Here is a 118,653-nt window from a genome sequence, read left to right as displayed (position 1 = left end):
TATGTATTTTACTAGAATGTTAAAAAAAATTACACAAGTGAAAAAAAGCCCAAAGATCTCCTGTGGAGTGAGTTAAAAACTGCAGTCCTTGGGCACCACCACAGGTGATCCAATCGCTGGGGCTGTGACGGGACCCGAGAGGCTCTGATCTTTGATCAGCTACAGGCAAATGAGGCACACACACCAGTCTGAGAAGCATCACTGTAGGCAACAGGGAGCCATAGACGTTTTCAGGGCAGGGCTATGCAAGATGCAAATAGAAGGTTGGATGGCAGATAGAAGTTTCAGAGCCAGCCAGCCATCCACGTGGCTTAGGGCAAGAGGAAGAGGTGGGAGAGAGAGGAGCGAGTCAGGAGGGGACAGGGTTGAGGGGTCTCCAGAACAGTGTGAATGATCCCCAGAGAAGTACTGAACAGAAACCACTGACTGCAGGACCATTTCCACCTGGGCCAACAGCCCCGCTCAATGGAAGGGGAACTTGAACTCCTTGCAGCCCGCTCTCCTAGAACCCCCCTGACGGAGGTGGCTTGCAACAGGACCATCTGCAGACACAAAAAGAACAGCTTCTTCCGCTGGAGGAAACCAGCCGGCATCTCTGGTGCCTTGCCAGGGACAGACTCCAAGCTTGGGAGCAACCAGCAGGGACAAAGGCATCTGTGCTGTCCCAGCCAACAGCCGCCGGGAGGGAAAGACGAAACCCTCTCTGGGAGCCCAGAGGCTCGGCTCTGACACTCTGGCCACAGATGACCGCTTATCATTTGAGGGGACAGTCCTGGTGGAGAGACATTCTGAGGCCTGCCTCACACTGGCTATTTCCGCTGCCGCTGGAGCGGAGAGGCCATTCTTGTTTGGAGACACTGCCGCGGCTGCGGGAGGCAGGCCTAGGTCCTGCTCTAAGGCAGGGTCTTGGCCAGGCGAGATCAGAGGTACGTTTCTCACGGGGCCTTTCTCTGCCCTCCCAATGCTTTCCAAGGCTCAAACCCAGCTCTGCTCAGAATAACAAAGAGGCTGTGGGAGCCCTGAGCTTGGGCACTGGTCCTTCCTTCCCCTCCAAGGAGAGTCCAGCTAGATGGCAGCTGGATTTCCCTAGAGAAAGGTCGAATGGGAGGGGGCCAGAGCCAGGGGTCCTTCTTTGCCCCACAAAAGAAGACCTCTGGTGGTGCAGGGAACAGATGGGTTTTACGTTAGTTCTTGGATTCTGCTGGCAAGGAGGTGATCGCTTGGAAGAATATTTTCAGATCAGCGTCCCTGCACTTGGTGCTGAACTTTGGCCTTGGACGTGCTCCCCTGGCTCCACGAGGCTCTTCCCAGCACAGGACATTGTCAAAGTCTCCATGACTTACCAGCAGAGAATCTTAGGTTTCCTCCCCCTCCCCCACATTATACATGCTTTTTGTGAAAGCCTGAACAATACCGTACAGGTGGAATGGTAACTCCCTGGCCCTTAAAATTCATTTGATGGAGTCCTAATGCCTGGTACCTCAGGAAGTGCCCATGTTTGGAAATGGGCCATTTCAGGTGTAATTCATCAAGCTGGGACGAGTTCATACTGGAGTAAGGTGGCCATTAGTCCAGAAAGACCATGTTCTTATGAAAGGGGAAATTTGGACACAGAGATACACACATAGAGGGAAGACCACTTGAAGACATAGGAAGAAAGCCTACAAACCAAGGAGAGAGGTCTGGAAAAGACCCTTCCTTCCCAGCCCTCAGGGGGAAATGGCACTTCCGATGCCTCCAGAATTGTGAAACAATGCCTTTCTGTCGCTTAAACCACTGGCTTATAGTGTTGCACTCCGGCAGGCCTAGCCTTAAACACAGAAGGGTATAAAGTACAAAGGGAAAGCTGGCTCCCTCAGCCCCCTTCCCTCCGATTCCCCTCCGAGGTGGCGACGGAAATAAAATACACTGCGTAAAAGTTGAGAGTTATGACACAACATTGTAAAATGACTATAACTCAATAAAAAAATGTTTATATATATTTTAAAAAGTTGAGAGTTATGTTTTATTCAGCAGACATTTTTGAGGACTTAAGCTTGGGATGACAGCCTCTGAGAGCTCTCTGAGGGACTGCTCCAAAGTGGCAAGGTAGAAAGAAGCCAGGATATATGAGTTTTTGCAACAAAGACCAGTAGTTGGGAATCAAATCACTGTTAATTAAAGAAAACCAGGTATCTCAAGTTAAGGAATTGAGCACTTTTCTGTGTATGGGAAGGTGCAAAGGTCTGGGCTCATTGAAATCATTCCTTTGAGACGCACCTGGCTGTCTCGGGCCAGTGCCCTGTTCTTCCACCTCCTGAGGCCCCTGAGGGGGCACCGTTGGGGGTGGCAGCAGAGTCCAGGCTGCCTGCTTGTCTGCACCCTGAGTTCCCTCTGCTCCCTGTCAAGGGAGGCAGTAGCAGCTGATGACTTGATGGCCACAGCACCCTTTGCTTACTGAAATGGCTGGCAATGTTTTTCGTTCACAGAAGTAACCCCCATGGGTGGTGTGCTGGGGCCACGCTGCTCTAAACGCCATTCACCAGACTTTCGTACGCCTGGGTTCTGCCCATGAGTTAGGTTCACCAAGGAGGGGCATTCGTGTGCGATTTGAAAGGTAAGACTGAGGTACAGGCAAGCCTGTGGCTGCTCCTCCTGCTGGCAGACACAAGGCCATGGCTGTCCGTGGCCCACATCAACATACTGCAGCATCTGGAGATGCTTCGTGGGTATGAGAGGGTGTGTGTGGCAGTGACAGCTGGGGCAGCAATGACCTCTGAACTAAAGCCACATGGTGCACTCTCCCACAGATCAGTCCAGTGTTAGCCTCTGGCTGCCTCTCGTCTTCCAATGGCACAGCAGGCACCTAATCTCCTCTATTAAATTCCCTTCCTGGAAATGCCTTGAGAGGCTCCCATTTCCCACCATGAAGCCCGACTGATTGATAGAAATAATTTGGTAAGTCTTATTTCAGACTTTTCTGCAGAGAATTTCCTAACATGTATTGATTTCCTATTTAAAAGTAGAAAATCAACACCTGTTCATTAAAATTTGGGAATTACTTAAGAGTATACAAAAGAAAATAATCATTTTTAACATTTTTCAAGTTTTTCCATTCAATCTTTTCTCTGTGAATATGTACATTCCCCTCTGAGCTGGACTCATAGTGTGCACATGGTTTTGTAACTTGCTTTCTATTCTCATTAACATGTGAACAATTTCCATGTTGCACAATTGTCTTTAGGAAGATGAGTTTTAAATGGATATGAAATACAGGGCCAGAGTTCGTTTTTTGTTTTTACTCATTTCTCTTGTGAGATAACTAATAAATAGAAAAGAGACCATTAATATATATACAGTTTAAATAATAATTATAACATGAACATTCAGGTAAAGAAACAGAACATTTACTGCACCCCAGAAATCCTTCCTGGATTTAACCACTATCCTGACTTTAAAATATTCTTCCCCTGCTTTTCTTAGTAGTATTTTTACTATCTTTGGAGTCATCTCTAAGCAATATTTTTAGTTTGATTTTTTTTTAAGTTTTTGTGAATGGAAACATACAGTAATGTCTTTCTGTTGGCTTCTTTCCTTAGTTTGTGGATTTATCTTTTGTTGCCTGTAACAATCGTTTGTTAGTTTTTGTTGCTATATAGTATTTCTTGTATAAATATATGCTTACCCTTTTTTATACATCCACTTATATTGTCTGTGGACCTTTGGGTTGTCCCCAAGTGTTTGGCTACCATGAACAATGCTATTATGAACATATGTGTATATGAATTCTAGGGCACATGCCATGCACTTCTGCTGGGTAAGCACTTCGAGTGGAATTACTCCCTAGACAAAGTATGTGTATCATCAAATTGATTAGATAATCTCAAACTTGTTTCCAACATGTCTACACCAATACACACGCCTGTCAACAGTGGAGGAGTTCTCATGTCTCTCCATCTTCACCAACACTAGGGACCATCTGAGGTCAACATTTTCACTAGTCTAGTGGTATGTGACAGCATCTCATTTTGGTTTTAATTTTCATGCTCCTGATGGCTACTAAAACTGAGTTTCTTTTCCTATTGATTGGCCACTTGGATTTCCTTCACTGTGGAGTTCTTGTTGAGATTTTTTTGTTCATTTCCTATGGGTTGTCCGTCTTGTTTTTATTGGCTTATGAGAGTGCTTTACATATTCTAAATATAAGTCCTTTGTCAGCTATACGTGTTGCAAAATCTTCCAGCCCATGGCTTGTCTTTTGGTTTCCTTTACGATGCCTTTTGATGTGCATGAGTTTATTAGTCTTTGCCTTGATAGTTAGCACATTTTTGGAGTCTTGTTTAAAAAAACTCTTCCTAACCCCAAGATCAAGAAAATATTCTACTGTGTTCCTTTCTAAATGTTGTATTGTCTTGTCTTTCACATTCAGGTCTTTAATCCACCTATATATATATATATATATATATGTATTTTTTTTTTGCATATAGTGTAAGGTAGGGTTCCAATTCTCCCCATTTGTCCCAGCACCATTATTGAAAAGTCAATCCTCTCCCACAGATCCATGCAGGGGTCTGTAACCTCTGTAACATTTGGTATCCACGTATGCTCAGACCTGTTTCTGAGCTCTCTAGGCCTCTTGCCCAAGGATCTGTTTCTCTGTTCTGCCCCCAGGCTTTATTTAAGAGTCCCCTCTTACAGAACAGTGTGGCAGAATCACCTTTTGAAAACAAATGTTCCCTCCACCCCACACCTTCCATGTTGTTCCCTCATTCCAGCAGCTGGCCTATGAGACATCCATTTCCTCAAGGGATGGTTGATGAAGCAGAACACAGATGAGGAATAGCCACATTCTTGACTTCTGAATTTCAAAAGGATACAGATAAGTCAGAGCGAGCATCTCATACCCACAAGATGAGGCAACGATCCCCTGGAGAGGAGGGGGAGGAGAAGCAAGGGGTGGAGAGGGCTGAGGGCAGGCTTCCTGTCTCTGGGCCATCTCTCTTGACTGCTTACGTTATTGGGACTCTAAAAGAAGGAACTGATGCCCCAACCTGAGTAGGATTGGGGATACTGGTAAAACCTCAGATTTAGCTCTGTGCCTGGCGTGAAGCAGCAGAGGCCCAGAAGAGGCCTGAACAAATACTTCCTGAACGTGTCAAGCAGCACCACTGAAACTGAGAAAGGGTGCCCCTGCAGACAGGCTTTGCAGTGGAGTAAGAGGACACGAGAGTGACTTTTGGGGACCACAGCCAGAGTCCTGTGCCCAGGACATTTCAGCAGATACTCCCCTCTGCTTACCAAGCCTCCAGCACAATGTTGAAGAGAAGCAGTGGGAACAGACCTCTTTGCCTTATTTCCAGTGATGTGGTAAAGTGGTCAATACGTCCGCATTAATGTCATAATGGTGACATTATGACACCATAATGACAGCACTCAGGGTATTTTGCAAACACCCTTTATCAGCCTGATGAAGTTCCCTCTATTCCTGCTTCATGGAGTTGATATCATGGATGAATGCTGAATTTTATCAAATGTTTTTTCTGACTATATGAGATGATCATATGATTTTCTAGTTTATTCTATTAATCTGATCCATTCTATTGACTGATCTTTGAATGTTGTAACAACCCTACATTTCTGACACAACCACCACGTGGCTAGACTCAGTTTGCTAATAAATATTTTATAAAGGATTTTTGTGTCTATGTTCATAAGAGACAATGATCTTTTCCTGTGATACCTTTGTCAAGTTTTTTATTGGGGTTATGCTGGCCTCAAAAATGAAATTGAGATGTGTTTCCTCCTCCTCTATTTCATAACAGAGTTTCTGTGAAATTGGTATCAGTTCTTCATTTATTATTGATATAATTAACCAGTGAAGCCACCCGGACCTGGAGTTTTTTCTCTGGCCAGGTTGTTTTTTTTATTACAAATTTAATTTCTTAGTGTATGTAGGGCTATTCAGATTCTCTGTTTCACCTGGGGTCAATTTTGGTAAGTTGCATTTTTAACTATGCCCATTTCATCTTTGTTATTGAATTCATTGACATAAAGTTATCTCTTATTACTCTTTTACTGTAGGATCTGTAGTGATACCCTCTTTTTCATTTCCAATATTGATAACTTGTGTTTTGTCCTTTATTTTCCCCCTTGTGCAAACTGTTAGGATTTTACTAATTTCTTTCATCTTAAAAAAAAAGACTTTTGCAATTTTCAATATGCCTTTAAGTCCATCTAGTGAATTCTTCATTTCGGATATTTTATTTTTCAGAATATCCAAGAAGTTCTTTTTTATGTTTTCTATTTCTCCTTAAGATTCTCCAGAGAATCACTTCTTATCTATTTTTCTAACAGCTATTTCAAAGACCTTGTCTGATCATTTGAAATCCTGGCTCTTCTCAAGATCTGTTTCTATTGCTTGAATTTTCTCTTGACTATATGTCACATTTCCCTGTTTCTTCACATGTCTACTAATCAGAAGTTACTAGTCAGGTGTGGCAGCCAGATACAGATCTTGGCCAAAGCCCCCATGTAAGTGCTAGAATTTAACACGGCACGGTGCAAAGAGGGTCCAGGATCAGAATGGGAGCCATGACTAAAATTCTTCCCAAGGTGCCAAGAAAGATTTGACTGAGAGGGAAATTCTGTATCTCATAGATGATCTGTTGTACAATGTCTGGATTTTGTTATATTCCTCTAAAGAGTGTTGATTTTTGTGAAATTCCTGACTGTTAAATTCCTGGCTGATCATTTCGATTTTGTGGAGACTTGTTTTTCACACTTGTTAGGGGAAGTCTGTTTTGATTTTGCCATTTAGTTTTACAATAAATCTGAGACATAAGCTTTGCTCCTAATATGCAGCCTATTTGGAGTTTCAATGGACATCCCAAGGTGTTTGTGAAGCTCCTCTAACTTAGTGAAATTCTAACTCCAGACTCTGACTTCCCTGCAATGGGAAGCAGCTGAAATTTCTAATTTGCTTTCCCAGCTGTTGTTTGCTGTTGTGTTCCTTGGAGTCACAAGGACAGCTGCAAGCACAGTACAGGAGGAGCTGAGGTCGGATGGGAGTTGATTTGTCAATCTCGGGGTCCCTGCTCCATGACTCCCTGCTTCCTGAGATCTCCTTCTTCTACTTCCCGCTGTTCTGTCAGCTCTAAACTCCATCCTCTGATGCCTCAAGTCAGTAATGATGAACCTCTCTCAGTCCTAATCCCCCAGTGCTCTGTGGCCTGGAGAGTGCCCTCCAGGAAAGAGCTGGACAAATAATACGCATCATCATAACAATAAGCAATTCTCTTCTTTCAAAGGTCAAATCTCCTCCAATATCTGCCTGATTTGGGTCACTCTCCAGTGCTTCAAATAGTTTTTTCCTTGTTTTTTTGTTTGTGTTTGTGTTTATTTTTTGCTACTTGGTCCATCACTGCTATCTATGGGATGGTTAGTCTGATATATGATACACCACTGTTACTGGAACTAAAACTCTTCTACATACTGTGTATTTTGAAAAAAAAATGTTTTTACTGCATCTATATATTAAATTGCATGTATTGGAATCTCAAAAAAAAATTCAGCCTTTTAAAAAGGCAGAGAAAAATCTGAAAAACAAAGTATGAGTTCTGACATTCTCCTATGGTTCTGAAAACATCCCTGTTCAGTGGGCTTCCATTTCCTGGTAATCTGTGAGCGCTTTAAATTGAGTGCCTTAAATCTCCCTGACAAGTAGACACGCTGCTTTTTTCCCTCCCAGGCATGGATTTTGGAAAAAAAAAGGCTGGTCTGGTGTGAATTTTGGATCTGCCATTTATTAGCTCTGTGACCTTGGCCATGTTGCTTAAGCTCTCTGAGCTTCTATTCGTCCCCTGTAAACTGAGGTCAAGAATACTGATCTCACAGGGATTAAGCAAATAAAGTAACTTATATAAAGTGACTGGCACTTAGTAACTGTCCCGTAAATGTTTCATAAATGTTAGTTTCATGATTCAATAGGGAAAGCATTCCATGTCTCTGAAGTAAGGTTCATGTTCTTACAGCGAAAGCTGTTTGATTGTTTCATCTGAAAACTAGATGTCTGAGGCTGTCTGTATAGATATATTTCATCGTAGTTATTTTCCCTTGGCCAATAACCCCGCCAAAAGCCCAGAAATTAACGGAAACTAAAGTTGGTGACACATCATGACCTGCCAGACCCCTGATGGGTCACAAACATGAGTAAGCCTTGGTCGTGGCCAGTCTGGTGTGGCAGCCAGGCACCCAGCAGACGGAGACAAGAAGCCCCCAACAAGGAGCTGTAATCTACAAGGGTGAGCAGGAAGGGGCCTGGGATGGGGTGAGCAGGGGCGATGAAACTCCACCCAAGTGTCTGGGGAAGGGTGGACTGAAGGGTAACACCGCCATAGAATCTGCATGTTTGCTCAGGGAGCAGGGAGGTGGGCCTTCCAGATCCAGGGCCAAAGCTTGGAGTTTTAAGAGAGATTTTCTGTCTCCCTTTGTGTGTTGCGGGGGGGGTGGTGGTGATGGGGGCAGGGGTTAGGGCTCAGATGAGCCTGGAAAGGCAGGCAGAGGTCAGGTCGAGCGCTTAGGGCAGTCAGCCATGACGGCTGAGCTTGAACCGGGGTCCTGTCTAAACAGAGTCCAGATAAGGTTTGCTTCTTTAGAAAGAAGAGTGTGATGACTGAGGAGAGGCCGGACTGGAGAAGCAGGACGTGGGCAGGACCATCTCTGTCTGTAAGCTCCGTGGGGAGAGACCGGGGTGGGGGTGGGGGGACCACCCTGGTGACTTTATCCAGGAGGGATTTGTGAGATCTGATGACTCACCGGATGTGGGTCTGGAAGGCGTTTTGAGCAACTGAGACTTCTAGGTGGGGAGGAGGAGTGGGGGTGACACATTAGCTAAAACAGTGACAGGAGGAGGGCCAGGGCCTGTGAACTCTCTCATCGGTCTTGGGAGGTCGTCGTAACTATGCCCATTTTTGGAGGAGAAAGCTGGGCTCTGCTGCAGGGAACTCGTCTGAGGTCACACAGCAGCAGGCAGATGAGCACAGGCATCGTCTACGGAGTGGACCCAACCAGTGCAAACCCGTGTTGCGCAGATAAATCCTGCTCCCTCTCCCCCCGCCAACAAAGAAACCTGATTTGAAGCATTTGCCATTTCCTTTTCCCACCTCGGCCAATTTCAGGCCACCAGTGTGCCATCACTCAGCATGAAGTTGGGCAGGGCTTGTACAAGCCAGCGCCGAGAACAGGTCCTGTCAGGTATCAGCCAGCACTGATACTGGGCCTAGCCGGTCCCATCAGGTACTAGCCGGTCCTAGCCGGTCCTAGCCGGTCCTAGCCGGCTCCAGCCCACCACTGACACAACCCCACGTCTGCCTGGTACCGAGGCCCCCTCTCCCTCCACAGTGCCACCAGACACCTCACAGCTAACCCAGTCTTTGTGATTTCAGTCACTGTCCTTCACCCAACCTCCCAAGGGTTTATATACCCACAGATCGGTGCATTAAAAAAAGAAAGAAAAATACCATATGATATCACTCATATGTGGAATCTAAAAAAAAAAAGACAAACGAAATTATTTACAAAACAGAAACAGACTCACAGACATAGAAAACAAACTTACGGTTACCAGTGGGAAAGGGGTGGGAAGGGATAAACTGGGAATTCGAGATTAGCTGATACTGACTGGTATATATAAAATAGATAGGCTTATACTGTATAGCACAGGGAATTATATTCAATATCTTGTAATACCTTCAGTGAAAAAGAATATGAAAATGAATATATGTATACTCATGTATGACTGAAGCATTGTGCCCCAGAAATTGACACAACATTGTAAACTGACTATACTTCAATTTAAAAAAAAAGGGTTCTGGGGAAGTATCTATCAGTAGGGCCGGTCACTCGCCCCCATCCTGCGCCCACCCCCAGGCCCTGCAGCGTCAGGAGGCCCAGGGCGGTCACATCTCCTGGAGCCACGTTACTGCGGCAGATTTCACGCAGGGGCCTTTCTGCTGAGCGCGCACGTGGTTGTGTCTGGAGGACGCTGAGGCGCTGCACTTGGCAGCACTCCTGGGCCTGCAGGACCGGATACCTGCTTACCATTCAGAACCCAACCCAGTGGTTTCCTGTCCCAAGTCGGAATTGTGTTGTGGTGTCACAGCCTGCGAGTGGGTTCCACCTGCGCACGCGGCACCTGGCTTCAGAGTTGGCAGTGCTGCATCCTCACAGACAATTCATTTTTGGGACAGTATCTGCAGCATTTGAGAACCACACTTACGAAAGTCCACACGTGTCACATTTTGTCCCCAGGCTTGTGGTTTGTGGGTATTTTCCTTCTAACTTGGGACTGACTGCTGCGGAGGCCAGAGGAAGGCAAACACCAAGCCAGGAATTAAGGCAAGCGGAGCCCTGCTGACCGTGCACTTCTGCGAGTGAAGAAAGGGGCTCTAGGTGAGATGGAGTGATTCTGTGATGAACTCACCTCCTAAAGCGACGAGGGGGCAGTGGGCAGCAGCGGCTCTGAGGGGATGGGCAGTATCTGGCCCGCAGCCTGGAGGCAAGGTGGGTGCACTTCAGGGCCTGAAAAAACGGAGGGTCTCGAGGCTAGAAGTGGAAGCCACGTGTCCTCCCAGCTTGGGGGACACCTGGCAGCTGAGTCCCAGCCCCTGGGCAGGCACAGCAGCCAGGCCACCCTGTGCCTCTCTGCAGAACTGCGGGCCCCCAGCTGGGGCTGGATGGGGCTTCCTAAGACCACCGAGCTGGTGAACACAAGCCTCACATCCTCCAGGGATGCGGCCCACTGGGGACTACGCTGATAATCCACCTCAGAGAACCTGGGCCTGGTGAGCTTTTGCTGGAAGGCACATCCTTTAGGGAGAAGGAAGGGCTCATCCCCACATCTGATTTTAAAAACGGCCCGTGAATCATAACCCAAACTACTCATTATCCAGGGGCTGTGTGGTGACTGCCTTAGACCATCAGCTCCAGTTGCAGAGAAGTCGGGAAGGCAAGCGATAACCACATGATCCCTGAGCCCAAGACCCTCTCCGAGGCTTCCTGCTTACTGAGGCCCCACAGGGGTCTCCAGATGCCCTTCGCTACCACGAGATGCCCTGTATCTTGCCTTCACTGCTGCTCCTGCTGTAAAAGGATCATTTACAGAGGCCCCAAGTCCCGGGCTCCAAATATCATCCTGAAATCTACTCATGGGCTTTGGTTTTCAGGGAGCACAGACACCAAGTAACAACAAATTATAACTAATACATATTTTCTATATTATCTAAAATATATAATGAACCGTCCAAACCTGCCCACAACATAGGTAAGGGGTCAGTGGTTTCATCTTTGAAGAGTAAAACTAATTTCCATCTGTGTTCAAAAGTATATTTTTCTGTCTGGAAAATGCAGGCTCGCTTCTGGCTGCACAAAGCCTGGTGCCTCTGGGCCCATCCACACCCTCCTGGACCCCCACTGCCTCTCAAAGTCTGGGAAGAGCCCCTCTTATCTTGAGCTGCCACTTCTGTGCCTCACCCTGTGCTTTGATCTCCTGGGACGAATGTCTGTGGCCTGGGAGTGAGGAAATGTCCCTGGTTCCCAAACAGGCCATCTGTCTGCAACTTGCCTCTCCTCACCCCCTGAGTCATTGGTAAAACTTTCTGCCTTTTTTCTCACTTTGCAGTGACTCAAGTTTTGCAAGAACAGAGTTGGGTTTGTGGGGTTTCCATTTTCCCCAGAAGATGTAACCAAGACACTGCGTGCAATATCCTCATAGTATTTCTTGAAGGTCACTTAGTTGTTCAGGTTTATTTTGAAAAGCTTTCATTAGAATGGCTGGTAGGTACAAGTGTCAATGTTGACCAAGCGAAATACCAGATGACTTAGTGTTATGCCGGAAGTGGCCAAGCACCCAAGGTCCCTAGAAGGAAGGAGGTGACCTACTTCTGGAAATCTACTTGATGATCCAACGTATGCAAAGGGCTTTGAGCAGAAGACCTCAACTGTGGTGTTATCCAAGCTGGGACAGGACACTTGAGGCGGTCAACAGCAGGGAAGTTCTCAACTCGAGGAGACACGATGGCCTTTAAAGGCAATTTTAAGGAATTAAGGAGCTTTAAGGTGGGGAGGGGGAGCAAGACACCAAATTGGAGGCACACGTACATCAAACCCTAAATACGTTACAAAAACCCTGAGGAATCTGCCGAAGCGGGAGCAGGGTGGTGCAAGAGGGAGGTAACGCAGGCCATTCCTTTTCCTTCTCTACTTCTCAATAAATACATATTTGCATTGTGACGGCATTGTTATTTACAGTGGAAGACACAGGCTTCATCTGAAAACCCAAAACGCTTCCTTCCCAGCACGAATGTGCAGTTTCAGAAATGGTACATTTCTAGTTTGCAGGGGGCATTTTGAGCACATAAATGAATTCCCCTTTGGCTGTGAAACAGGAAGTAGGTGTCTGCCTAAAGAAAGACCCAAACTTAACTTAGAATGAATGAATTTGAAGGTCGCATTGAGGTTGGGCTAGAGGTGTTTCTTTTTTTGCAATGGGTTAGGCCCTGACACTGGCGGAGGCGAATCAGCGAGAGGAGGTGGCACCCCAGAGGCGTCACCTGCTTAATTATGATTGCGTAATGGATAGAAATGTATTACAGGTGCATCAGCGTTGTTCAAGTAGATTCCAGAGCTGGCCTAATTTGCACTATTAAATGATTTAATCAGTTTATTGTATTTTCTCATTAGAAATTAGCCAGGCATAACTGACAACTCAGCCTTATTTTATTTTTTATTTCTTTTGGGCTTTAAAATAAAAAATTGGGGAGGGGGGTAATTGGGTTTATTTAAACGGAAGTGCTGGGGATTTAATCCAGGACCTCGTGCATGCTAAGCAGGTGCTCTACCACTGAGCTATACCCTCCCCCAACTCTTATTATTTTAAAGGAAATGTTGCTAGAATATTCTTAAAGGACAAAATTTTGTTTTTGTCTATTTGTAAGAAAAGAGGATCTTCATAACTGGAATATAACAAACGGTAAATTGGATGCATTAAAAAAAAAAATCTGACAGGCACTTAAGTGGTTTAGCTTGTGCTGATGACAAGCCAGCCCCTAATCTGGTTTGGCCCTATGGTTTCTGGTGAATATTTTTTATACTCCATCCCGTCCTCCACTCTCACATCTCTGTTAAAAAACAAACAAAACCCTGAAGCATAGCAACCCTAACAAGAATTTGTTTTTTCCTACTGGAAATCACACAAAATGAGTTGCTGTCATTTGAGCCACTGCACTGTGACATTTACATGTTCACTGTGTTTATAACCAGTTAGGACTAAGCAGATTTGGTGTGAGCAGCCTTTTCCTTCAGGCGGAATGGAGGGCTCGGAAAGTAGTGGGACCCACAGAGACAGGTACCACCCTGTGCGGCTCCGCCAGCAGACAGGTCCCCCGCTGCCCCGTCACTGTGGCAGTAAGCGCCTTTGTGGCCGAGATTACAGCAGTTCACACGCAATAGTGCAGCCTAATCCCCTGGGCGGGGGCCTGTGCCCAGGAGGTGGGGCTGGCTCCCGCTTCCTTCCGTGACAAGAAGGCACTTGGAAGTCTGGGGCCAGGGCGGAGCCCCTCAGCCATGAGCAAGCTCTCCAGGGAACAGGCAGCCCCCAAGATGTCACCTTCCTGGAGGACGGGCCTTGAAAGGCAAGAAAAGCTTCTGAAAACCCACCACTCCTTAACCTGACCACTGTCCTCGGCTCACTGGGGCATACGTTTTACCCCGGGGACACACCGAGTAGTGGACGGAGGTGGCTGCAGAGGATACCTGAACCTCCAGGCGACCCTTCAAGGACATAGGACTGAGGCAAAACGTGACTCGTCCCCTAGGTTGGCCGCACATCACAACAAATGGTGTGAGTATTACTGGGTGAAGGTGTGTTGCCTGTGCCCCTGCGGCCACCATCAGCAAGGCAGAGCAAGCACGTGTCCGCTCCGGGCTGAGGCTGGGTGTCATGAGGTAGGATGTGGTCAGAGGCCGGGGCAGGAAGGAGGAGAGGCCAGACTTATCTGCAGAGATCAAGAACCTGATCGTCTGAGCTGATGGTGTTCGGGGCGGCGAGGGGAAGACCAGGTCCAGAGCGTCAGATCTCCTCCTGTCTTGGGCTCGGGAAGGGCCCCGCTGAGGGGTCACCAGCATCGCCTGGCCCCTTCCACTCTGACTCTGAAAGGGACGGCACCTCCCTTGTACCCACAAACCTGGGCTGTGCAGGAAGGGCCCGAGGGCTGGATAGTTGGAGGGAGGAGGGAAACCTTTGTGCATTGTGACCCCCACCCCTCCCTTTCACCATCTTCACTTATTATCCTTAATTTTTATTATTAACAGGAGTTATCTGGTTTGGGGGTTATGGGCCATTTTATTTTCTTAATACTTTCCTGTATTTAATATAAAGTAATGCAAGCTAAGAGAAAGTCTAAAGTAACAATGCAAAGAGGTTTAACCAGAAAGTGTTCAAGAGTTTAAAGGAAGAAGGAATTATCTCTGGGTTATGATGCGGGGGGGGCGGGGACAAGGTCACAGGCCACGCAGTGGCAGGTGGGAGCAGTGGGCAGGCAGGACAGAGGGCATTCCACCGGGAGGAGTGCATGGGGGGAACACAGCACTGGGGCCGGGTGGGGCACCACCGGCCATTCCAGAGGGCCCAGTGCGCGGGAGACCCAGGCCTGTCCTCCAGTGAGACTGTGTCTCACCTACACTGGAAGGGCCCAGGATGACACCAGGGTGGACGATGGGGGAGTTTTAGTGGGCCCCTGGAAGATAAGTCCAGGTGGTCAGTGGACTGTGGTGGGCAGAGAGCTCCAGACAAAGGGAAAGCACAGGCAGGCGAGAGACTAATGTCCCCACAAATCAGAAGCCCAGTTAGTCTAGAGGGGGGCGTCTTACAGAGTCCACTCTCCAGGCAGCAGGAGGGCACGAGAGCTGCCCGTTTAGAGCAGTGCTTTAGGAAGAGGGAGTGGACAGGTGAGGAGCCCCGCGGCCAGTGGGCAGAGTCCAGGCCTGGGCACTACAGGGAGGGCATCAGAGTGAAGGGGTAGGACGGCATTTCCGGAGATGGAGCCTGGCTGAAGTGAAGGCAGCACCTCCACCATCAGCAGTGGCATCAAGAAGAGGAACAGACATGGGCAAGAGCGGGAGCAGGGCAGGAAACAGCTGGTTTTAACAAAGTGTCACCAGGACATGTGACAAACATCGAAGTTCAGTAAAGCAGCTGCTCACACCCTGTCCTAAATCTCTACAGCTCCCTGTTACAATAAATAGAGAATTTAAACGACTTTGTCATCGAGATGTATACGCTTCCTTACTGAAGAATAAAAATGTGCTTTTTCCCAAGGGAAAACTAAACACTCCCACAAAGTAAATGGCAATAAGACTGAATGACAGCCATTCCTACCGTGAGCACAGTGTCATACCGGACCCTCACTGTCATCACACGGTAAACACCTGCCCTGGGAGTGTAATTCGCATCCACAGAGCTTGCTACCTTGGCATCAAAGATCTTACTTTTTTTGAGTCTTGGATTATACAGCGGCCATAGGCAATCTATCCTGTAGCTAGATCTACTCTAAAACCCTGGGAATATTCGTGTGCACAGTATCACGTGGGCACTTGTTAAAATGCAAATTCCGCTGGGCCCCGGCAGGTCCACTACGGGGGCCTGGAAGGTACATTTGTGCCAAGAAGCTAGATGGGGCTTGGACCTGGTCTGAAGCCCTTTGTCCTAGAAAACACAGATTCAGCAAGTTCTTTAAGAGGAAAAGAGGATGACGAGTTCATTTTAGGGCAAAAAACCGAGGAAGAGGCACTTGAAAGCTCCATTTCACTCCCAAACTGCACTCCACATAAACATTCCCCTCAAATAACTTGAAAAACCTTATGAATCAGTGTTTCAGTTCTTTACTCTCCAAATGTAATACAATTCTTCAGCTAAAACAGGAGTAATGAGACAAAACGGGTCTGAAAAGTACAATAGAAAAATACTGTCCACTGGTTTATTTTTCCAAATGAGCAGCAGGCTATTTACAAATAAGCAGATCTCCAATGATGTACATTAAAATGGCAAGTCTATTACTGTTGGAAATCTAAATGAAAAAAAAAAATTTATTAAGGCACATTTGATCTGTGAGTTTAAAACAAACTTTCTGGTGTAACGACAGATTCATTTCACTTTTGTCCCCAAAATATGTGAGCACCAAAATTGTCAAAGAACACTTAATATTTAGTAAAACAGTAAGGAATGTAAAAATTCAGGAGGGGGAAAAGCGGTTTCAAAAGGAACTCTTTGGAGATCAGTTTACTGCAAATAAAATACACTAAACACTCCCGATGCACATAAATACTCGTAACTAACAGGATATCGGGAAACGGCAGCGTCCTAAACAATGGATATTAAATAAATTAAAGGTATTTCAGATACAAAGGATAAAAAAAAACAGTAATTAAAGAATGAAATAACCATCTCCACCAACATAACACAGACACGATGAAGTGAACAAAACCAAACACATTTTTCCTCAATGCTTTCACTAGGGCGGGTTTTTTCCATTTTTGTTTCAGCTCGCATACGTTAGATTTATTACGGTAATTCTTCTTTCCCTTCTAAATATTAATATTTTACCTTCAAAAAGAAGGGTCAGGAGGAGAGAAGATGCCAGACCCTTCTCGAAACTGAATGCCAGGTCCATTTAGGCCACACTAATTACAGCAAGAACAGCCATCTACTTTACTGGGTTTCCTTTGTTCCCCTTGCTTTGAAAAACCTACAAAGAGGAGACACGTTTGGGGGAAACAATCAAACTCTGGAAAGCTCTCTGGAAGATGATACAACTACCATCACATTTCTTTATTTTACAACTGGAACACCAAACGGCTTAAAAAAAAATCGCTGTAAAAAAAAGACAAAAGGGAGAATCTGTGCAAAGTTAACAGTTATAACAAAACATTTACCAGAGTTACAGTGTTTTGTCACAATAATGCTTTGCAGGAATGTTCATGTTTTCTGCCATAGGACTATAGCAAAGAGGTCTGAAAAAGAAATGTGTAAAAAAAAAAAAATGTTTTGTTCATCAGGTACATTTCAAGTCATAATTAAGCAGGTCTGCTACATAATGTTTAGCAAGAAAATATGTTCAAAGGCAAACATGATCACATTTTTGTTCAAAAAGCTCAATCTTCAAGGAGTCCTTTGTAAGAAAATCCTGTGTAAAATATACCCTTGTGTGGACTTCAAAAACTGATCATACAAAAACATTTTTAAAAAATAAATTAGATAATTAAAAATGTCTTTTCCAGCAGAGCTGGACATTAGGCTGTCCTCACTGAGCCATTATTATTGCTGCTTTTACTGTAACTTGGGTCATTTTTTTCTAGCCACATTTCAGCCAGCTGCTGTGTGGACCCATACGTTGATGCTTTGGACCCCAAGCACATTTTGTACTGCTTGGGGTCCAGGTTGGGATCACAGAAGACGGGATGGTGGATGTGGACTACTCCTACTTCTTGGCTCCTAAACGTCTTCAAACCTGCCTGGACAACCTTGTTGAAAAGGTCGACATCCTCGAGCCCCCAGCCTTGGATGGAAACGTCAAAGCCGCCTACTCGGACGAGATCGCCTTTATAAATGCAAGTGATGCCAAACCCATAGTTCCTCCAGAAGCCAGTCTTCTGAGTAAAGGCAAAATGGTTGTCGCTGGGACTCTTCCCGCTGTAAACAATCTTTGGATCGTACTGGCTGAAGATGATTGGAAAATAGATCTGCTGGCCCAGAACTGTATTTGCTCGACATCGCTGAAGAAAGTCTGTAGTGAAGACAAGGTCGACGTCACAGAAGAAGAGCAAAGACTCGTTATTAAACTGGGAAGATCCTACCTCCAGGGCCAGAGCTCTTGAAAACTCTCCAGACACAGGCAGAATCTGCATGTCGGCCTTCGGGTACTTGACGCGGTAGTCTCTCATGAGCTCGACCTGTTTGGCCTTGTCGGGGTTGGAGTCGGAATTGAAGAGCAGAACAACGAGCTTGACGTTCTGATTCGGGATGAGACACGTCTTCTCAAAGTTCCCCATAAACCTCACAAACATGTCAAAACGTCCAGACAAAGGAATCAGTATGTTGATCTTTTTCTCTTTGGGTTCTTTGTGCTCACTCTTGGACCCAGGGAGCTGAAAGGGGACAAGCTTCTTCAGGGAATTCGAGAGAAAGGACAAGGACCCGGATTCCTGGTTGATTTTGTTGGCCAGATCCTTTGCGTCCAGCTCCTCGTGCTCCACAAACTGGATCTTGCTGAAGGTCTGCTGCAGGTAGGCGTGCCTCCGCACAGGGACAGTCATCTTCTTCCCTTTGTGTTTCTTGTACAGAAGCAGCAGGTCCAGGATGTACTCGGCCCCGTACATGGGATTCACCCGGCGATAGCCATACTGGATCTCCTTAAAGTCGATGATGCGCCCTCTGGTCTTGGCGTTGGCATTGATCATCTCCATGACCTGCATGACAATGTCATCCAAGGCCTCCCTCTGTGCGGAGTCCATCCCTCTCCGGGGGGGCTGGCCGTCAGTGGCCGAGTACAGATACTTCCCAGTCAGGAACTCCCATTCCAGAATCTCCTCCCGCTGGCGGGGCTGAAACCGCGTGAAGGAGGGCGGAATCCCCAGCTGGAGGTCCTCTTTGTGAATCTCGGAGCTGCTGTACTTGCTCATGAGGACGACCTCCCGGTGCAGCTGGATGGTGCGGTGCCGGAGCTCGGCCACCCGGCGGCTGAGCACGTAGCTGTGCAGCCGGTACTGGTAGGGCGGACTTTTGTTGGGGTGCAGCGTGATGGCTCGGTGGATTTTGCTGTTGTGGAGATCTCTGATGTACCCTTTCTTGTTCTGTTCGTAATTCTCATAAAAAAGCTGCTGCATCTATTAAAGAAGAAAAAATAAAAGATTGCTGCTTTAGTATTATGTGACTGAGTGGCCCTCTGTTCTTACAGTTCCTTACATACCTGCAGATTCTAAAAAACCTAAATGTTAGAGATCTTCCTAAATGAGCCACAGCTTAACCAAAGGCCCTATCTACAGCAGTCCAGTGAGAGTGGAAGAATGAACAGCTATATACTGCTTAAAGAAATAAGACTTCATCAGTAACCTCAGTTGGCCAATGTAATTCTGCAGGCAAAGAGAATTATGAAAAAGTTTCCCATAAAGAAAAAGAGTAACCTTGAGTTCACAGTGTGCCGACTCAGCATACCTGGAAGAGAGTACCACCCCTGGTCCCCACCAAGCCCACGAAAGGGACCCAGGAGCCAAGGTCCCCTCCCTGAAGCCTGGCGCCCAACAGGAGCTGCCATCTGCACAGGAATAAACTGCATCAGTAGAGTAAAAAGAAGAGCTCCAGAAGGACAACCTGAGCACAGGATTGATGTTGCTTCTAGGGAGCTGAGCAGAAGGAAAGCCATTCATCCACACGCAGGAAGCGGCTGCCATCAGGAGGGGCATGCTGTGGGTAAAACCAAGGGTCTGCAAGGTCGCTGGAAATGCACCGTGGGAATCCTTTAAACATCTGTGTGTTCCTGTGCAGGCAGGAGAGGTGCATGGGGACTAACACAGACAGGCTATAAGATAATAATTTAAAAAATGGGAGGAGTAAAAATTATTCTCAATATAGAATTCTCTTCCCAACTAAACAATCTATCAAGTAAGAGGGAGGAGAAACAGTTTCAGATATTCAAGGACTCGGTTTCACCTTGAATTCATTCCAGGTAGTTACTAGAGGATGTGCCCACCTAGAACGAGAGGATAAATCCAGAAAGAAGAGGACACAGGATCCAGGAAACAAGGGCTTCAACACAGAAGGAAGGAGAGCGGAGAAAGCCCCAGAATGACCATGCAAGAAGTCCCAGAAGGGCAGTACTAGGGAGCGTTTGGGTCCCCCCAGATTTGCATGTTGGAACCCTAGTCCCCAGTGTGATGGTATTAGGAGGTGGAGCCTTTGGGAAGTGACTGCGTTTAGATGAGGCCATGAGAGTGGGGCCCCCACGAGGGATTGGCACCCTTAGAAGAGGTGAAGCACCAGAGCACTGTCTCCCCACCACGAGAGGGCACAGCAGGAAAGCAGCCACTTGTAAACCAGGCAGAGTTTACAGACCAGCACCCGACCACACTGACACCTTGACCTCGGACTTCCAGCCTCCAGAATTGTGAGCCATACCTTTCTGCTGTCTAAGCCCCTCAGTCTACAGTATTTTTTTCTAGCATCCGCAACAGACTAAGACAAAGAACTTTGCAGCAGGCTGAGGGGGCCAGTCCACACGGGAAAAGGCACAGATGTTCACTGCCTGTATTCCCCAGAGTCCAGCTCAGTGCCTGACACACTGCAAGATGCTCAACTCAGAGTTGATGAATGAATGGTTAACAGTCAGGTCGTTAAGCACAGCAAGTATCAAGAAACTGAATGATCCTCAGTGCAGAAGAACACACTTAACATGGACAGACACAATACAAACTACTCGGGTTCCTCTGACCAGGATACATTTTAAAATGTAAAAATCAGCAGCACATTTTGAAGAGTATGTACTCTGCCACCAAAGGAAGCAGCTGTCATTTGTTTTTCACTGCCCAGAACACCAGCATATAACTGTACATTTTATTCACGGCTATCAAAACCCCACACGTGGAGAATGAGGTCCACTGGGAGTCCTCCGCGAACGCATGTCTTCCGTGCATGAGTGATTACTTCTTACAGACTTGCTAGGACACCGTGTCCCCAAACATTTTCAGGAATACATTTCTTGAAATGTTTTAGAAACCATCTGTGGTCATAACTTTCATAGCGACTGAAGTCTAGGCAAGCTTTGCCTGAAACAGAGTGTGCTAATAAAGGTATAAATACAGAGAAAGGCATAAATACAGGGAAGAGAAAATTATTGACTGGCAGGCTTCTAGAAGCCTTAAAACCCCCTGGAACCACTGCAGACTGAGAATTTTAAGCTATAGTAAAGTTGTTTTAGGCACCTTCTGGCTAAACTCCGACTCTGTGTGGCCCTGTGCTCTGCCCAGATCCCCAGGGCCAGCCCCTGGCTGCAAGTGCACAGCACCCCACTCACTGTCATTCACCCCCATGGCCCTTTTACCCCAGGTCACCCTGTCCACTGTTCACATCAAGTTATCTTTTGCACTCTCGGCCCTCATTTCTGCCCTTGCATCATTTCAGGTATTTGCATTTGATTTTTGAATCCCTGGCAAAGTTCTCCTTAAATTATCTTTGTTTATCCCTCGACTAACTTCTAGTTTCTCTGCTGCTATTTGGTTCTTCCCACCTTCTACTTTTCTCTGAAGGTGCCCAGTTGCATTTAAGAAGGCATGCTGTGGGTGGGATGAAACTGAACCATTTCACTCTTAGGTACTTGAATGAGAAATAGATGGATCATGAAGCTGAACATCTATACCTTCCACCTACCGTCCCTCTTTCCCTCATATTATAGCTGATTCCACCACTCATTACAACGTCCCCCGTTAGGCAGGTAAGATGCAGGTAAGACTTAATTTCTGAACTCCAGGCAACTTTCTGGACTCAAAAGGACTGAGGTTCCCAATCTCTCATTATTCTAAGAGGAATAATCATATGACTAAAGGAAGTGTTTAGCAATTTTCTAGTAACAGAAGTGAAACTATTATTTCTCTTGAAGAAAGTTTAGAAGATAACAATTTAAAAAATAAAGGTTAAGAAATTGACTATATAAAGACATTTGCTGCTTCTAGGCCACCACTGAGATATAAGACCTTGGACAAGTGACTTGAATTTGTTGGGTCTCAAGTTTTCTCCTTTATACACGGACTGTATTGTACCAGAAGCTCTTTCAAGGTGAAGACTTCTAAGACCTTATGTGCTAATTTTAGAACCGGTCACATATAACTCTAAAGTCATGCCCTGATGTTATCCAGCCCACCCACCCAGATACGGCTGAAGGTGTAACAGCAGAACATTACAGGATTCTACCTTTGCTGAGTCAAACTGTATTAAAGGGTAACAACACATCCCAAAAAACGTTTCCATTCCATAACAACAAACCTCTAGTTCTGCTATAAATAAAAATAGTTAGGAATATGAGATTCGTAACAGTTCATTTTAATAACTCCAGAGGTAATAAATATGTAATTTTAAAAATAAAGAATATATACTTTAAACAGTACCAAGTTTAGAATGTGGATTTTATTATTAAAAAAAATCTCAGTAATCTACTGGCACAGTCTTTGGAAGAATATTATAAAATGGAAAAAGTTAAAAAGCACTGCAGAAAAAAACACAAATCAATGCATATAGGTTATTTAATAACCACAAGGTTATTCCTTGTTTAAAACACACTGAAGAAGTCTCTCTAAGATGCACAGAGTACCACTGATGGTTTAATTTCCACCATCCATAAAACAGCCCTTAATCTTTAAAAAGTACCCGCCTAATCCTGGAGACCAGCAAAGTCACCTCCCTCACTGCAGGATGTTCTAGGGCTCTGAGTCATTCCATGGTAAATCTGAGAGGGGATAATAAATGTCGAGGTCACGCTATTCCCAGGAACTTCCAGCCGGCTGGGAATAACCACGAACTACCCACATCTAATTTTCAGTTAACAAATACCTTCCACGGTCTTCGCTAGCAAACGTCCCCCTTGTCCTCTGCAACGAAGGCCAACGTTCTCATTAAGTCAAAGTTTCTCCCCATTAACTGTTTACATTAATGTCCTCATTAAGGATACATTTCAGCAACATCAACAGAGTGTAACTGCTGCAGACTGACAGCCATTTCTAATTCCGATTTATACGGTGTTTCAATTCATTGCAGAGAACTTGTTTTCTTATCCTTTTGTCCTGAAAATTGGTTCCAAGAAAATATGGGTTGTCCAAGTATCAAGAGACCATAACTGGCGGTACTTTCAAAATAGCCATATTCCCAAGTTTTAAATGTTTAAATTAACACTGTCATATACCTGCACGTAGGGTTTCCAGATAGTTTATTGTCTGAAGCAGGATCTTCTGAGGTGAAACAGGAATCCGTTAATAATTAGGCCAAGACCACTGGCATAAATTGGGCCTGTCCCCAGCTCTCAAAACATATGGTTACCCTACTTGTCCCTATTAGGTCTCTTCTAATTAGTTTTGTGTAGGCTTTGCCAATTTTTATCCAATTAAGTTCAGGGATTAGGTGCTTTGTATTTTAAAGACTCCATTCAAAAAAGTAAGTTTTTCATGGGAATTAAGCTGGATCTCTAGTGGTGAAAAATGGGAACTGTGTGTGTGTTTGTGTGTGTGTGTCTCGAATCATCAGTGTCAAATTCTGGAATCTAAATACCTTTTAAAGAAGACTGACACATTTCAAAATAATTGAGAATTAAGCTTGGCAAAGCAAAACATAAACTACTGGCAGTAATTTAAGATGTCTACCTAAGACAATAAGCAAAGTGATCAAGCTGAAATCCAGAGTTTGCAAATGAACGTTCCATGGTTTGAATAGTTAACAGCGACAGCAGACAGAGGAGAGGGCCCTTACCTGCAGTCAGGACACTGAACTCTCAGCTCTGCTCTTCACTAATGTCTGACCTTGTGGGAGTCACTTAAAGCTTTTTAGGCATCAATTTTTTTTTTTTTTTGTATCATGGCAGGATTGTGAAGGGTCATGTATGCAGCACTATCTTTAAATGACCAGAGCCTTATGCAAATGCAGAACCAAAAACCTCCTAAACATTCACATTAAAGACACTGTACCAGGAAGGGAAAATTCAGAAGGCCACAAAGAAAGGGTAAGTGCACATGAGTGTACACACACACACACAACAGAGCAGTGGGCAGCCTGACAACCCCGGCCCTGGGTCTGCTCACGAAGGACATCAGTGAGGGGCTTGGCTCTAAAACCCAACTCACAACAGATACCTGCGTCCAGCCCCCACCAGCCTCCATGGACGTGTCCCTGACCGGGCTGTTTCCTAACTCCAGTCGACCTGTGACCACACCCCAGCTCTCGCACCTGACTGAAAGTCTATATGATAAACCAGTGAAGCAGTGGTCTAGGGGATCATGAGAAACCAAACCCAAACAAAAGCAAAACTAAAGACACACGTCCAGGGGCAACACAGGGCAAGTGTACCAGGCTGGGGAGTCAGAAGAACAGGACACACGGGAATGTCACATGCCCAGTGCAGTCAGATCTTCTGACTTTTTAAAAGAGAAGCTAGAAATCTGGCTGTTTTGTATAGAGTATCTTAACTTTTAAATGTCAGCAACCAGTTCAAATTATAAAACAAGAGACAGACAGAGAAGGAAACATGAGCCAAAATACATCTGGGGGTCAAATATGGCCTGTAAGTTCACTTCTTTCTAGGATTTTTAAAAAGTCTATTCCTGATTCATTGTGGAATCTCATTCTATTTAAAGACATTTTGTACCATTTTAACTAACCACATTTATCAAATAATATCTTACCCCCCAAATCCCTAAAGATTCCAGCAGACTTTAAAGGACGATGGCCTAATGAGTTAGGACAACCCATTGGAGCTGCTATCACAAGACAAGGCCAACAAGGCGAGGGCAGCGAGCAAATGGGGTGGGGTGGGGGTGGGTGGGGACAAGAGCACAGCCCAGCTCCTGTGCACACAAGCCTTGTAAAGCGCAGCTACCACTTTAGAACCCAATGGTGTGTATCACAGCTTTGTTTCACACGTTAAAGTCAGTATTTCCGCCACGTCCACGGCGCTGAGGGATCTGCAGTGGGGGGCTGGGGGGTGCCCGGGCTTAACGAACCCTACGGGGTTAAGGCAACTCGTGTAAGTCTGAGCAGGGAGTCTTACTCCACAACTATCATACAAAGCCTTGAGTTCTTAAAGCTTTTATTCACAGAAGATCACACCACTCCCCTGGGATCTTGGAGGCTGTAAAAGGAGGAACAGCAGTACTGAAGCTGTCCTCACGGCGCTTGTACCTGCTACACAGCATGGGGGCTGGTTCCAAACAGGGCTGAAACAAATGAAAGAAAAAAGATCAGAAGAAAAACTGCTGGAGAGGAGAATGGGGAAGGACAGGGAGTGGGGTTTTTTGCGAGGGAGGGGAGATACTAAAGCTTTATATTCCATAGTGTCAAACTTCTAGAGAAGTGATACAAGTAAACGTTTTCCAAATACAGGCAACCAACAAAGGAGGAGAGGCAATACAACAGAGTAAAGGTTGTCTTTTCAACAAATGATGCTGGAACAATCGGACATCCACATGCCAAAAAAAAAAAAAATCAATCTGGACATAAGACTTTAAACTCTTCACTAAAAATTATCTCCAACTAGATCCCAGACCTAAATGTAAAACACAAAACTATAAAACTTCTAGAAGATAACAAGAGAAAACCTAGAGGACCTTGGGTATGGAGATGGCTTTTCAGATACAACACTGAAGGCACAATCCATCAAAGAAATAACTGATACACTGGACTTCATTAGAATTAAAAACTTCTGCTCTGAGAAAAACAACGTCAAGAGAATGAGAAGACAAACCACAGACAGAGAGGAAATATTTCCAGAAGGCACATTTGGTAGAGGACTATTATCCAAAATATACAGAGAATGCTTAAAACTCAACAATAAGAAAATTATTTTAAAATGGGCAAAGGCTGTAACAGACACCTCACCAAAGAAGATATACTGATGGCAAATAAGCATATAAAAAGACGTTCAACATCATACGCCATTAGAGAAATGCAAATTTAAACAATAAGATACCACTACACTCATTATTAAAATGGCCAAAATACAAAATACTAACACCACCAATTGCTGGTGGAGATGTAGAGTAACAGGAACCCTCATGTGTTGCTGGTGGGAATGCAAAATGGTACAGCCACTTTGGAAGACATTTTGGCAGTTTCTTATAAAATGAAATATATTCTTACAGTAAAATCCAGCAATTGCACTCCTTGGTATTTACCCAACTGAACTTAAAACTTGTGTCCACACAGAAACCTGTGCGCGAATGATTACAACAGCTTTATTCATAAATGCCAAAACTTGGATCAGCCAAGATGTCTTTTCAGTAGGTGAATGGATAAATAAATAGTACATCCAGAAAACAAAATATTATTCAGCAATAAAAAGAAATGAGCTATCAAGCCATGAAAAAACACAGAGGAACTTTAAATGTATATTATTACGTGAAAAAAGCCTATCTGAAAAAGCTTCATACTATACAATCCCAACAGTATTACATTCTGGAAAAGGCAAAACTACAGAAACAATAAAAAGATCAGTGGTTGCCAGGGGGTTGGGGGGAGGGGGGATGAAGAAGTGAAGCACAAGGATGTTTACAGCAGTGAAACTACACTTAGGACACTGTAACGGTGGATACAAGACATCATGCATTTGCCAAAACCCAGAGAATTTACCAAGAGGGAACCCTAATGTTAACTATGGACTTTGGGTAATTATGGGAACTCTCTGTACATTTTGATTTGCCTCAATTACTCTAAAAAAGTTAGAGTTTACTAATTAAAAAAATCATACAGGCTGCCCATTAGGGGAAAAAAACCCTCAAATTATTTACGTTAATTAAAGTAGATTCTAGGGGAAAACAGTAAATCTTTTTTCTCTGGATTGTTTATAATCAATTCTTTCATTCTTTCCTTCATTCATCCTTCCACTCACAAAACCTTTAGAGAAATATATAAAAGACTCTTAAGCTTCAGATCCTTTGTGAAAAGAGGTGGGTGGAAATAACAGTGATTATTCACAATAAGTGTCATTTTTTGCTCTTTAAGGCAGTCCTCTCAGCTACAAAGCCTTACAGAAGGAGAAGAAATATTTTTTGAGTGTCTGACCATCTGCTGTGAAACACCAGGCTTTCTCTCTGATTCTCTCCATAAATGTACACTCTTCACAATTTTAAACCCTTTGAGGGAAAAACCCTCACTGCCCCATCAGCACTTGCTGAGTAAATGAACAGATATTATTTCTCCCATGTTACAAATGAGGACAAAGACTGACCACTGACAGCACGTGGCTCCAGACAATATTTAACATTATAAGGGAAGAGCAGTGCTAGGCTAACCTTAGAAAAGAGAACTCTCAGCAAAGAGCCTACCGCCATCTGCCCGCCTGGCCCCCTCCCCTCAAACTCCAGACAGCCCAAGGGGGCCTGGCGGGCAGACCAGCCAAAGGCAAGACACATGAACCCTGTCGACCTCCACCCCCTCTCCGACTCCCAACAAAATATGGTGACAAGAGCTGAAAGGACAGGACTTGAAAATAACTTAGCCCTCAGAGAAATGCCAGAGGGAAAGCATCCTTAACAGAGGTTCAGCTGGAGCTCCCACACATTACACTACCCGTCCCTGTTGCTTGCCTCGAGTAAGACTCCTTGAAGGCAGGTCTCACCCCAGCACGCCGGCCACAGAGCCTGGCACATAAAAGATTCCCTTATCAAACACCCGCCCCAAATAAATGAGAATTTCAGTGCACGAAACAGAGCTCCAACCTGACACTTCCAGAACAACCCCCTCCGCCACACAACCACCCAATAGAACCCCCTGTGAGTTGCACGTTAGAACGCGCGGTCTGCCCTCTAACCCTTCACGCTGGGCTTGACGAGCAGGGCTGGCTCCCCCAAGGCCCTGAGGGAAGTGCAGCACAGATAAGCAGCATCTCCGGGAGGCTCTGCTGGGCACCCCCCATGCACGCGCGCACGCATCCCAGGACGGGGTCCGGCAACTCTGCACGCACCACAGAGCGGGGACTTGGGTGTTTAGAGGCCTGCCCGATGCCTGATGGGGATGGCCTGGGGGTGATGACAGGGGTGGCCTGGGCTGGGGCTGGGCGAGCCCTGCTCTCTGGGGAGCTCACACTCCAGAGGTGGTACAGGAAGTTGACAGAAACGAGGTGACACAGAGCTTTGAAGGAACAGAAAGCGAGGGAGACAGCAGAAGGGGGAAGGAAGCTCCACAGACTCAGGAAGGGGAAGGCTCTCTGGCAGGGGGAATCTGCGCCAAGACCTGATTCCGGGTCTGAGCCAAGCCCTGCACGGAAGGGAAGTGTTCTGGAGGGCACCGCAGGTCAGAGACCAGAGGGAAGGCCTGCTCCCTAGAACTGTCTTTTCTTCAGCGAATTTGCTCACCTACTCTGTGCCAGGAGCAGGCGCCAAGGCTGGGCACCCTGAGCTCACCAGCCGAGGGCCAACCCTCCTGTATCCACACATTTTACGTGTGTGTGTGTGTGTGTGTGTGTGTGTGTGTGTGAGTGTGTGTGAGAGAGAGAGAGAGAGAGAGAGAGAGAGAGAGAGAGAGAGAGAGAGAGAGAATTTTAACAGCATAATCAAATATGAAAGGTTTAAAAGCTAGAAATGACTACCCCAAACTTTCTGAACAAATACATAAACTGTGGAACCAAATTTTGGTCAGACACAGCATAAGAGCAAACAGAAGAGTGGAAAAGCCCCTATTTGATGTGTGCACAACACAAACATTCCTGGCACCAGGGAAGATATGGTGGCGGCACCAATCCTCCACACTGGGACAGTGGGGACCGTCACTCCCCGGGTGCTGGGAGCACAGTGGGCTCATTCTTACCAGTGAGCAGGTGGGGGCGCCGAGTCTCAACAATGGGGGCGCAGGAGAGGAGGGGCCGCTCCAGGGCTCGTGTCAACTGGCATCCAGCACAGACCTCCACACCTCCCTCTCCACCCACTTCCTTCCTCCTCCCGGGCCTGGCCCAGCACCAGAACAAAGAGGGATCCGAGCGCCAGCCTGGCTGGTTGTTAAAGGCTAAGTACCCAAAGCACTCAGCAGCCCTGCCCCAGTGCCCTCTGAAAGGGAGCGGCTGGGTCTCCGGCAGCAAAGGCACTGCCAGTAATAGAAGTTATGTAATCTTTAAGTTAGAAGTGGGGAGGGTACAGCTCAGTGGCTGGGTGCATGCCTAGCACGCCCAAGGTCCTGGGTTCAATCCCCAGTGCCTCCACTAAAATAAATAAATAAACCTAATCACCTCCCTCCAAAACCAAAAAAAAAAAAAAAAAAAAAAATATATATATATATATATATATGTATATATATAATAAAAATTAAAATCTTTAAGTTAGAAAACTGAAAAGCAAGCTGTTCCTAAAAATAAGAATGGGTAACTTTTGTTTTATTACTAACATTTATCACTCATAGGCCTGGAATACTCCAAACCAAAAGGAAACAGAATGAAAAAAGTTCATTCACGGTAAAGTTATCTCCACTAGTTAAAGGGTTTACTCCCCTGTTTCTTACCCAGCCACACATTTCACATGGGGCCTCAGCTGCCTTTAAGCCGGCTAGCTTAACACCTGAAAGTATCTCAAAATGATGTATTTTAACAACTGCACTTAAAACAACTTCTAAATTAACTTTCCTCTGAATGCTGTGGCCAGTACAACTCTCTAGCCACCAATTTCACCCGCATGTCCCTTGCTTCCTACTTAATATTCTGCACCATTAAATACAACAAATAATCAAGTACTAGGAAGAGATTGGTAGGACTGCTTCTAAACAGCAGATGCAGTGGTCTTTAATCACACCCAGAACTTTCTGCTCCTGCTTGGAACAGAACCACTGCACAAGTCCATGCACACCCCACCTTCTAATCTTGCCTCTATTTCTAAATCAAGTCACAGTCTCCGACTGTGTGTGCATGGGTTTGGTTGGGGGAAAAGATGAGAGCCATGAAGGGAGTTGGGGGGGGGGGGGGATGAAGATTGGTGCCTTGAAAAAGCCAAAATTCTATTTCAAGAGTATACTTCTGAAAAGGAAGCCAAGCTTCCCCCCCCCCCCCGCAAAACAAACAAACAAAAGACTAAAAACTCAGAAAAACAAAAAAACAAATAAGATGTCATCTACTTCTTTGTCCAAAGTTTGAACATTTGTGTCTTATAAAAGACCAACTAGTGAAATAAAAGAGGATTTCATGAATGTAGTCTTACACACAACACTTCATAAGACTGCACTGTAAGCCAGTGACTCTTAAAAATGACATCTTGCAAAAACACTTAACTCACTTATAATTACTATTTTTAAACTTTTTTGTTATTATAAAGTAACATACATTCATTATAAAACACAGAGAAGAGAATCACTCATAAACCTGCTGACATTTGAAAAATACTCGTTCTAATTCACTCCTATGAATATCTTCTTTATTCACCTACATGTAAGATTACAGAATCAAATTGTACTTGGCAAACTATATAGTGCGTATATACTTATAAGTACATCATATCTGAGTAATAATTCTACTTTTGATCACCTTGTTTCCCTGAAACAGTTAACAACACCGACTGCTAAATAAAATCAAGCTGTTCCACTATTTGTCAATCAGGACTTTAACCAAAGAAAAAGAGACACTAAAATTATAAGCTACAAGAAAAGCAAAAATTTCATAGAAGTGAGAAAGCTTAAAGGCTAAAAGTAAAGGAGTCAGTCATACATCAACCAAAGGTTAAAAGTACAAATTTCTGTCATAAAAAAACTGGGGGGGGAGAGGAGGGGGAAGTAACGAGAATTTTATGTAGACTCAAATTCAAGTTACGTATTATCTTGACCCAAGTTAGTCAATACAAATTATGTTTAACTACACAAAGTAGATGTATATGTAAAATAAACATACTCTGACTAAACAATGTAACACTCGTAAAATCCCATAAATACGAGTTACACTAGAAGAAATGAAAACCTTTTTCTCAGCCTGTTGGTCAGGCATTTTCCTGTGTCCCACTCTGATGTTAAGTCCAAGTGTCAGGTTGTCCTGTGCCATTGCCAAAAAAAAAAGAGGGGAGAAGTTTATTACACTGGCAGAAACCAGGAAAACTCAAGAGAGGTAGAAGGAAGCAAGAATTCTGTTCTTACTCACCAGCAATAATCACTGTTACTATCTCAGAGTACAATGAATGTCAAAATAACTGAGAAAAGCCACAGTACCATAATGCCACCAAGGAGGATCACATGCTGAGATCCATGAGTAAGGCTGCAAACTACAGAACCATTAGCCAATGTGAGCAAAAAAGCCGTAATTTAAACGTGAATGCTCTGGTCCTTTCAGATGCATTAGTCTAAAGCACTACAATCTTACACCAGGTGTGTGTGAGCCTGCCAACTCTCAGTGAACCACAGGGATATTCCTAGGACACAGAGGAGCAATGCACATTTAGCTTTAGTTATTTCAGTCTTTGTCGTGCCTTACAAGTGCAGTGTATCTATGCAAATACGTAACAATCAGAGACTCGGCTTTACTTCTTCCCAAAGAAGGTGCTGTTAGTCCAATTTATTTTCCCTCAAATTATTGATAAGCTTGACTGAAAGCCCATTAATTATTATTCTTTCTTTAAACATCATGTTAAGCTTCGATAACCAATAATAAAGCATCTCTATGCCCTCCAAATGCAAGTTTCATGACAAATGCATTTTCAGTCCCAATTTTACAGTTAGGGGTAAAGCTAAAAGCCACAAGATAAGTTTAAAAGGAGACACCCTAAGGGAACTTTCCCATCTGGACTGATTTGCCAGTTTCAGGCTGTATTTTGAGACTATTCCCAAGTCCTTATTATATCCTACTATTACAGCCAGAATGCTTTCTCATGGGGAAAAAAAAAATTCAGGTGAAGTATCTAAGGACACTCTGAATTATGGCATTTATATAAAGTTAAATTGTAAGAGCATCATACATACAGCAAACATGAAGCCCAAACCACAAATGAAACCAAGGCCCTCTAAGACCGAGCCCCCTGCCAAGTTTATGATTAACCTCTCCCACCCCAAACTGTATCCCCTTGCCTGAAAGCCATCAGGGAGCTCGGGCCTTTCAGGTTATGAGCGGCCCGTTCTCCTTGCTTGGTGCCCTGCAAATAAATGCTGCACCTTCCCCCACCACAACCGAGTAGATTTTTTCACCACATTCAGCAGACTGGCTTTGCAGCACATGGGTGAGCAGGCCCAAGTGTGGTTCGTTAACACAAATACATACTGATCACCAGTTCCTAACAGGCAATGATTCTTGCCAATGGAAATGCTTGCTAGAAACCTATTTCCTATTTGGGTCTCCTATTATGAGTTTTTTAACCTAAAGGTCAGCTAAATGGCATTACGCAGCTGTACTTCTTAGACATCTGACCTTGGTACACTGCCATGACTTCCAATGTCCAGATGTCTTACACCAGCAACCTGAGAAACGAAAATCCAGTCCCCCAACGAGAGGAAAGGCTGCTCTGGATTCACTACAGGATGTAAAGACTTCTTCGGGTCATGTGGCACAGACCTGATGGCCATAATCTGTGCCCCCTTCCTCTGTGGCGAAACTAGGCCTGGCTCTGGCTGCTTGCCTCCTACCCCACTCCAGTTAGGTGTGGCCACACAGCCAAGTTCTCCCCGGTGGGCTGTGAGTGGAAGCAAAGGGCTCCTCTGCCAGCTGGTGCCTTGTTCTCAAGGCCTGGCTTTCTCCCCAGACCCTGGTCACCTCCTGTAGCAGGAACACCATAGCCATGTGTTTGAGGACCATGCTGAGCAATGCAGAGAAACAAAATCGGAGAACCTGGGACCCTAAATGACTGTGAGGAAGAGTCCCTGCCATCCTGAAACACATACCTCCCTGGGCAGTTTACTCCAGAGAGAAATGAACGTCCATCTCCACTGTATTCCTCAGGTGGCCGTCACAGTGTCAAGCCCTTTGTCTACTATATTCAACACGTGCAGCAATGCATAAACCATGATTTAGTGCAACTCTGAAGGATGGCACCTCACAAACATTCCAGTAGCAACTATTTTCTGGGCGGCATTTTGCATGTTATTTCATGTAGTCTCATGCCAGCCCTAGGGATTATTCCCATTTAATAGAGGAGAAAAAAAGAGCTCTGAGAAACTGGCTGAACTGACAAGGAAACAGCAAGTAACAGCAGAGTCAAGGTCTAAAACACCCGTGCCTGTAACTAGGCCAGAGGTCGCCAACTACCGCCCGTGGGCCGAGAGGTGAAATTGGCCTGCCGCGTGTGAAAAGCTTCGTGTGGACACAGGCAGGCTCATTTGTTCAGCTGTCGTCTGTGGCTGCTTTTGTTGGGACAGAGACATTATGGCCCACAAAGTCTAGAATTTCTACTCTCTGGCCCTTGACCCCTGATCTGGAGTCATTCACCATCGCAGATGCAATCCAGGCATGTGCAGACTTCGCCCGAACAAAACACGTTCCCCAACGTGATGTCCTCCCCACACGGTTCACCTGCCCGCCGCAGCCCGCGTCTCCTGGCTCCCCGCTCCTGCCCCCTAACCCACCACTCCTGACCACTCAGGCTGCGTTTCCCTAACACAAGACACTCCGTTTCATCCGTGGAAGTCATGACCCTGGCTTCCGACCTTCCCAGTGCTAACAGAAGTCCTTCAAAAAAAGTAATTTCCAAATTAGATTTTTATATAAGTGGCTTAAAAATAAATGCATTTGGGTCAAGCTAAATTAAAAACCTGAAAGTAATAACATCAGAAAACACAATGCATCAAATTCTGCACGCCTTATACTTTGTGGTATACATTCATCCTCCTTTGGTTTTGTGCATAAAAGGCAGTTTCAAGACACTAAAAACAGACATAGTACTCCCCAAAATAGAACCCTCAAAGACCACGAACAGCAGAGTTACGCTCATTTTACCCGTTTCTAACCATCATGAGAGCTGCCATCAGCAACTGGATATGAATGAGTCACAAAAGCTCTCAGACACATCATTCTGAATAAGGTACAAGAAAAAGTGACTTCATTCAGACAAATCATTTCTCACAACAAATATTTTGTGATTACCCATTATATGCCAGGCACAGTTGTACAGTTATCCAATACTCTACAGCATGAAGTGAGTAGTTTTTAATTTCAAATATTCATCATTACTCAGGTGACAACCTAGACTGAGTAAGACAAAATGCTGTTACCACATGTAGTCATTTCATAAGCCAGCTTACTTCTAGAATTCTTCTTTGATTTTCATTTTCATGAGTTTTGAGGTTAAAAAAAATAAGAGAAGCCTTGACCTTCGAATTGCCAGCTATGAACAAAATTACGAGGGTGTGCTGTACTGTGACGTCTTATGTGACTGGGGAGGATGCTGCGAAGAGGAGACTGAGAAGCTGATCCTGCTCTGCTCCTCACAGGCTCTCTGTCCTTTAGTAAGTCTCAGTTTAATTGTGGAATCAGGGAGTTAAACAAGAAAAGTCCCTTCCAGGGTTAAAATTTAGGGCAAATTAATAGTATGAACAAGATTAGGGGGGATCACTTGAAGACTGTTCTCCAAGACAATAAGCACAGGCCCTGACAAGGATGCCTGGTTGCCCCCTGTCCCCAGCCTGCACCCTCAAATTGGTCAGTGACCAAACTGGGAAATGCAGCCTGAGTCTCTCAGACATGTTCCCTCTCTGCAGCCCACCAGCAAAGGCCCTGCTTAGCTCTGACCCTCCTCATTTCTCAGCTGGCTGCTGCAGAAATCTCTTCTGTCCTCCCTGCCCCCAGCCTTACCTTCCTCTAAACCTGCTGGAGTGGTCTTTCAAATGCAGAACTCTGTCCTGATGTCTGTTTGTTGGGAATAATCAAATCCATGGAAAGAACTGCTCTAGGGCCCCTCACATCCCAGCCACCTAAACCAGGCTCAATTCCATGGCAGCTCTGTGGCTGGGCTGGCAGCCTGCACCCCCCTCCCACCACGTGCCAATCTCCTGGCTTGGTCGGCCTCTGGGATCAACTCTGTCCATCTGGGACTCAGTCCTTCTCTGAGCCAGTCTGTGGACCCCAGCAGGCCTGGGCACTTTCTGTCACACAATCCCCCGCTGCCTGTTTCTCAGCTCTCCCTCACAAGATCTCCCAGGGTGTGTCCACAGGTGTAGGGGTGTGTGTGGGCCTGTGTGTGTCTGTGCACAAGTGCACGCACACGCTGGAAGGTTTGAGGCGAGACAAGATCAGTTTCCTTCCATTCTCCTTATAGAGCAGTGATTCTCCACAAGGAACTCATGGCAGAATCATCCGAGATTCTGATGCGTGTCACCTGTCCCTGGCAACATCCACTCTATGAAGAGTATGAGGAGGCTGATGTTCGGAGAAAGGAACCTCAGAAAGTGTTCCCTGTTGCTCCCGCCTCCCCCTCCAAGAACACGAACATGAAGGCACTCTCGAGAAGGGTCATCTCTCTAATCTTAGGGAACATGGTGGGGAGCAAATGACTGAACTAGAAAGGACTGCGTAAGAAAGATGCTCAGAGTGGACAGGAGGCTGGTTAACAATCCCAGTCTCACTCCTCTGTGCCTTTATGGGGCTAATCTGCAGCATTTAATGGGTGGAGCAGTGGGCTCCTCTTCCAGCAGGACACTGGGCGGGCAGGGAGGGCAGGCAGAAGGCACCGAGTCAAAGGAGCTAAATCTGAGCCGAGGGTTGCAGCTGTGAGTCACTGCATGGAGAGATGACAAGAGGTTAGAAGCACCAGCAACAAGGAAGAAATGCAGACAGGCGTTCCCCGACAGCTCTGGTGGCCCTGGGCTGGTAAGGGCTGCCCTTCTCTTTTTATTGGAGGGATGTGTTCTCAGGAAGACCAGGCTAACCAGACGGAAAGGAAGGAAAGGAAGAGTGTCACCTTCCGCCTTTCCTGAACCGAGCCCAAGAGAGTGCTAGAGGCTGCCTTCGGGCCCTTCCAGCGGTGACAGGAGGGGTTAGAAATGATTCCAAGTCAGCAGCATCCGAGCCAGGGCCATCACCACAGCTGGAAACAACTTCTGATTGCACCACAGCTCTCAACCCCAGTTAATGTGATGGGTCAGACTGCATTCCACGAGCTTCAGCAACTTCAGGGGCTACTGCCACAAGCTCTCGTCACCACCCAGCCTGCCATGGAGGGAGGAGACGGCAGGCCTGGAAGGGGATCTGGGTTTAGGAGTAAAGTCTGCAGTGTTAGGCCAGGGCTTCTGTGACCACTGGTGGCACTCACTGGTGAGACAAGGTGACCCCAGTTTAGGGTGTTGGGTTTTTTCTTTAACTTTAAAAAGGTTGATTTACAAACAGTAGTTTGCATGTTTAGAAGTTGTGGAGAGGTTGTGAAGACTGAATGATAAAGACCATTAACTGAGGACCAATACTTACTGTAACTTATTTAACAGGGAGCTATTTAATAGAAAACACGCAAGAAAAAAAAACCCAAAATATTTGTGAGATAAACTGCTTTTGTGTTTTAGATGGCTTTTTATCCCCACCAGCCTGTATCAGCTATATTTGGGGGAGATTACCATATGTAGACCCAGATTCCATTTTTTTCCCCAAATCTACTTTGCCCTGTAATAGAAAGGTCACTTGTTTCTAGAAGAAAACATTAACAGCATCATTAACATGTAAAATTTTTTAAAATGTGATAACGGGATTCAGTAACATCTATTTCCAATTAAAATCATTCTACAAAATTAACCACAGATCAATTTTGTTAAGAACTGTTTACACCTGAAACCAAGCCTTAATATGGACTATGCTGGGTTCCAGAAGCCACAAGCCCCTGAAAGAGAGAAGCGAGGTGGAGTGGAAGATATAAGACAGAGCCGTCCCCAGAGAGCATGAAATAGGTCCTGTCTCACAACGCCCACAGGCCACACACCTCCTCCTCCTGGGCACCCGCTGCACAGGTCAAGGTCACCACCCAAGAGAACAGGATGACACAGGAAAAGGGAAACACTACTTAATTTCAACACAAAGGTTTCTCACATTTACAGTCACCTAAACTACTTCTAAGAAAATAAACAATTACAAAAAGGCCCAGTTATAAAGCTGCTGGGCATAAAAATGACCATCTGGTGGAGTCAAGAATATCACCATTTGACAAACATCAGAGTAATTAGTTCAGGTAAGAATCATGAATGGATGCTAAAATTAGTGGATGGCATTAGAGGAGGAATAGGATAGCTCATGGTCTCAAAATACAGCCCTATAAAATATGTACATATTAATTACAGAGGGAAAAAATAGTAATTTTGCAGCAGAAGCTCGGCAAGTGATCAGAATTACTTCTGCCTGTTGGAGTCATAATAACACCATGTACTCCCATTATGTCCTTGTTCTTAGAAAACACACAGTGAGGTATTTAGGAGCAAAAAAGAGTATTATGTCTGCAACTTACTCTCCAGTGGTTCAAATATATATCCCTAACCCTAACCCGTACCCTAACCCATACCCTAACCATATACATATTTATTCGTTTTATATATATATATAATACATATATAAAACGAATAAATCATAAAGCTGATGTGGTAAATGTAAACTACCAGGGAGTCTGGGCAAAGGGTATATGGGAGTGTTCTGTACTATTCTTGAAATTGTTCTAAGTCTAAAGTTTTTTCAAAATTTAAAAAATTACCAAAAAGATACGTTAAAAATGTCGGTGGTTTTTTTGCTGTTGTTAATACTATTCTTAATAGTACTGTTATTGTTGTTAATACTGTTGTTAATACTCCATTCACCAACAAAGAAATCACAAATGACAGTAAGAGATTTCTTAAAGGTTCTTCAGCTGTTCATCACAGAGGTTTTCCGAAGTATAAAGTACTTCTGCGATCAGTTTTATTACATCTATTGTTTAGATATTTTGTGTTTTGGATCATTATCCCCCCCTTTAAAAAAAAAAAAGTTATCAACATGGCAATACCTCATTATATCCTTTGAGGTTTCCTGGACAAAAACCCATTACTATTTCTGTCTCTAATTCATCCTTTTTGCCTGCTGTGCTGTGGGTATGACATCAATTTATTATAACCAACAATTTACAGTGCCTCCTAGTCACTAAATTACCACCATGCACACTGATGATTCAGAGGCGGAAAAAAAGCTAGCATATACCACTGGAACCGGCATACTCCTCAGTTAAGAAAAAGCTTGGTCCTTATATTTCCCCTTAACAAACAAAGCAGCCATCAATACCAATCTACATGGATGTTACAAACCTTCCTGATAGCTGGAGAAAACAGAGCTCTTACAGATTTTTATAGCTACTTGTTGAAAGATACATACTGAAACCTAAATGGTATTATAACAAAACTTATGAAACTGACACTTCAATTGATGACTATTAGTACTAGCCACTCTGACATTTAGACACATAAACCTCCACACTCCTAATCTGCTCCAAGTGGGGAATGTTCAGAAGGTGGTTTAATAATTTGTTCTACCTCCCATGCCCCTGGTATGGTACTGTTTTCTATTTCAAGAGCCCACGGCCAGTAAAACGTTCCATCCTTATAATAATAGTATTTAAGGGCATTCGATTTTTGATGAACGTTACATAGTGTTTGCAGGACTAAATAAGAAGTTTAATTTCAACCCCAAGTCTGCACTCCTTTCTCTCCCCCGGCAGTCTCCAAGCAAAGAGATACGACCTAGGAAACAGACAGGCCACACGAGCCTAGTCAGGCCCACGTGCCAGGCGTGAGGTTACCCAGATGACGGAAAACTTAACAGGTCTAAGAGCAGCAGGAGAACCACTTCCCACGGGCTTGTTTCTGAAGAGTCGGATGATCTATTAAAGAAAGCAACGAAGGCGCCTGAGACTAGGGTGGGGGCAGAAGCGGGCGGGGGGAAGGCACCTCACAATACACTTGGCGGGGAGAAGCAGCACCTCCTCCGTGGGCTTAGCTCCCGGAGCTCTGAAGGCGGCAGTGTGCTGAGCGCCACGGTCACAACTGAGATTTGTTTCCCATGGAAATGGTCTGGAACAGAAGCATTTATGTGGCCCAACTTCATACAAGTGACACTTGAGAAAAATAAATGAAGTTATCAAATCATTCACTGAAAGAATATGGTGTTCTATGGAGAGTTAGTAAACTAGGGAAGCTGTGAAGCTAGGAAAGGGAACAGTGTTAAGACAACATCAACAAACTGGCTTCAGAAAAGAAAATGGTAAAATCGACTGCATAACCTATGAGAAAACAAACGCAGTTTCTTCGTCTTTGGCCCACGGAGTGCATGAATGTTCCCACAGTTTGGGGGAGGGGGCCTAGCCGAAAGCAGTCCTCCAATAAATATTACAATTCTTTTTTCATTTTTTATCTTAAAAGGTCACACAAATTTACCTTATAGTCTATGATATCCATGTTTGTTTCATTGTAAAAATGTCTCTCCCTCCCCCTGGACTTGATATAAAATTAATGCTCCAGGGACTTAAGCCATGTTATTTTCTGACTACCAGGTACCCCCCTAGCATCTCAGCACACACCTGAATAATCTTTTGGAGAAACCTAGTTCTAAAATTAAATTTTTATTTAAGAGAAACAAGACCAGACAAAACGAAACAAAACCAACAGCAAAGAATTAAAACTTAAAGGGGGAAAATCCTAGAGGAATATCTGAAACAAATCTTGTCTATTCAGAAATAGTCCCACTCCTGACAAATGTGATTTTATATTAACATAGCATTTAGTCAAAAAAAAAAAAAAGAAAAGAAAAGAAAGAAACCACTCACTACCTAAAATGGGAATAAAAGGCTTTTCTTCTATACTTCATCTTTGGAAACAAAAAATTTTGGCTAAAAGAAGAGGAAAGAGTTACACCCACCAAAAAAAACTTCAGAATGGGAAGAATTAGTATCACCAAGTGCTTCTCAACTTTGCCAACTAACAGTATTTTAAAAATTATTCATTCCAATTTTCAGAGAACAACTCATGATGCTGGCTGGCTGGCAACACCTATACACTCCAGCACTTTATATGGTATTTTATCTCAAAGGCAGAAGACCACTTTTCTTAAATCTCCAGGTAATTTTTAAAATCATATTCCCTATATATGCTAATTTATCATTAATTATTAATAATGCTTAAGACATTAGCCTCTAAGAGGAATACAGAAATGGTTAAGACCCAATTTACTAGGGAAAAAACAAAGTCGAAAATCTGGTGCAAAGAAACATCCCAGAAAAGAAGATCTTCAAGGAACATACTATCAAACAGAAATACTGCTTCGCTAAATTTGCCAACAGGATCTTAAAAGGAGGGCTATGTTGCCATGTGACAGGGTCAGGTACGTCCTAGAATCCAGTAACTGAAACTACAGAAGCCCATGTCAAGATGGATTTAGGCAGGCTTCCGGCCCACCCTCCACCTTGCTCCTGAAGTAAAGCCACCAGTGAGGCCAAGCAAGGTAGGGTCCCCAGTTGGGGGCGGGTGCCCTAGTTGGGGGCGGGTAGTATCCAGCATGGGATGTCAGGGCCTGAATAGAATGAAAGAAAGGGGGTGTTGCAGCAACAGATTAACTACATACAACAGAAACCTGCCCAGTGCTAAAGGATAATGGGAGCTAGATTCCTCAACCATCAGAGAAAGGAGATCTAAGCATGGAAAGGGAGGTAAGAGAATGAATCCTTTCGTGTGGAAATGGGACTCTGGGTATCAAAGTAACCTCATGGACAGACAGATGCACACACAATCCCTGGTTCAGTTCACTGAACAGGCCTGAGAGGGGCAATACCCTGACAGCAACCAGCAGCACACTGGCTTCTAAGTATTTCCCATTAAAACAAACCAGGGTCTCTTAGGAAATGGCAAACTGCAGAGCTGGGGCAGTGAGAGGAAAAAAAGTGCCTGGAATATCTCGTGCCAGAAAGCAAGAAACTTGCTCAAAAGAATGACAGAGACATGCCAAAAAGACACAGAAAAATATAATAGTAAAAGATCATAACCCACTGAATAAAACAGGAACAGAAGAGTCCATCCTCATACAAACACATACACGATTGCATTCATGGGAAGAACAAGCTTTCACCCTACGTTCAACTTTAAAGGCGGAAAGAAGGACTGGAGTTAGAAAAGCACCATGTGGCAATCATCACAGTAATCATTTATTCAGCCAAGAAACATCAATGGTTGCTAGAACTAGTGGGTGTTTGAGTTTGATGGGGAACAGGATCTTTACATAGTCCAAAAGTACCTCTCCACAATGACACTTCTTAATTATAATAACAAAGAGAGTAACTTTACAGAGAAACCTGGCCAACAACACCTCAATCAAGTGATCAGTGTTAATAACACCAAGAGCAGAATAAATCAATGTCATGAACTCTCAGAACACAAGAAGAACCCAGCGTCACTTCTGTAATATTCCTGCCCTAAATGCGTAACTTGAGTTTAATCATGAGGGAACAATAACAAGTCCAAACTGACGGACATTTCACCCACAACCAAAGAAAGACCGAGGGCCTACTTCAGACTGAAGGTGAAAAAAAGAGACACACGCTCAAGAGCATTTAAAATGCCATCCACAGGTCCAGCTGTAGCAGGATGCTGAGGACAAGGCAGTCAGTGTGTGACGGGCCTGCAGTAAAAGATCGTTTAGACAGCAAGTTCAATACAGAAAGTGCAAAAAGTGCCTTCAGCCTTGTAGCTTAGACCCTTTAAGATCACTACGGAGTTAGTGGTGTTCAAATACCGATCCAGTGTCTCAAAGTTCTTGTCTTGGACTTTCAGTCCAGTATCTCTCTCACTGCCTATTCACTAACCCTGGTAAAACTTTCTGGATGCTTCAAGGAAAAAGCATGGAAAGGAAAAAATTAAGCTCAAAAGATCTCTGTTTTTAACCTTGGTACAAGATTTGATTGTAATTACTCATTAAATAGTTTCATTAGACAGAACCTCTTATCGGTTAGGTTTTTTTCCACGCAATTGGCCACAGGAAGTTAAGGTTAAGTGGTAGAGTTTAGGGTCCTCTTATCCTGGAGCAGAAACAGCTCAGGAAACCTCTTCAGTAAGACTCTACAACACAGCTTTTCAACTACACTACTCTGCACTGACGTCTTCCACAGAGTTTTGTTAACTGTCAGGAACGTGAAGGAAGTTTAGAGTCCTTACTTCCATCACAGCACGGGATGGTTCTGATTTGCACAAGTTCCTTCGGACACACCAGGCAAGGTAAACTGGGCAGATGTGACGCCCTTTGAACAAATAAACTGTGGAAATCTTTAATCTCTGCACTGTAATTACTTTATCTGTTACACAAAGCTTACGTTTTCCACACAAAGACCTATTAGTTAACTTGTTAGCTAATCAGGTAAAAGGTTTTTTTGTTGAAACATCAAGAAAGTCTGCACAGAATAGGCCACATGCTGGGTACCTTTATCCTCTAAAATAAAACCTAATCACTTTAATCCATCCATCTTTCCAGTCTAATTTCCCCACCACTCTGGTCAGTCATACTACGCCACGTGTAGTTTCCACAGCAGGTCAGACTGTCCCATCGCCCCATGACTTCATACTTACTGTTCCCTTTGACAGGATGCCCCACCCATGTGAGGTCGAGACCATCCAGGAAGGCTCTGGGTAGCAGTCTCGCCCACACGGACTTCTCCCTGCCACCCCACTCCTCCACCCCGAGCAGTCTGTCTTTGGTTTCCTTGAACACCCTGTTCCCAGCTCTGTCAGCACTTCCTGCTGAGATGTGTGATTACACATGTGCTCTCTCCCCTGCGGGATCACGGGCTCCTTGAGAGTAGGGTTCTGTCTCACTCATCTCTGATCCCCTGTCCGGCTAGGAGGAGGAGGAGGAGTCCCGTACCAGTCTGTACCGCTTCTATTAGACAGTGAAACTGTCATCCAGAAAAATCCAGTCTCTGCAAAGTGCACTCAGTTATATCGCTGGCAATTTATTTGTCTATTGGGAAGTGGATGGGTGTGAAGCATGAAAACCACCTCTGCGGGGGGGAACATCAAAAAGAAGAGCGCTATTACTGCACATTTCCAGACTCGACCATCTGACTACCCTTAACTTGGCCCCCGCCTGCTGGTTACACTCCCCACCAGAACTCACCCTTCAGACACCTCTCCCAGAGCCCCCGCCCCATGCACACAGCTCTCTGCACTCATCTGCACAGGGGCACCATCACTGCAGTTGATCTAACAGTGCCCTGGCAAGGGTGCACACTGCAGAGGACAGGGCCTTGCCCACTGCTCAGCCCGGAAGCCCCAGTGCCAGGCACAGAGCCAGCTCACAGACATTTGCAAAGTGTCAATTTTGCTGAGTGTTGAATGAATCATAGAAGGTTATACCTCATGTCTCTCCCATTAGAAAAACTCCAACACGGCAAGGATGGGGACACAGTGACTCCCTGCAGAACCCCTGCCAGTCATACAGCACCACCACCTCATGGCTGGCATTTCATGATTACTTATTGAATGACAAACGATGAACAACTCCTGTATGCCTCTTCAATATCCCTCTCACATTGTTAACAGTCACCTGGGTATGAAACATGGAAGGTAATCATCTCCTGTACACTGTTCAGACTTGTTCTAAAAACTTTTGCCATTATTGTTAAGGTTAAATGCTCTGTATTAATATTCTAAACGCCTAAGGCACATGAACAGACATTAAAAAAAAATGGGGAAAAATTCAAACCCAACCTCAGAGAAGATCAATTCAACAATTTTCCATATCCTCACTATAGTCAAGCATAAACCTGTCCAAGCTTAATATTATAAAAATACAGAAATGGAAAGAGCCTGAAATATAAACAGTCAGAAATAACAGTACCAAACAAAAGCGCACCAGCCTGGACTAAACTATACACAGGGTCCTAAAATCCTCTTCCTGAGACAACAACGAGACATTAGGACGCACCTATCAGAATGGCTAAAATCCGAATCACTGACACCCCAACTGCTGGAAAGGATGAAGGCAGCGGGAACTCTCCTCCATTGCCAGCGGGGATGCAAAGTGCCCCAGCCACTTTGGAAGACAGTCTGGCAGTTTCATACAAACCTAAACACATTCTTACTGCAATCACACTTCTAGGTATTTACTCAACTGACTTAAGTACTTACGTCTACAGAAAATCACACACACGCAAGTTTTACAGCCACTTTCTACATAATCGCCCTAAGCTAAAAGCAACCAAGATGTCCCTTCAATCAATGGACAGATTAACTGTGGTATATCCAGACAATGAAATATTACTCGGCAATAAAGAGAACTGAGCTGTCAAGCCACAAAAAGACATGGGTGGAATCTTAAATTCATATTCCTAAATGAAGAAGCCAGTCTGAAAAAGCTACATAGTGTATGATTCCAATTCTATGACATTCTGGAAAAGGTAAAATCACACAGATGGTAAAAAGAACAAGGGCTTAGAGGGTAGAGGGAGGGAGGGAGGAGCATCAGACAGGTGAAGTACAGGGATTTTTTTAGGGCAGCGAAACTATTCTACATGGTAATATGATACCGTAATGACGGATTCACGAAACCACGTATTTGTTAAAACCCACAGAACTCCACAGCATTTAAAGTAATTTTAAGTCATTTGAGGGGTCAGGGTATCCGGGGATAGAACATAGCCTATGACAAAACAATCAAACTGTTTTACGAATGCATGAAACTATCTCAGTTAAGGGAGCTGGGGGGAAGGTGCTGACTTAAGCAACAATGGAAATGAGTAAAGACTAAAGGCAAATGGAACCGTACGTAAGCACTGTACTCTAGGTGGTAACGTTTCTCACGGCATACATGTTGACAATTCTGAAAGCACTACACATATATCCTGGAATTGAACAATCAAGCAAAGGGATGGTGGATGGTGACAGCCAGGTCTCTCACTGCTGAAGTGGGAGGGTTACGGTGAAGCAAAGGGAGAAGGCTAGAGTGATCCAGCCGGTACTGATTCCAGCTGGAGACATCAGTATCAGCTCATGTTTGGTCTAATCAGATGCAGGCGGCTATATACAGAAGTATTTACAGATCTGTGTGTGTACACGGGTCACCATCCACGCACCAATGCCCTTGTTCTGTCATAAGAAGGGGCCTAAAAGCAAATGACACCCCAACAGCAACAAGCACACCCCCTGTTGATCTTGATTTCTAACACCGTTCTCTAAAAGGAGGAGCCTGGGCTCCTTGAAGAAATGACTGATTCTAGGGCTGGGGCAGGAAATCTACAAGAAGAGCCTGCAGCATCTTCTAGCGCCAGAAAGTAAGAAAGGGAATCCGACTGAAAGAACTCCCAGTGGCCGAACCCGGAACAATGTTAGCAACCGACCAAAGCAGTATGTAACCCAAAATACCCATGAGGCCACAGGGGATATAAATTAGTAACTGAATAAATAATGGCAGAAGAGACACATCTGTGCAGAATTCTAAATAATATACACACACACTGCAACCTCAAGGCCGGGGGGGCATGACTCCCCACGCCTTAAGAGTGGGGGCTGTGCTGAGTGACTTCCTTCCACAGACCACAGGGTGGAAAGGGAAGAAGAGAGTTTTTAGAGGAGAAACCTGACACTCCCTCGGCCAGATGATCAAGGTCACAATCTACAGTGATAAGCCAGGCGATGAGGGACATGTCATGAGACCTCAGGGTCTTCCTCTCAAAAACCCCAACCTCGGTCTAATGTGAGAAATACAGGACCATCCTAATGGGGGACATTTTACAAAATACCTGACCAGCACCGCTCAAAACTGTCAAGGTCGTCACAAACAAGGGAAGCTTGAGAAACCGTCACAGAGCAGAGAAGCCGAAGGGGACAGGGTGACAGAAACAAGGCAGCAAGGAAAAGCCAAGGACGTGTGCCTAAAGTACGGCCTTTTCTCTTTCTGCTCACTATTCTGTAATCCACCGAGCCTCACACCAGGGATTCTCAAACTGTGGTCCCTGGACCAGCAGCATCAGCATCACCTGGAAACCTGTCAGAAACGTGAGCTCTCAGGCCCCACCCCAGGTCAGCTGAGCCCACTCTTGGGATGCGGCTCGGCAATCTGTGTTCTGAAAGGCCCCTCAGGTGGCTCTGGTTTCTGACGCAGGAAGTGGGTGGGGCTTGAGAACCAAGTGATGCTCAGGCTGCTGCGCTGGGGACCACGCTGTTGAGAATTGCTGCTTTGGACAAACCAAACGGTCAGAATGGCCATTCGTTACTGAGCGCTCTAGGTGTGCAGGCACTTAGCACAAGGCACCTGTGAGAACGGTTCCACCACACCCACATCACGAGAGTGCTAATCCCCAGGCCACACCGTCACAGGACGGGACGCTGGAGCCTTTCACCTGCCCTCTTGAGGGGCTATTTTTCTGGGTAACATTCTGTATTTGTCTCCTGAGGCTGCTGTAACCAATTACCACAAACTGGGCTGAAAGTGCCCAGCAGGGCCGTCCGTGTTCCTCCGGGGAGCACTCAGTCCTCACCTCTTGGCTTCTCGTGGCTCCAGGCCGCACAGCTCCAATCTCTGCCTGTCTTCTCCGTGTGTCTGTGTTACGTCCTTTCGCGTCTCTCCCAGAAGGACACTTGTGATGGCATCTGGAACCCATCTGGATAATCCAGGGTAATCTCCTTATCTCAAAATCCTTAGTCTGACTACATCTGCAAAGACTCTTTTTCTAAATAAGGTAATACTGACCAATTTGAGGGACTGGGGCTTGATGCCTTTGGGTGACCATTATTCAACCTGCTACACATACTGTATGTCAGGATGCTATTCAATGGATTTCCCCTATAAAATTATAGCAGAGAATAAAGATTTCTGGCCAAGGATCTGTCAGCTGTTTTCTTTCTACAGGGGTGACCACAGGATAGCATACAAAATCAACTGCAAGTGTGGAATACTGCCAGCTTCTAAACGATCTAAAATTCAACTTACAGTTAACACTCTCATCAAAGCCAGAGCATCCAGGGAACTTGTTTTGGAAGATCCTGATCAGCATCTTTTTTTGAGACTTTTGAGAAATTTTAGGACTAGCTAAAAGATTTCTCAAGAAACTGATCTGGGAATGTTTGCTCTGTTATGTTTATATTGACAATTTCCTAAGAGTAAATCTAGGGACTGGAAATCAAACTTCTCTTCTGTTTGTTCTTTGGTTGAGGTTCACCACTTTAAACCCATTACACCACTGCTTTAAACTAGCCATTTACACTGGCTCAGCAAGAGTTGCAAAGAGAACTGACAGAGTGCAATGAGGTTTAACTGGTGTCAGTAAGATATTGTCTTAAACACATGAGTATGCGAAAAACACCCCACCAAACAAAAGAACATTAAGAACCATGAAAATTTTCCCTTTATCTAAAATTCCTAACAACTGAACTTTATTGGTTATTTTCAAATGAATACTGGCAATATTGATAATAAAAAGTAGAGTGCACTGCATTATACAGAAAAAGAAAACATAATTTCATCAGAGTGAGAACTGCAGGCTCTGAAGTTAGAATGCTTTACCATCTGTACGGCCCTGGATGAGTTAAGTAACCCTGTTTCAGAGAAGAGGAAACAGTCTTGGAGAGCATAGTTTAAAGGAGTTTTCTCTCTGTACTGAAAGAATAAAATATCCTTTAAACCTCACCGTGAAAACATTATTTATTACAAGGTGTAAGTGAATCAATGTTCAATTAAAACTTTCTCCTAAAATTAACAGTGATTTCTGCCAAGTTAAGCACCCACTCGCAAACCATACTGATCTATCAGAATTATTACAAAATGACTTAGCTCGCCTGGTGATCAGCAAGCTCTCCATCAATCAGGAGTTTTATGGGCCAAAAATTATACCAGGAAGGCTGAGCCCCTGGTCCATTTCTCTATCAATTTCTAAGGGTTGTGACGTGATTCTATGATGACGTGTCATTCTATGGAGTGGCTTATCTTTTTAAAAATAAGCACAATCATGCAGTTTGAAATCAATGTAAGTGCATGTTCAATTTTATGATGAATAAAACCTCTATAACACAGGGCCACAAGCCTCAGAGCTTACTACTCCAAGCAAACAGTATTTGGCTTCTGACCAGGTGCTGACCACCCATCACCTGTGGTCCACTGGTCCTTAGGCTGCACCTGGGGTTTATCAGTTTTAAGTACTATTCCACATACCAGTCGTCAGCAGATAAAAAAGTCCTTCATCGTTATGCCAGCACACCTCCCACCCCGTCTACCAATGTCAGGAAGTTCTCTTTTTAAAGAAGATAATGTTCACTCTTGATAAAAATCTCCCACATAACCACCTTCCAAGCCAACTGTAACAAGTGCCAAATGGTCGGTGTTTAAACATTGCAGGTTCAAACTATGCAAACATCCATCAAAGGTAAGGTCTTCTTCTCATTTCACTGGCCTCCCCTGCTCAGTCTCCTCTGCTGGATCCCTCTCCATCTCTGACTTCTAACCCCTGGCAGCCTCTGGGCTCAGCCCTAGGCCCCTTCTTCTATCTCCATTACCTCCCTAGGTGATGTCACCTGTCCTTTGGCTTTAAATAACATCTAGATGCAGATGACCCACATTTGTATCTCTAGCCTGAACTTCTCCATCCCTCAGTGGCTCAGGCCACTTTTCTCTCCCCACCTCTTATCCCTCAACGAGTCCCATCAGTGCTATCTTCAAAATTCATCCACAATCTAACCACCTCTCCCTACTCCAATGCTACCACCCTGGGCCAAGCTACCCTTCCTCTTCCTGAGTTACTACACATGCCTGCTCACCAATCTCCTTGCTCCCACTCTTGCTCCCCTGCAGTTTCTTCTCTGTCCACAAACCACAGAGGTCCTTTTGAAATATCAGCTCCCCAAATTCCTCTACCCTCAACCTCCAGTGGCTTCCCAGCTCAGAACCCAGAGCCCTTAACTTGGACAGGCCTTACAGGATCTGGTCTCTCTCGCTCATATGCTCCAGCCACCCGGCCCCCTTGCTGTCCTAATCAAGCACACAATTCCCTGCCCTAGGGCCTTTGCACACCTCAGTCCTACCACTGGAAATGACCCTCCCTGGATATAACAAGGTTCGCTTCTCACTCTCTCATCTAGCATAGCATTCCCCCACACTCCATCACTCTATCCCCTTACCACGCTTGTATATCTTTAGATGGCTTAGCACCACCTGCCAGTATATATTTGTCCCTTTATTCTCTGATGTCCCCGTGGAGAAGTAAATGTGTCATGAGCGCAGGCTGTGCTGTACTCCCTGCCGCAGTCTGTGTCTAGAACAGGGCCTGCTACAAAGCAGCCATGCAAACAGAACTAAATCAATCATTTAAAAAATTTTTAATTATGTTTGCATCATCTCGGCTACCATGTCCACCTGAGCCTAATAAAACCACCAGAATTCTGAGTTATTACAGAATCAATTTATAAAAACCTAAAAAGCAAACAGGTATTCCTTGGGTGGTAAAAAAGAATTAAGAATGGATTCATCCTTCTGCCTACAATAAACCACATCGTGATAAACAAAAATAAGCTTTATGTCTTTAAATGAGTGTTCCTGGTGAAGAGGAATGAACAGATGTTAACATGTATGAAAGGGAAAACAGCACCTACAGTATTTTAAAAATACCTCTGAAAATAAGTGCCAGACATCAAAAGAAGTAACTCCGCACTGATTTATGCCTGCAAGGGTTCACTGAGAGAAAACACAGAGACAGAACACTGCAGGGTTAACCATGGCGACGTTAGCAAGAGTGCTAGCGTTAAATTGCTGAGTGAATGCTGAAAGCTTCTTTTTAGCCAGGGAAAACTTTTGCTGTAACAGTACCATTACAAATTTCTTACAGTAATAACACGGTACATTATAAGCTTGCTCGAATGATAAGCTCTTTATGAAGGTTAAAAGTCTGCGGCCCTCTCAAACAAAGGCCTTTCTGTCCTGGATTTCCTAGAAGTCAGTAAGCTAAAAATCACATCCTGCATGATACCCACTTAGACCCACAGAAGAGCCAGTCTTCTGCGGCTTCACCCGGCTCCCCAGGGCACTGAGCAGTCAATGGGATACAGAGGCAGAGACAGCAAGCTCGCTTCTGTGTCCAATTAGATCATCTCTGGGTTCTCTCTGCTTTTTATTTTGAAACAATTTCAGATTTACAGCAGAGCTGGAAAGGCAGCAGAGAGAGTTCCCATCTCTTCACCCTGCTTCCTTCAGTGCTAACATCTTGTGTAGCTAAGCGACACATCTCAAAACTAAGAAAGTAACATTAATACAACACTATTAACTGAACTATAGACTTTATTCAGATGTCATTAGTTTTTCCGCTAATGTCCCTTTTCTCTTCCAACCCAGGACCTCACAATACATTCAGTCATCACGTCTCCTTGGTTCCTTCCATCTGGGGACAGTTCCTCAGCCTTTCCTCGCTTTTCGTGACCGTGGCACTTCTGAAAAGTGCTGGCCAGGTGTTCTGTCTCTCAACCTGGGCCCATCCAATGTTTCCTCGTGACTAGAATGGAGTTACAGCTTTGGGGGAGCACTCAGGCGGACGTGACGATCCTCAACCCAGCCCATGCCGTCCCGTCTGGGAGTGCATGAATATAAACACGGCTTAATACTGCTGATGGGAAGGTGGTGTCCGCCAGATTTGTCTACTATAAAGTTATTATTTTTCCCATTCCCTACTGCATTCATTTAAAAAGAGTCACCAAGTCCAGCCCACAAGGTGAGGGAAATTAAGTTCCACCTCCAGAAGGGAAGATTATCAAATAATTTGTGAGTTAAAACCATCATAGTGATTAATAAATACACTGTAACCACTTTTTTTAAATTGAAATTTGTCTGATATACAAATCTCAAGTTACGGTTCATGGCAACTAGCAAAAGCAGAGGCTTAAAATAGAAAAAGAAGAAGCAAACTTAGGCTTGAGAAAGATTTATAACCAGAACACACAAACAGGCATTTGTGAAATCATCAATTGCAGAGACAAAAAGATATTTTAAAATATCATTTAGTTTTAGCTTTAAAGTATTTGTCAGTTTAATATCTGGCCAAAAGTTCTTCGTTTTCATCACTGCATCTAACAGAGCTTCCTCCCCTGTCATTACTCAGGATTTACTGCTGACCAGCACTCATCATCCCTGACTTTTATCTGGCTACACAACTCACTGCAATTAACATGGCTTTGAGGAGAGAAGAAAGGAAGAAACATACAAAGCATGAGCCTATCAAAGAGATAGGATGTGCCAGGTCTGGCTTCCCTACCAGCTGGACTCTACATTCCTTACCAGATAAAGACAAAGGTCTAAACTGCTTTTCTGTCTCCTCCACTACCCAGGACAAAGCTCTGCACAGGACAGGTGCTAAATAAGACGACGCCAATTAACCGAAACAGAACTGCATCCTCTACGCAGTTCTAAAACATCACTGGATCAGGAGAAGTTTTGTGAGGGTATAAACGGCACTGATGGTTCTTAAACACGAGCAAGAACGAGAATCATCAGAGAAGCCTGCGAACAGTGCAGATCATCAGACTACACCTGTCAAGGGGCCAGTTCTGGGTCTGGGCCCGGAAATCTGCTCTGTAACAAACACCTTAGGTGATTCTCTTACAGATGAATCTCCCTTTAAGAAAGAGCAACCTGGTGTAAGACCTACACGTGATGCTACTGCTTAAAGCACACATGTGCGCATGCACACACACCCACAAACAGGAACAGACATACAATTTTCCCACTGAAAGAGGTCCCTACGTCACTCAAGGTTGAGAAACGCTGACTTACAACACACTCCCAAACCTTACGCAGCAGCTTTACCTCTGACTGCTTCTTCCTCAGTCAGACGTCACATGCATTCTTGCTCGTGTTCCTCATTTGTCACTTTCTGGACATCAGACAGGCTCATCCATTCAAAAAGATAATTAAACGCGGGCATTAAAACCTTTAAAAAGCTTTGCTATTGCCATTCCTAGATCTCTTACAAATCTGATGGGACACCGTCCTGACTGTTCGTAACAATCCAGAAACCCAGCCATCTTCAGAGAAGGGGGAGACCCAGATGACGCAGGCCTCCTCCACACTGTCCGAGCAATTCACCCCACCCCGCTCCAGCCGCCCCCCAGACCCTGCACACTCTCCTGTGTGGCTTATGCTGTTTTCCCCTGGTTTATTGCTGGTTTAAAACTATTATTAGGTAGTGAGGTTATTTTTTCATATAGATCAATCCATTTTCACATACTGATGTTTTTAGAGCTCATTTTACTCTTTCTACCTCAAAATGGCTCATATAACACTTTGACTACAGAGATCCAATTTAAAAGGTAGACTGTCAGCTTATTACAAGAATCAGAGTGATAACATCAATCTTCTCAACTATACAGGAAATGCTCTTCTGCTGTATTTTAAGATAAAGAGGAGGATATATCCATGCCACAATGTCCCCTTGCGCCCGGCGCAGCCCTCCAGCACAGAGGAGAGCAGGGCCTTCCCTTTCTGCCCCGCTGCCTCCATCTAGGGCAGTGTCTGGGTTGTGTCCAAATGTAACTGGAAAAATGAATGTGTGTGACTATTGTAACTGATTGGTCGGAGGTCTTTCTAATTTTTAGGGTGCAATTTCCTGACTTCTTAGAGGACACTCAGAGTGATATATCTAATTGTGAAAAGCAAAATTAAAGCTGTGAAGCTAAGGCCACATAATGGATAGTCTCAGTCCTCCGAAACTTCTCTCCTCCACAAGAGCAAAGATAACATGGGCAAAAATTGTTTCAGGCAACCTTTTCAGGACTCTGGATGTTAGCCAAAGGCTTGCAGTAATCCAGGAAGCATTTGTGCAAGAATAACAGTGAAATTTTGGTAAAAACAGTGAGCTCTGTGACATTTTAACTTGTCCTATTTCCTTTCCTGGATTCCCCAGCAATGTGGTAAGTTTGAAAACCAAGAGTCCACAATCACAGTGAAAACCAGCAGCCTGGCAGCCATGGGAGGGGGCAGAATGAGGCTAGAGCTCCTTCAAAGCCCCATTCCCAGAGAACTGTCATTATCTGACCTGTCTGGTGGTTTCCTAGAAGACCCCACTTGCAAGGCTGTCTTTATTTGCCCTGACCCAGAGCTCTCCCACTGCAAACAACCTCTTGGTGGGGAAGAGAGGAGATACTTGTTAAAAACAATCACAGGCAATTGTTGAGTATCATCTGCCTGGAGAGGAAGAGGAGGCTAACAGGGCAAACAAGGCTAACCAAAAAGCTTAGAGAAAAGCTGGGGTATGAGACGTCCATAAGGGGCTTTGAAAAGCGTTACCGTATTCCTGGAAATCTAGAAGGTCATCTACATGCGTGGGGCTGTGCGCATGCCCAGGGAAGACCTGAGAAGGCACTAAGCTCTCATCTCTGATTGACCTTGAGGCTCTGCACAAGCGGGAAGCAAGGCTAAGGAAGAGCTGAAAACTGCATGGTGAGTGTTGAAGGCAAACACCAACAGGTACACAGAGCCCCCCAGCGAAGACTAGGGAACGTATTTGTTCCAGCACCTAAGGAAATCTCCATGCAATCATTAGCTGACCACTAAGCAAACGAAGGAGAGGTTTTAGTGACCACAAACACAAAAAGAAGACAGACTTACAGAATTAGAGGGGAGGGTATAGCTCAGTGGCAGAGCCAGTGCTTAACCTGCATGAGGTCCTGGGTTCAATCCCCAGTCCCGCCATTAAAGAAATAAATAAGTAAATAAATGAACCTAACTATCTCCCTCCCCTCAAAAAACAAAAACAAACAAAAAATAATACCAGGCTTACAGAGTTAATTCTGCAAAGTCACTAAACAACAGCAACGTCATCAAACCATGGGGAGGGGGCAGAATCTGATTCCCAAAGTTGCTACATTATTTAAAAGGTCCAATTTCCACCAAGAAGTTATGAGACATGCAAAGAAACAAAGTATAAGCAGCCAAAAAAGGGAAACTATAAAGAAGAGCCAAACAGAATTTTTGGAGCTGGAAATTACAGTAACTGAAATGAAAAATTCACAACACATCTAATAAGTAGAAGAAAGAATGAGCAAACCTAAAGTCAACTGAGATCATCCGATCTGAAGAGTAGAAAGAAAAAGGAATAAAGAAAAACAAACAGAGCCTGAGCATACGTACAATGGCAGTCCCAGAAGAAGAGCAGGCAGAGAAAGGGGCAGAAAGATGACTGAAAGAAATAATGGCTGAAAACTTTCGAACTTTGATGAAAAACAATCTACACACCCAAGAAACTGAACAAACTCCAAGTACAATCATCTCAAGAAGAGCCACATCACAGACACATCACAGCCAAGCTGGTGAAGGCAAGCGAGGATTAAGAAGCAGCAAGAGAAGCAACGCATCACACATGAGGGGTCCTTAATAAGATTAACGGCTGATTTCTCATCAGAACCCACGGATACCAGAAAGCCCCATTCCAAATGCTGAAAGAATAAGACTGCCAACCAAGAATTCTTCATGAACAAAAGTATCCTGCAAAAGTGAAGGAAAAATTAGGACATTTCTAGATAAACAAAAACTGAGAGAATCTGCCACGGGCAAACGTGCCCCCTGAGAAATATTGAAGGAAGTCTTTCAGATTAAAATGAAAACACTAAACTGTAACTCAAATACACATGAAAAAAGAGCCCAGTAAGGTTAACCACAAAGGTAAATAGAAAAGATGATAGAAATGTAGTTTTTCTGTTTGTAATTCTTTTTTCCTCTAATCTGATTTAAAAGACAACTGCATAAAGCAATAATTATAAATCTGTGCTGATGGGCATGTGATACAGAAAGATGTAATTTGTATGACAATAAGCATCAAGTATTTGGGGGGAGAATGGAGCTATACAGAAGCAAAGATTTTGTATACTATTGTTATTAATTGGTCTTAATTTGAATTAGATTATCGTCAGTTAATGTGTTAACTGTAACACTCAGAGTGACTTCTAAGAAAATAACTAAAAATAAGGTAAAAGAAATGACAAGAGTGAAAATGTACAGAAAATATGTATTTAATACAAAAGAAAGCAGTGTAGAGGAACAGAAAAGACATGACATAGAAAACACACAGCAAAATGACAGATGTCAACCCTATCAGTAATGACATTAAATGTAAATGGATTCAACACTCCAGTTAAATGGTAGAATCAGCAGAATGGATTAAAAAATGATCTAACTATAGCCTTCTACAAGACACACTTTAGATTCAAAGACACAAATAGGCTACAAGCAAAAGGATGGAAAAAGATATGCAAAAGTAACCAAAAGAATGCTGGACACAAATGACAAATGCTGGAGAGGCTGTGGAGAAAACGGGACCCTCCTACACTGCTGGTAGGAATGTAGTTTGGTGCAGCCACTGTGGAAAACAGTATGGAGATTCCTCAAAAGACTAGGAATAGACTTACCATATGACCCAGGAATCTCGCTCTTGGGCTTATATCCAGAAGGAACCCTACTTCAAAAAGACACCTGCACCCCAATGTTCATAGCAGCACTATTTACAACAGCCAAGACATGGAAACAGCCTAAATGTCCATAAGAAGATGACTGGATAAAGAAGAAGTGGTATATTTATACAATGGAATACTACTCAGCCATAAAAAATGACAGCATAACGCCATTTGCAGCAACATGGATGTCCCTGGAGAATGTCATTCTAAGTGAAGTAAGCCAGAAAGAGAAAGAAAAATACCATGAGATCGCTCATATGTGGAATCTAAAAAAAAAAAAAAATACAAAACAGAAACAGACTCATAGACATAGAATACAAACTTGTGGTTGCCAAGGGGGAGGGGGGTGGGAAGGGATAGACTGGGAGTTCAAAATTTGTAGATACTGACAGGCATATGTAGACTAGATAAACAAGATTATACTGTATAGCATAGGGAAATGTATACAAGATCTTGTGGTAGCTCACAGCAAAAAAAAAAGTGACAATGAATATTTATGTATGTTCATGTATAAATGGAGAACTGTGCTCTACACTGGAATTTGACACAACATTGTAAAATGATTATAATTCAATAAAAAATATTTAAAAAAAAGAACACTGGAGTAGTTATACTAATATTAGACAAAACAGACTAAGACCAAAATTGTTCCTAAAGACAATTTTTATAACGATAGAAGGGGTCATCAATCAGGAAGATGTAACAGTTATAAAAACAAATGCACCTAACAACAGAGCCCCACAATACACGAGGCTAAAACTGACATAATAGAAGGGAGAAACAGACAATTCAACAGTAATATTGGAGATTTCAACATCCCACTTTTTAAATAATGAATAGAACTAGCCAGACAGACAAGGAAAGAGAAGACTTGATCAACATAAAAACCAACTAGACCTAACAGACGTCCACACAGCAGTCCACACAACAGGAGCAGAACACACACTCTTCTCCAGTGCAAAGGGAACATTCTCCAAGGTGGGCCAAATGTGAGGCCATAAAAAAGTCTCAATACATTTTTAAAAATTGGAAATAATACAAATAATACAAAGTATGTCCTCCAACCACATGGAACGAAATTAGAAAGAAATCAGTAACACAATGGTTGGCCTCAGACTGCTGTGTGGTCCTGGCCTCACTTTCTCTTCTCAGTTCTCCTTTCCACTCAGTACTGATACAGTCTTTACATAATAGCCTTCATTTTTGGGGTGGTAATTTGCCCTTCTAATCTATTAGGGGCTTGGAAACTGAACCACCAAACTGGCAGAACAAGAGAATGAGGCTCAGGCAGCATCAGCGCTCAGGATTGAAGCATCTATTCTAGTCACTTAGAGGGCTGCCTGGTTCTTGGAATGGCACCCCCATAACACAAATCCACTTACCACAACTAGCAGTTAACACATTTCTTCTGCGATTAAAGAAAAAAAAAATCCCAAGCTTCTAACGTAAGGATGTTCAATACTCCTTTGAAAGCCAGTTAGCTAATAAGGAACAACTTCTCCTTTTACATATTTTGCTCTAAACTCCCAATTTCCTTGGTGATATACCTCTCTATTAAAAGAACATCATAGATCTTACCCTCCCCTGTAATGTTTTATATTTAAAATCAGCATCATAGGGTTTTACACTTTTAAGTTTTTTCAACTTTTTCACAAACACACGTTTTTGTCTCTTCAACTAGACTACAGTCCTTGAGGCAGAGAAAAAGGCCATTCACGTTTCCTTCTTCTTTTGCGATCTCCTGCCAGTTCAGAAGGCAGTACCGGGCCCATTAACGGTCCCTTAACAAATACTTACTGGTTAACTCAGAGCATCCCGACTGGTCCTGGTACGCTGGTATATCCCAAACAGTTCTAGACGCGCCAAGATAACAATCCTTTCAGGTCTGGAGGGGGCGGGGGAAGAGGACAGGGGTTGGGGCGCAGGGGCCTTTTCGGGGCAGTCACCGCAATACATGTGCCATGGTATGAAAAAGGCTGGGAAACGCTGGATAAATGACTGGTGAGAAACACTGCTGAAAAGAACTGGAAATAGCCTGAATGTCTGTAACACAGATGAAGCTCTTTATGTTCCAAATGGAAAATCTTCCAAGACATGGAACTGAAAACCAGCAAGATGTGCACAGGATGTAAAGTGTGCTACGGTTCATACGCAAGGGGGAAGATACACAATCTTAACTGCCTACGTATGCATAAGGTCTGTCTGTAAAGATGCACTACAGGGGCTGCCTCATGAGGGAACCCAGTGGCTGTAGACAGAGGTGGGAAGACTTACCCCTATAAACCATTTGCACTTCTCAGTTTTGAACCATGTGACAGCATTAGCTATTTAAAATTTTTTTTTTTAATTTTGGTAGCCGAATCTATCTATGCCTATTACTAACTTTCATTAGTAACAATTATTTTCTACTCCAGACATTCATTACTAGTCAAACATCGAGTCAGAATAATAAAAGCAAGATCTGGATGCTGGCTACCCAGCTGTGTCCAGTTTGTGAAAATCCACTGAGCTCTACACTTATAGATACATGTCCTTCAATAAGAAGTTAAAAATATGAATACATTACTTACGTCAATTTTCTTTTTTCTCCCTCTTATTAAGAGAGTAGCATAATATTTCATATATTTGCCTAAATAAAAATTTCCAAAAATTTCAATAATGGTTCTCAAAAAAATAAAAAACTTGGCATAACTTGAGTTAATAATGCTGACCCCGTGTGACAAGGGGAAACCAGGCTTGCCAGGTCCTCCTTCCTCTTTTCCAGCTGTATTAAGGGCCTCAAGCCCCACTCTCTCTGCTGCTGGGTCCTCAGAGTAGGCGGTTTTAATAAGCCTTGAAGAGCGTTACTAAAAACTGTCTACTGGTTTACCATATTGCAGTCACATTTTTCCATTATAAAAATGAAGCTTTTAAAGCCACTTAACGAAAATCCCAAGGTCATAAAAGACAAAGAAAGAGGCTGTGCAAACGTTCCAGATTAAAGGAGGCTAGAGACATGACAGCCAAATGCAGTACCTGACCCCAGGCTGAAGCCTGTGATGGAGAAGGAAGAGCTGCTATCGGGACTTCAGTGGGTCTGCAGACGTTAGATTAAATTTACTTAAGCTGTACTGTGGTGGTTGGCTTTTCCTATTCTTAGTTAAAATACATTAATGTTATTTAAAGCGAAGGGCCACAAAGTAAACTACCTGCCCTAAAGTAGTGGTGGGTTAAGTCTACATCTCGGGGGGGGGGGGGGCACACTCAGAACACAAGCAAATGATAGTGCAAATGGAGTAAAACCTTAACAGGTTACTCTACGTATAGTGTGTATGGATGTTCTTTGTCCTTTGCGGTTTTTTTTTTTTTCAATCTCTGTAATGTTTCTGTGAAATTAAAATGATTTCCAAATAAAGTTTTTAAAGTCATGTATTAATAATTAACCACCAATAATAATCAAAACAAGCTCAGAAATGAATTTGGATTTTGATTATGACAGCTGTTTCTGAGGATCCACTTTAATTATGTAAGTGTAATCCCAAGGTATTATTTCGACTTGCAAAAAAAAAAAAAATTACACCTTCTGGCTAGGTTTATAATAGAGCTAAATAAGTACCTTCCAAGACCCAAAGCTTAACTTAATTGTCTTTAACATAAGACTCCACCTCAATAATTTCTCGTAATGTGAGCCTTAATGGAGAAGCTAGATTTACAGGAAGTTTAATAGAAGTTCCTCATGCACATGAGGGATTAATCTTGCCTGAGTGGTGAACACAATGATAAATCCTAATGACAACTTAGGTTAGAAGCACTTAAAGCCCGACAAAAAAAAAAAAAATTAAGAAAAGAAACAGAAGAGAAATTAAAGAGTTAATAAAATGGTAAATGTCCCGACAGATTTTTAAAAAATGATTAACGATGAAGAACTACACGTGAAAGGCAAAACTTTAAATTTACAGAAAAATATATAGAAAACTCCTGTGACCCCAAGGAACGGAAGAATGTCCCAAGACAGAAAAAGCACAAACTGCATGGGAAAAGAGTAACAAATGAGACTGCACTTAGATACGACAATCTGCATATAATAAAAATGCCAATTTAAAGTGAAAAGACAAGCCACTCTCTGGGAGAAGATATTCTCCCACAGAAGGACAGTCGTCTGGTACATGCCGGGTGGAGAGCAAGCCAGCAGCATCCAGGAAAAACCCTGGTCATCGGGCACTTAGAGGAACGCAAAGCAGCAGGGACAGCAGGAGAAGCTGACTCGAGAGATCCTGGGCAGGGCCAGGGAGTGACCCAGGGCAGGAGCTTCCTCCCCGACCAGATCCCTTTAGCTAATAAGGTCATTTACCAGATGCATCGAGTCTAAGCAACAGCTCCAAGCGTGCAGACAGGACGATTCCCAGAACGCCGACGTCGGGCCTTAGAAAACGTGGGCGATTACATCATAATAAAGGGAAACAATCTCAAAACTGTCTCCCAACCCCTAAGTCCCCAGGACAAAACTTTCTCACTCTATCTTGGCGAAACGCTAGGTCAAAGTCCTTGATAAACTCAAGATACTGGCTCTGCTGGTATCTCTCTGGCAACATATACAATCTAACAGCAGCGTATTACTCAGACACAGAGGTTTAAAAATTCTCTCTCAAAGGCAGGCCTACCCTTTACAGTTCCAGCAGGAAGGCCAGCTTTTCAGGGATGGAGGCAGCATAAGCCACTCCAAAATATTCAAGGCATCACACATTTTAACCATAATGAAACACGTAAAGGTTAAAACTAACTAAAGACGGGGAAAATGCAGGAATACTGCCAGTTGTATTTTGCTTAAAACTGCACAAAATCCCCAAACAGCTTTCCCAGTAGCAAAAATCCATGGCAAGAGAATTCTCCCCTAGATCCAGTAAGCAATGAAATGGCCCGTGTGCAGGGGGGCACACACAGAGATCAGAGGGTTTGCTCAGATCACATTTGCGCTCTAAAATGTATCTTTTATAATTAGAAACTACATGTAGACTACTTCCTGTACACTTGAAAACGTCCACTTCCCTATAAGTTCAAATGAAAAAAATAGTGATTAAGAGACATTTAAAAGCAAGTCTGGGGAAAAGCCAAGTACAGGCAAGAATTCCATTTCTTCACACGAGCACTTAAGAAAACTAACTCAGGAGAAACGCTAACAGTTTACATCTGAAAATGAGTTTCTCTTTCTTGGAAAAAGGTCTAACAATTCCCTCGGCTCCTCACAACTATCGGTAGTTTATCAATCTAAACACGACACAACCTAAATAATTTTTTCCATTCTGACTAATATCACATCCTGCAACTGCAGGCAAGCGGGGCATATCTGCCAATAAAAACAAAAGTCAAAAAAGCTAACTCATTTTCTCCAGAACTATTAAAGAGAAAACATCTCTAAGTAGGTTTCCTTCAAAAATTTGCATGTATGTGTCAAAATAACTCAGAAATTGACTATTCTGAAACGAACAACTATATTACAAATTACAGACCATAATAACTCTCTAAAAAAGTCAAAGTTTAATAAATGCAAAGCCAAATACTATTGGCTTTTTCACATCATTACTCATTTTATGAATTCAAAACATGTAAGTTTCTAAACCGTGTGGGTCAACATGACCAGATGAGGCCTCCGGGAGAAAGGGACATTTGCAATCACATCTGCAAAATCAGATGAGATGAATTTTTCTGAAAAATCATGAAAACATCACTGTGACCTGCAGCAAACCTTTTCTTTGGGTCCCGAATACCATTATTTATTAACTGAGGTATTAGGACAAATGTACACAAGGCATGTTCTAAAAACCAAGAGAAAAGGTATTAAGAGGGAATTCAAATTAAAAGAACCAAGTAAAAAAATGTATAATAACTTAAGACCAATTTTTAAGCCTCAGAGAGGATAGTATCACTCATGGTTTCCTACGACTAGTCCAGAACTAATGACAAAAGTAACAGATTTTCTTCTGTTCTTACCTCATAAGACCAGACACACTGCACCCCAGCAAACCTCCGGACACACCTTCCCACCTCCACATCCTCGTGGGTCGTGTACATTTCCCGGAGGCACTTGCCAATGTGAGGTACCATTCTCCGGAGAACCTCCCGGCTCATGATCACACCAGGGCCCCCCATGCAGAAGTTCTCGCCAGGTTCCAGAGCCAGTTTCCCCATTTCCTCCGTGGTGCCCAGTCCCGTCTGTCCGAGAAAGAGGGGTTCACTGCTATTCAAACTCCTCAGAAAATTCTCCAGACGGTCTCCTTTGATGTAAACATCGTCATCTGCTCTCATAAACCATTCATATTTGTCCAAGTAGTGGTCATGCATGTACTTGAGCATCATGAAAGACTTCTTCTGGGGTGGGTAGGAGTCGTCCACGCCCCGCAGTGGCACTACTGGAATCGGGATCGATGTGTCTGAACCCTCACTAGAGAAGAATTCGACTTTCCCAGGAATTGTCTTGGACCATGTTCTGGAATTAAAATAAACATCAGCGAGAGAACAGTTTATTCCAAGCATCCCATTTCCAGAAATTCCTATATCTACTCATGTTGAATCACTGCACATTCAAAAGGCTAATAAAAAGCTACTTGATCTGCTTACTTCCCCTTAACGGAAACCCACGTTACCGGGTATTGCAAAGTCTTAATTCATTTTCAAAAGAACCCCAACAACAACAACAAAAAATGATGATGTGTTAACATATTTCCAGGACAACTATGTTTCAGCTATGGCTGAAAACCAAATTGTCAGGGCACCAAGACTAAACATTCAGGTTAATTTTTTGATATTATCAACTCCTTATCTACAAATTTCTGGGCTCTGTAAAACCAAAAATTAAAAAATAAAATTGTTCATTGGATGCTTTTTCTCTGAATGCTCGTCAAGTGCCAGGTATGTGCCAGGCCACAGGGATGAGTGGTGAGCAAAATGCAGACCCTGCAGCTGCCATGGAGCTGCCACGAGGAGGGCCAGACATTAACCCACGAGTCCCACCAGCGCACACCTCATCGTGAATGAAGACAAGTGCTCTGAAAGCCAGGCGTGCAAACAAAGAATGCAAACCAGACCCGGAGCAGAGAAAGCTTCCCCAAGATGAGGTGAACGCCAGGGACAAGAAGCAGAAATGGATGGAGTGCAGCGTGCGGCGGGGGGGGCTGTTGTGAGGGGGCTGGGGGAGACTGCAGGGCCTGGCAGACCCCCAGAGATGGGGCCCTGATCCCTGATGCTTCCAAGCCACAACAAGCCACTGAAGTCAAGGTGAAGGGCCATGTATTCTCAATTACAAGAGTTTAAAGGGGAATTTGCTCATCTCATTGCCAGAGGAATCAGTGGTCAATTCAGAGGAAACAGAGTGAAGAATCTCGCTGCCAAACAACCGCCTTAAGGCCATCAGGCCGCATTTTTCCTGATACCTTCTTATGCTGTGTATTGAGAGCTGATGTAGTCTAGCCACAAAAATGCATTTATATACAGACAGCTCCTGGGAAAAACACAGAGAATAAATGAAGTAGTACATTTAGCCTTAATGCAATCAAAAAAGCACAGTTCCCAGATGATGGCCTCCCCAATGTATTTTTATCTTACTTAACTGTTACAACTGTATTTCTTACAGTGAAAAGTGACATGAAGGACCAACAAAAAGCATACCTATCTTCACTATGTAAACCTTAGGAGAGAAATACCTGAAAAGATACACCAACCTCTGGGGAACAGGTACAGAAGTAGGGAAATGGGGAGGGGCTGGGATTAGGTAAAGATGACTTTCACTTTTTATTCCAAGTAGCTCTATATTGGGGGAAACTTTTATAAACATGATACTACTTTTTTGAGAAAAAATTTAACTGTGATAAAATATGTATAACTTAAAATTGATCATTTTAACCATTTTAAAATAAAGTATGATGTTCAATGGCATGAAGTCATTCACACTGTCCTGCAATCATCACTACAATCCATCTCCAGAACTTTTTCATCTTGCAAAACTAAATTTCTGAAGCATGGCAACACTCCGGTAATTTTAAATACAACTTACAATGAAATACTCAAAAAAATAATCACTGGCTTTTAATTCTCTTCCTAACCCAAATATAAGGAATACAAAATGACTTCAAACTTATCCAAGCAGAGGAAAAATTCAATGAGACTGAGCTTTTGTCAAACATGCTTCTGAAAAAGTCTGAGGATTAAATATCTATCAATTTCCTCAACTCTAGGATGGTCATTATAAGATGCATCACTGTTTTATGTACCAGTAACAAAGAACAAAACACAGGCATACCTTGTTTTACTGCACTTCACAAATACTGCATTTTTTCCTTTAAACAAATTGGAGGTTTGTGGTAGCCGTGCATGGAACAAGCACCACTTCTTCCAACAGCATTTGCTCACTTCATGTCTGTGTGTCATACTCTGGTAATTCTAGGAATATTTCAAGCTTTTTCGGTACTATTATATTTGTTATGGTGATCTTTGATGTGACTACTGCAAAAAGAGTCCCACTTGCTGAAGGCTCAGATGATGGTTAGCTTTTTTAGCAATGAAAGTATTTTTTAAACAACATATGTACGTTGCTTTTTAAACATAATGTTATCGCATACTTAACAGACTACAGTATAGCCTAAATGTAACTTTTATATGCACTGGGAAGCCAAAAAAATTTGTGTGACTTGCTTTCTTGAGATAACTTGCTTTTTTTGAGGCAATCTGGAACTCCCACAATATCTCTGAGGTATGCCTGTGTAGCCAATCACAATCACATCATGCCAGCAACTGTAAAATGCATCCTCGTTTCAGAAGTGTTAACATGTGAGAAAAAAAAATGCACATCTTAGAGTGGATGTTACACAGTAGCTGTCACGTTTCTCCCTTAATGCCCTGGGTTTAAAATGGACCTACGGAGTCTTAGGCTACTTTCAGAACTCTTAAAGAAGAATTTGACACATACGAAACCCAAAGGCACTACACATGCTGTAGTGGGTACTTTACTTCATTTTTACAAAGGATATATGCTCCTGAAAAAAAAGATGTAAACATAGTAGGAACAGGGCAATTAATTTAAAGAGAAATCAATCCCTGCCATAAAGAGAAAAGTCCATTTTAAAATGGGAATGAACCCCACCTACAATAAACCGTATGATAACCTAAGCACACTCTTCTGACACAGGAACATCATAGACATACATATCCCAGCCTGGGGAAGTCAGCGATGATGACGTTGTACCGAGAGAAAACCCCTCATCCAAGTCAAGGAGCCCCTGACTCCTCCCTTTATGCAGAAACGACTTTTGTCTGGCAGTCACAGCAATTTTTGAAAGACGTGAGTAATTTTAGTGCTTGGCACGTAATAGAGATCAATAAATACTGCTCATCCACGCGAAATAAGTGACTTAAAGACGCCATGTGCTGAGTGTATGCGAAAGGGCAGAAATTTTTCTGTCTCGTATCTTTGAGAAATTTCCAGGTAAGCACTAAGACCTACCATTTTTACAGGCAAAGAAACCAACATAATGAAAACACAACAGGAATACACAGAGTAAGAGGTAAAATCTACAGGAATGCTAGAGTTGAAACTTACTACCACTCGTGGTACTTCTGAAATATAAATTTAATGCTAAATAATCTAGAGGATCTTACAATTGATTTTAAGAGAATAGTGAATAAAATCAACTTAACTTTAGCTTCTACCCAACCGCTTCAGTGATTAATAAAACAGAACAAGTTCAAAGTAGTACTAAAGTAGCCAACCCCAGAAGCCATTGAACTATGGAAGCACCATGGTATTACTGAGAGCTTGGGGTTGGGGAGACACACCTGCCTTCAGAGGAACAAGCTGCTGGGAAGACAATACAGTGTTTGATCCTTAAGAGCATGGACTCCGGAATCAGGCTGCTGGGGTGAGAACCCTGGCTTCACGCTGGGTGACTTACTCTGTGTTTCTCCCTCCTGATCTGTAAAGTGGGGATAATATTAGTACCTGCCTTACAGGGTTGTGGTGAGGGTGAAATGGATTACGATATCCAAAGTGCTTAGAAGTCCGCTTGGCATGAGGCAAGCATTACTAAGTGTGACTTACTAGGGAAGATAAGAGTTTGCAAGTAAAATAGGGTATTGAAAGAAAAAAACAAGGGAGACAGGAAAGTGTGGGCCGAACTTGAATCGTCAGTCTCAAGATTACACATCTGAGTGAAGGCACTAGGAAAAATGCTGCTTCTCTGATTTCTGGCTAAAATCCTGACACTCAAGCTATATAAGAGAATTCTATTTTACTATCACTCTCAAGACAATGTCAGTCTAAAAGACCTTAAAAGTGTTTTCACTTAAAAACACTAGAATCTTGCATAGTAGACTGAGGATCAAAATTCATCTTGTCCGGCCCTGTTTCCTACGTGCCATGCCAGAGAGAATACAGTGATGGAAGCAGCAGTGGTACCACCATCACTGATGCAATTTAATACCTAAACTGTAACTTGAAATGGTGCAATTCGTCCAAGAAGAGAAACCAATTAATTTTAAAAACAGACAATCTAACCTCAAACCATCCTTAAAAGCCTCTCTGCAGTTTTACAGTCACTCCACCCAATTATTATCTTTTTCTTTTTTAGGTAAGCCAGGGAAAAACCTCATGTTGCCCTTTTCTGTTCTTAAATGACTGGTGATTTGGGGAAAATCTCTCTATGTAAAGTTTTGGTAAATCCTCCAATCTTAAGAAATTAGGATCTTTTTACTCAGGGTACCTTGAGCTTAAATGGCTCCATTAAGTTCAAGAGTTCTGGAACATGAATCACGAGTCACCATCCCCGGGTAACCAGGGGGAGGGCATCAATGATTTCAAAGAAATGAAGAAAATGCTGCTGAAGGTGCAAGCTGCCCCCCTCCTGAGACAGAAACCAGTCAGCTTTCTTTATTTTCATAAGCAAATGTTAACTTTGCCATCAACACATTTGTTACCAGGAGCAAAGAGCTCTCACTTAATTGAAACCACAGAACATTTGCAAAGGCCGTTGCCGGAAAGCTTCAGTTTTCAATGGACTGATAACCAACTCTTGCTGAAGCACAGATAAGACAACTGAAATTGGAGAGTGCCAAGTCAGCAATCTTCCTTTCCTCCGGGCTTCTAAATGCTCTCCCTACACCAAGTTAAATCACAGTTAAGCAATGCAGCTGGCCAGCATTAGCTTCACTGGGGAATGCCTTTGCTGAGTTAGGATTTAGTAACAGTCTCCACTTCCATTCATGTCACTCTAAGAAAAACTACGTAAAATACATTTCTGTACAAAACTGCATCTATGGCATGACTAATGTCCTGGGTACACACTTATAATATACGGGTAAGCTTAAAAAGCAAGCAATAGGATACTTGTGACACAGACTAATATGGGAACAAGAGCACACATATAAAATAAAATAATATACAACCCTACCCCAAAGTGTTTACTATGGTTATTTTTGGAGAGACGATCAGAAGAGATTTGCTTTTCTTCATGTTTTCTCATTTTTTTTCAGTTTTCTGCAACAAACAGTTGTATTTAGAGTTTAGGGGGAAATTTTATTTTTAATCTAGGGCAAAGCTTTAAACTATAAAGCATCCAAACAGACAATTTTATTTGCGTAATAAAAAAATTTTTAAACTCTATCCAATGGACAAAAACTAAAAAAAAAAAAAAAATGAAGACTGAGTACGTTCTTTCACATTCTCTAAACTTCAATAGTTATATTAAGTTTTATAAATAAGAAGGGGAGATTTTTCTGAGTTCCCCCAAGTTACTATTACGTGTGTGGTCTAATGGTCACTGTGGTAAGTTTGAAAGGATTCAAATTATCAAATAACCTCAGAATGTGGAGTCAAGAAAGGAAGGGAGAATAGTTTCCCCCTGCAGAACTGAAAGGTAACAAGAACTAAATGGATACATTTATATTCTTCCCCATGTGAATTGAAAATACTGTCAGCCATGTCAGTAAACAAAGGATGCTGCCACCAGCAAGTCATCAGCGGCTACCACCACCCCTGACAGTGATGGGAGGGAACTCAGGATGGAGAAAAGCAGGCAGCCCAGCCTCTGCTGCCACCCTCAGTGGTGCCCCCTTTGAGGGAGGGAACTCAGGATGGGAAGGAACAGGACACTGGCCCCAGACAGCTAAGGTGCACATCAAAGGCATGATCTCCATGAGCCCAGACCTTTGCACCTTCCCATACACAGAAAAGCCCTAAATTCCTTAACTTGAGATGCCTGGTTTTCTTCAATTAACAGTGATCTTTTGATGTTCCGACTACTTGGTCTCTGTTGCAAAAACTCCTGTATATCCTGGCTCCTCCCTTGCTTCTTTGGAGCAAGCAGTATCTTAGAGAGGTCTGAGAAGCCGTTTTCCCGGCTTGAGTCCTCAGAAAGTCTACCAAATAAAACATCTTTGAATTTTTTGGTTATGCTTTTTTTTTTTTCAGTCAACTCCCATTGCAGAAAGGATTTGAGACAACTTAACCAAAATGTATACAGGATGAAAAGAATAAACAAGAAAACCAGGCCAAAGAGAAACAAGCGTAGGAAAGTGGGAGGAAGGAGTGGAGGTGGCGCCTGTAGCAGGGAGGGGAGAATCCGGGTAGGGGCTGCCCGCTCAGCTCTACACTGGTGGAAGGACCTATCAGCCACCCTGGGGCCTCTGCGTCTGCTAACGTGGGGCCAAATTCAGCTGTAAGTCTTTCAGCTGGCAACCAAGAAGTCACAAGACTGTGTCCCACTCTTTAGGGGTTAAGTGAAATGATGATTCCAGGTACTGAGACCTCAGGAAAATTTCTCCCCTGATCTATGGAAGAGAAGTGCGGGAAATTCATCGAGTATCCTTACAGGAAGCACAGTGTGACTGACGGAGCAGCAATCTTAGCTCATCCTCCCAAAAAAAGTACATAGAGGACAGTTCTATGCTGCCAGGCAGAGCAGCTATGAACCTGGGAGAACCCAGAGGGCTTCCCAGGCTCCCCAGGGAGGATTCAAGGCCTCTCCTGGAGCTGAAGGAGCACCCCCAGTGATAGGCAGGACGTTATAAGCCATATTCAGCCCGGTATCTCTGGGTCTTGTTTTGGCGTGGGGAGCACTGCAGTCAGAGTACTTAGCTCCAGGTTCCCCCTTCTGTTTATGTGGTTTCCGGATATGTGGCTTCCTCTTTTAAATTCTGTCTCACTGTGTATGACCTTTTGATGTGAGCAATCTCATGTTCATTTTGGAAGGAGGTGGATAAAGATAACAGTGATCACAAGTGGTGGGGAAATTTTTTAAAAGAAAAATCAAATTAGACTCTTTACCATTAATCCTAAAAAACAGACTAAAGGTGAGAGCAAGCATTAGAGATCCTTTTTCACCCTCAATCAAGCTACTGAGGGGTGGATTACAGCCTCCCACCTCAACAATGGTCTGGGCACCAGCCCAGGAGGCAGCTCCAAGGCATTAAGAGCTAAGAGCAACCTGCCCTCTGAGCCCAGGTTCACAGCAAACAATGGGAATACTCATCAGCAGAGACCACAAATATGCCCTCTTTGAAACACAAGAATTAAAATTTGGAGTGTTAATGGCAGAAGGCAAATTCTGACCTTATGATCCATTTCCAAAGCTTCAAGTCTTGGAGAGCTACTGTATACAGTTCGTATTTTGCTGCTATACACTTAAAAGTGTAAATATGCAACTAATTCTGAATCCTGCACAACCAAAATTAGTTTCGAAATCTAATTCTAAGCAAAAAAATTTGAAGAATCAGTGTTGTTTAATGCAAACAATAAAACCAGCCTGAACCCAATTTAGCCAACTCTTTCGCAAGCCAGTCTTCCTCTGTTGAGGTGTTCCCTGGAAGCAAGCCTGCTTCCCAACTGCCAACAGCCACCCGCCACTGAGGAGTTAAGGCATGTGGGGCACTGTGCTGAGGGCATCAGACACTCAACCTCATGACAGCTCCAGGAGCTGTGAGAGGTCCCCTGACCCACATTTTACAGATGAGAAGACTGAGGCTCAAAAGCCAGGTAAGTAATTTGCCCACGAAGACAAAGCTAATAAATGTCAAAGCCAGGATGCAAGAGAAGTCTGACTTTAACACCAACACTGGCCAGCCTGTTGGCTTGTCCATCCCCACACCTGTCTCCCAGGTCATCGCCCACATTTCTTCTGCAGTCCCTCCTCTGCTGCTAAGGCTGAGAAGAGAGTCATCACAGATAAGGAGAGAAGCCTTACACCCACTTCAGCCACTTCCTCCCATTCCATCTGCCTGGCCAAGCCCTGCCCGTCAGGGACGCCTTCAGAGTCTAGGCTGGTACTGAAGGTCAGAAGACTTTACTCGAACGTTAGCTTTGAAACCTTCCTTTTGTGTTTGGGTCCCTTTGCTACTGTAAATTCTGCCCAATCATTTTCTGACATTAGGCTGGAAACACACAGAACAAAATTTAACACAAAATCAGCCTCTGTATCTAGGTAAAGATTATAAAACAATTGTCTCAATGGTATTAAAGTCTACATTTTCAATAATCCTCAAGTTTTGCAAGTTCAGAGTTGATGTCAACTCAGAACAGACTACACCTTATTTTTAATCACCCATAAAGAAACGTACTCAACTACAGAGTAAACACGGTAGCTATGAACACTTGAGAAAACGACACGGAATTAAGGTGAGATGGACAACCTCAGTACTTTTAAATCGTAACTAAGTTTCTTGTTCCTCCAGTTCCACCCAGAACCAGAAGCCAAAAAGATACTGACAATAAGTGGAGGTGCTGAACACTTACATGAATATGTGGCAGCCGGGGCCCTCACGTTAAAAATGCTGCCACCCGATTCTCCCAAGTATCACCTGGAAGCGGGGAGTCACAGTAACTGAGGAAACAATTACAGTAATCAAACACAAGTGTTAGCCCTGTATTTGGGGGCAGGAGCAACTGTCAGTTACTGAGACAAGAACGACCCTGACTTGAACCCCCAGGAAACCCCAGGTCAATATGCCATCTGTGCACAGCAGTCCTGCAGGTACCTACAATTTAACCACTCAAAACTACACTCACATTTCCTCCCAAGAGCTGTCACCTCCTTTAAAAAAAAAAAAAAAAAAAAAAACAACTGTAGTTTGTAGCTTTATTACAATTTAAGGGCTCAAAATACAGAGAAGTGCCAAGGAGAATATGAAAAGTCATTCAGCATCATGGCATGTGTATTCTTTTACACCTTCTTTTCTATGTCACATAAACACGAACATTTTACTTTACTTAATTTTTAAACAAAAGCGGTCTCATACTGGGTATACAACTTTAAAACCTACTCATTAATTCCAGTAAACATATTTCAGCCACACCATTTTTTAAAGTTAGAGAAGCAGATCCCAGTCTGGGTAAATCAGTGGAATCAGTGGTCCCCAGCTTTGCAGGACACCAATGATACTTGAAATTTCCACTTTGGTCTTGAGCACATCTTTAAATTGCTTCGGAAAAATTTCTAGAGGAAGTGCTGCATCTCAGACCCCAGCCCCAATGAACTGTCCTTCATCACTATCCCTCCACTACCTCCGACCATTTCACGTCTCCAGGAATGTACCTGTCCCTGCCTCCAAATCTCCTGCTCATCCTTCAAGACTAAAGAAGGGAAGAGGGGTAAGTAGGAAAGTGATGAGACCTTCCTGGAGCCCCTTCATGTCAGTGCAGGCCTCTTTCTTCCATATCCACACAGTAACTAGTCCAGGCACCCTGTGGGCCCCTACCACCCAGGATTATCATCTGTTTCCTACCCTGGACGATGAACTCGGCAGGAATGGAATTATTAATCTATTTCCAATAAACAGCAGCTTTATTAACGGACGGGGAGAAGTGAAAACTGCCAACGCGGTGAAAACACAATCACGCACTGACAACTACGACGTCCTTGGAAACTTCTAACTGTCTGAAGGCATCAGGACCTGGAACCATGACATGTGACACTCAACTCACCTTCAGGATCGCAATTTTCACTAGTTTTCTCACACCCGTAATTCATAACGTGAAATGGGTTGTGCCCCAGAAGTTCACTTCCGGGTTGATGATGTGGATCACAGAAGGCTTTCAGTAAGTTTTTGCCAAATTGAATTCTACCTGAGAAAGCAAGCATGGCTCTAAACTGTTTCAAGATAAACATAGTTTACTGAGTTCAAGAAAGAAGGAGAGAACTCTGAGCGTTGCTCATTAAGGTTGGTAAAAGGAGCAGTCTACCTTCATTTAAAGCATTAGGAAAAGGCCATTAACTGGTTAAAAAAAAAAAAAATCCTGCAGTAAGATTCCTTTATCTAAAGCTAGTGTTTCTCAAACTTTCTTCCCACAATTCCCTACAGACTGATGCGAGTCCTTAATGGTGCCCTTTCTCGCCCCTGGGGCAAAGAAGGGAAACCATCTACCTCTTTCCTCTGAGAAAGTAAAGAAAGAACAAACAGTTTCCCCATTTTCAACCCAGGGGAGGCAAGAATCAAGATAAACAAAAGGTGTTGGATTAACCTAGTGTTCTGGGCATAAAAATGGACTAAAGAGCTAAACGTGGATGCTTTTTTCTTTTTTATCAAACCATTAATTAAAAAAAGTATAAGCAGCATCAAAACTCTCCAAGCATGAACAGGTAAGTATATGCCAAGAAATGTTTGAAATAGAAGAGTGACAAAGGGGAACTTGTCTTCCGGATATTAAAATATTATTCAACCTCCAGTAACTTCAACGGGTGGTACTGGCACAAGAACAAACAGAAAGATCAATGGAACAAAATAGGAAGTCCAAAAACATACCCAGGAATTTTGAGTATGATGAAGATGGCATTTCAAATTGGTAGGGAAATGGGAGCTTATTCAACAGATGGTCCTGAGACAATGTACCATTTGGGGGAAAAATGAGGCTAAGATGATTTGTACCCTTTCTAGAATCAGAAAAAAAAGGTAACTTAAAAAAAAAAAATCTCTCCAGGGCAATAAAACTTTCTGAGCTTAGGGGAAAAAACAACCCTAAAGTCTAAAAGAAAGAAAAGAAAAAAAAAAAAAAAAAGACTGAACTACATGAACATCTAACTTCTGCATATCAAACAATATAAGAAAAAATATGGAAAAAATATGTACTGCACCTACTAACAAAAGACACAAGGAACCCAGCTAAGAGTTCTGATGAACCGTCACTAACCAGCAAAATGAACTACTCTGCAGGAATCACAGTACCATTTTAAAGTGAAATTACCTAGAATACAAATACTTTGCAGGTGAGTAAAAAAAAAAAAAAATTATGTTTATTTGTAGAACCGCAGCTACCCAGAACCCTCGGGGAGCTCCAACACCGTAATCATTTCATATATAAATCTTCTCTCAATTCCTTTTTAAAGTCATTACATGCGTAAGGCTAAGGATGCATCCACTTGTTCCTGTGCAAAACCAGATCTCTGCTGACTTAACCTCTTCCCCCTAAATCTATTCCTCCTCCAGCTTTCCCCATTTCAAGAAATGACATCACGACCCACCACCCTGCCTTTCAAGGAAAAAATCCAAGAAGTCATTGTTAATTCCTCTGCCTCACCCCTATGAGCATTCGGTCAACACATCTTTAACTCCAGCCTAAGTCCTGAACCATCCCCTTCTCTCCAGCCCCAATGCTACCACACTAGTCTCAGCCACCCTCATCTCCACTTGGACCATCTCCTAACATCTCCTTGCTCCCCTACAACCCATTCTCCACACGACAGGCAAAATTAACTTTTCAGAACATAACACAATCCTTCTTTCCCGTCTAACCCTCCAAAGGCTTCCTAATTGATTTAGCATAAAATTCCAGGAGACAATACACTCTGGCCTTGTCCTCTTTCTTTCACTGACCCTCAGGTTCCTGTCTAAGCTGGTTGCTGCCCTGTAACTTAACCAGTTCTTCCCTCTACCTCACATGCTTATCAATGACAGTCCCACCAACGGCTCCTCATTATCAGATCCCAGCCCAGACACCACGTTCTCTGAGGCCTTCCCCAACCACCTAACAGAGAGATGACACCGCCCCACCCTGCCCTTCCCCTGTTCTATTTTCTCCACAGCACTGATCACCAGCTGAAACCCTCTTTTTAGTGTCTGTCCCATCCACTGAAACAGCAGCTCAGGAGAGCAAGCATCTTCACCCTTGTGTCCCCAACACTCAGTCTGGACCCAAGGGACCATGAATGTGTTGGTTAAACAAAAGGACAAATCCTAAGCATACTGGAACATTTTGATGAACCAGGACCCCTCCTATGAACTTAACTATGGTATCTGCTCAGTACCTAGGAAGAAGTTAGCCTTGGCCTGTCTCTGATGGGCTGTGATTTAAATTTTGTTCTGCCTGCTTGTTAAAATCTGCTTCTTGTCTGCTATCTGCTGTCACTGCACTGCTAAAATCTCTTGGTGGTCCCTCTCCCCACTTTAAGCACATGGCAGCTCTGTAAAGTAAAAATCAGTAACAATGGAGCTATTTCACTATTAAAGTGCACTACCTTTAGTGCAGATGGGTGCACCTCCCTGGATTTTTCAAAGGCTTTTTTTAAGCTCCTTTCTGGATCTCAGATAGTTACTAGTCCCTAGATCTGAATTCTAACATTTTCAATACCCTAGCATAAAAATACACCATAGTGCCATCTTCGTAAAAACACTGCCATCTCCTTCAACCCACGAGCCAAGCGATTCTTTTACTTTAATAAATAAAAACAAAAATCAGTGAGGTTTTTTTTCCTGAGGTAAAGAATGAATTTGCCTCTCAGGAGAAATGTAAAACTGAGCACACTCAGTACCAAACTAGAGTTCTACCTCGTGCTAGAAGACTTGAGCTGACTTTTTTATACTGAACTGTGCTTGAAACTTCCGATTTAAGAGCTGAGTGTGGACATTTGGCCCAGGCTGCAAAGCACAGCAAAGCCATAATCATGTTACACCCTATAACCTCCATCCCAATTTTGGCCTTCCCCGAAAGTTCCTTAAGGCTGAAATCATCTTGTGCCATCTCCTGCAGCCAGTCTAAACACAGGGTTGACAGGCTGAGAAGCAGAGGACCTTAACCAGCGAGGTAGGTCCACCCCCAGGCTCCAACTAATGTGAGTTCTTAAGATCAGAGAGATACAAAAAGAGGTAAGCTGACAGAATAGGATACGCTGCTTCCTGGTAAGGGTTTTATCAGAAAGGCAGAGTTGTCACAAACAACAGCCAGAGGGCAAATGGTGTGTTTCTACTTTCCCCTAACTGCCTTAAAGAAAATAAACAATGAGATAAAAGAGAGAGAGAGAGAGAGATTTAGAAAGAAAGCCAAGAGCAGAGCCTCAAGCATGGGCTTCGGGAAAAGATCATCTCCAAATGTTGGATATTAACTAGTAGGTCTCGTTTGCATTACATTTCCTGAGCGTCACCACTGTACTAGGACCCCTAGGGGTTTGTATATGTTGATTTTGTATCTGTGAAAATGTATCTGGGGAGCAAAGAATCACACCATCTACTATTCCAACAAACACTACTCTGGTAATTGTCCCAAAGTTGTGATTTCAAAGGACTTGTCCCCAAACTGCAGTCACGTAGATTTACTTTCAAAACCATACTGTAAACAATTTATACAGCTCATCCTCAATTTCTGATGTGGATGTTTCTTTTGCCCAAAAGCACAATTCACATAAAATTCCAGGTAATTAATGGTAGACCTGGGAGAAAAGCTTGATCTCCGGGTTCCCAAATTAGTCCAATTTACAGTGCCGACATGTCTAAGCTTTTCAGGCACTCAGGACCTTTCCTGGAAGAAGCTGGGCTCTGGACTTAAACAAGACCCTAGTAGAAACACATAGGAATGGGGAATGAAAGGGCAGACTTCTATTACTCTTTCATACTCCTTTTCAATCCTTTACTTCCTCCCTTAGAAGAACATGCTTTTCCCCTCACAACATCCAATGCCTAAAAATTTAGACCAGAACTAGATTTAAAAGCTGAAATTATAAGGGTATTGGCTGTAAATCAAGAACCAATGGCAACCATCTTGGCCTTGCCCAGCAATGACTGCTCTGAAAGTCCATTCCCAGAGGACCTTCCCCACACTGGTTTGTTCTGAGGCTGGATGAATCCCAACTGTCATCGGTACAGTCAGAATTTCTGCACTTCACAAGCGTAAGGTTTCCATTAAAGCCCTTTACTGAATCTACATCCTTTTTCTACCTCAAATTCATTCCAATACAAATGTGCCATTCCAAAATCACCTCTTTCTCTTCTAAAGATTACTTTGTCTAATCCTTTTGTTAATCCTGAACATGATTCCTGCCACTTTTATGACTCATATGGCCAACTAGGGGTCAGATACTGGATAACACACATCACTAAAAGGGGCTAGTTAATACCAAATCTACCATGGGCGAAGGACTACTTTTCCTAAAGGTTCTGTTTCCGTTCACTGAACAGACTGGTGTGGTTGAGTGGGCAGTGGACACCTCTGTCATTTACAGCAATGAGTCCAACAGTGAAATCTACCAGTGGAAGAGCTCTTATCAGATTAATTTACATCGGCTCCAGTTCTGCAAGGATAAAGGTGCAGACTTCAGAGAATCAAATAATAACCACCACTGTCACCGCTAACACAGGCACTGTGCTAAGTTTTTCCAACAACCTTATGAGGGAAATACGTTGTCAGGCCCACTTAACAAAGGACAGGGCTTGGACATGGAAAGCTAAAGGGTCCTGCAGAAAGTCAGAGAGGACCACACCCAGAAGGCCCACCCTGGTCCGTCTAACCTCAAAGCCATTGCTCTTGAGCGCAACGCTCACCATCCCGCCTCTGACCTCTGCCGCCAATGCCCGACATCGCCCGACGGGCACCCTATTCCACAACAACCCCGGGAGCCTTGGGTCTGGGAAGCCGGTAAAGGCACGAGCCACGGGTGGACCCGCAGGGCACCTGGCTGGGATGCTGCATGCAGGAGGCGGTGCCCGGGGAGCAGGGGCTCACCTGTAGGCAGCCACAGCGCGGGTCTGCAGGTATTTTTGGGCGGTCATGACTCCCACGAAGAGAAAGTTCCTGTCGCGTGCGCTGCCATCCAGGGCTGGGCCGTGCGGCCAGAGCTGCGTCCCCCGAGCATCACCGCGCGCCCCGCCAGCCTGGGAAGCCCCAGACGCCTGCCCGGGCCGGCAACCCTCGGGGCTGGCGCGGCGCCGCGGGCCCACTCGCTTCAGCTCGGAGGCGCGGGGCAGGACGAGCCGCGAGGCCAGCACGAAGCCCAGCACGAGTCCGAGCAGCACGCTGAGCCAGGCACGCCGGCCGCGCGCGGCCATGCCCGCGCCGCTCCGCCCGCCGGGCCGCCGCCGCCGCCGCAGGCTCCGCGCGCCTTCAGCCCGCCGCCCCCGCCCGCGGAGGCCAGCCCGCCCTAGCGCCGCGAGGCTCGGCCCGGGCAGCGCCGCGGCCGCCGCGGGCCCGCCGCGCCCATCCCGGCCCCCGAGCCGCCCGCAGGCCCCGCGCCGGCGCTTTGTTCCGCACGCCCACCCCCACCGCCGCGGCCTGCGCCTTTAAGAGGGGACCATGCCCGGCGAGCGCCGGCGGCGGCTCGGGAGCGAGGCGGCGGCGGCGGCTCCTCCTGCTCGCGCGCGGGGGCGCAGGGCCAGCGCGACGGCGACGGCAGTGGCAGCGGAGCCCGAGCCCGCGTCCCGCCCTGCCCGCGTCTCCCGGCTGGCTTGGCTCCGCTGGCGCTGCGCCCGCCCCCGTCGTCTTCGTGGCCGGCGCCGCCGCTGCAGCTGCACATCCTCCGGCTTAGCTCGCCATTGCAACAGGAGCCCCCCACGTCACGCACGGCGCGTTATGAAGCGGCCCCGGCGGCGGCGGGGCCTGGCCCCTCTCGGGATCCGTCCGCGCCGCCCGATTGGCGCAAAAGTGAATGGGGGGCGGTTCACGTGGCCAAAGTTTGACGAAAAAAAAAAAACCCCTCCAGACGGGCTCGGAGTCCGCCCCGCCCCGCCCCGCCCGGCCTGCGCGGTCTGCGGCGGGGCCGCCGGGGCGGAGGGGGCGTGGGGCCGGGCTCGGCGCCTGCAGGGGCCCGGACCGCGGCGCCCAGCAGCCCGTTATCCGCCCGGCGACCACGCCCCCGCTGGCCCGCGTTCGGACGCCCGGCGGCGGCGCCCAGCACCCGCCCAAGGGGCATCTCCTCCGAGGGGCAGTGCCTGTTGGCCGCCTGGTTCTGCAAGATGCGTCGGCAGCGTGAATTTTAGGAGGGATTTTTGAAGAAAGGGCTTCTTAGTCCCCAGACTTTCCACGAACCACTCGTTCTTCCTGCATAGTCTGTCCTCAAATAAACCCCACTGCCCATGCCCTGCCCTCCAGCCAGGCGGACCTCACCGGCTACCTTCCTCGCGTCTTCTCGATTCACACTGTATCTTTGTTCCCGCCGCCGTGTGGGCAGGAGTGAGCACGTATAGAATAAACAGTTCAGGAGCCGTTTGAGACGTGCACGCTTGGAGAGTGAACCGTGAATTCAGTTACCTTGTTCCCTGCCACTAGCTTCTAAGCTAAAAAAAAAAAGGCTTACTTGATGTCCAAGCTCCTAACAGTACTAGCATTTAATGGATGTTGAAGAAATGGTAGGTGATGCTAATACTGTTTTATTTATATTCTATGTGGGCAGATACTCAGCTAGTATCTCTAATCTGAATCTTTGTCAATATTTTAACATAGTCTGTCCATAAAAGTGGTGTGGATTTCTAAAGACAGGTTTTGAGAACCGGCTTCTCTATGATGGATTTTTTTTTCTTCTTTTCTTTTTTATTTTTCGTTACTGAAGTGTCGTCAGTTTACAGTGTGTCAATTTCTGGTGTACAGCATAATGTTTCAGTCGTACATATATGTACATACATTCATTTTCATATTCTTTTCATTACAGGTTACTACAAGATAATGAATATAGTTCCCTATGCTATACAGAAGATATTCATTTTTTAAAAATCTATTTTATATATAGTTGTTAGTATTTGCAAATCTCAAACTCCCAAAGGTATCTCTTCCCATCCCCTTTCCCCCTCGGTAACCATAAGTTTACTATGTCTGAGTCTTTTCTGTTTTGTAGATGTTATGATGGATTTTAAATTTTATGCTTTTCCCCTTAAAAAAAAAAAAGAAAACTCTGCTAAGGCAATAAAAGCTGAGAAAGCACCCTTACAACAAACGTTTGTACAGAGAAATATTAGTCTTGTTACTTAGTCGCAGTGTATTGGGGTTTTTTAAGTGAAACTCCTGGAGACTAAGTTATTTTCCTGGGCCTGACATCTTCCCTTCATTTAATCAAATGAACCCAGGAATGAGGGACAGAAAATAAGCATGCATGGAATAATTCTTGGGTTTTTCTTCATTGCTAAAATGACCAAATGATTGAAATATTACCCAATTTAAAGTGCCACCTTGTGGAAGATACAGATACCATCTCTGCAATTGAATGGTGGTCACTCTTGTTTATTCTTTGAGTATCACCACTTTCTTTGGCATTTGTGATTTATGTCAGAAATAGTTCATTGCCCACCTTCCCACAGACTCCCTCCCTAAGAGGTGATCCACATCTAAAAATAAAATACTCATTATGCAGTGAATACAGGATTCCAACAGTGGTCTTGAGAAAAATACAGAACACATAACCATGAATTACAGGCTCTAAAACCACCCAAAGGGGTTTCCAGTAAGACCATAAGCCACAAATGCCGAGTAGTCACCAGATCCCCCAAATTCAGCAACAGCCCCATAATTCACAATGATTTCCATAAAGCACAAATCTGGCAAAATACAAATGTTCAATTTCATGACATAATGATTTCTGTATTTTCTAATCTGCTTTAAACTTCTCTATTTCCTCATCTAGACTAAAATCTGATGAAAAGTACATAAATGTGTGATGGCAGTTAATATTCTGAGGATGCTAAATGTCTTGTCCGCCTTCGTTTCCTGGCTGCTGGATGTCCCTCAGTTCCTAGGTCAGCAACCTCGCCTGTCCACAGGCAGACTCAGCAGGAATGCCCCCTCGGTAATGTAGAGAGAATACCCTATGCTCCATGAAGCCCGAAGGTTTAAAGCACGTGGGTCAAGGGGAATACGACAAAGGTGAAGTCCTCCCAGGAAGAGCGGGGGGATGCCAGGCTAAGGGAGGACTTGAGGAGAAGAGGGAAACTGGGGATCTGTAGACGTCAGCCAGGGGCTCCAGGAACCTTCACACTGAGGCAGGGGCAGCTTCCCAGGCGCAGCCTGCTGGGGGTGAGGGGTGGGGAGCTCCTGCACAGCTGGACGGTCTGGCTGAGGAATTTCTCCTGGGGAGGGACCCAAACGTGTCCCATTAAGGGCCCTCTCAGAGGCCTGGATCAGGAAGCAGAGCTGTCCTAGTTGAGAAATTTCACAACTGGAGGCAAATGCCGGGACCAAGGACTTTGGTGACAGCCAGAGGCCCAAACAGTCAGACGTCTAAGTAAGCCCAGCATGGAAGTCCGTCCAGAGACCGGCCCCACTGACTCCAACACAGCCAATACCAGCAAGGATCTGGGAGAATGGCGTGCATCAGAGCCCCTGCCCCCCAGTACACGTACACACACACACACACACACACACACACACACACACACACCCTCTCTGAAACCCTCTCAAGGTTGGGGCAGCTCCTCACTCCCCACATCTTCCTCTCCTTGATTTATCTTTAAAGGTGAGAAGTCCAGTTGATCAGATTTCTTAGGCATTTCAACTGAGGAAACTGAGGAAAGAGCTTTTCTCAAAGTAGCTGCACCAGAAATGCTCGCTGTTCAGTTGAGGGAGTCATTGACCACATTTCTTGTTTGAAAAAGGAGTGGTGTTCACTATGATCAGACAGAGTCTGTCTCAGTAAGGAAGACCCCTAATGGCACACAGCCCACCCAGGAGGGGCCTGGGCTGGATCAGGGATACCGAGTCATGGTTCTGGGCTTCCTTCTGCACTGAGCCAGTTCCCTCTGGACCAGCTGCGCCTCCCCCTCAGGGTCTCAGTTTCCTTGTCTCTAAATGAGTCTTTCCACTAGATCATGTTAAAAGTTCCTCCTTAGTGATTCTAGACAGATGATTATAAATTTGTTCAAAAAGGCCACATCCTCTAACTTCCTTTCCATTTCCATGCGTGTGATTCCTCATGACACACAATTAAAATTCATCTCTACCTACGTTACCAAACACTTTCTCACAAATTGCAACTCTGTTCCCACACATACTGCATTTTTATCCTGTTCCTAATACATTGAACGCCTGTTGCAGGTATAACATTTCATATAATTTGCAGCAATTTCTTGGAAACCCTCAGTAAATACCTCAATTGTTTGTTGGCAGCAAGCCTGAACAACCGACCGAGTTCCCTGTAAGGGCTTCTTTAAAGACACAGCTCCTGGATTCCTGCCTCAGGCGGGGGCCCTGCAAAAAGTGGTAATAATTTTTTAAAACCTTTAAAGATGCCTCTTTTTAAGAAACAGCAAATGCAAAGTGGGGAGTTATAATAATCCATCCTTTCAGAAGCTCTGTTCATTGCCTGCAAAGAAGAAACTCTATAATGACCATTTTACTAATATTACCACTTAACTTCTATTAACCCAATAAAACTTCACTTTATTATTAATGCTGCTATTAAACTGACATTTAAGGTCCTCATTAGCTAATGAACTTTATTCGGACTTCCCTTTTATTTGCAGCATTTCCAGCTAGATGCAGGAATGGGCAAGTGATTATGGTTTATGTTCTGGCTCCAGACTCTAGTAGATCTGACATTGGTTGTTCCAGAATGTTCTTCATGCTTCCTCAGTCTGCTTATCAGTTCTGTCCATTCTGTCCATCAGATATTGAGCGTGTGTGTGTGTGTGTTTCTCACACAAGTGCATGTGTATATGGGAGAGAGACCGAGAGAAGTTTAGCACTACTCTGTATGCTGGCCGGATGGGATGTAACCTTACTAACTGGAAAACGTTGGCTGCTGCCAGCACAGGCATTATTGGGAAACTGCCCAAATGTTCTCTGGAAGATAACCTCACTGCAGAGACTGGGGACAGTTTGCTTCTAGCCTAAGACTTAATCCTTGTGTAGCAGAGAAGTTTGCCTTTCCCATCTGTTGCCAAGAAATGCCATTAATCTTTAAAGCAGTGCCAGAGTTTCCACAGCTGGAGAGTTTGCACAGAGACAAAGCTTCCATTCCTCAGGAGGGAAGGGGGCCCTCCATCAGAACCCAGGCGCTGGTCAACTGGCCTGCAGCATCACCACCTGAGGGCCGCACACGGTGGTGGTCAGGCTTGGGCGCCTCGTGGAAACGCTCCAAATGTGCAACTCAAACTCTCTTTGTTTTACTTGAGGCCTAATGAGGCATAAAATTGCCTGAGGGAAAAAAAATTCAAGCTGCAGAAGAAGGTTTAAGCTCCAAACTGAGGCAGCAGAAATTCAGATCCAGAAACACATTAAGTACAACACGATGAGAAGACATCGGAAGGCCTGCTAGATGACCCCAGTTCCTTGAGCTTTTACACACCTTGTTGTCATGCTGTCGGGCCTGGGCTAGGGCCATCCAGGGCTGGGTGATAAGGGTTGTTATCAGACACGGCAGTAAGGCCTTTCCGGGAGTTTAAACTCCGTGGGATGAGCCATTCTGCTGTGGAGTCTGGAGAAAGAGGCTCTCCAGCAGGCTGGGGGGAGAGCAGAGTCCGACCACCCATTTGGAGGGCAATTTGATCAAAATGGCAAATTACAAACGCATTTACTTTTGACCTAACAATCCCACTCCTGAGAAGTTTTCCTCCAGTCATACCAGTACAGAACGACGCTTCTACAGGGTTATTCTCTGACACATTAATTGTGGTAGTAAAAGATTAGACCCGCGTCCGTTTAGTGGGGAGTAGGGGAGGAATCGCTTCCGTATCCAACGGAGAATGAGCTGCTCTACGGATGTAAAACAGGGCGAGGAAGCGCTTTCCCTTCTGAGCTGGAGAGAGTGCCGCTCGGTACAGGACGGAAAGCAGAGAGAATAAGAATTTTGCTAGTTTTTTTTTTTTTTTTAATAACAACACTAGAAGAATGCATAAGAAATAAAAGTGAGACCTGCAAAGGGCGTGCTGGTTGAGACATGTGCGTGAGAGTTTCCGATGGATACTGTTAAACATCTGTCTGATTTTTTACTATGTGAGTCTATTATCTATCCCAAAAAAGTACCAATTTCCTGCAAGTCAAAGCTCTAAAGTACTACTAACACAGCATCGACCACTGAGACTGTAGATTCTTCCTGAGACCTTATTCGGTGCAACTGGTCTTGTTTAACGGAAGTGGAAACTGGAGCCCGGAGAGAAGAAACCCAGGAGCCACACAGGGAGGGCTGTCAGCAATCAGCCAGCAACCCGACCCAAAACGCCTCAGGCTGTAGGCAAGATTCCCCCGAATATTTTTTTTTCCAGTTTTGTCTCTTACCCTTTAGCAACTGGTTAAAATGAAAATTTCAGAGATCTAACTGAACTTTTACTTTCCAGTTTCCTTGGCATATCATTATGTGTTCTCCCAGCAGGGAAATATTATTGAACCTTATCAAACCAGCCAAAGGCCTGTATTTCTTCAGAATCTCATTCTCCACTTGTTTTATACTGGCTCCTCCTTGTATTTGATTCATGAATCTTCCATAATCTTAGAGCCTCATGCCATGTCTTGTTTTTCCTTCCTTAAGCATATGAAAGTATCAATCTTTCAACAGTTTCCTGAACTATTGTATTAAACACAGGAAAGCAAAGGGCAGTGCTAGAACTTTGTGACAATGGCGCCCTCTTGTGGTATGTAGCTGTTCCTGTTAAGTGAAGGTCAGTAATCCTTGAACTCAGAATAATGGTCAGATATTTTATTTTATGGTTAATGATAACCTGTTTCTAATTATCACCTTTACCAGCATTTTGCAAAGTGATATCCCGGTCTTGAGTTTGTGGCTAACTAGCTGGTGACACCGTGAAATGAGCGGAGTTGAACTAAACAGTTAGCTAGAATGCTTCTTGAAACAGTGAGAAACTCCGGGGGAGTGTAGGTTTAACAAGGACCTCTCCCTGTGATTCTGATACCCAGATAGTTTTGAGAGCCGTAGATCGCTGCTTTCTTGTGGGAAATGGGTCCATTTACCCATCAGATGAAAAGTATCAGCCAGTGTAAACTGACTGTATATGGGAGATTTCCTTTTGCATCTGCCTGGGGTTGCCGGCCATAGACAGGTTCTTACTGGAGAGGCTGTCTGCAGGCCCTGGAGGTCCAAATGTTTTCTTTGCAGTTCTCAAAAAGCCACCTTTAATCCTTTTGCACTCACACAAACTGTCAGTGGCATAGTCATCTGCATACAGTGTTTGCCTTGGTTGTGTCCCCCCAAGAAAGGCCCCAGTCCCTGCCCACAGCTGAATTCAGAGGGCACTCTGAAAATATGCCCTCTTGCCTAGCAAATGCAAGAGAAGTTTCATAGATTATATGTTTTTTTAATCACAGACTGGAAGTGACCTTGAGATACAGTTGGCCCTGCTGCCAGACGTTTCAGTGATGTTGAAGTAAACAGAAGGAAATTGACTGAAGTAGCAATAATCTGTTTTCTGCTTTATGCTTTCCAGGTGTTGTGACATTTGACAATCAACGTTTTGTTTGGTTATATGAGAAATAAACACTTAGCAATTGCAAAATACATTTTATTTCTAAATATTTGATGGTAATAAAGCCAAGTGCCTCAGTTATAAGAGGGTCAACGTCGGAAGCAAGGGTGAAAAACTGAATTACATGGGCTCGGACATGGGAGCTGCTCATGACACTTGCCTGGGACATAAAAGTTTTGTGATGTCAAGTGATCAAAACTAACAGAGACTCAAAGATTCCCTAGAGAGCTCTGACCCCTACCAGAACCACCTGTGCCATCAGGGTCCAGTCAGGGGATAGAAACCTCGCCAGTCATTTGAACAGAAAGAATTTTTAGAAACAGTGTTGTTGATGTCTAACTGATATACAAGAAACTGCACATTTCAAATTTGCTATTTGGTAAGTTTTTGTAAATGTATATACCAGTAAAACCACCATCGCTGCTATGGTCTGAAGGTTTGTGTCCCTCCATATTCATATGTTGAAATCCTAACCTCCAAGGTGATGGTATTAGGAGATAGGGTTGTGGGGAGGTGACTTGGTCATGTTGGTGGAGCCTTCGTGAATGGGGTTAGTGCCCTTATAAAAAGCACCCCGTGGAGCTCCCTAGCTCCCTCCCTACGTGAAGACACAATGAGAAGTATGAGACTTGGACGAGGGCCCTCACCTGGCCATGCCGACATCAAGATCTCAGCCTTTCAGCCTCCAGAACTGTGAGAAATACATTTCTGTTGTTGATAAGCTACCCAGTCGGTGGTATTTCGTTATAGCAGTCCAGACGGACAAAGACAACCACTATCAAGACAGTGAACTCTGTCATCCCCCAAAGTTACTCCCTCCCTGCCCCCAAACTCTATCTCAGGCAACCGCTGATCACGATGGACTAGTGTGCGTTTTCTAGAGTTCTGTAGAAGTGGAATCCTACAGTAGGTACTTTTTTCCATCTGGCTTCTTTCACACATGTTAATAATTTTGAAATCCATCCATGTTGTTGCATGTATCAGTGGTTCATTCCACTTTATTTGCTGAGTAGCATTCCATTCTATGAACATACCAGAATTTATCCATTCACCTGCTGATGGACATTTGCACTGGTTTCGATTTAAGCTACTACATGGGAAGTTGCTATGAACATTCATGTGCAAGTCTTTGCATGGACACGTGCTTTCATTCCCCTTAGGCAAGCGCTTATGAGAGGAATGACTGGGTTATGCAGTAGTGTGATTTAACTTTTTAAGAAACTGCCAAACCTTCTTCCATTTTTTTTCTATCTGCAGTGTGTGAGAATCCCAGCTCTTCCACAACCTCACCAACACTCAGAATAGTGAGTCACTTTAGCCTTTTAAATAAATATGTAGTAGAATCTCATGGTTGTTTTTATTTTGTTTTTTTCCTAATGACTAATGAGGCTGAACATCTTTTCATGTGCTTATTACCCATCCACGTGTCTTCTTGGTGAACTGTCTATTCAAAGCTTTTGCCCATTAAAAAAAAAAATTGGATTGTTTTCTTATTCTTGAATTTTGAGAGTTCCTTATATCATCCGAATTAAAATCCCTTACAATATATTCTGTTTTGCCCTTTTCATTTTTTTAACTGTTTTTTTTTTTCTTTCTGGGTTTCATTTTGCATTGTTTCTGTGGCGCTGCCTTCAAGTTCACTAGCTGCTTCTCTACAGTGTCTAATCCCATCCCGTGTCAATGCCATCCAGTGTGTTTCAACTCAGGCGCTGTGGTTTTCGTTGCTAGAAGTTTCACTTGTGTCTTTAACAGTTATATCTTCCATGTCTCTACTTAACCTTTCAAACACATGAAATACAGTTATAGTAACAGTTTGCGTGTTCTTCTCTGCCAATTCTAACACCTTTGTCAACTGTGAATCCATTTCAGCCGCTTTCTCCTCATTATGGGCTGTGTTTTCCTGCCTCTTTGCATGCTGGGTAATCTTTGGATGGCAGAGATTATGCATCTTACCTCACTGGCTGCTGGGTATTTTTGTATTCCTATAAATCTTGAGTTTCGGTCTGGGATGCAGCCAAGTCCCTCGGAAGTAGTTTGATCCTTTCGGGTCTTGCTTCTATGGTTTGTTAGGCAGGTTCAGGGAGATGCTCAGTCCAGGACCAACTGTTCTCTGCTCCTGAGGCGAGACTTCCTTGAGTACTTTACCCAGCGCCTCGTCAATGACTAGACTTTCCAGTCTGGCTGGTGGGAGCAGGCACTATTCCCGGCCCTATGTGGCTGCCAGATACTATTCCTTGGAGTTCTTTGGGAGTTTCTTTTCCCAGTCTTGGATAACATTCTCATGTGCATCTGCGGATTGGAATTCTGCCAATATCTGAGGGGGACCCTCTGCAGAATTCCAGAGTTCTCCCTGGGTACAGTTCTCTTTTTCCTGGTGCTCTCTCCTGCAAACTCTAGACACTTGGGTCGCCCCCAACTTCAGCTGTCTTTTCAATGTTAGGAGTCAGCAAGGTTCCACCAGGGTTTTGCTCTTCCTGTACCACATCCTGGAAACTCTATGAAGGCGGAAATCTGGAGCAACCCCATGTCCATCATGTTTCTTCCCATCTCTCTAGGATCAGCGTCTTTCATCTTGACCTACCCCCCTCCAAGGGTCCTGACTGACTTCCACACTTTGAATGGAGGGGTCTGGTTTCTTTGGTGTTGGTCTCAAATGGAAAAATGTACAGAGCCCCTCCCTACTACACAACAGGTAAGACCTCATGACGCAGGATTTTACACAGAGTAAGGGCCCACACGCAGCATCCCAGCAAGTTTGGAAAGCCAGGATTTTAAAATCACAGAATACTAAAATTTGATTTCCTGTAACTGATTACATATAGTCTTGCAAATAGGGAGCAGTAATGGTAGGAAGGACCTTGGAGATGTAGTTAGACCCACCCCCATGCTCAGGAGAGAGAGGCCACCCTGGCCCACAGCAGCACGGTGGAGTGCGGAGGAGCTGGCCCTGAAATCCAGCCTTCCCGGCTCCCAGTCCTGTGCTCTGCCTCCTACACTGGCCGTGCAGGAGGAGGGGCAGAGTGTGTCAGCCGAGCCTGCCCGCCCCACGCAGGCTCAGCTCCAAGGCTGCACAGCACATCAGTAAGGCCTTGTTTCCATCCGAGGATTTGCAGTTGGGGATGGTTGGCTGCTACTTCATTTATTTAAAAAATTTTTTGTCTTAAATATTTTATTTATTTTGTTTGGTTTGCGGGAGGTTAATTAGGTTTGTTTTGTTTTTTTATGTATTATTTGTTTGCTTGTTTATGTATTTATTTGTTTGTTTATGTATTTATTTATTTAAATTTATTTATTTAAATAGAGGTACTGGGAATTGAACCCAGGCCCTCATGCGTGCTAACCACGCGCTCTACCACTGAGCTCTACCCCCACCCCTGTTGCTACTTTACGGCAGGAGAGGAAGGGGTAGAAATAAGTAAGCGTAGCTGACTAACCCCTCCAGTGGGCCGCCGGGCTCTTCTTTCCCTCTCCCCTACCCCACACTCATCTTCAGTTCATGTGTTGACTCTCAACAGGCCATGTAGCTTTAGGCAAATTATAACCTCACTCTGGACCTCAATTTCTCCTTCAAAAAGTGAGAAGGTTGGGAAAAGATGACTGGTATTGCCAGTTCTACCACTGGTGAGACCAGGAGTTGACAGTTTTCTTCATCCCAACCCCCCACCCCCACACACGTGCACACACACACGCATGTGCACATGTAGAACTCTGAAATAATTTGTTGACTAAGTCACTTGACCAACTGGAACCAGCAGAAAAGCCTCTCCAAAATTTCAGTTTTCCAACAGCTCATTCAGTCATTCTGCCCTGATGCAGCCCCCATACCTGAGCTACAGACATGGAGATACTGCTTTCCCTGCGGGAGCTCGCAGCCACATCCCACCAGGACAGCGGGCTTGTAATCAGTGAGGGGTTGATCTGCTCAGTTACACTGGCCTCTTAAACTTGGTGTATGTCAGGACCCCTTTGGGGATACACAGTATCCAGTGGGTATATATGCCTTTTTTTTTCCTAGAAGGAAACAAAGTGTTCATACAGTCAAGGAAATGGTCTAGAGGGAGGCCGATACTTTTCATTTTATGCTTCTCTGAACTGTTTTTATTTTTTAACAATATAGGTTTGTTTGGTTTTTTTTTGGTGGGGGGAGGTAATTAGGTTTATTTATTTACTTTAATGACAGTGCTGAGGAGTGAACCCAGGACCTCGTGCATGCTAGGCACGCACTGTCACCGAGCTGTACCCTGCCCCTTTAACAATATGTATTATCCTCTCTCCCTTTCAATAGCAGTTATGCGAGCAGTGCAATTATGGGCTGGTTTTTTTTCTTTATACTGTTGGTATTATAAGAAACTCATTAGTATCAAAATCGGCAAACGTGCAACAAAGCGTAACAAATAGAAGCCACTCCTGCCTTTAGAAGGCCAGACAGTAACGTCCTTGTTTACACTAACCCACGTATTCAGGTCACACTGTTTTGCCCTCTGTCCCACATACAGTCTGTCTACGGGTATGTCCATCTGGATTCATCTGCAAAAGCAAACTTTTTTTTTTCCTTCTCTTACTCTGCTCCTCATTTCAGCGTCCCCGAGCTGTGTAAATGGCTCCACGCCCAAGTCTCCAAGTCAGAGATACAACAATTATCCTAAGCCCCTCCTGTCCCACACTCGTGCGTCTGATTTGGCATAAATCCAACTACATTTTCATTCCTCTTCATCCTCACAACTGCAGTTTCTCCAGCTCTTCTATCTCCAACCTCACCCTGTTCCCAGCCACCCACATTCCATATCAATCTCCCTCTGAATCTCTAAAATATGGATCGGGTCATGTCTCTTTCCCTGTTTTAACCTCACTAACTGCTCCCAATGGCCACCTATAAAACCTAATCATTTTCTCACTCCACTTCTTAACCTTATTTTATGTTCCAAGCACCCTAGAGTATTTTTACCTCCTAGAACCCAGAACATACACTCATGCCTTCCTAACTTTCTATAGGACATTTCCTATAAAACTTTTCCCTTTTATCTACCATTAGACTCCTCCCTAAAATCCAGCTCAGGCGTCATTTTCTCCCCTGGAGCCGTCCCCAAGTCCTCTGGCTAGGACTGTTTTCTTCTTGCACACTCTCAGTGATCTCTGCGTCATTCCTTCTCAGAACTGACTATAACCACTTTATAACTACCTGTGTACCAGTCTATCTCCTCCTGCAGACTGAGACCTCTCTAAGACCAGGAACGGGGCTGTATTTCCCCTCGGGATCTCCAGAACCGAGAACAGATTCTGGCACAGAATCAGCTCTAGATAAGTATTTCTTGAATGCTGGTTTAATTATTAAAGGCAGACCATTAATTCCTCTGCGAGGCTGCATTTCCAGCTAAATGATTCTTCACCCTGTCATCACCTCTGCCCACACCATTACTGTCCATGGGTGGAAGCATACACTCACCAAACAACTGAGTCAAACAGACATTTCTGCATCCAGGGTCTTCGTGTCCCAGAGACACGAGGAAGGATGCACAGTGGCGGTGACTGATGTAGCTCTGCTTACGTGAGAGAAGAATTAACATTCACTGGGGAACCTACTATGTTCCAGGTAGTGTGAATGAACCTCTCCCTATGTTGTCTCATTTTATTCTGAAACTCTGAGAGGAAAAGTTTATATTCCCCATCTTATAGAGGAAAAAACAGAAGTTTCATATTAAGTGATTTGCTAAGGTTCTCATAGTCAAGAGCACCTGCCTCCTATGTCTCTACGGCCAACTGATCTCCAATAGGAGTACCACGATCACTCACTGAGAAAAGAACAGTCAACAAAAAATGGTGCTGGGACAGTTGGATATCTACATGAAGCTGGATCTTGACCTCATATATGTATATATACACAAGAAAAATAACAGAAGTGGATCAACTTCCTAAATACAACAGCTAAAGCTATAGGACACTTAGAAGAAGACATAGGTGTGATTTTTGTGACTTTGTATTTACAAATGGTATCTTAGATTTGACACCAAAAACACAAGCAGCAAAAGAAAAATAGATAAATTTGGTCTCATCAAAATGAAAAATTTTGTGCATCGAAGGACGTTATGAAGATAGTGGAAAGACAACTTACAGAACGAGAGTGAATATTTGTATATCACACATCTGACAAGGTTCTAGTATTCAGAATATATAAAGAACACTTACAAGTCAACAAAAAGGACAAACAACCCAATCAAAAACTGGACAAAGTATCTGAACATATGTATCTTCAAAGATACACAAATGACCAACAAGTACATGAAAAGACAATCAACATTACAAGTCATTCAAGAAATGCAAATTAAAAGCACAAGGAACGTGGGAGGTAGAGCTCAGTGGCAGACTGCGTGCTTAGCATGCATGAGGTCCTCGGTTCAATCCCCAGCATCTCCATTAACAATATAAACAAACGAACAAAAACACAAAAAAACAAAACTAGAAAAGCACAAGGAGATAGCCCTTCACACCCACCAGGATGGCTATAACTGAGTAACAACAACAAGCATAAAATAAAAAAGGTTGATGAGGCTGTAAAACAATAGACACCACCACACATCACTAGTGGGAATGTAACGTGGTTCGGTCACTGTTGAAAACAGTTTGATGATTCCACAGAAAGTTAAATATAGAAATGCTACCTGACCCAAAATTTCCGCTCCTAGACATATACCTGAAGGACACTGTTGTGGAAACAATCCAAGTGTGTTTGGAGACCTCAGCCCAGCTGAGCACACTACAGCTAACCGACTCAGAAACAATGGGGCCTGAATTTACCTGTGACCTCGTGTGACGGCCCCTTTCCCATCTTGCAGACCAAGCGTCAGCAGCTCCTAATGTGACTGGGAGGAAGGAAAAGAGAAGTGCCAGCCACACAGTATTCCTAGGGAGTCTCAGGCAATTGTACCTCCACCGCATCTCACTGAGCCCGACATTTGCCCAGCACATTTTTCTCCCACTGTTCTAAAACCTTAAGCACTGAACAAAAACTGGATCTGATTATTTCCTGACCACATGACCAGGCCTTTAAAAATGGATGAAATGACAGCAAATAGCTTACTATCAAAAAAACCAGCAACCGAATCAAAAAACAGGCATAAGACCTAGACATCTCTCCAAAACAGACATCTAGATGGCCAACAGGCACAGGAAGAGATGCTCAGTATCGCCGCCAATTATTAGAGAAACGCAAATCAAAATGACAATGAGGTATCACCTCACACCAGTCAGAATGGCCATCATTAAAATGTCCACAAATGATAAATGCTGGAGAGAGTGTGGAGGAAAAGGGAACCCTCCTACACTACTGGTGGGAATGCACTTTGGTGCAGCCACTGTGAAAAACAGTATGGAGATTCCTCAAAAAACTAAAAATAGACTTACCTATGATCCAGCACCCCCACTCCTGGGCATGTACCCAGAGAAAACTCTAATTCAAAAAGACACAGGCACCCCAGTGTTCACAGCAGCACTATTTACAACAGCCAAGACATGGAAGCACCCCATTTGTTTGTACTTACACTGTCTTCAAGGTCCTGTTTTCGCTGCCCCCAGCCCTCCTCGAGAGATTTTAAGCCCCCTAAGACCAGATTCTATTTTTTTTTATATGTGTCAACAGAGACAAGTACGGAGTATATCACACATCAGATACGCAAGGAATGGTGACTGATTGAGACGAGCCCACCTGGAACACTTCCCCAGCTAATGGCCACCACCCTACAGGCTAATTTGGTTCCTTCTCACCTTCTAGACTTGAAGCGGCAATCAGCAAACAGCAGCAGGAAAGCTAAGTCCAGCCCGTGAGCTAAGAAGTTTTAGATGTTTTTAACAATCCTTTAAAAAATGTAAAAACTCAAGACTGTGTGACCTGCAAGGTCTAAAACATTTACTAGCTGGCCCTTCAGAGCACACTGGACAGAGCCTGAAGACAAGGATGTGGGAAAGATGTTAACCACCCACAGGGCTTCTGGAAGCCTCGCTGGTCCCCGACGCACCTCAAGGCAACATATTTCTTTATCCTATTAATTCAGAAACTCCACTCCAAGTGCTTGATTTTGTGGATAAACCCATGGAGCAGGCCACACACCACACTCACTGTGGGTGTGGGATAATGAGAAAATAAGTAATATGAGTAGTAATATGAGTAATATGATAAAAACTGCACAATGTTAGATAAACAAATTCCCATTTGTAGCGAAATTTCATTGAATTTAAGAGAGATGCAGAAAGTGTTCTTTGCAATTTGTTTTTTAATATCTACAGTTTTTTACAAGGTTCTGTACATGAAGAAAAATGTACAGAAACAACCCCATCAACTGTCTGCATCAGTAATCCTCGCTGGTGGGCTCACCATTTACAAGGAAGACATCATTTGACACAACCTGTCACAGAGACTGTCCTGCCGGCACAGACCTCGGACGGGAAGGAAGGATTGTGGCCAGGTCTGTTTGTCAAGATCCCCAGTCACTTGGAGGCCTTTACTGACCCACCAGCAACAACCCGGGAAATCAACAAACTGGCTTCAGTGAGAGTGACCAACAGCAGCCACTGCCCAGGGCCACATCCACACCCCACGAGGACTTTGACCCTGAAAGATGCAGGTACAGCCAATGCCAGAGAGAAAGCCCTGTCCATTGGCTAGTCACTGTGAAAAGCGTGCATAAGGCAATTGAGTCAGGGGTGAAGGGTTCATCTTGCTAATGTCAAAAGCGACACTAACAGGACTCTTAGCCTCATCCACCAGCTGATGGGCCTCTTCGTCCAGGTCTCCAGGAGCAGGCTCCCCCTCCTTCACCAGACAAAGGGTTGTAACCTGGGACGAGAGGAAGGAGAACAGTGCTGAGAACGTTCCATGTCACACGTAAAGCCCTGAGCCCAACATGCAAAGTACTGCAGAGATACAGATTCTGTCCTCACGAGCATCTTCGTAAGACTCAGCTCCCACATGAAAAAAATGCTTCACATTGCAATCACCCTTAGGATTGATTTTCTGGTGGGAATAAAAGAAGCCATTTGGCTTCCTGGTTTTAACTCTCAAAACACACAAAAAAACTCCCCCAAACACACAAAAAAATTTGCTCCCCCTCCAAAAACCTCTCTGGATGGCTGGATTTAAATGTCTAAAAGATCTAACTGCAGTGCTTAATAAAATGTATGCATTAAAATAAAAACTGTTCAAGCTAAAGAAATCAGATTTAAAAAATCAAAACCGAGTGGAACTGGGCACTTCTGCCAGTCAGGACTGGGCAACCCAGGGCCCAGGCCCTGCCGGTCCACCTGCTCATTCCTCCCCAAGTTAATGGCCGACTGGGGACCAGCTTGAGTGTTCAGGCTCTAGAGTCAGATGACCCCAAATGAGGTGGCTCAGCTCCCTGCTTGCTGTGGGATCTGTGGTCACTAACTCCCTGTGCCTCGGGTTCCTTACTTGTGAAGCCAGGCCAGTCGGGGCCCTGGACTGCTAGGGGCGCCCCAGGGGGCAAATGCACAGCACACCCTGTGGGCCATTTTCTACAATTTCCTCTCCTCGATACCACCACTCAGCTCTGAGAAATGGTCTCCCAGCAAGAAGACTGAAAGAAGCATTTTCTTTTCAGACACAGGCCTCTCCTAGAGCAAGCCAGCTCTGGGATCCTGACGCAAGGGGCTCAGAGCCCAGCCTTGAAGGGCAGCCCGGCCCATGTCCACTCTCCCCAGGGTTCACTCTGAGGCCATCCAGGCTCCCACCTCTGCCTCCACGGTCCCTCCCCATGGGAAACCCTCTCCTCCAATGGAGGGCAGGGGGTCTTTGGCCTACAACTGGCTCCTGGCACCTCTGTCCTCACAGGGCGGGGCGGGATTGAGTGAGGTACTGAGGTACAAGTGCAACCATATTTACTGAGGGCCTTGCGGGACCTCCTTTATTGAGGGCTGGTCGAACACTGATTTCTGCGGTGAGCGGACACTGAGGCCGAGGAGGTCCCGGGCCTTCTGGAAACGGGATTGGTGCCCACATCCTTGCCCGGGGCCCCCTAGGCAACAACTGGTCTCAGCAGGCTGGCAACTCCCTAAAACTAACTCCTTTCTGATTCCGGAGGTGGACCCCTTTTCCTTCTTTTCAGTGACCCACTTACTCTCACGAGAATGTCCCCTTATTCTCTCACAAGGGGGTCAGCAGAGCTGTTCAGATTTGCCCCTTTTCTCACGAGACGAAGCCCACGGCCCCGGAGAACAGTCCCATGTCTCGCAAGGCGAATCTGTTTTTTTTTTTCCACTGGTGTGAAGAACTCCATCTATCGCCAGATTCCCTCCTACTTCATTCTCAAGACTAACTCCTCTTTCCTTTATTCTCTGTTATCCTAAACTTAGGAATTAGTCTCAATTGATGGACAATGAAACAAAGACACAGAACCTTGGTTTTCAAAGTAAGAGCATCCTGTGATTGTTCAGGATGCTTTGATGTTTGGTACTTACCCCCTCCCCGCAAGGGCTTTCGGTCCGATTTCCGTTTCGGGATGACGGATGAAGCAGAAGGCCCAGGGCTGTCTTCTTCCTGTTGGAACACACACAGGCTTAAGGATCTAGTTGAAAACACTCTACTCCATGAATCTTCACCCACTTGAAGACAGTCCACTAGGCCGAAGGCTACATCACCTGAGGCTTTCTTGCATTTCCTTTGTAACTTTTTCCCTCTTGCATGCTGTCCCACATTTCAATCTTCTGTCTCCTTTTTTCCTCTTCAAGCTGTGAAGAATCGTACATGGTCCAGAATGAATTCAGAAGCTACCATCTTTCCCAAAGAACATGTAACTTTGATCACTTTTAAACAACCTTCCACCTGCACTTTCTTCAGTTAAAACTGTTGTCAGCTAGTGTTTTAACTCGCAAACAGGGCCATCTGTTTTTTGCACACTATTAACGCAAAAAGCGTGGTCGAAAAAATAACACAGACTCAGTTCTGAAACAGGCCCACAGAAGACATTTTGATAACGTGGAAGAACTCTGACCTGGCAAGAGTCAGCATGGGTGGCAGGCCTGCTCTGCTGCTACCTGGCTGTGTCACACTAGGAAAGTCACTCAATCCCTCTACTGCGAAGACTGGGAAGACCCAATGAGAGCAGATCTGAGAGTGCTTTGAAAGTCAAGTACTTAGGGAACATAAGGGAAAACTAATCTCTCAGCAGAAAATTAGGTCCAACAACAAGAACTTGAGAAAGCTTGTACTCCGCCCCGTCACACACACACACACATACCACACACACACACACACACACACACACACACACACACACACACGCTTTACCCACTAGACTCAAACTACTTCTTGAGACCATGTGTTCACACTCAAACCGGTTCACACCTGTCTCAGCTTTTCCTTGTGCTTTTCCACTTGCGCATTTAACTCCTCCTGCATTTTCAGCCGAGCAGCGGCCAAAGCCTCCTGTCGTTTAACGACGACATCAGGTTCTAAAACAGCAGAGAAAACTGGGGCTAAAGCAGCTTGTGTAACATACAACAGGAACTTGTGAGAGTCCATATTGTTAGAAGTACACAGAACTCAGACAATGCAAAAACATATGCTGAGGGACAGCCTTCTGTACGTATTTTACTGCTCAGGGGGCAGGGGCGACCCCACGGCCGCAGTCTCAGCCCGTGTTAAATACTGACAGCATCAGAAACCTCCACTCGAAATACATTTCCGGCTCCTGGAGCAATCCCGCCTCAGAGAGTCTGGCAAAGGCTCCGTGACTGAAATATAAGGGGTCTGAGGGCCACAGTGAGATTCCATTCCATAACCCAGATACTGGATACCTCCTAACACCCAGTCTCTAGGTTGACCAGAATTCCAGAAGACAACCAAGGAGAGAGAACGTTTTCAGATCATTAGTCATCACTGAATTAGCCCAGATCTATACAAGAGGTAAAGATCTTTAGATATTTTATCCTTGTTTCTACAGAAAAAAAAAAGAAAAATCCTTCCAGCTAGCATTAATAGCAATGAATGTGCTTTTATCTGGTTTATAAAACAAAGTAAATTATATAAAAAGAGAATCTGGCATCTACTCAGACCACCATGTTATGGAGCACTGAGGGGACCTACCCAGGGGTGTCACTAATTTTTCAAACTAGAACTTCTATGTTCACATCTGCATCACCCAAAGGATAGGTGATCATCATTACTTACAGACTCAGTAGTGGGAAGTGGTCTCCTAACTGAATCTACATAAAATAGGGGCGAAACTGTCATGGTCAAAATAGCACAAGATACTTGTGTGTGTAACATCTGTAACTGTCAGGTCACTTTTAGAATAAAATCAATCAAGTGTAGGTTTGGGTTTTGTTTAATCTCATTTTTCCAACAAAACTACAATAGCACAATTCACAGACATAGAGAACTTATGGTTACGAGGGGTAAAAGGGGTGGGAAAGGATAAACTGGGAGTTAGAAATTTGCAGATACTAACTGCTATACATAAAATAGATAAATGACAAGTTTCTACTGTATAGCACAGGGAACTATAGTCAACATCTGTAGTAACCGCTAATCAAAAAGAATGTGAAAAAGAATGTATGTGTATGACTGAAACCTTGTACTGTACACCAGAAATTGACACACTGTAAACTGACTATACTTCAATTAAAAAAATTTTTTGAAAAAATTGTACAACAGCACAATCTAACACTTTTCACTGCACACTTACTTCTTGCAGTGCCTCATAAAAACAATTACTCTTCTGAAGTGCCCACCCTACAACCTCAAAAATCTTCTCTTCAGTTGTCGGCAAGTCTCCCTGCAGCCATGGCTGTACAAGGGGACGGGAGCCGTTTCCTAACAGCATCCTCATCCACTTCACCAAATCCTGCAATTTACGCAAGACTTATACTTGTACTTTGTAGCCAGTTGTTGGATGTACAGCCAACAATCAAAAAGACTCAGGGGATGGCAGGACCCCAGGGGTTCATTGGAGAAGAGGGAGGTCCGTGTGAGTGAAGGAATTTTCTAAGTCTTTCTACCAATGACTTTGTGTTAATGGCGTTTGCTTTCCTCCCCAACCTCAGTAACTGTGGTGACTCAGATGAATGACTGGTGTGTATTTGTTTAATTTACTGCTATTCTCAAAACACTTAACATTTCTTTTGGATATGTCCTCAGAAACTGCAGCTTCTAACTAATTAAAAGGATACTGTTTTGGAGGGAATGAGGTTTTTTTGGGGGGGCGGGGGGTAGATTGGTTTTTAAAGGAGGTACTGAGGATTGTATCCAAGACCTTATGTGTGCTAGGCATGTGCTCTACCACTGAGGTATACACCCCACCCCCAACCCAGGGAATGAGTTTTTTGAAATAGCCAAGTATAATATGGAATCCAGTCTGATGAGTAAATTGTGAAACTCAAACTTCACTGGACGTGAAGCACAGAGGCTGAGTTTCCTGTCACTCACACTGGTTCTAGAGATAATTCAGAGTTAGTACGCAGACCCACAAGTATGGAGAAGCGGTGAAGTTTTCATTTGCATTTACCCCATAAATGAAAAACTACGCAACAAGAGATGCAGTGAGCGCTCTACAAGTCAGCAAGCAGATTTTTCATCTTCTCAAATACTCAGGAATGAAGAAAGGGAGGAAGGAAGGAAGGAAGGGAGGGAGGGAGGGAGAGAGGGAGGAAGGAAGGAAAAAGAAAAGAAAAGAAAAAAGAAAAGAAACCTACTGCCCCTTCACCAAAATCAATTTCAGGAGCATAAAATAGTTTTTCTCCCACGTAGATGAGAATGGTACTCCTTACTCTTAACTTTTAAATTCTACAAGGAGGCTAAGACCCCGCCCTCGTCTGTTATCCGGCACTAACCCACGGCGGCCGCGGCGCGGTCCAGCTGCCTCTGCCTCAGGGCCCGGAGCCGGGCGGAGAGCTTCTGAAACACGACGTAGAGAAGGATGCAGCTGAAGACGATGTACCAGCCATAGGTGGCCAGCAGGGAGCCCACTGAAAAGAAGAACAGAGTTTTCAGGAAACTAAAAACGATACTCCCTCCGGACTTCTATAAAATTCAACGAAAGCAAAAGCAGCGCAGCTCCCGCCCTGAAAACCTCAGCGGTCGAGCAAAGACCTCCCAGGCGGGCGACGAGGACGGTGAGAAGCGCCGCCGTCCGGGGTCCCTGAGAAGGAGCTTCTCGACCACCTGTCCAGAGGACGTGGGGCCGCCAACTGGGTTCTGAGGGAACACGGATCGTGGATGTGACTCGGAGGGCAGAGGCCCTTCAGATCCGGGAGACATACAGAAAGGCGTGGCCGTGGAGGCTGACACCGCGTCGGCGACCCAGGTCACCGCAACCCGGAAGGGCTTGCTTCGCACAAACTAAAGGACTCGCGCAAAGAAGGGCCGCAGGCGCCGCGCGAACCTGAGTGCGGCTCCCAGAGGCCCACCGCCCGGCCCGGTGCGCAGCGGACAACCCACTCAACACGGCGGCGCGAACCCGCTGCCCTGTGGCCGCGGCGACCCACCCGTGACGTGGAGGAAGCGCAGCCCCTCGGTCTCCAGGGCCGGCCGCGCGGACAGCTCGTCCCCGTCCGCCTCCATGGTCACCGCCACTCGACCCGGCCTGGCCCGGCCCGGCCCGGCCGCGTCAGCGTGAGCGTTCGCCTTCCGCTCCGCCCTACGTACACGTGGCGCGCCGGGGCTGGCGTACGGCGTTCCGGCCAATCGCGTCTCGACCCGGACCAGAAGGTCGGCCTATCGCAACGAGGGCGTGGCCGAGGGGCGGGGACAGTGGAGGGCGGGGCGCGCAGGGGTTGACGAGCAGGGCGGGGATGAGCCCCACCAACCGCCGCGCACCTGCTCTCCTGGTGTCCTCACCGAGGATGCTTGGCTGACCTCCTCGCCGACTCCTTACCGAATGTTTACTTTTGCAGTGATTGGACACAGAGGTCTCCGGGGGTTGGGGCCGCCTGGAAACAGGATTTGCGCACACACCGTTGTTCAGGTCGATTGGGCAACAGCTCGGCAGTTTGGCGACTCCCAGACTTCGGTGGTTGTGGCCAAGGCCTGACCACCAAGGTGCCAGGAAAGCCCCCCTCCCACCCCCGTCCCCGCGGTTCTTGCATCCAGAATCAAAACCTCTTGGGAAAGAATTACCGTCACAGTGGCTCCAACACACATTGAATCTTCCTAAGTGTCACAAGTCGTTATCACAGTTAATAGGAGTCCTGGCTGTGCTCTCTGCCTGCAATGCCCTCCTCCACCCGCTTCCACCCCTCACCTGTCACCGCCGCTCTGAGCCTTACCTTAACCACCTTATCGCACCTTGAGGCATTTTGGAGGAGAATTTGAAGTGAACGTACCCAGCTGTGTCTCAACAGAAGGGCTAAGAATTAGGAATGCAACCTAAGGAAGTAAGGAGCAGGGTGTGATGTCGGAGCGCACCGCCGCGCAGCTGCAGGACCACGGGGTGCCCACCGTAAGTTTGCCCAGAAGTTCCTCGGGCGGGGGGGGGGGGGGGGGACAGCTCGGAAGACCGCACCACAACCTCTCTGGCGACACGTGTCAGAAAGCAATAAAAGAGATCTGCACTGAAGGACTTGAGCTCATGGGCCATGGCAACAACAACAACAAAAAGCCTGAAAGCTCTTCTTCATCTTGAAAATGGGTTCCTCAAATCGGGAAATTGAGGACTCTGGATTTTATCAATTTAACATTGTGAAGATGGCCATTGATCTGCTGAGTTTAGGAGGGATTTTATTTCCTCCCTCTTGATGTTTTCCCCCTCGCGTGTGAAAGATACTGAGCTCTATCTTTTGAGGTGGTTTGTCACGTGCTCTGGCAACTTGCATCCTAAGAGAGGAATGATGGTTGGGATGTGGACAATAATTAATTGAAAGTTTGCAGTAGCAACGTGCTAAAACGGAAACTTTTCTTGTGGTTACAGTTGCAATACTCGGTCTGGGAACAGCTTTAAATATACCTTGTATGTAAAATCCGATGAACTAGTCATGATGACCAGGGTTACCTGACCTCTTTGGTTATATACTCCGGGCATTGGGCAGACTGTCCTGGGGTCACTGTTCATGGAAGCAGTTGGTTAGGACCTCTCAGGGAGTTAATGCTCTGATTAGGGACTGGCACAATTGCTTGGGAGCAGTTTATTTTTATACGGTAACTTAGTGGTTATGATTGCTGGTGGCTTGGATTAGCTAAGACAGTTTTTAACAGACAGTTCCCTGCCTTAACAAGAGGTGTCAGATTAAGATGTGAAAGCCTCAAGAATGTTTCAATGTGATATTCAATGTGACCATCATTTCAGAGTTCACAGTGTCGTTCAGGAATTAAGATACCTGGAGTAGCCATGGAGGAAGATCTCACACTGCAAAGATTTGCTGCTTTCAGAACAAGTCAATGAGCTGTCAATGAATTAAGTCAACCTGTGGATCATAAAAATGTCAAAATGCTGCATCTGGTTAAATGGGAGAAAAGAGACTGCTTTACTTGCCGTTTCTGCCCACCCTGACCTGTAATGTTTTTAATCATGAAGATGGAACAAACTGTAACATTTAGTTTCCAGCATTTAAACACAAATAGTGAACAATCTGTCACTCAGGACTTTGTGATATAGAAACCAGCACAACACTGATGAAAAATAATGGACATTTAAAACTTACACAAAGTGCCTTTGTATATATACTATTGTGAACTACAGTGTTTGTGTGTGTACATATGTACACACATAAAATGATGAAGTGTTTTGAACTGAAATTTAACAGATTTTGAATGATTATGTTACTAGAGAGTAGGTTCTTGTCACTGAAGGAATTCAGAGACGAGACACAGAGGTCAGGAAAGTAAAGTGGGGATTTATTAAGGGATAGGACACACTCAGGTGGGAGCGGGCAAACTCAGGTGAGCAGCTGCCCTGAATTTCTTTGGTAAAATGGTTACACAGGGTGTAGAAATGAATGGGTGGGATATTCATTGGGGAGGGAGGGGTTTGGGGGTTATATTCCCTGACTTTCATCCCAGCTCCACCTTCCCAAAAGGAGGAGGGATTTTTGTCCTTATTTAGTCTGGATCAGAAGTGTCACAGCATCAGGGCATGATGGGTACTTCTAATCTGCAAGGCTAATTTTATTGAAAATGTGGGCATAATGAGCAAATGGTTACATTTAGACATTGGAGATTCCTGCCTCTTCCCACCTTTGTCAGCCTCTAGGCCACTTGTCACCCCAAAATGTGTGATTTCTTATCAGTCTGGAGGTTCCTGCTTTTCTCTGCCCAAGGATCCCTGTTGTTCACAGGATGTGTGGTTTCCCGGCCCCTGGCCCGTGCCCCAATTACTGGGCTCATGTCTAGCTCCCTGCCTGCTCTAACAACTGCAGCGCATGGATGCTGGGCTTTCTCTGTTTCTTGCACACTGCTGGTCTCATGGTCCCACTGATGGAGGGTGCTCACTGTTCCTAGCCAGACTGATGTTACCTTTGTCCCTTTAGTCTGTGTATCATCTCACCCAGCTGGTCTACAGCCATAAAGTTATTTCAACAAACACTTTGCTCAGTACAGCTGTTCAGGTGTTATTAGCAGAAATAGGACAAAGGTCCCCAGAATGCCCAACCAGTCACTGGCCCTGGTAGACTACACAGTTGGCCCCAATCTGTCACTCCTGGCAACCACACCCTTGCTGTCTGCTCAAAGCAGTCTATTTCCCCATCCTTTGACTTTGTTTCATTTTGGTTATAGGCAAGAAAGCAGAAGTAACAGTGTGTCAGTTTTGAGTGTAGGCCTTAAGAAGTCTCTCTAGTGGTTCCTTTTTTGTGCCTCTGCCTGCTTAACTAAATCACCTGAGGAGAATGAAGGATGAGCCACCCTGGTTAATCCACAGACCCGCAGTGAAAGCAGAGGCAGCTATGAGAAGAAAGGGGAGCTGGTGCCTGAAACGAGCTCTGGGATGGTTTGCTCTGCAGCATTACTGGGGCAACAGCTAACTGACAAATTGCCAAACCTCAGCTTTTCCCGAAAGTATACACAGCAAGACAGGACCAAAGGTACTGGTAACTAAGGAGATTACAGAGGCAATCAAACCACAGTGTTTCCTAAATTTGAAAATATAAAGACCTCTCAATGACATTCTTGTGGCCTTTAAATTATGTTAAATATGTACATATATAACACTTAATACGTTTTTCTTAAATGTATAGTTCTTATACCCTCAAGACCAGGGCACTTACTCATTACAGACAAATACTACCAAGCTAATAATATTCAAATGAACATTGTAATGTATTTCCCCAGAAACAAGTTTCCTTTGTGTGTTGCACGACCACGTCACTGGTATAAAAGTTTCTGCTACATCATGACACACGTTATCCTGAAGGAACCCCCTGTTCTGCCAAACTGCACACTGACAATTCTAGGCTCCTAGGAAAGATTGGGTCTGAGTAAAGCCAATTCTTCTGGTCCCAACAGATGGAGGCTGAGTTCTGAGCACAGGAGCCCTCGCTCACTTCCCTCTGGTCAAACGTACAACTAGGGAGAAGGTAAGTCAACTGCAACCAACTTGTTATCTCTGAGGCTACTGACCAGAGCCCCAGAGTTCGACCCTGTGCGGCGGCTCACAGATGGTGGGGGCAGGAGCCTCCTGAACGTGGTGGGGGTGGCGGCCCTGGATCTTAAATAAAACCCCGAACCGTTTTAGTCGTCCCATCAGAAGCAGAAGCAACAGATAAATGTGCACTGACAGAGAGGCTGTGTGGGAGAAGACAAGGCGGCCTCCCTGGCATGTCATGAAAGATGTTTTAGGAGCTGAATTCCAATCCAGACCAGGAAGAAAAAGAGCTTCAGAACCCCAAGTCCTTCTACTCTGACTCACACACATGCAGCCACGTCCTCATCCCACAGGGCACCTGGGTGACGGGAAGGGAGAGCCTGCACTGCAGACAGCGAAGACGGGACCTTCCTCTGAAATTCACCTAATGATAAGACTGCAGATCTGGTTTACCTCCTGGGTGTCTCAGTATCCCAGGAATTCATCTAGAAAAGTCAGGCTCCAAGTCTGTCGAGGCGACGGTAGAATGAGAAGAGAGCAATCCCACCTGGTCTGGGCCTCGGGAGCACAGGGTGGGGGCTGCCCCTAACGGGGCTGAAGGGCGCCGGGCAGAAGTTCAGGGGTAAGCAGTGAGGCCACAACTCCGAGGGCTGTCCTCCGAGGGACGGCACCTTGGAACCTGCAGAGCCTCCGGCCCTATCCAAGACCACGTGCCTGCCAAGGCCCCCAGCAGGCTCGCCGCGCACTGGGGCAGGAAGGGCACTGGCTGAGGGCCCCGCTGAGGAACTCCAAAGGCTGGGGCTCCCGAAGCCTGCGCCCACTGCCCCTGTTTCCACAGGCTCTGCCAGGTCTCTCCTCTCAGCTGTGCTCCTGCCTCCCCTGCTGGACCGTCAACCCCTCCAAGGCAGAGTCCCTTCACCTTCTTCCCAGGGCCTACTGAGAAGAGCATTTCTCACATTTAGAATCACTAGGGAGCTTTAAAAAACAACCCAGATCAACGCCAGCAGGTGAGAAAAGACAGGTGCGAAGGCACTCTCCACCACCACCCCACTTTTCAGGTGGGCCCATGCCGGCCACGACAGGGTGCAGCGGAGGTGGGAGGGTGGCGGGGGCGCCCGGAGCCATGTGGCCGCCGTGCCTCGCCGACTCCGTGCAGCCCGCGCCCCTCCACCTCCACCCGTCCTAACCCTGCTCCGTGCTGCCCTGCCGCTGGAGCCCCACTGGCTGACAGCAGGCTTTACAGTCACTCTCATCCCTTCATCTCTCCAGTCTGCAGTTTGCTGTTTGCGTGACGTTCGGATGCAGAGGAAAAGAAGAACTTCCACGGATGCTGCCTCCCGTAAAGCCCTAAAGCCTGGCTGCCTTTAATGGGGCCCTTGTTACTCCTCACACAGGAGAACACTCACTGGAGACCCCCAGGTCTCTCAGACCATCACCGGCAGCACACAGACAGCCGTGGGTTTTACTCAGAACTGAAAAATCCGAACCCTTCCTGGAGGACGCCTACCTAGGGATGCGCCCTCCTGCCTTTCCCTGAAATGCGCCCACTGCAGCCAACGACGTGCAAGCCAGCCGTGCCAGTGCCTTTATTTTTACTATTTGTAGAAAATGGGGATTTAGATTTCAAAGTTTATATTACAAAATTACCAGCAGCAGTTTGAACCAGTTCCATGATGCTTATGAACTCTACTTTGCTGACAGAAACAAGGCTATTATTCCAAAAGCAGGACAGGACCTGTCCCAAGTGGGCCCACTCTGCATCCCATAGACTCTGAGAAGCCGCGCCACTCAGGACCCGTTGGTGACTGTGTCTTCTTCCATCTCCTCTTCGCCGTCATCAGTGGGGCCTAGGGAAAAAAAGCCAGGGGTCACACCGACCTGAGAGCATGTGCTTGCCCCGTGTGCGTGCGTCTACCCCATGGGGCTGCTACAGGCTAGGCCTGGGACTAGGTCTCTGGGAGCCCAGAGACCACCTGTCTTGGCAGGTATGGGAAATTAGTTCCTAAGGGAAAGGGTCACGAACTTAGAAAGTCAAACCTGTTGTGTGTCATTCTAACCCACTGTGGTCAAGCTAATTCAGTTTTTGTGAGGATGAAAAGCTTATACTTTGTTTTGTTCTTGCCACTGCTACGCGCAAAGAAACTAGAGGAACACTTAAAACAAAACAGAACGCCTGGATACCTACTACATGCCAGATACTGGGAATAGTTAGTGACTTTACTGTCTCTACGTTAGGAAAAATACAGCAACGACAACCAAATGGCTGTCATACACTTTTTTTTGGTGGGGGATTAGGTGTATTGATTGACTGATTGGTGGAGATGCTGGGGATTGAACCCAAGACCTCATGCATGTTAGGCAAGCCCTCTACCACTCAGCTATACCCTCCCCCCTCCAAATGGTTGTTATATTTGTCAACAATTTATTGCAGATATTTGAGTCAGTGTATTCTGAAAAAGGAAATGTTTTAACCCTGTCAATGTTTGGGAAAATTACTCAAGTTTGAGCCTACTGTTTCTACAGCTGGACCCAAACATCACATTTCAAGACACACAAACTACCAAGAAAGAACATCACTGGGAAGTGCCCCTCAGAAGCCCGGGCCTGCTGAGATCCAGAGAACCCTCTCCTCAGCGTGCTCCGTGTGTGCTCAGGTAAGGCCCAAACAGAAAATTCTAGGGGAAGCACGTTAACTCAGAAATTCTGTCATCCTGCAGTCACAATAAGCAATTTGACGTTGTGTTCCCCCCACCCTGTCACCATTAAGCCTTGAAAGCCTTCCATGGACTTCTTTTGTTCTGAGGACCCCAGACCTGACCCACCATGTGGCCTGCAGTGCCCTGGCTCACGTCCTCACTGTGGCCCATCTGGCAACACTGCCTGCATCCCTGGCCCTCCGCTCACACTGTCCTCCTCAGATCAAGTGTGTGAGGCTCCTTAACCACAAGTTTCTTGCTGGTGTGGTTTCCTCCCCATTAGAACGCCCCTCTGCCTTTGTCAAACAGTTCTCAAATATTTTACTTTTAGGACCCAAAGAGCCTCTGTTCAAATAGATTACATTTATCGACACTGTATTAAAAATTAAGAGTATTTTAAGAAACAATAAATCTACTACATGTTAATACTTACAATTTTATAAAATGTAACAGAATTTTCTAAAGCAAACATCTTTAGTGAGCAGGCTGGCCTCACTGTCTATTTCTGCCCGTCTCTGTAGCGCCTGGCGGACAGCAGGCAGATGGACCCTCATTTGGACTCATCGTTCCCCGGCTACACGATGTCGTTCTGACCGAAGGCTGGAGGGAACATGAGCCTCGCACAGACAGGTGGTTAGGAAAGGGACGGGTATTTTCGTGGCCTCCGCAGACAGCTGTGGATGCCTCCTGTCACACCAGGCCCTAGATGGCAACGTGCAGTCCGAAAGCTCATCATCACTGAACGTCACACACGCTCCAGCATCGCCTTGGAAAACACTGGGTCGCTAAGTCACGCGGATTTTCAAATGCTGACCCATTTCGTTACACCGTGTCCAAAATATCACATTCATGAATACCAACACTTTCCACAGGAAAAGTCCAGAAGTCCTGGGAAACTATCAGGTTACAGTTGTAGATAAAAGTTTTCCAACCTCTAATTTTTGCCTAAAGTTCTGAGTATCATCATTGGTAACAGGCACCATGAGCCATTCTGATGTGACAAGCTCACTTCACTTCCTGCTGGAGAAGCCACCTGCCTCGAGGGTGGAGCAGGTGCATGGTGCGGGCAGACAGCCCCACCTGGGCGCAGAATGCTCTGTGCGCCGGACTCCATCCCCTGGACCTCCAGAGAGACGCCACGCATGGGGCGGTAGTTAATAGCACTACTAGTCCTCACTGCCTCAGGAAGGACATTCCTAAGCAAACCTGTACACAGTTCACTGACGGCAGAGTACAGGGCAGTGTGGAATGACACCTAGCAACACCCTTCGGTCCGCCCTGACCTGTGCTGAGGCGCCAATTTTACCCAGCCTTGCTTTTGAACCAGCAGGTACAAGTGTTAATACCATTAAAGAAAAAGAAAAGCAAATACGCCGTGGTGTTAATATAGGAAGTTTCCCTCCCAAAACCCCAGGGGCCCAAGGACCACAGTGAGAACCACAGGTCTAGTGAATGTCTCACTTGTTTTTTAGCTTCAGTTCACACATTATCTCCCCCAGGAAACCTGCCCCGAGCTGCTGGTCTAGTTAGAGGTCCCCAGTCACGTTCACACCAAAACCTGTAACGCGCATGACTGGGGTGGCCTCACTCTCTACCCCAGCGCCCAGCATGCCGCCTGACACGACTGTCAGGACAGCTGACACTTCCAAGGCCCTGGCCTGTGCTATGTGCTGTCCGCGCAGAGTCTGCTCGGCGCCCCTGTGACCTCGTGAGGTCGGCACTATTACCGTCTCAGCTTTAAAGATGAGACAGACAATTAAGTGGGGATTAAGAAAGTTACCCAAGGACTGAGCTTGGCCCAGGTGGAGTGGCTCTGCAGCCTGTGTCCCTGCCCATGAGGCGACCCGACACGTGCAGCCGCAGAAGGCCTTGATTCAGTCTCACTTGATGGCTGTGAAATAGCATTTGCTTCAACTTTTACATACAAAAACCCCATGGTGTAACATTGTCACATGATTTCTCTTCAAAGGGTGTTTAAAGGAACTTTGTGTACATTAGGTTAGATGGTCACGAGGCACAACCCTAGCAATCTCGGATCGGGACTGGCGCGGGGTCACTCGAGTGTGCTCTTACTTTGGAAGTACAAAGACAGAACATCATTTCCTGACCTGCTCTGCGCTCTCTGCCGGGGATCTGGCCGGACTGCAGCAAGCCCTTCAGCCGCTCCACCTCAGCCAGGGTTGACGCGTTCGCTATGGCGCTCTGGACGGCAGAAGACAGTGCAGACGACAGTTACTTTATCTACTTAGATCGGCCACTGAGAAAACACTTAGAGAAATTCACACCATCTTTCCAAGCTAGAATATTAAATAGTTCTTTGTTGGGGGAAGAATTTTACTGGCACACTGAAATCAACCCAAAAGCCAAATTATAAATTTCCCAAATTGGTAAAGAGATGCAGAACCTCTTATAAGAGAGCAAATAATCACTGTATGTGTCCTAAATTTTCACCTAACTGAAGTACCTACTTGGAATTATGCTACTGGATACTTTAGGAGACAATATTATAAAATGAGGATTTCTCATCAAGCAGGATCTTTCAGACAACAAATCTTTGGAAGTAAAAACTAAGGCAACATGCAATGGTCACTAACTGTTCAAAGAAAAGCATGCTGGGAAGATGAGAAAGACCAGCGCTGCCCTGACTTTGACCGACTTGTGTAATTAATTCCAGTCAAAGTCTGGTCATACAAAAATACAGCTTGTTCCTCACAAAAATATAGCTGGATTCTCCCAACTGTGAGGAGAAGCTGCAATGTCTGACATATCACTTGGTACATTACATACTCTTGTTTCTTGAACCCGTAACAGCTCACTTCAGTCCAAGAACCCTAAAACATCCCTACCTTTTTTCTTTTAACTTTCTATTGAAGTCTAGTTGACTTACAATGTTAGTTTCAGTTGTGAATTACACAGCAGTGATTCAGTTATACATATATATTTACTTTCTTTTCAGATTCTTTTCCATTATATGTTATTATAAGAAACTGAACAGAGTTCCGTATGCTCTACTGTAGGTCCTTGTTGTTTATCTATTTTATATACAGTAAACATATTACTACCTTGATTGCTTCCACATCCCCTGGAGACGGCCCACCTTTCTTCTTGTCAGTTGGCAAACCGGCACCTGGATTGAAACTTGGGAGGGGAGGGAAGAACACAACTGTCAAATCCAGACCAACAGAAACTGCTTCTCTTTTACTTTCAAAAGCTTTTGAAAGTAATTCAACCAGTGTAGTATCTTATCTTTGTTAACAAACTGATACGATAAACTCTCTCCTTCAGAAACACCACCCCGTTCATCTTCCCAGAAAGGAGGATGTGGGTAACATCGCAGTAAGGCTGGACACTGCAATATTTGCTCTGCTGGAAGAAATTTAATGTGACCTACGGACCACTGATGGTTGTAGCGGATCATCACGCAAATTTACTGCTATGTGATTGCAGGGCTTTTGTTTCTTTCTGCAGGAGGCAAAATGCCAGACAGACAGTGTTTCTGAAGGGGAAGTGGAGTGAAGTCAGATACCCGGATCTTACGTTTTGCTCCTCCTGGCAATATCCTTTGCAAGCTGTGCACCCCGTTTGCCCTTGAACATTTTCTCTGCCTCCTGACGCTCCTACAGCGACACCACACACAGAGTTAATGGACACAGGAATACCACGTGCATTGAGATGCATTCCTCAGAAAAACACGGAAGAAAACTCTCCTGAAACACTCTGGGCTGGTAAAAATACCAAGAAGCCCATTTCCAGTTCAAAGGAGACTCAGGGGTCTTGCCTTCTCTGGGAAAGCTCCCTGAGGAAAGTTCCCACTCCTAGTTTTCAAGGAGGGGCTCCCAAGGAACTAAGAAGGTTTTAAAAAAAAATCTCCCCATAAGGGGAAAATCATTCCAACAATTAAAGCTGCTGAGGATGGGTTATATTAAGCTCCCCAAAGGGAATGTATCTAAGCAGACACCCTGCTGGGGAGAGTGCTCACTGTGGCCCTGAGACCATGCTACCTCTGAAATCACCAACACCACGTAAGACAGCTTTAACTCCAAGTCCTAGCCTAAACTCTGCTATGAAAAAAAAACTGCCTTAACATGTCCCTCCCGCCACGCACATTTTTATCAGAAACCAAAGACAAAACTCATTGGGCAAGTTTACAAAAATCAGTAACAAAAGTATAAAGGAAAGCACACCAGTCTATAGTGACTTACAACAGAGCAATACTCACTTTCAGTTTCACCTTCTGGAAATCCAGCACTCTGACTTGTGGAACTTTATAAATTACATATAGTCTGTAATGCTTCTTGTTTGTTACAGGATTTCTTAAAATACTACAAGAAAAGGAACAATATAATGCCAATCTTGTTCATAGCACAGCATTCAAGAGGTCCGTTTTAATAAAATCTAATGAGTCCCTGAATTAAGGAAAAGTTCACTATTCTGCGCATTTCAGGGTCATGACAACTTAACACTAGGGAAATTTTAATCGAGCACTGGGCCCAAAGGAAGTATTTTCAATATTTGTTACTTAAAGGTACTTTTTACTAACTGATTGCTTTAAGATCAAGGCTGGTAATGGTGTTACTTTAAAGGACTTCATTGTCACCACAAATAACTTCCTTACCTTAGATAAGTCAGTGATTTGAGAGATGCCAAAGGGTCCAGGTCACCCTGTAAAGTAACAGCCACTGGTAAGAACACGGACACTGCATCCTATTCTGATACTTAGAGATGGTGGATGCCTTTGGAGCAAGGACTTGTCTCTTATTGTTATTTTTTTTACTGTTCCAGCACATAGCACAATACTAGCACATCATGATGTATAGATGCTTCATAAATTTTTACTGAATAAACTAGTTAATGAATTTGAGTTTTCTTAAGCTTAAAATCTTGGCTGTAACAGTTTCTGTCTCAACAGAAGAGACCCAAAAAAGTTGATTTCCTGTAGCAAGCTCAAAAGGGCTACTGATTTTAAAGCAATGATTTAGATAAGTCAGCAATGTGAAAGCTGACATAAGTTTGGAACAAGTTAACTCATACAGGGAACCTCAGGCCAGGATCTTGCTGTGAGGTGGTGTTTCCTGCTAGTACCTTTGGTGCTGGGAGCAACACCGGCACGTCATATTTGAGGGAAGGCACCTTTATTCTAGGCTACTCTCAATCTCTTCAAATACATTTTTCAAGGACAAGGAGTTTAAAAAAAAAAAAAAAAAGGAGGGAAGGAAGGTTAGTTTTTCAATCTTCCCCGACTGTTGCATAAAACATGGTCCAACAAGGATAGAGAAACCAAAAATCTCTGGTCAACAGCTACAACCCAACTAGAGGAAGAGGTATTGTGGCAAGAACCTAAAACAGGGGCACGCAAGGACAAACTACTGTGAAAGCTACGAGACTCGCATGGTGACAGCGTTTGTACAGGAAGATGTCGAGGGAAGGCAGAGGCATCTGACAAACCTCCAAACTTTAAAGTGACCAACAGGCACACAGCTTGAGAACCACAGCCAAAGAATAGGCACAGCCACCGATGGGCACCCTAAGTGTGTGACAAGTCCTGAAGGCCTTTGGGCCTTCACTCTTAACGCTAATCAGAAATTAAGCCGCCCCTACCCCTGTCCCCCAACAGAGCCCTACACAGAGGAGAAACTGCTAGGACCAGATCTAAATGGCACAGGACGGGCAAGAGGGGCATGAGAAAAGAAGTTCAGACAGAAGCAGGGAGGGGAGCAGGGCCCGCGGCTCAGACAGCTGCCACCTGTCAACACTTCACCACCCGAGGGAGCGCCTGAGCTTGTGACCCGCCTGCCATCACTCCAAGAAATCTAAAGAATGACCCAAAAGGAACAAAGGAGGACAAATATTGCACGACCTCACTTATGTGTGGAGTCCCACTTATCGTAATGAGGGTGGAATGGTGGTTACCAGAGGCTAGGGGACGGGGGACAGTGGGAGGTAAGATATTGACTAGGGAGGAGAAACTTTCAGTTATAAGATAAATAGGTTCTGGACTTAATGTACAACATAGTGACGATAGTTAAAAATAGCACACTGTATTCTTGATTTGATTAAAAAAGTTAAGTTCAAGTATTCTAACTGCACACATGAAAAGATAACTGTGAAGTGATGGATAGTTAATCTGTAGCAATCATTTCACAATGTATACATATATCAAAATTCACATTGCACTCCTTAAATATATGTTTTTTGTTTGTCAATCATACCTCAATAAAGCTGAAAAAAAACAAGAAAGGAATAATGGTAACTTCTGTCACACACACACACATATATACAGACTGTGTAAAACAATGATGTCTTGATGGGGGTGAAATGTTTAAGGATGCTGCATTGTTCAGGAGGGGTAAAAGTACTGGTTAACTTTAAACTTAGATAAATAGGTGTATTTTAACTCCTAGGATTCTAAAAATAGAAACAGAGTCTATTTAATAGTTAATTTCTAAACTATTAGAAGAGAAAATGGAATGATAAAAAGAGAGAGAGCAATAAAGGAGAGAAAAAGGAATGCAGATGGATGGGAGAAATAAAAAATTCTAGAAAAGAGAGAAGACCAACTCAAATATACCAGTAATTACACTAAATATAAACAAACTATTTCATTTAAAAGACAGATTTCAGACTGGATTAAAAAAAAGAATCCTATCATATGCTGTTTTCAAGAAACAAATTTAAAATATTTAAGTACAGAAAAACAAAAGTAAATTTTGGATGGAAAAAAATTATGCAAATACCAATTGAAAGACAGCTTGTTTTGGTACAGTGCAGCAGATAAAACGGACATCCAAGTAAAACAGCACTCAGAGAGAGGGTCACAACATATGATAAAAAGCTCACTTCACCAGTAAGATATATAAAATTTGTAGATATCACATAAGATAGCCTAAAGATATATAAAACTACAACTGACAGAACACCAGGGAAATAGTCAAATCCGCTGTCATGTAAGATTAGGACAAACTCAGCCTCTATCTTCACCATCACCTTTATGCAGAGTGACATGTGTCATGCCACAGCTTCCTAATCAATGCACACTCTGGGTTCTACACCTCATAGTTTAGAAAGGCATATCCCCTGATCAGTACTTTCTTACTTTTGGAGTCAAGTACTCCTGTGGGAATCTGAAGGAAGATACAAACCCAGTCCACCAGGAGAGGAATGTTCAGGGAAATAGGGACGACAGGATTAAGGAAGAATAATTAAGGAAGAATAACCTAAAATCGAGTTATATAATATGGACTTACACATCTAATATTTAAATGAAAAATTTAGGTTACAAAACAATTTACTCAAGCTATGTATAAGCTCAAATTTTGTTAAAAATTATACACACAACAGAAATTTAAAAGGCATAAAAAGAAAGAGATCAAAATAAGCAGATCCAAATAGAGAAAATGAAACTTGCCCCCTTATCTCATAGGAAAATCAACTTCAAGTGGATTGTTGCTTTCAACATGGAGTAAAACAACAGATTCTAGAGTGAAACTGTCCAACAGAATTTAATATATGCACAAAAGTAATTTTCTGGTAGCTACAGGAAAACAGAACAGGTGAAAGTAAATTTAACAGTACATTGTTTAACCTATTTCCCCAAATATTATCATTTCACTATCAATATGTGAAAAGTACTGATAATTTACATTCTTTTTTCTGGGTGCTAAGCCTCTGGAATCTGTTGTGTATTTTACAGTTCTAGTACATCTTTTTTTTAAACTTTTTTTTTTAATTGAAGTATAGTTGATTTACAATGCTGTGTTAATTTCTGGTTTACAGTGAATCATATATATTATATATATATACACACACACACATCTATTTTCCTTTTTTATATTCTTTTTCAATTCTGGTCATTACAAAGTATTGACTATAGTTACCCATGTCATACAGCACGACCTTGTTGTTTATCTATTTTATACATAGTAGTGTGTATCTACAAATCCCGAATTCCCAAGTTCTAGTACATCTTAATTCAAATCAGCCACTTGTGGCTAGTGGCTACCATATGGGACACTGCAATTCTAGAAAACAGCACAGATGAGTTTCTTTATGACCCTGGGGTGGTGGAAGCTTAACAGACAACCAACCAAAAGAGCTAAAAACAACAAAAAAAAGATCGATAAAGTGGACTACACTGAATCAGGAACTTCTCTATTAAGATCTCAAACAACACAATCCAAAAATGGGCAGAAGATCTAAACAAACAATTCTCCAATGAAGACATATAAATGGCCAATATGCACATGAAAAAATGCTCAATATTGCTAATTATCAGAGAAATGCAAATCAAAACTACTGTAAGGTATCACCTCACACCAGTCAGAATGGCCATCATTCAAATGTCCATGAACAGTAAATGCTGGAAAGGGTGTGGAGAAAAGGGAACCCTCCTACACCATTGGTGGGAATGTAAATGGGTACAGCCATTATGGGAAACAGTATGGAGATTCCTCAAAAAAAACTAAAAATAGACTTACCATATGACCCAACAATCCCACTCCTGGGCATATATCCAGAAGGAACCTTAATTCAAAATGAGACATACACCCCAATGTGCATAGCAGCACTATTTACAATAAGCCAAAACATGGAAACAACCTAAATGTCCATAGATAGGTGACTGGATAAAGAAGCTGTGGTATATTTGTACAATGGAATAGTATTCAGCCATAAAAAAGAATAAAATACCATTTGCAGCAACATAGATGGACCTAAAGAATGTCATTCTAAGTGAAGTAAGCCAGAGAGAGAAAGAAAAATACCATATGATTATCACTTACATGTGGTATCTAAGAAAAAAGGACAAATGAACTTGTTTACAAAACAGAAACAGACTCACAGACATAGAAAACAAACTTATGGTTACCAGGGTGGGAGGAGGGTGGAAAGGGATAAATTAGGAGCTCTAGATTTGCTAGATATACAACAAGTTTATACCATATAGAACAGGGAACTATATTCAGTATCCTATAGTAACCTATGGTGAAAAAAAATATGAAAACAAATATATGTATGTTCCTATATGATTGAAGTATTGTGCTGTACACCAGAAATTGACACAACATTGTAAACTGACTATACTTCAACAAAAATATATTTAAAAAACAAACAAAAAAAACCCTAAGAGAGTCAAACAGTGAGCTAGAGCATGGAACACTGTTACAACACATAACCAAAAAGGCCCAGACACTGAATTAATGAAGAAAAAGACAAAGAAAAAGGATGCTGAGATAATTTTCTGGATTTTGCAACTTCTCTATAAGGGGCACGTGGTACCTTTAACCCCTCCCCACAAACCCGCTTTCCCCTGGATCCTCTTACCAGTTCCACCAGACTGTTGTTGGTGAGAATGAGTTCTGTCAGGCAGGGCAGCGCCTGATCAAGTCCTTCACCTATGCGGCTGCAATAAAAATAGAGACTCTGAGAAAAAGGGAAAATTAAGTAAGCTAACAGTTTTACCTGGTCCCTGACCAGAGGACTTCAGACTTCAAAGTGGGCAGAACTTTAGAGATCTTTCTTCCAACGCCCTCTCCGACAGAAGGAAATCAAGGCACAAAGAAGGAACTGCCTGGTGTCACAGAGGCGACAGAAGAGTGGGTGATTTTAGAACCCACGCCTCCTGACAGCTGCCCAGGGCTCTTTCCACTGCCACACCGTCTAATGAAACCCATGGAAAGGAGAACCTCCAGTGTAGAACAGACCACTTGGCTCATCTCGTGACTTCTGTGTGGGTAGCAGGGAAATCAAGTGAATCTGCATTCACAGCTCAGTGCAAGACACCCAACAATTAAACAGGATGGAATAGTTAATTCATGAGAAATCCAACTATTTAGAAAAAGCAACTCACCACCCACAACTTCTTGAAGACATCGTTTATAGACCTCAAATAACTTTTCTCTGATAAAATTTACACAGAGACAATGAAAGAGGGTCCAAAAAACAAATCTCCATTTCAATAAGTAGTAGCCTAAAAATCAGTTGTAGTGAAAGAAAAACAGCAGACGATATGAGGTAGAATGAGATGTTGGGTCAAAAATATAACTTAAATTTTACATTATCTTCTTAATATGACCTTTCTGAGAATGGTCACAGAGAATAATTATCACTTTAGAAATAAGCCAAAATGAGTGTAAAGAAGCATGTTATTAATTTAAACCAGAAATTTACCGTGAATATATAAATACCCAAGATTTCTGAACAGACACAGATAAGACTACAGCAATGCCAAATTAATCTCTGGATCTGTGTAGGAAACGTGCAGCTCAATTCTCATTTCAGAAGAAATTAAGTAGCTTTAACCAGCAGTATGCACTACAACTTCTTCAGGGAACTCTGCAACGTTTACTCTAGAGGAAAAAAAATTACTTTCCACTAGTAGACACTTACCATATTCTATTGTTATTCACTAATAATGTTTTCAGTCTTCTCAACAAAGGAAAACCATCCAGTTTCCTGATTTCATTGTCAGAAAAATCAATCGCATCAAACTGGTCTAAGGTTGCACCTAGGTTTTCAATGACAGGAATTTTATACCCTGTGAAAAGGAGGGGAAAAAAATCATCCGAGGATTAATACAGTTAAAAGGTACCTTCAAACATTAGCAGCATTTTATGGTAATGGGAACAAAGCTTTCATTCATTTGGGAAGTGTCTACCTAGCACCTGTGCTGTGTGTGCCAAACACTGCAAGGTACTGGCGCCTAAGACCAGGAATGGGACAATCACATGTCCCAGCTGCCACTAAGCCAAGGGTCCAGCAGTGATGATGACAGGACAGGACAGTAAGGATAAGACTACTACTGACAGTAATATTGGTGGCTAACATTTCTGAGACTATTTACAAGATGCGTCACACCGCTCTAAGCGAAGCCCAGAGCTAGTTCAGCGGCAGAACAGGAACCTGCACCGTGAGCTGCTTATTGCCAGTGTCCAAGCCTGTCTCACGTATTGTGGACAACAGTTCTCCCCCTCTTTTGCATTCCCACAGGACAGATGCATGGAACTAACTTATCAGGACACCTTCGTGATATGACGACAGTTCCCCTTACTTCACCTCCCCTAGTGCCAACCCAGAGTTGAAAGTCAGTGGTTTATACACAAAGGTAAGTCACCCTGTGAACAATTCACTCAAATACTCACTGATTTGTCTAATAGGGCACAACTATCGTGCTAGGTGCTAGAGGAAGTTGACCCAGCCACGGTTCAAGTACACAATTCATAGCTGTAAGGGATACGCCAAAGTAAGTGCTGCACCGAAGTAAGTGTCCGCAACACTGTATGCACTTGAGACCCGCCTGTGCCAAGACTGTAAAACTGGCCCATTCCTCTTGAACGGAACCTTTCTCTGAGAAGCTGAATTCCAACAAGAGGCCAGCACCGGGCTTTGTCAGCAAGGAATCCAAGCAGAAAGCAGAGCCCGAAGCAGTGCTGCTCCTGGAACCCTGTTTCCCCCCCGGGAGCAAATCTCTGGCCAAGACCGTACTGTCTTGGCCCCAGAGAAGCCGCCTCCTCGGATGCTCACGAGCTGCACTGCCAGTGCGTCACCGAGCCTCACTGAGGTCGGATCAGGCAGGAACCTCAGTAGTCTGGGGGCCTTCCCCATCCCTTACGCACGGCACCCGGCGGTGCGGGCCGGGCTGAAACAGGTCGGTAAGAGAGAAACAGACAACTGAAGCTGGTAAGCAGGAAACACGGGGGAAACAACCGCTTCTGGCCCCGGACTTCCTCTCCTCCCTCCCAGGGAAAGACTGCAGCACGTGCCGACACCCTCTAACGTATTCACTGCTCGGCACGAGGGTCACGACCACTAACAGAGCATCTACTGCGACGGCTCAAACGGGACACACGGCCGTCAAGCCCAACCGCGGCCCGCGACTCCGGGCCCGAAGCAGTCGAGGCGGCCCGAGCAGGCAGGAGCCGTGGGAAGACAAGCCTCGGAAGAGCCTGAGGGGCGGTCTTCCGCCGACTACGGCGGTACTCGGGCAGGGCGGGCCTGGCGAGGCCCGGGTTGAGGCGGGACGCAGGCCCTCGGCGCACGCGGCTGGGCGCGGGACGACGGGAACGCCCCAGACCGGCCGCCCTCCGCACTCACCCCGGAGGTCCAGCTCGCGGTCCCGCACGGCGTTAGTGTACTGCGCCGCCTGCTCGATCAGCTCCGCCGTCAGCTTCACCATCCTGTAGCCTCCCGCTCCCGGAGCCGCGGCCGCAGCGCCTCCCGCCAGACACACGTCCCGGCGTGCCCCGCGCCTCACGCAGACACACGTCCCGGCATGCCCCGCGCTCCTCCAGACACACTTCCCAGCCTGCCCCGCGCCTCCTGCAGACACATGTCCCGGCGTTCCCCGCGCCCCGCCGCCAGGCAGCACCAGTAGCTGCGGGCGCATGCGCGCGCAGCTCGACGTCTAGGCAGAAGCAATCGAGGAGCTACGCCCCCGGGTTTGGTCCTGCCAAGATTCTGGCGCGCGTCGGGACCGTGTGGTTCTGGCCCCTTTCTTCCGGCGCATCTGCAGTCCAGAGGGCCCCTGATACTAGACATTTGTGTCCGCAAATTAAGCAGTGTGAAAGCCCCCGAGTGGAATTCTCTCATGCATCAGTGCACGTTGAGATGAAGGGAAGCTGTGACTGCGCGTGTTTATTGTCCATTCCAATACCTTTTGCAAAGTACCCATTCGAGTCTTTCACCTCTTTTTTCCTATTGGTTTGTCTTTTTCTTATTAATTATGGGACTTCTTTATATATTCTGGGTATGAGCATACTCTGTGGCTTGGCTTTCACTTTTTTTTTTTTTTTTTTTTTGGTTCAAATTGCTTAAGTACCAAAGACCTCACAGGGAAGCGAAATACTGTCCTCGTGCACATCATCAATGTTGCAGAACACAAATTTTTGTGCATTTTATTCTACTTAAGGAAACATCCTACTCCCCGGATCGCTTAATCATAATCTGGGCTGTAATTTGAATCAAAAGGATAAGAAACGTGGCTCGCTCTCTCCTTTTGCGGAAGAAACAAAGTTTCAAATGGTCCAATTCAAGCAGAGACATCAGAGGAAGAACCTCTTAGCTCAGGAGGCTTCCCCATGGAGTCTGGGTTGTGCTCTGGTTGGGGGGACAGTTTTACTATGGTCACGTAGGTCTGGGACAGACAGGAAAGGCTTTTCTGCTTACTGACCTTTCCACTCTTCATGGTGTTGTTTAATAATTGGAAATTTCTAATTTTTTTTGTAGTTCAGTTTATGCATGTGTGTGTGCACGTGTGTGTCTACTAGAAGAAATCTACCCTCATCTCCAAAACAGTTTTCTTTGTTATCTCCGAGAGGCTCAATTGTTTTACTTTTCACATTTTGTTCTCTGATTACCCCGAAATAGATTCCTCTTAAACTTTTTGTTGACATGTGATATTCACATAGCAGAATTCAAACTGAACCACCCCCAAGCAGTGGGCATCCAGATCGGCACCAGGATGTGGCCATATCCCAGAGTCCTCTCTTGCCCCAGGAGTAAACACTAATTAACGTCTAACACTGATTGGTTTTGCCTAGTTTTGTATTTATGCAAAATGAAATTGTACCTTATGCATCTCTTGCTCATTAACCTGTTTGTATGTAGGTGTAGTTCACTTATTCTCATTGTTATAAACTATTTCAGAGTGTGACTGTTCCACAATTTGTTCTGCTGTCGATGAGCATTGGGGTCATTTACAATTTGGAGTTAT

At 44.6% G+C, this 118,653-nt stretch overlaps 3 protein-coding genes across 3 annotated transcripts; all 3 read right to left on the bottom strand.

Annotated features, from left to right (window-relative positions):
• Window positions 1–15,899: 15,899 nt before the first annotated feature.
• Window positions 15,900–76,403, bottom strand: CHSY1 (chondroitin sulfate synthase 1). Its single transcript, XM_064480524.1, has 3 exons — window positions 76,062–76,403; window positions 61,085–61,580; window positions 15,900–18,915 (listed from the first exon to the last, which is right to left on the bottom strand). The coding sequence occupies exons 1-3, from the start codon at window positions 76,382–76,384 to the stop codon at window positions 17,323–17,325; spliced, it is 2,412 nt and encodes an 803-aa protein (XP_064336594.1). The 5' UTR covers window positions 76,385–76,403; the 3' UTR covers window positions 15,900–17,322.
• Window positions 76,404–91,978: 15,575 nt separating this feature from the next.
• On the bottom strand, window positions 91,979–98,383 carry SELENOS (selenoprotein S). Its single transcript, XM_031440466.2, has 6 exons — window positions 98,225–98,383; window positions 97,571–97,705; window positions 95,085–95,191; window positions 94,379–94,468; window positions 94,199–94,277; window positions 91,979–92,561 (listed from the first exon to the last, which is right to left on the bottom strand). The coding sequence occupies exons 1-6, from the start codon at window positions 98,298–98,300 to the stop codon at window positions 92,482–92,484; spliced, it is 567 nt and encodes a 188-aa protein (XP_031296326.1). The 5' UTR covers window positions 98,301–98,383; the 3' UTR covers window positions 91,979–92,481.
• Window positions 98,384–103,823: 5,440 nt separating this feature from the next.
• Window positions 103,824–117,195, bottom strand: SNRPA1 (small nuclear ribonucleoprotein polypeptide A'). The gene is made up of 9 exons (XM_031440465.2): window positions 117,036–117,195; window positions 115,332–115,479; window positions 114,267–114,345; window positions 109,564–109,610; window positions 109,168–109,270; window positions 108,486–108,565; window positions 108,011–108,086; window positions 107,057–107,150; window positions 103,824–104,099 (listed from the first exon to the last, which is right to left on the bottom strand). The coding sequence occupies exons 1-9, from the start codon at window positions 117,115–117,117 to the stop codon at window positions 104,041–104,043; spliced, it is 768 nt and encodes a 255-aa protein (XP_031296325.1). The 5' UTR covers window positions 117,118–117,195; the 3' UTR covers window positions 103,824–104,040.
• Between the last annotated feature and the right edge of the window lie 1,458 nt (window positions 117,196–118,653).

This window comes from Camelus dromedarius, chromosome 29 (assembly GCF_036321535.1).
Source record: "Camelus dromedarius isolate mCamDro1 chromosome 29, mCamDro1.pat, whole genome shotgun sequence".
Classification (NCBI taxonomy): domain Eukaryota; kingdom Metazoa; phylum Chordata; class Mammalia; order Artiodactyla; family Camelidae; genus Camelus; species Camelus dromedarius.
The sequence above is the reverse complement of the archived record's forward strand: the minus strand, read 5'-3'. Positions and strand labels throughout refer to the sequence as shown.

Bases quoted from the DNA above. Each gene is read 5' to 3' on its own strand.
- CHSY1 (XM_064480524.1), bottom strand. From the start codon at position 76,384: ATGGCCGCGCGCGGCCGGCGTGCCTGGCTCAGCGTGCTGCTCGGACTC. The intron at 61,581-76,061 runs GTGAGCCCCTGC...TTTTAATTCCAG, and splicing joins CGCGCTGTGGCTGCCTACAG to AACATGGTCCAAGACAATTC. The intron at 18,916-61,084 runs GTAAGAACAGAA...CTTCTTTAATAG, and splicing joins AGTGTGTCTGGTCTTATGAG to ATGCAGCAGCTTTTTTATGA.
- SNRPA1 (XM_031440465.2), bottom strand. From the start codon at position 117,117: ATGGTGAAGCTGACGGCGGAGCTGATCGAGCAGGCGGCGCAGTACACT. The intron at 115,480-117,035 runs GTGAGTGCGGAG...TCCTTTTCACAG, and splicing joins CCGCGAGCTGGACCTCCGGG to GGTATAAAATTCCTGTCATT. The intron at 108,566-109,167 runs GTGAGTATTGCT...GTGTCGCTGTAG, and splicing joins TCCAGAAGGTGAAACTGAAA to GAGCGTCAGGAGGCAGAGAA.
- SELENOS (XM_031440466.2), bottom strand. From the start codon at position 98,300: ATGGAGGCGGACGGGGACGAGCTGTCCGCGCGGCCGGCCCTGGAGACC. The intron at 97,706-98,224 runs GTGGGTCGCCGC...TCTTCTTTTCAG, and splicing joins GCGCTTCCTCCACGTCACGG to TGGGCTCCCTGCTGGCCACC. The intron at 92,562-94,198 runs GTAAGTACCAAA...CTCTCGTCCCAG, and splicing joins AAAGCCCTTGCGGGGAGGGG to GTTACAACCCTTTGTCTGGT.